Source organism: Erpetoichthys calabaricus, chromosome 18 (genome assembly GCF_900747795.2).
Source record: "Erpetoichthys calabaricus chromosome 18, fErpCal1.3, whole genome shotgun sequence".
Classification (NCBI taxonomy): domain Eukaryota; kingdom Metazoa; phylum Chordata; class Cladistia; order Polypteriformes; family Polypteridae; genus Erpetoichthys; species Erpetoichthys calabaricus.
Window position 1 is genome coordinate 84844144 of NC_041411.2, and position 107352 is coordinate 84951495.

General features: G+C 46.9%; 2 protein-coding genes across 2 annotated transcripts; both read right to left on the minus strand.

Moving 5' to 3' along the window:
• Nucleotides 1-412: 412 nt before the first annotated feature.
• Nucleotides 413-37594, minus strand: LOC114668980 (monocarboxylate transporter 2-like). Its single transcript, XM_028825039.2, has 5 exons — nucleotides 37531-37594; nucleotides 36497-36751; nucleotides 30019-30162; nucleotides 13772-14641; nucleotides 413-6090 (listed from the first exon to the last, which is right to left on the minus strand). Exons 2-5 carry the CDS (start codon nucleotides 36711-36713, stop codon nucleotides 5837-5839), a joined length of 1485 nt encoding a protein of 494 aa, XP_028680872.2. The 5' UTR covers nucleotides 36714-36751; nucleotides 37531-37594; the 3' UTR covers nucleotides 413-5836.
• A 9358-nt stretch (nucleotides 37595-46952) lies between these two features.
• Nucleotides 46953-78758, minus strand: kbtbd8 (kelch repeat and BTB (POZ) domain containing 8). The gene is made up of 4 exons (XM_028825038.2): nucleotides 78650-78758; nucleotides 74508-74715; nucleotides 70549-71669; nucleotides 46953-50301 (listed from the first exon to the last, which is right to left on the minus strand). Exons 1-4 carry the CDS (start codon nucleotides 78663-78665, stop codon nucleotides 49838-49840), a joined length of 1809 nt encoding a protein of 602 aa, XP_028680871.1. The 5' UTR covers nucleotides 78666-78758; the 3' UTR covers nucleotides 46953-49837.
• Between the last annotated feature and the right edge of the window lie 28594 nt (nucleotides 78759-107352).

The window sequence follows — 107352 nt, forward strand, 5'->3', positions numbered from 1 at the left end:
CCCCCCCCCTAATTATTTAAGCTGCCGTTTAATTCTACAATGAAGATAACGGAGCAGACATTAAGTGCGCTAATAACTCAGGCGAGCTCGACGTGTAATGGACTCCGCCTGACACTCCGCCGTATTTTTAACAGTTAAACGCAGAGTGTCCGTCGGGGACGATGATTTAAGATGGCAATCGAAGTTTCTCGGGGGGATTTGGGGGGGGGGGGGGCGCAGCATAAAGGCGTAAATAACGAGGAGTTCGGCCTGCGTGAAGAACAGGAGACGCATCGGCCCTTCCAGGCGGACATTTCGTGGTCAACTCCACAGGCTCGGGTTCAAATAACGGTCTTCGTCAACATTTAGAACATTAGAACACGCCCCCCTGCTGCAGCCACAGCCCACCTTCAGACACGCCGACACCCAATCAAATGGCGGGGCTTCTTTTTTATTTAAAGGACATCAAACACAACTTCAAAGTTAAACACGTCACAGGCCGACTGGTCAGCACAGACCCTTGGGGGGCGGGGGGGGGTTTACTAGTGTATGTGTGCCCTTTAGTAGACTGGCATCCCGACCTGGGCGGCCACAATAGACTCAGCTGTTCTTAAAACGTCTTCCCTACTTCTGCATCGTTTGGCGCTTCAGTTGAGGTGTGCCAGTTTAATTCGGGTGGTGGGCATTTCTGCCCATCTGGGGATTGAAATGAAAACTCTTGATGACTTGTGAATGAAGGGTGATGGGCGTGTCCATTGAAATTGGACAGTTTATGATGATTCTCATTGGTGCCTGTCCATGCAAATACGTAGCTGAGGACTGAGGGTGTGGCTTGGGGTGTCCCTCGGTGGGGTTTTTGTTGCAGTTTGGGCGTGGCTTCTGATCCGGCAGCACGTGATGGCATTCATTGGCGCTTTCAAACAAAATACTCCGCTGAAGAGCCCGGCAGTTTGGCGTAAACCTCTCAACTTCGGGGGTCTTCAAATACAGAAATGCACAATGCTGCTCGTTGGCACTCCAAAATAAAAAATGTATCAGGATTTATGGAATTTTCTTTAATATAGTGCCTTTCACTTACCTGTTAGATGCTGCCTTATATTTTTATATGTATGTTATATAGTGCCTTTCAAACCTGTCATTGAGGTATAAAAGGTGTTTATGTCAATATCATATAGTGCCTTTAATATCTACCCGTCAAGCTGGAATACCAAGAGACCGCCCGAGTCTGGATCGGCACTTTTTTTGTCGCATGGCATCTCCGGATGGTCGTCTCTGCCTGGTCAGTTTACCGAGGGACATCCGTGAAGGACGCGGTCAGCCGGCCATTAGGCTGTTTTAACTGAATGGGCGGCCGCCCTCCTCCTTAATGGGTTTTAAAAGGTGGGCATCACTGCTGGGACTTGCTAATTTCATTTCTCAAAAGGCAAGCAATCCCTTTATTTATTTATTTTTCCTCTCTCGGCAGGTCGGTGAGCTGGACGACACACCCCGATGTTGTGGGTACTCAGGAGGTCATTACGGCGGTCACTAAAGGTACTTGATGTGTTTTCTGGTTCCCTCTCCTCCCACACTACAATTCCATACTTACAGGGTCGTTGGTGTCAGCGCGGACAGGGACACTGTGACAGCGTGTCATCGGACAGGTGCACGAGGGAGGAGAAGGCAAAACGCCCAAAACTTTCTTCCTCCTCCTTTTATTTGCAACACGCTGCGCATTACTCCATATGAAAAGGCGCTATATAGTCTTTGACTGTAAAGGTACTCCGTTTGCAACGCACCTCGTGTCGTACTCGACATGAAAGGCGCCATATGCCCCTTTTTTCGTTCGCATTTCACTATAAAAGCAGTTTATTTACAGCACATGCAGTATTAAAGGCACTATATATATATAATCTCTCGGTACAAATGGGCAGCACACGATGCCCATCGCGCAGTATGCATGGCACTATATAGTCTGTCCGGGCCCGTCCTCTGAAGTGCGCTCCGCTCCAGCGCCGTGCCACCCGTCGGTTCTCACCGTCACTCCACTCCTCCGTTCGTCCGGTCATTTCCCGTCGGGGGTCTCAGGGCACAAATGCGCCCGCTCGATGTCCTGCCGTGTCGTGCCCAGCGCCTGTCATTTCCGTCACTGTTGTGTGTGGGTGGCTGTGAATGCGGTGGCTGCGAGTGACATGGCCGACTCTGCCTGATTGGATTCAGCTAAAGTGTGACTGAGTGCATTTTTGAGCCCCGTTATTTATTTATTTGTGCGCTCATTTATTTTATTAACAGCCTCTCTCTCTCTCCTTCTCTCTCTCCCTCTCTCCTTCTCTCTCTCTTTCTCTCCCTCCTTTTTGTGTATTTATTCATTCGGACTTTTTCTCTTTGTGTAAAAGGCGACTTGTGAAAGTGAATTTCTAGTTTGTCACTTGTTTATCTTCCCTCGGTGTCATTCCGGTTTTCTCCCACATTCCTGGTATGGGCACAAGTGTGTGTGTGCCCTGCGACGGGCTGGTGGTGTGCCATCCTGGGTTGGTACCCCCTAATGCTGCTAGCAGATGCACTTCTCCAGTTTTTGACCTTTTCTGTTGACGATGGCAGCCGGTTGCCCAGGTGTGAAGTTGGCACCAGCGTGGGTGAGCCTCAGTGCCCCGTGCTGTGTTGGCAAATCTTCTGCCTGAATGGTGAGGGGTCGCACGCTCGCTCGTTTATTTGGTGTAAATTCTCCTTGAGTTTTATTTCGCGTTTGGGTCACCGCAGGACATTCCCAGTTATTTAATTCCTTCCTGGCAGTTTATTTTATTTGCTTATCCTCTTGTTTTGAGAAGTCCCTTTGGCGACTTTAAAAATCAACTTCAGGGGCACCGGTGCCCCCCTACTCCGTCTGACCAGGCCTTTGCAGTATTTTTATTTTTGGTTTATTGTTCTTCTTCTACTCGATTCTGAATTTAGTGTTTTGTGCGGACATTTCTTTCCAATGTTCAATATTCCCCGTTGCTCATTTTTGAATTTCTGTGAAGTCGTTTGCTCACTGAAAGGCGCTATATATCAATAAAACGTTCATATCAGTCCCGTGTTCCTCACAGGTGTGCTCATGGACCCTCTTGATGTCACCAATGTCACAGGATCTAAAGTGTGGCCTTGTTGTACCCAAACACGTGGATAACCTGAAACAGAGAAGCTCTCTGGGGTCCCGTGGAGCCTCCCTCTGGCGTTTGGGGTCTCCCAGGACTTGGGCTTTGATGTTCTTGTTATTCCTGACCTTTGCGTTGGCTCCTTGCTGGTTATCGAGCAGGACTTCGGCTCGTCCGATTCCTGACCCTTCACTCCTCCGCCCACGGGTCCTGCGGAGGTGGCCAACTGGGACGACCGTGTCCATCCCGCCACTGCTGGCCCTCGGTGGGCTCTGATGTGGCCCAGAACATCTCACATTATGACCCCCTTACAAGTAAAATGAAGAATGACACCCTGCTGCCATGGGGGTCCCTCAGGACCGAATGTGCACACAGAGCTCCGTTACAACCGCCGACTGGGATTGGGAGGCTGGTGTTGGTGGTGCATGCTGGGAGATTCTCTCCCTGTCTGTGTCTGACCTTCACGTAGCCGCCATTACGCTGTGCCTCACACTAATTCCCCTCCTGCACGGCCCACTGACGGGGGTCCGACAGCCAAGCGGGAGAAGAACGAAAGTGACGTCAAAACCCAGAAGCCCACAGAGCACGTGACGGATGAGCAAAAGCAGCAGGAGACAAAATTTGCCGCGAATTTGTTGTCAAAAGCAACAACAAGACGAAGCAAAATAAGAATTCGGCAAAAGGGGCGCAACTCAGATGAGGGGACGAACTGCCAGGCAGGCTTTGAACCCGCGGTAGTGATTACCTCAGGACTGTGACCTCTGAGGACACACCCTAAGAAACCCTCTCGTGATGACGTCGGTCCAAAATGGCCGCCAAAAAACCGAAAGAACCAATGAAGTACACCGAATACTTTAAAATGAACTTAAACCTGGGGGGCCAAAAATGTTCATTTAAAATGATTGGAGGTCGCCGACGGTAACAGCGGCCTTTTCCGTTACTTTTCTTTTCCTGGGTCTCTTTCTCTCACTCCCTTCGTTTGCCACTTGTGGAGGCCTCTCTGTCTGCTGCCCAGGTCAATGAGATGGCCCCTGCCTGGCATTGTGGTGCCCCTGGCGTGGTACGGGCATGCGCTACCCACACTGTGCCCAATGACGTCATCAGCACAAAAAGACAACGCAGAGCCCGCACCTGAACACCAAGTCTTTTATTAAAAGTGTCACATACAGGAGTGACATCAGGAATGTCACACTCGACACCTGCAAGAACTGGCCGACGTCGATTAGGATTTCAATTAACAGGCTGCGGCCCCCCTGGAAGGCTGAGCTGGGTGGGCCGTGGCGTGTCTGTGTGTCCTCTGTCAGCGTCACTTGTCACGGTTGGCCACCCCTCAGTGATTACCCTTCTGTAGGGCGACACGGCCTGGCCTGGCAGCACTAAGGGCAAAGTAGGACGCGACCCCAACACACACACAGAGACAGAGCCAGGGCCCACGTATATTGAGACACACACACACACAGAGGCTGAGGACATGCAAACTCCACACTGACGACGACCAAGTAACGGATTTCAAAGTGCGATGCTGCACTCGAGAGGCCTGACCACCTCTGCCACTTCACTTCTTGATCAATGAACTAAAAAAAAGAAACACAACGATGGGGGGGAGGCGTCACACAAAGAGTTGCCCACCGAGATGCTGCCCGAGGCTCTACCAGCCAGTTGTAACGGCCGACCGGAATGTGTGTATGTACCTGTAAGTTTGTACGCCTTTATGTGCAGGGCCAACAGACTGTACGGGGAGGAGCTATCTGTATGTAAAGAGGTGGCGGGAAAAAGGAAGAAGAGAGAGGAGAGAGGAAGAGGAGGCCATAACAGGAAAAGGCACAACGGAAAGGATTAACACTCTTGGATGTCGTCAGGTGAACCCGGGTTCATTGCAAGCCAAATAATTTTTTCTTTCGAGTGGAAGGCATACGGGAGCGGACTTGACGGGCCAGCACTAGGAACTGTTAATCAGTACATTTCCCGGAATAAGATATTTGGTCGGCGCCTCATTTCCCCACGCTAGACGGAGCTCAACGCTACTGTACAGATAAGACTTTAAAAACTATAAATCCATTGTTGTTTTTTTGTGTTTTCCATCTGCTAAGATCCTTATTAGTACTGTCTGTTTTCTAGGGTTGGTGTTGTGATTTGTGCGGCGCTGCAGCGCGATATTACACAGATAAGGCTTCCTGTTGTTGTCCCGGTGATGATGTGTATTGTCCAACTTGATCTCCTGCGTCTCTATAACTTGAAGTGGTGTAGTAGAAAGTAGTGTCGGATTACTTAATTATTACAATCGTGCCGGAGCTGAGAGCGGTACACAGTGTTTCTCAACCTTTTTTTTTTTGTGTCACCAAGCAGTTGTTTCAGGTGTCATTGTGACCCCCCCTTAGTGATCATCAGAGCAGCGACCCACCGCCATTATAAACTACAGCCGCTCGTGACCCCCAGTGGTTGAGAGACAAATAAAAAACCAGAAAAACAAATCCCTCAAGATGGACCCCCCCACCTCTCAAGGGGGTAAAACAAGCCAGTGGGCCCAAGACCAGGACCTGCCCACACTTTGGGTGTCCTGACGAGACTTGTTTGGCTTTAACTGTCCGTAAAAATAAATAAAATCACTCAAAATCAAAAAAAATAATAAAGGGGGGGGCACAATGTGCGGCCCGTCACCAGATACCCAGGGGCACAAACTGCTAATTGACGGCTGATGGTCGTTTTGACAGGCCGTCTGCACAAGGCTGACCCCCCCCCATGGCTCAGGCCTCCTGCTCTGCTGTGGTGGGCTTCTCGTTTGTCTCCTCAGACTCACAGCAGACCTCTGATCCTGGGATTTCCAGCTCCACCTTTTCCTCCTCGTCCTCCTCCTTCTTCTCTCTCTCCTTCTCCTCCTTCTCCAGCAGGCGGTAGTTGTAGTAGTTCATTATGAAGAGGAAGATGCCCGCCAGCAGCATGACGGCACCGCAGACGTAGTACATGTACTTGTAGTCGCCAAATGCATCCACGAGGGCACCTGGAAAACAGGAGGAAAGGAGGTGAGATGGAAGGTGGGTGGGTGGGCCCGTCCACCTGAGGGCAGACTCAATTTAATGCCAGGGTCCTGGGCTCAGGCCAAAGGCAGGAAGCAACCCTGGACAGTCCACCCCACTCGCTCGGCATCAATGTAGAGTCGCCAGCGAGTGTCACGTGCCAAGTCCAGACAAACAGCATCATCCTGGCAGCAGGACAGACAAACAGCGTTAACCTTTTATAGCACCTTTCACCAGCGAACACCAAGCCAGGACTCTCTTTCAATACTCAGACTGTCCATTTGATCAGCTGGTTCAGAGGTTTATGTGGCAGAGCGAAAGTGCCACGTCGCCAAACGTATACACTTAACACTAACTGCCTTAGGGTGGAGTCCGCCTATTGTGTCGTATGACATGACTGGCAGTGCCCGTGGTCTATGAGGTCAGCATGAGCCCCCGACATCTGCTTCTCACGGTACGGTCGGATTAAATAACAGAACTGAGGGTCTGGACACGGCGGAGCATCACATGTCCGTCTGGAGTCGTGGACAGATGTTTGGAGAAGGACCCCAGTGTTGGTTTACATAAAGTCTGCTGCTTCAGTGTTTTTAGATCTTTGAGTCAGACGTTTGTTTCTCTGGTCCACTGAAGTAGAATGACGTGCAGTTCAGAAGGTTCAAAGGCTTTGATTGACAATGACATGAAGTTTATGTGGCGCAGAGTCCATGTTTGCAGTGTCGGCCCTTCTGTCTTTTTCAAGACCCCTCTCTGCAACTCGCCCTGGCAGGCTGTCTGTCTGTCCATCAACTTCTGGGCTCAATCATGATTCAATAAGGCGTTTTTAAGACAGACGTGGTTACTGGCGGGAGGTGATGGCAACTGCAGTGCCTAAAAGCCCGCTATGTGTCTCTCTGATTCGCACAAATAAATCGGTACAAGTGAACTGTGATACACAGCACGGCGAGAGAAGTCACAAAATCAACCGGAATGTTCAAACAAATTATAGGAAAAAAGACCCGCTCTCAATCCGTGAAGTCGTGACAAGCGGATAGACAGACGTTGGCTTATATATAGATATAGATATAGATAGATATATACAGTATACTAGGGGGCTCCCTATTTTCTCACTTCGCTCACCAACTCCCAGATGGGCACTACGCACTCACCTCTGCATTTCTGCGTTAAACTGATTGTTATTTTCATGGGAATTGTTACATATGGATACTTGAACTAACTATTTTACATTACAGTGAGTAACTTAACCATAGTGAAAAATAGTAAATTATAATAAATTGAAAGTAAATTATGTTTCATGTTGCGTTACAGGTATTTATTGTGTTATACGTTTTTATTCTGTTTGGCTTTGAAATTAACATACAAATACTTTTTAAACTTAACACTTTTACTGTAAAAATTCAGTTAAAACAAAATTTGGAATTAAGTTTTCGTCAATCTCACATTGAATTTTGATTCTGTGTTTGGACTTTCATCGTGACAATGCAACGTATAACTGCCCGTAAGTGTAAATAAATAAACCGACTTTTTCAATTGTTTGTCCCTATGATTTGTTAATTGTCACAACAAAAGTTATTCTAACAGGAAGATGTAAACGTTTTAATACGAATGGCATATCAAGATCTCCTTTGGTGTCTAATGTCATTAGTGAAGATGGACTACATTACCTTTCTTGTCGCCTGTTAAAATTTTACATGTCAGAATTGTTTGACCAATTTTGAATACAACTAATCTTGTCCCATTGCATAACCCATCACTCAGACATCAATTACACAATAACATTACGACACGTCCTTCTTTCAACAGTAATTCAGCCGGTGGAAGACCGGACAGTGTTAACGGTTGTAGATATTCTTTGTGATATTGTAAGTTGGTGTTTTCATCTTCCATACCATCACCACCAACTGTTACAGCAAAGTCTACTGATTTACATTTAACCAATTTGCTGTGTAAGCGATTAACAGTTTTCACGTTAATTCGTTTGACTTCATCGTTGCTCAGTGCTAGGATTGCCCGTGTACTTATTTCTTCTGTTGATAACCCTTCAGGATGAAATTCTTCAATAAGATTTGGACATAATACGTCTTCTTTTATTGGGAAATTAAAGTGAGGAAAATGTTCAAATTTATAAGAGCTGAGAGCACAGGAACTGTGAATGACAAAAGCATTCACACCAATGAGAGGTGAGAGGACTGTGAGAGGGCGTGGTTTGAGAGGAGGGCGGGACTTGAAATAGTCTCAGGATTTTCTTTATAATCGAGAGATATAGATGTGGCATGGCACGTGGCTAAGGGTTGGTCTTCTAAATCTAATTTTGTATGTGTGTGTCTGTGCCAGTTTTGCATTTCAAGCATAAGCAAAATTCTAGTATGAAATCTAAGCAAGGCGTTACATAGGAGGCCCCAGAAGCCGTGTGTGTCTGTGGAACTAAAAAACAAAACTGAATTCCCACGAGATGGCAGACACGCATTCCAGTTAGTCATTTACTATTTTTCAATCGCAGCCAAAACACTACGACACAGTTTTGAGTTGAGATAAGAGAGAAATCTATGAATTGTAAACCAAAATGGCAGACCCTAAATCAGTGAACCAAAACGGTCAAATCTGTAAACTCGGACAAAAAGCCATTGGTGCTCTGCTGACATTTATAAGCAATTCTCCGTGACGTGAAAGGTTGTCACCTCTTTGAAGGCCTGTCAAAAACAACACAAAAATAAAACTTCACCAACAAGGACATGTTGCAGTGGTCGGCTGAATTACGCATCACTGGCCATCACTACTGATCAGGTCAGCTTCTTCCAGTGCCAACACACCAACTGGCCGACGGCCCCAAATGCCAAAACAATGTCATTACACAACTTTACAGCAATAAAAGGTGAAGCGTTTGTTCTAAACAAATAGGAAGCCTGGGATTTTGCTCCTCTACTCGGCGATCTCGTTGTATTCTCGTTGCTTTCATTGGCGCTCATAAGGCTAACTCGGTAGGCGCCCACACCTGCGTGAATTTCATTCTCCAGCCTGGCTCATTAAACCCCCTGAAATGGCTAATTACAAAAGAGTCTTTCTTTCCTCCAATTAAGGATGACCTCAGGCTTTTTCCAGCTGGACCACAATGAAGCTCGTAATGAGATCAGCCGCCAGGGTAAATGTAATGATACCAGCCCTTAGAGGATTAGGTGCGATGACCAAGTGTGTAGGAAACTATTTACTTCATTAAATGTGAACCTTGAAGCAGGTCAAGGGAACAGGAGGCAGCTGATCAATTTAGACCTCATTAAACGACAAACAAATAATGGAAGAAAGTGGCCAACACGCAGTCGCCCTCCACGCTGTCAGGTTCAATTACTGCCACGTTTGGGCCTCGCACCGCCACATTTACGTGTCTTTTGTGACCCACGAGGCACGGGCACCAAATAACAAAGCCTTACTGACCACTGACCTCCCCCAAGGCTCAAAGGGGCACCTCATCAGATCACAGAATCTTGCAAATTAAACACGATGCCCTTTGGTTTATTGAACCTCTCCAGGTTTCAACCACAAACAAATTCAACATTAAACTCTGCAGCTGGAAGCGTTTTGGCAACAGTGCCCAAGACATGCTGGACAAAACCAGCGCCCAGGTCCGCAGATTCCCAACACTGCCCTGGCACCCGTCAACAGGCTGAGAGTCGTCTCATATCTCTGAACCCGGGCACCTCAACGGCAGGCCATTTGTGTAGTCAAGGTCTCCTCACCACAGATACGCCGTGTCCCTTCTCATCATTACATCCCGTGGCCTATCAAGTGTGCACCCACCAACTGACCACTTCAAGTGAAGCCGTCCTCGGACAAAGGGCAGGCCGCCCAGTTCCTCTACCCAGGAGAGCCCGTGTTAAACGTTGTGCTCTAAATCACAGCATCAGTAACATCCTAACGAGGCCAATGTTGTCTTTGTTGACCTGCTCGTCACACCACCATCTTTACACGCAGTGTAATGTCTACTGCCCGTCAGAATGTAGGAGGGTAGATGTCTACGTGTTGGTGGGACATCTGGGCTAAGATAACCAAAACTTAGTTAAGCAAAACTGGCAGCTGTGATTCCAGCTACTCGTATTCACGTCTCACCTCTAATGCCTTACTAGGATGGCATGAGAGAGACGGAGGGTATGGGGTTTGCCGTTTATCTGTTCACATCCTCTCAGATCTGAGTGCCACATTTGATACCATTGATCACAATATTCTTAGAAATCACCTTGGTCAGTGGGTGGGCCTCTCTGGCAGGGTCTTTAAGTGGTCCGAGTCTCACTTGACAGGGAGAAAGTTCTGTTATTTATGGTAATTATACTTCAAAGACCCCCGCTATTCTATATGGTGGTCCACAAGGGTCTCAATCAGGTCAGATTATCTCAAGGCATAATGTGAGCTACCACAGCTATGCTGACGACACACAACTAAGGACCCTGACTCTCTTAGTCCACTGACCCCAATGTCTGTCTTGTGTTTCTGAGTGGACGAGGAGTCGTTTTCTCAAACTAAATAAGGAGACATCAGAAATCTTAGTGATTGGCAAAAATGAATATAGTGAGGGTATTAGAAATAAACCTGACCTGTTGGGCTAGAAAGTTAAGACGGAGGTAAAGAATTTAGGGGTCTTTATTGACTTGGACCTGAATTGTAAATCGCAGATCACTAGGACAGCATTTTTTCTCATAAGAAATATAACAAAAGTTAGACCCCTTATAACTTTGCAAGATGCTAAGAAATGAGTTGGCGCTTTTGTTTTCAGTCGGCTAGATTACTGTAACGCACTCCTCTCAGGACCACCCAAAAAAAAAAAGACATCAGTCGGTTACGACAAGTGCAGAATGGAGCTGCCAGAATCTGAACTAGGAAAAGAAACTCTGAGCTCATCACGCCAGTCTTAGCGTCGTTACACTGGCTACCTGTGCCATTTAGAATTGACTTTAAAGTCCTGCTGATGGTTTACAAAGCCTTCAATCATCTGCTCCATCTTATATCTCAGAATGTCTGTCACCTTACACTCCAAATCGTAACCTTAGATCTTCAAACGAGGGTCTGCTTAGAAGAGCTGAACTTACAAGTAGTGGCCTTCTGCTGTTATGCACCTCAAATCTGGAATAGCTGACCGATAGAAATTCGCCAGGCTAAAACTTCTAACGACCTGTTACTGTAACATGGCCCTCTCAGAGCTTCATTTTAGTGTAACCCTGATATTCTGGATGTATGCACTGAATGATCTTTGTCATCATGGCTCCACACTCCACACTAACCCTGACTTTCTCTGCTGTTCTTTTTCCAGTTTTCTGTTCAGGGCACCATGATGGACTGAAGGCCAGAGGTCCACACGACCTCATCGTCTAATTCTTCCACATGAAGCCTGAAAACCAGGAGGCCTGACTGAGATCACTGATGTTAGGGGGGCTGGGTGGTCTTGTGGCCTTGGGACCCCCTGCAGATTTTGCCCTCTGGAGTTTTGTTTTTTCTGTCCTCCCTGGCCTTCGGACCTTACTTTATTCTTTGTTAATTAGTGTTGCCTAATTTTTATGTTTACACTCCATCATTTGAATGAAAATGTGTGCTAGAAATAAATGATGTTGTTGTAGTGACAACTGGGGACTCGTCCGAGACCACTCAGTGAGAGCAGCGATTATACCTGGTGCTGAAAAGCGAGGGTCCACTGCAGAGACGGGCTGTGTCACATGCTGTGTCACTCACGGACCCTCGGGCTGTGCGGACCTCCCAGTTGTGACGTTTCACGTGACTGCTCTGAAAAAGGTAAGATTGCTGTCTCTTTGTTACTTAAGTCTGCAATTAAAGCCAAATGTGGAAATAAAGAACAAAATAAAAGTACTGAATACACATCGCTTCACTCCAAATGCATTTAGACTAACAAATGGCCTTTGGGGCTGAGCAGCCAGCTTATTTGTTTGATTTTAAACCATTGACTGAGGTGAAAGGTCAGCGTTACTCACAGCTCAGACACTTCGGTAGCTTTGTTTCCGTCTGGACGAGAGCGCGTGAACGCAGCAATAGGCATGGCGTCCATGTCAGATGTGGGCTGGTGGACATTTCCATTAGCGCAGTAACAGAGATGGTGGCTTTGATTCCACCATCGGCTGCTTGAGGGATGACGACTGGATTTCGAAAGCGAGTTGGCGGCGTCACCCTGAGCCAGGTCCTTACTGATGACGTGGAGTGCTAATGTGCCGCTTGCTTTTTCTTTGCACCTAATAAAACGTTTCCTCCTTTTCGGCTGAGCTTCCATCACAGAAGTTGTCACTTTGGCTCGAGCTGCGTCCTCCATGGCTACCAATGGCAATCCCTACGCCCTTGGGAGTGAACTCTAAACCTCGAGACAGCGAGTACTTGTGGATTATTTCACGTAAACGTACCGACGGGGCAGAATGTTCGCTGTGTTCAGAGAGTTGATGTCTCCGTGATGTTCTCAGACTCTCCATGCCGGTAGTGACGGACCTTCCCCAGATACCGTTTCTCCTGGTCCCTCCCTATTATGACCACACGATTGTCCAACAATCGGCTCTCAATCGTCTGCTTGGCTATTTGTGTCGTTAGGCCTAAACGCTCAAAGCTCACCGATGCAGAATCACTCCGACTGCAGTGCACTGCTGTCAATTTTTCCAGTTTCTCAAACCTTCACAACTGGGGGGTTACAGCCTATTCTGTCATCTCTGGGCACAAAGCTTCACCTAACTAATTCCGATTCCACGCCAACACCACCAAGAACTGTACGGCAGGCAGCTAATTGAACCGACTTGTTTTGGGATGTGAAAGCAATCAGCAGTGAGCACACGGAGAATGCGAACCAGAAACGCCACCCTGACAGGGAACCCAAGGCGGCAGCGTTAGCCACTGGGCCATTTTTGGGTGATCGCCAGCCCGGGCGCTTTAAGTGAGTTACTATGAAGAGTTAGGACAGGAAACAAAATGTCATTATTTCCCCAGAACGACGAGGCCCGCTTTATCGATTGTTGTAATTCTTCTCTGCTACCCCTTGTTATGTGCGTCCATTTCCAAGGAGCTGTAATGTAATTTTGAGCACATTCAGAGCGACACTCGTGCGCAGAGGTCATCAGCCAGGAGCCTGCGGACACACCTCCTTATTTATTGTTGTATCCCTCCAGAAATATATTAAAGCTGAGGAACTAGAATTAAATGTTGTGTGTCAGGGTGATAAATTTTGCCTTGCAGCTCTGTAATTTTTTCGTCTTAATACGGTAGGCAGCAGCAATCGGTCAACGTGAGAGCCCACGCCTTGGCACACGAGTGGCCGGGTCTCCGCCGAGGAGCTCCAGCACAGGAGAGCCACGCGCTGCACTTAGGAGTTTTTAGCAGCTGAAAGCGCTCCATCATTTGAGAGGACGCGGGCGATTGTTCAGGGGCTCACAGCAAATGAGCGTGACCAATTACTGGCGCGCTCTCGCTAGGTGATAATCCAATTTCTGCAGGCCGCACTTTAATCTCCAACTCTGAGGCCTAAATGGTTCTACACAAACGCCCCAGTGGTTCTACACAAACGCCCCAGGACATGGACTTTATGACCAAGTTCTTCCCATAACACTGAGAGACCCTTCATAACATCGGCCTTACATTACAAAGTGGGCACGGAGATCTCACTAAAGTCAACCACAGCAGTGTGGCTGTGCTACTTGCCTCCAATGGGTGGTCCAAGCAGAACCGGGCAGCACTCGATGATTGTGACCAGTCCAACAGCACTTGAGAAGCGCTGCGCTCCAACCAGGTCCATCAGGGTCTCGAAGAGCAAGGCACAGACCATGCCGAATGCCAAGCCAAAGAAGACGGCATACATCACAAGCCCCAAATACCCAGAGGCCAAAGGGCACAGGAGGTGACAGACGCCATTGTAAGCAACTGAGAAACTGAAGAAATACTGGATCTTGGGCCTGATCCACCTCGTGTTGGCCACCATTCCCGTGCCGGGCCTGGCGATCATGTCAACAATGGCCAGGATAGAGAGTAGGAAAGCTGCCGAGTACTCATCGATGCCCAGGTGCTTGGCGTAAGGAGCCAAGAATACGATGGGAGCAAAAAAGCCAAAAAACATCAAGACGTTTCCAATGAGGTAGATGAGGAAGCCCCGGTGTTTGAAGAGGGAGATATCAATGAATTTATTGACTTTCTGGCAGCAGCCCGCAGGCTTAGCCGGCTCTCTCCCAGAAAATGGGTTTGCGGCCTGAGGACTGGACGGCTCACTCGAGGCTCCATTGTTCACTTTCTCTTCGCCGATTGGCTTCTTGTCCTGTTTCTGAGCACTCTTGGAGGTTACGCCAATGGGCCGAAACAAAGCGCCAGCAACACAGCAGTTCAGTAGCAAGCCTCCCAAAATAAAGAAGCTTCCCCGCCAGCCAAAAGTGTCAAAAAGCAGCTGGTTGACAGGAGCCAAGGTACACAGGAACACTGGGCTGCCAGCCATGGCCAGGCCATTGGCCATAGGCCTCTTCTTCAGGAAGTACTTGCCAATGATAGTCAGGGATGGCTGCAGGTTGAAGGCAAGGCCCATTCCTGCAAACAAACAAAAGACAGAGAGAGTGAAAGGCATCCGCGTTCATTAAAGGGAGTGGTGTCAATGAGCCAACATCGCGCCCCCTGCACTGTACGCCGGACATACGTGTGACGACCACCGTAGTGCAGCATCGGCTCACTGCTTCTGGAATATCCATCTGTTTTAGTAGGGGAGCGGAGTCTATCCCGGCTCTGGGTGGCTTACTAGGCGTCGCTCAAATCAATCTAAACAAACACCTGTGAGGTTGTAGTAGTGCTGGGTGGTATGACCAAAATTCGATATCACGGTGTTTTTCAAAATTATCCCAGTTTCACGGTATTCAACAGTATTTTTTTCCCATGCATGAGTGGATGTTAACCACATTTTCCACTGCAATTACTGGCTAAGAATAACCAACTCCACTGTCATGAGAATTGTACAAAAAACATTTTAATGTGCACACAAGTATTAATACAGGTTTGCATGATAGTTTTCAAGGGGGTGGCACTAATGTAGAGAAGGAATCACATTGCATGACAGTTAGTCAAAATATAGAGCCTTTTTATTGAACAAAGTTTGTAAACAACTTAAACTATAATTTTGACAACACATTTTCAACCATACAAAGAGGCATTTAGACTTATTAAAATATCCAGAGGTGCTTGTCAAAAGTTGTATTGCACCGAATACGTCTTAGAAAAGGAATAAATAGTAAATATGTTTTGTAAACCAACTACACTTTGTTAATGTTAACAATCTCTGTCCACTGACACGTTAAAGTGACTTTTTAAACAACTTTACCATCATTAAACTACATAATATTTAAACTAATAAATAATAACAATACAATAAATAATCGGATTATTATTGATAGTTACACTATAACTTCAACCCAGGTGCATTACACAGTATTCACCAAATTAAAATAAAATAAAACAAGTGCAACTTGGTGATGACATCTTTACCAACTGAACCATCATTTAGGCAAACTGCATTAATATGGACCTTGCTTCAAGCTAAGCTGTATACATAAATAACAAAACTACAACTTGCATTTATAGTACTACTTGTGGTGTAACCCTACAGAATCATATTAGGGCCACAGGGAAGAAAAAAACAAACTATATATCGAGAATAAAGTCGACATTTCCACTTTAGTCTCATAGTTTACTTTAAAATTAAAGTAGAATGTTGTAAACTAAACTTCTTCCTAAAATCAATGTTTAATTTACTTGATTTTCTCAAACCCCGTCATAAGTTAATGCAGCACATTAAATGCTTTGTGTTACGTTCCCCGACCCAGTGGTTAATCACTACGCTTCCTAAACTGACTTCCTCCACACTAAGAGGAGACAGCGATCACCGCACAGAATCCATTCACTTCATGATATTCCTGCTCTCTGAAAATTTAGAATGCTAAGATAAATACTTGATATCATTTTCATGATGAAATGCATTAAAGCAGGTATTACACAAGCACGGTAGTGAGGCGGTAGTGCTGCTCCCTCGCAGTAAGGGGTCCCCAGGTGTATGTTCAGTGTAGAGAACTTTATGGCAGGTGTGACGAGGCTCCAAAAAACTGGATGTATGAATGGGTATCGCACAGGTTTAACTTAAATATTGTGTAAATGTTGGGTTTGTGATCTGCTGGTCGGAGACACGAACACAGAATTCAATGCATGTTCTTCTAAGCGGGCTTTCTTTATTGCACGCCTGCTGTCTATCTGACGTACCAAAACCCCAGTTCCTATCCTTCCTTTTTCTTTCTCCACCTAACCAATCACCACATGACAAACATCTTTGTGAAATTAAAACTAGTTATAAACTTTAAAAATATCTTCGTTATACATGTTTAATTATGCCATCCATTCAGGGTTGCACCCATCTCTGAATGAGTCACCAGCACATCGCAGGGTGAATACGAGCAATACATACACTAGCAGGGTCAATATAGCAGAACAAAACCCCACATCCTACATGACTTTGAAAGGAAACTGAAGCGCCGAGTAAACCCACCAGAAAAACATGCAAATGCAAGGCAGGGTACACCCGGGACACCCTCGCTGCGAGACGGCAGTGCAACCTCCACGCCATCGTGCCCCCACATGATTAATACATACTTTAATGCATTTCACCATGAAAATGATATCAAGTATTTATCTTAGCATTCTAAATGTTCAGAGAGCAGGAATATCATGAAGTGAATGGATTCTGTATGGTGATCGCCGTCTCCTCTTAGTGCGGAGGAAGTCAGTTTAAGAAGCGTAGTGATTAACAACTGGGACGGGGAACGTAACACAAAGCATTTAATGTGCTACATAACTTATGACGGGGTTTGAGAACATCTAGTAAATTAAATACTCTTTATGATGAAGTTTAGTTTACGATGTTCTACTTTAATAACAAATTACGAGAATAAGGTCAACATGTCGACTTTAATCTTGACATAAAAGGCGAGAATAAAGTAGAAATGTCGAGAATAAAGTCAACATGTCGTCACACTATTACACAGTACCCAGGTACATTACACTGTATTGAAAACAAATAAAACAAGTACAACTTGGCTTGCAGTATTATCCAGTAGTATAGAAACAGTATTTACACATTTGAACACAATGGTCCACATCCAACCTTTTAAAACCAAAGTACCTCCAGGCAATGGACGTGACTCCTTTTTTTCGGCAAAAGTTCTTCTGTGTCATCATGTTCAACTTTATTGTCAGCTACAGCTTCAGTTTCAGAATGTTCTCTGTCCATTTTCACCACACAATAGCTACACTACCACTACCTATTTAGCGGTGTAGCAGTGAAAAAGAGCCCCCGCACAACAAATTTGTGTCTAGTGGTGTAGCAGTGAAAAAGGTCCCCACTTGAACAGTTTCTCCACTGCGCCACATTCCGAACATCATTTAGGCAATTTAAACTGGTGTTGCGGTAGAAGTGAAATCCATATCATAACAAAAATAAAAAACGGTTTTCGGTATGAACCGGTATACCGCCCAGCACTAGGTTGTAGCAGGCAAACTCCACACTGGTACAGGTTCTGAATCCCATGATGCACCAGCACTTACACCAAGCGAGCCACGGTCCTCGATATCACATGAACAGAGAGGGCATTAGACTCAGCAGCGCGGGTACTTTCAGAGTGGCCCCTGTGAGGGTGCTGTAGTATGTGCCAGTGCCAATTCAGCTAGTTCCCTCAGGATCATGAGCAGTGTGCCCCTCTGCCTGCTGGTGTGCACTGCCTGAAGCTGCACAGTGAGGTGACTTGGCCTTTCGAGTTTTTGCGGCCCTGGCAGTGAAAGAGTGCCTGCCGCTCAGAAAAACCTCGAGTTGCTCAACAGCTCAGGGGCTCTGTGCCCTAGTGCACTCACCCCTTTGTCCCATAAATCAATGAAAAGAGACGAGGGAGGGGGCGCACGAGGGGGCTTTGTGCCAGCTGGCGTTAATCCTCTGCCATTCTGCTGTGCAAACTAAGGCAGTCAACACAAAGTGCCAGCAAGTAAACCTACATGGCATATGTGGCATTTTCCGCCTCTGCGACATTGCCCTGAGTGTCACCTGTAATTATTTATCGATTTAGGACATTTTTATCCAATGTGACATACACACCCAAGGAAACAAACTTGATGGACCTGATGGTCTCCTCTCATCTGTCAGACTCCTCCTGTGGTTAATAACCATGTGTGCCACATAAGTAGGGCATCAGTTATTCATGCTACATGTACATAGTGCATGGGCACTGGTGTCAAATTACAAGAAAAGGACGACTTTAAAGTGACGCAAAGAGTGCAATTAAAACGAACAAAAATGAAAGGACACCAAATGTAGTTAAAAAAAAAAAACAGAACCAAACTTGGACTTCAGTCTCTAAATATAAAAATGTGTGTGTGTGTGCGTCTGTGTGTATATATGTGTGTGTGTGTGTGTCTGGTCCAGCATCACGTCCGAACGGCCAGAGTGATTTTCATGAACCTTGGCACACACGTTTCTCATTGGTCGACTAAAAATACACTGTGGTGAAATCAACCCAAACCCCTCCTGCTGGGTGATCTTGCGCTCTTGTATGCCTGTTATCATCCAGTTGACACTCGGAACGACCAACAGAGGGCAAGCTGGAGGAGACTGCCAGCATTCTTTATGTCTGAGCGGCACCACCGCACCCACCTGTTGCTTTTGAAATTAAACAGAGTTGGCGTCAACTGGATGATAACATCCATCCATACAAGGGCAACGCTGGGTATTTCAGCTAGTCACCTTTAAATGGAGGCTGTGCAGTTTCAGGCAGATGTCACCGTGTGTCAAATCAACGTCCTTCTAATCCACATGGAGTCCAACCAAATCAAACTTCACTTGTCACAGACACTGTCTCCCTGCGTCTGTGCGAGTTTTCCTCCAACATGTCCAAAGATGTGCGAGGGTGGGCTCTGTGATGGACTGGCACTGCATCCAGGCTGCACTTGAGGCTGCTGGGATAGGCTCTGGCAGCCTGTGATGCTCTGCTCTGTTGTATGGAGGATGACTTGGGTTCTCTTCTGTCTATTGTGTATTTATTGTATTGTATTGACCCCCCTTTTTTTTTTTTGACCCCCACTGTATACTCAGCCCACCTGTAAGGGGTCTCTCTTTGAACTGCCTTTGTTTCTTCCATTTTTTCCCTACTAGGACTTTCCTTGTCTTCTTAAGAGAGTTAAGGCTGGGGGGCCATCAAGAGGCAGGGTCTGTTAAAGCCCATTGCGACCTTCCTTGTGTGATTTTGGGCTACACAAAAATAAATGGTGTTGTGTGCCGAATTGGATTTAGCAGGTTTGAGAATTTCATGTTGTGTAATCCAATCATCATTTCTCTCTTTCTAGCACAGGAGTGCCAGGTCACCTTATGCCACACATGTGTTGTCCTTAGTGTCCCGTCCCCCCCCTACCTGTGTGACTGCGTTTGCCTACTCCTGAAGCCGAGGTAAGGATGACGACGACAGATGAGGAGGCGCAAAGGCAGCAGGGAGACGCTTAAAGGAGGAGGAAGTGTGGAGTGAAGAGGGAGACGCCAGGGCTCAGCCGCATTTAAAGAGAACTCTTGTATTTAGACAGTTATATTGGTTATTATTATAATATTATTATTATTAGATGTTTATAGAGAAACAAAGCATCCTGGCATAGGAGACCCCTGCTAAGTGCCCACCGAGTTGTCAGTGGAGCCCCAAAGAGACACCCTGGAGAAGCTGACGGGCCCGAGATCACGTAAGACTCCGACTCCCTCACTTCTGTCACGTGGCGACTCAGCCATTTGCTCACAGCGTTGGGGGACCCGGCGTGTGCAGCTTTCTGTTTCTTGTACGTCTCGTGTTTGTTTATCGTGCACGGAGTTTGTATTTTAGTTCAGGCATTGATTACCACACTTTTTACAATCAGTCTGGGAGTGACTACTAGTTATTATCGGGTCGGGGACCCAGCGTAGTGAATCGGATTTTATATAGATTTATACACACACATAAAGAGAAATTAGCTGACATCACTGCCACCGGAGCAGGTCTTGTCCTCTCTTAACATGTTCTTGGTCACTTTATGACAGAGTCTCTCAACCACTGGGGTCACAGGCCGCCACCAGTGGGTCGCAGGTTACTATCGTTTATGATGGTAGTGGGTCGCCACTCCAGTGATCACGCTTGTTTTATCTCCCAGCCTGATGATTGTGCTCAGACACTTATATGGGGAAAAAGTGGGTGGTGACCCCAGAAAGGCCGAGAAGCGCAAACCTGCGGCATTCAGAAACTCTCAGTAAGCAAACAAAACCAAAACCCTACGTATTCCATAAAGAGACAATGCAGCAGGCCGTTTATTCAAATAAATTATTCAATTCTAGTGACGCACAAAAAAAATAAAGACCTGAGAGGATTAAAGTCATTTCAGTGCACTCCACTCCAGGGCCAGTGGCTGCTTAGCACCTTCGGGTGGTCCCGGGGGCACAATGTTAGAAAACGGCGATCAAGGTTGAAGCAGCTTTATAAAATACACACTGACGACTAATCGGTATTGAGAGCGGCTAAATAAATACTGACTTACTGCCCCAAGAAATCCATTACTGGTGACATTACAGTGACGTGCGCCTGAAGCAGCAGTGCCGCCATTGTTGATTTGTCCAACTCTCAGGCTGTACTGTTACAATGGGATGTGCAGGGTGCAGACTCCGCATTCAGCACATCACTGGGCTCGGGGTGGTGGGCTTTGCACTCCTATACATAACCTGCTTAAGAGGCATTATTCCTTAATATATAACTAGCTTCGTCCACATACCGGTGAAACAGGACAAACTTTAGAAATCAATAAACAAACAGGTATCGCTAGCTAAGGGGAGGCAAAGTGCACTCCAACACATGGCGTGAGGTAGAGCGACTGAAACACAGGCTGGCGCATGAGTGAGTGAGTGAGGAGGGCACAGCCCGGCTCCCTACTCCTGACGTCACGCTTTGGCTTTGGATTTGCACGTATAAATCGCTCCTGCAAGCGTGAAAAGCAGACAGACATACAGAAGTTATATTTTATATATATATATATATTGCTATTGTGATCTTTACTATCATTTTTTTGAGACTTTCGAATTTTAGTACTTTCATAATCTCTAACCTGCTCTGCATGTGTTCCGCGCAAACGTTTTTGAACCTCTTTATGATGTTCTACTTTGTCATCTACTCTTTGTCTTTTAGTTCTGACCCTGCTTGCAGCTGAGAGCACAGGAACTGCGTCTGACCACAGCATTCACACGAATGAGAACTGAGTGGACCGTGGGCCTGGTTGTAAACGTTTGAGAGGAGGGCAAAAAGTCTCGTCGCGCAGAACCTGAAATTATCTCCAAGAGAAGTCTTCTCCCAGGATTTTCTTTTATAATCCAACATCTGTATGTCTGTCTGCTTTTCACACTTAAGGAGTCATTTATTTGCGCAAATCCATATATCTATATCTATATATAAAAGCCAAATCCCACTGACTCATTCATCTTGAAATCTCCCAAACCAGGAGGACTTGAGACTTGAAATTTGGAATGTAGGTTACCCTTGGCCCATAGGTGCTCGCTAAGAAACGGTTTTAATAATTTTGTGGTCCAAGCATGAAATTTCGTATAGTTTTTAGTAGTGCTGGGCGGTATACCGGTTCATACCAAAAATAGTTTTTTATCTTTGTTATGATATGGATTTGTCTTATACTGCAACACCGGTTTAAAGAGCCTAAATGACGTTCAGAACGTGGCGCAGTGGGAAACTGTTTAAGGGGGGACCTTTTTCACTGCTGCTGTGCTAAACACGAATGCATCGGAGTACATGTGTTAGTGGAGGTATTGAACGGTGAAAATGGACAGAGAACATTCTGAAACTGAAGCTGTAGCAGACGATAAAGTTGAACATGATGACACAGAAGAACTTTTGCCGAAAAAAGGAGTCACGTCTGTTGTCTGTAGATACTTTGGTCCACATCTAACCTTTTAAAACCAAACAACTATCTACTGCAAATGCTGTGGAGCTAAAGTTGTCTCTGGAGGCAGCATCACGACCAATTTGCTGCACCACCTTAGCCACAAACATGCTTTGGAGTACCATGAATGTATGGAACTAAGATTGGCACCCTCCACGTCCTCAGGTAAAACTGAAAAAGCCAGAGGACACTCGAGTCAGACGTCACTTGTAGACACGTTAGCTAGAGGTACTGCCTATGACAAAAAAAGCAAGTGGTGGATCGAGATAACCAACGCCATTACGATCCATATAGCAATCGTGTCAGTGGCCAGAGGTTGTTAACATTAACAGAAAGTGTAGTTGGTTTACAAGAAATATTTACTATTTATTCCTTTTCTAAGACATGTTCAGTGCAATACAACTTTTGACAAGCACCTCTGGATATTTTAATAAGTCTAAATGCCTCTTTGGATGGTTGAAAATATGTTGTCAAAATTATAGTTTAAGTTGTTTGCAAACTTTGTTCAATAAAAAGGCTCTATATATTGACTGTAACTGTCATGCAATGTGATTCCTTCTCTACATTAGTGCCACCCCACTTGAAATCTGTCACTTTATGGGGCCATGCAAACCTGTATTAATACTTGTGTGCACATTAAAATGTTTTTTGTACAATGTACAATTCTCATAACAGTGGAATAGGTTATTCTTAGCCAGTAATTGCAGTGGAAAATGTGGTTAACATCCACTCATGCATGGGAAAAAAATACCGTCCAATACCGTAAAACTGGTATAATTGTGAAAAATACCGTGATATAGAATTTTGGTCATACCGGCCAGCACTAGTTTTTAGACCCGTTTGTACATCTGTCCGCTTTTCACGAGAGAACTACTTCACGGATTTAGATCTTTTTATTTGTATAATTTACTTGAACATTCCGGTGATTTTGCAACTTTCTCATCGTGCTAAGACTCATAGTTCGTTTACAGGAGCGATATATTCGTGCTAATCCGAGAGAAACTCATCGGGCTGCAGGGACCTCCTCACTCACGCGTCTGCCTCAGGGAGTTACCTTAACTCCACTTAGCTAGCGAACAAGAGAACGACTTAACGGATTTAGATTGCTTTATTTCTATAATTTGCTTGAACATTCCGGTTGATTGTGTGACTTCTCTCATCGTGCTAAGAATCAGAGTTCGCTTGTAGGAGCTAGTGAGAGGCTGTGGGCCGAGGGGAGGGGAAGCGTGACGTCAGGAGTGGGGGGTCGGGCCGGACCCTCCTCGCTGTCCTATTTCACTAACATGCGGGCCAAGTTGTAGGGGATGGCTCGTATACGAGAGAGAGATTTAATCTCTGATTATATGGTCTTTTTATTACACATTATTGCCATTTGTTTACATGTTTATGTTTCTATGAAAATATTTCTTGGGCTCTGCCATGAGAAATTTGAAGAAAGTCTTTTGTTTCTAGAGATTTCTAGCAAAAAAGTTTTGAAATTCCTATATAAACACGGACTAGGTTACTGTACCGCAAAGTATCTTAAAGTTATAAATAAATGAATTATCTATATATATAATTCACTAAGCCAACAGAACAAGCAAGACAACCATGGGATACACACGGCATAGCCATGCCCGCCAACTCACAGAGACCTGCCCACCAACTCTAGTGAGACGAGACCGCCTGCACACCCGCCCGCCTGACTGTTACCAGCATTCACCGCAATGTACTGGAGTGTAAAACCATCACAACTGCCAACTCACAAACTGCAACAATTCACCAAACACCACCTCAGTCACTTTCTATACCTAAGAAGATATATAAATACTCCTTATTCCCTGGCATGTGTCCACCCACGCTCTCAAGGCATTCACAGTGCCTGCTCATGTGCCCGGACGCAACAACTCACCACACACAAATTTTGCTTAATTTGACTCAACACGGGAAACCTCACCCAGCCCGGACACGGAGAGGATTGACAGATTGATAGCTCTTTCTCGATTCTCTGGGTGGTGGTGCATGGCTGTTCTTAGTTGGTGGAGCGATTTGTCTGGTTAATTCCAATAACGGATGAGACTCCCTACTGCTAAATAGTTACGTGACCCCTGAGTGGTCGGCGTCCAACTTCTTAGAGGGACAAGTGGCTTTTAGCCACGTGAGTTTGAGCATTAACAGGTCTGTGATGCCCTTGGATGTCTGGTACTGCACGCACGCTACACTGAATGGATCAACGTGTGTCTACCCGGCGCCGACAGGCGTGGGTAAGCCATTGAACCCCATTCGTGATGGAGACCGGGGCTTGCAATTGTTCCCCATGAACATCTGGCACCTGACAACACACAGAATAGAACACAAGTCATCCTCCATACAATAGAAATATTACAAGTACAGAGTATCCCATAATAGGATTTGGGTTCGTTCAGAGAGTCCTGGAGACCTCGGCCATCAAGCCGCCTCCCCCTATTGGCCATTCCACAGCTGAGCCAGCCAATCAGATGAATTACACACACACACTCATACAGCTTTAGAGAATCTTAAAAACCAACAACAAATCGACAGGCCCGTCTGCCTCAGTCCTATTGCACTTTAATATTCTCTCCTTGCTAATAATCTGTAATGGACTGGCGCCCCACCCAAGGGTGTCTGCCTGAACAGAGGGGGTCGAGCCAGCCCCATTAAACCTGAATCGGATTAAGTGTTTGGTCACACGACGCGGTTGTGGTCCACAGCAGACAACTTGTGCTCCACATTTGCTCCATCACTCAAAGCAAAGGGAATTCTCCTTTACTGCTGTAGGCCTTCATCATTACAACTAGGGGGGCAAGCCCCCCAGCACCTTTGGTGCCCAACCCCCAGTTGGGGCCAGAACATTAGTAAAATATGTAAATGTACAAAAGAAAAATGATTTATTGGGAGTCAAAAATCACAAAATCCTAAAAATATATAAAAGGAAAGTTAACGGAGTAAAAATCATGAAATGAGAATAAAATATTTCCTCTCTTACTGATTGGAGTATTCCTGTTAAACTGAGGTCCACTGTGCTCGATGAGGATTTATAAGAGCCGAAATAAACGAGCCCTTCATTTAAACCGACATTCTTATAGATAAACTTTTTTTTTAAAAATGACTCACTAAAGTGGCGTTCAGTGGGCCATCGCAAGTCGACCTTCAGCGAACTAGCCATCCATCCAACCCGCTGTCACGGGGGTCTGCTGGAGCCAATCGCAGCCAACACAGGGCGCAAGGCAGGACACAAACCCTGGGCAGGGCGCCAGCCCACCGCAGTTCAGAGAACTAAATCACCCAAATACAAACATCGGTGTTAGGAAGAAATCTTTTTATTTTTAATTGTTTGTACCTGTGAAAGAAAGTTTACTCGATCAAAAATAAAAGCCACGACTTTCTTGATATTGTAGTTTATAATTTAAAGAACGGAATAAGAATCTGAAAATCTAACATCATCACATTAAAGTTTAATAAATTCTGAAAAGAATGATACCAAACATATATATGTAGGTTTAAAAACAAGCCTGATTTAAAGCATGACATAAAAACGTTGCACAAAATGGTGGCACTTTTAGGCTGAGGATTTTATAAATATATAAAGAGAGACAGAGAGAGTCGATTAAAGTGCAAATCGAGAGATTTCACAGCCAACACTTAACACAATGGGCAGCGGCCTTTGAATACTTTAAAAGATAATGAAGTGAGAAAACAGGACAGTTAAAAATAAAAGACATATTCTCAGTCCACATGCCATAAAGGGAATAAGAATAATAATAATAATAATAATAATAATACTACTACTACTCTGTGCGTGCCCTTTTTAAAATGTGTTCATTCCAACACAGACTTGTGGAGTGGTCCGAGCCCATGACACGGCCCACGTCTTCACACACCCGCCCTCGTGTACGACTCTTCATTAAACAGACCCTTTTTTATCCTCTATCCTTCTGGCCTTTCAGATTTGCGGCTGTGCATATATTTTTATTTTACAGAAGATGTTCAAATTCCCCAATAACCCCGATTATAAAAGTGTTTCTTTGAGGCCACAGTTGCTGTTAAAAATCCCACAAGTGCAAATCTCCTGAATTGGCAGTACAGAGATGGATGTCAGCAGGGAGGGCTGACCTAATCCACTTGGAGTTGACTACAGCAAGGATTAATAACGTCTCAGGTGACACCGCCGACCCTTGGATGAAACCAGCGGGGAAATGCGTATGAAAGAGAAAAATAAAATCCTGCAAAAGCACAGCTAACATCTGCTTCCACACTTTTCAGGCCGTTCTTCATATTCTGTCCAACTCACTCTCTCCGACCACCGCTCATTATAAGCAGACCGACTAAAGGGGGATTGGTGGGGGTGCTGGTGTTATGTGCCGACCATCTCTGTCAACCTGGTGGAAAAGGAAAAAGAGAAGATGTGGGGGGGCAGGAGGCCATCATGTGGCTCTTGTTATCATTGCAAAATTGTAATCCACCACCTTCCGCTTTTGGAACAAATGCAAATCGATTGGAGGGCGGACTGAAGAATTGTTCAGCGTGTAATGAATGGAATTGTTTCAGTACTGCCGGAGATGAAGCAGCTTTGTGGGGGCCAGACAGTGACGACTGAATATACAGCCTTGTGTGGTTTACGCTTTCATTCCTGGGAGATATTCATGTCAAGTTCATTCTCTCCAGGCCGTAATCTCTAACAAAACCAACTGAAAAAGAAATACGAAGGAAGCCTGTGCCATTGAGCCAAGTACAGCACATCAAGTGCACACAACGCTCCTTACAAAGGAGCACAGCAGACCCCGGCCTGAGAGCGGACGAGGAGCAGCTCCACACACACGGAAGCCCATCTGAGCGGTGTGTCTACCTGGTAAGGCTACATAGATACGTCTTTTAGGGGGAGCTGCTGGTTTGCCTGTCACCCTCCTTTCTGCTAACGGAGCAACTGTCGACATTGTGACTCATCGAATCGCCTTAAAGCTGGTGACTTTATGTGACATGTGACACACTGTACATATGTACAGTGCATCCGGAAAGTATTCACAGCGCTTCATCACTTTTTCCACATTTTGTTATGTTACAGCCTTATTCCAAAATGGATTAAATTCATTTTTTCCTCAGAATTCTACACACAACACCCCATAATGACAACGTGAAAAAAGTTGACTTGAGGTTTTGCAAATTTATTACAAATAAAAAAATTGAGAAAGCACATGTCCATAAGTATTCACAGCCTTTGCCATGAAGCTCCGGTTTCCCCTGATCATCCTTGAGATGTTTCTGCAGCTTCGTTGGAGTCCACCTGTGGTAAATTCAGTTGACTGGACCTGATTTGGAAAGGCACACACCTGTCTAATTGAAGGTCCCACACTTGACAGTTCATGTCAGCACAAACCAAGCATGAAGTCAAAGAAATTGTCTGTAGACCTCCGAGACAGGATTGTCTCGAGGCACAAATCTGGGGAAGGTTACAGAAAAAATTCTGCTGCTTTGAAGGTCCCAGTGAGCACAGTGGCCTCCATCATCCGTAAGTGGAAGAAGTTCGAAACCACCAGGACTCTTCCTAGAGCTGGCCGTCCATCTAAACTGAGCGATCGGGGGAGAAGGGCCTTAGTCAGGGAGGTGACCAAGAACCCGATGGTCACTCTGTCAGAGCTCCAGAGGTCCTCTGTGGAGAGAGGACAACCTTCCAGAAGGACAACCATCTCTGCAGCAATCCACCAATCAGGCCTGTATGGTAGAGTGGCCAGACGGAAGCCACTCCTTAGTAAAAGGCACATGGCAGCCCGCCTGGAGTTTGCCAAAAGGCACCTGAAGGACTCTCAGACCATGAGAAAGAAAATTCTCTGGTCTGATGAGACAAAGATTGAACTCTTTGGTGTGAATGCCAGCCGTCACGTTTGGAGGAAACCAGGCACCGCTCATCACCAGGCCAATACCATCCCCACAGTGAAGCATGGTGGTGGCAGCATCATGCTGGGGAACTGGGAGACTAGTCAGGATAAAGGGAAAGATGACTGCAGCAATGTACAGAGACATCCTGGATGAAAACCTGCTCCAGAGCGCTCTTGACCTCAGACTGGGGTGACGGTTCATCTTTCAGCAGGACAACGACCCTAAGCACACAGCCAAGATATCAAAGGAGTGGCTTCAGGACAACTCTGTGAATGTCCTTGAGTGGCCCAGCAAGAGCCCAGACCTGAATCCGATTGAACATCTCTGGAGAGATCTTAAAATGGCTGTGCACCGATGCTTCCCATCCAACCTGATGGAGCTTTAGAGGTGCTGCAAAGAGGAATGGGCGAAACTGGCCAAGGAGAGGTGTGCCAAGCTTGTGGCATCATATTCAACAAGACTTGAGGCTGGAATTGCTGCCAAAGGTGCATCGACAAAGTATTGAGCAAAGGCTGTGAATACTTATGGACATGGGATTTCTCAGTTTTTTTATTTTTAATAAATTTGCAAAAACCTCAAGTAAACTTTTTTCACGTTGTCATTATGGGGTGTTGTGTGTAGAATTCTGAGGAAAAAAATGAATTGAATCCATTTTGGAATAAGGCTGTAACATAACAAAATGTGGAAAAAGTGATGAAGCGCTGTGAATACTTTCCGGATGCACTGTACGTACGTACGTATCTATATGACATGGAGCTTTTAAAACTTATTCAGGAAGTGACATCACCGCCTGTTTTGTTTAATGTTCCTTTGTGTGTTTTTTTGGTTTTGACCAAACTTAACGTACAGACAATGTGTAACTCGTATCACCCCCTGAATCGCCCCACCAGGTGTTTATGTTGTTCTAGCTGTGTAAGCCTCTGCTGTAACAAGCCTGGGCTCCTAGAGATTATTAAAATTGTCAGGAAAAAAACTGAAATGCAGAGTCGGCGGGTTCATTTTGCAGAGGTCCTCACCCTCCTCATCTATCAGTGGCTAAGCGAGTTTCTCGTTCCTCAGAGGTTTGGTTTTGCCGATGTGCTCACCTCGTGTCACCGACTTGTTAACTTGGGGCCACCTTGCCAGCTCTTTGAGCTTCATGCTGTAACCTCGCACTTTTGGACGGACAGACAGACCGGCACTAGACGTTTATACACAAGTTGAGAGCGTTCCGCTCCGTTTACATGGTGTTCTTATATGGTGTGTTATAACAGGATTGCTTCACCACTAACATGTGTTTGTGGTTTTTTTTTTTTCATTCTCTCTTCATATCGACTGATTCTACCAACCTGCCAGCCCCCCCCCCATGCCAATGTGTGCGCACAGACAGCAGAACGTTTTCTCAGAAGGATCCCTCTTGCTCAATACTACGTTGTGGACTTTGATGTTCTGACCTGCTCTCAGGATCACAAAGCCACCGATAAGCAGTACAAACACTCTCTTTGCAATTTCAGTTTTACTGACGATGTTTAATGGCACGTGATCTCAATCGAAGGTTGAGTTTTAAGGTTGAGGTCTGCGGTTTTACGGGCAGCCACTTCCACATCAATATATTCATTCAGGCAGCCAAAAAAAAAATACCAAGCTCCAGTGTGACAGTAAGGAGGTTAGAAATAAAAATAAGATTATTAAAATAGCTCAGAGACGCTTGACGTGTGATGGTCTACCACCACAACAACATTTATATCTACAGCACGTTTTCATACAAATGATGGAACTCAGAGTGCTTTACAAGATGAAGACAGAAAAATATAAAAATAAGATTTGGCAACGCTAATTAACAAAAAATAAAGTAAAGTACGATGGCCAGGAGGACAGAAACCACAAAAAACTCCACAGGGCTGAGGAACAAAACTAAATCTGCAGGAATTCCGAGGCCAAGAGACCACCCAGCCCCCTACTGGTCTACTGGACTTTGAGGTCAATGGCCTAAGAAAGTGGGACAGTCCTTGAGAATATAATCGGTGAAGAAAGACCTTGTATGTTTACCAATCTAAAATAAAGGGAAGAATGCACTGTACCTCCAATGATTCCAACGCAGATGTAGAGCTGAATGATGCTGGTACCAAAGGAGGCAGCCACCATGGCAACGGCACACATCACACCGCCACTGATGACCACAGGCCTGCTGCCATATTTGTTCACAAGGATGCTGCTCACTGGACCTGAGAGGGAAATAAGCCACCAAATAATAATAAATACAATCAATAAATGACGTAGCAGTTTTTAATTCTGGAATGAAGGTCGGCTGCACCTGTCACATGGAGACAATTGAACCAAACAAACATCAAGCGTCCGGTCACAACAAATTAGACAAACAAAGATGGTCATGCGGTCTCCAAAAAAGGATTTGACTTCAGTATTCATTTACACAACCGTGTCTAAGTACGTGCGTGACAATAATGACATATCTCAACAAAGTGAAGGATACATAAAACAAATGTGCACAAATAAAAAAAACAAAACAAAATCTAAATCAATGTTTGAGTAAAAAAAAAACAAAAAAAAAAAACAAAAAGCCTTAAGTCTCGATTTAAAAAAAAAAATTCCATTGACTGCAGCCTTCTGTTGCTGAGTGGAAGCAAATTGCAAAGTTTAGTGGCGTTAGAACACTTCTGACCAAAACAGGCCATTCAGCCCAACGCAGCTCATTCATCCGAATTCCTCCAACGTAGTAACATCATCCCGAATTCTCAGGTTTCACAAAGTCCTGCTGTTTACCACACCTCATGGGAACTTTGTGTCTCCTGTAAGATGGAGCAAGCAAGAGGTTGCCATCATCACTGCAGAGAGCTCTGGGTGTTACATAAATGATCACCATGAAGGAAAGTGGGTCACGGAAAATCGAGGATGAACTTTTGACACGGGTATCTACAGTGGTGTGAAAAACTATTTGCCCCCTTCCTGATTTCTTATTCTTTTGCATGTTTGTCACACAAAATGTTTCTGATCATCAAACACATTTAACCATTAGTCAAATATAACACAAGTAAACACAAAATGCAGTTTGTAATGGTGGTTTTTATTATTTAGGGAGGAAAAAAAAATCCAAACCTACATGGCCCTGTGTGAAAAAGTAATTGCCCCCTTGTTAAAAAATAACCTAACTGTGGTGTATCACACCTGAGTTCAATTTCCGTAGCCACCCCCAGGCCTGATTACTGCCACACCTGTTTCAATCAAGAAATCACTTAAATAGGAGCTGCCTGACACAGAGAAGTAGACCAAAAGCACCTCAAAAGCTAGACATCATGCCAAGATCCAAAGAAATTCAGGAACAAATGAGAACAGAAGTAATTGAGATCTATCAGTCTGGTAAAGGTTATAAAGCCATTTCTAAAGCTTTGGGACTCCAGCGAACCATAGTGAGAGCCATTATCCACAAATGGCAAAAACATGGAACAGTGGTGAACCTTCCCAGGAGTGGCCGGCCGACCAAAATTACCCCAAGAGCGCAGAGACGACTCATCCGAGAGGTCACAAAAGACCCCAGGACAACGTCTAAAGAACTGCAGGCCTCACTTGCCTCAATTAACGTCAGTGTTCACGACTCCACCATAAGAAAGAGACTGGGCAAAAACGGCCTGCATGGCAGATTTCCAAGACGCAAACCACTGTTAAGCAAAAAGAACATTAGGGCTCGTCTCAATTTTGCTAAGAAACATCTCAATGATTGCCAAGACTTTTGGGAAAATACCTTGTGGACTGATGAGTCAAAAGTTGAACTTTTTGGAAGGCAAATGTCCCGTTACATCTGGCGTAAAAGGAACACAGCATTGCAGAAAAAGAACATCATACCAACAGTAAAATATGGTGGTGGTAGTGTGATGGTCTGGGGTTGTTTTGCTGCTTCAGGACCTGGAAGGCTTGCTGTGATAGATGGAACCATGAATTCTACTGTCTACCAAAAAATCCTGAAGGAGAATGTCCGGCCATCTGTTCGTCAACTCAAGCTGAAGCGATCTTGGGTGCTGCAACAGGACAATGACCCAAAACACACCAGCAAATCCACCTCTGAATGGCTGAAGAAAAACAAAATGAAGACTTTGGAGTGGCCTAGTCAAAGTCCTGACCTGAATCCAATTGAGATGCTATGGCATGACCTTAAAAAGGCGGTTCATGCTAGAAAACCCTCAAATAAAGCTGAATTACAACAATTTTGCAAAGATGAGTGGGCCAAAATTCCTCCAGAGCGCTGTAAAAGACTCATTGCAAGTTATCGCAAACGCTTGATTGCAGTTATTGCTGCTAAGGGTGGCCCAACCAGTTATTAGGTTCAGGGGGCAATTACTTTTTCACACAGGGCCATGTAGGTTTGGATTTTTTTTTCTCCCTAAATAATAAAAACCATCATTTACAAACTGCATTTTGTGTTTACTTGTGTTATATTTGACTAATGGTTAAATGTGTTTAATGATCAGAAACATTTTGTGTGACAAACATGCAAAAGAATAAGAAATCAGGAAGGGGGCAAATAGTTTTTCACACCACTGTAAGTTGGCATTCCACTTTGCACGTCTTCCAGTCATCTCTTGATTACCATATTTAATAGCAACGACTTACCTTCACCCAGTCCTCCAGAAATGACTCTCCCTCTCCTGCGGCTACCCCTGCCTGTTGCTGCTGCCACTCTCTGGTGACCACACCATCTATGCCCACTTGGTCTCATTATCATCATACTATCTGTGTACGCCCGTGCTGCAGAAAGCCCGGGCTCCTAGAAACTGTGGATTCTGGCACTTCAATCAATCAGTCGCATCAGTTGTGCATTAGAGGCTAAGCAAGGTTCTCTCTCCTCGGAGGTTTCATTTTGCTGATGTGCTCGCCTTGCCCGTATCTCAACAGCTAAGTGAGTTTTTGTTTTTTTCGCCAGTTTCACTTTGGTGACAGAATCGCTTTCTTTGAGCGTCATGCTGTAGCCTCGCACTTCTGGGCCGGACAGACAGACACAAACACTTCCACGCGTAGATGTTCATATATAAGATTAGCGTTGGCGGATGCCTTTCTCCAAGGTAACATAACACATTACACATATTTGTTACAGCTCAAGTAGAAGCTCGTGAGGTGACTTGCTCGGGGTCACACAGGGAGTCACCGACGGGACCTTGTCCGGCAGCCTTGGGGCTTAAGGTGGCAGTGCCCTGGCCGGGCACCACACTACTACCTGCTGACTTTCTGGATTTGGTTTCATGTTGTAGCAGTACCGTTGTGTGTATCAAGCACAGTGAAATTCCCACGTTCGGGTCTAACTAACAGATTGTCAATGTGCTGAAGTATAAAACTATAAAAAAGTATCCACTGTGTAAGGTGTATTTCTTTGTGAGCTGCGTCATAAGAAGTTTTATTCATTAAGTGTCTGCTCCCAAGGAAATGCAACATAAAGTGGTAATAATGGCCAGCTGATCTTTCACGTATAAAGCTCCTGTCTCTTTACCTACAAGCAGACATGAACTACGCACACGCCATCAGGTACGCAAATAAAATGAAAATATTAATTTTAATACATTATCATGGTGCCAGAGGGTAGCAGTCTTGCAGGCTGGTCAGACACACAAGGAAGAATTTCAGTGTACTTTGTATACGTGACAAAAACAACAACAACTGGATAAATAAAAGGAAACCAGAGAATTATTGAAACAGCACAGATTAAGAGCTGCAAAAATCTAAGTGAATGACACAAAAAAGAAAAAACAACACTATGGGGGGGTCTCAAAAAGACTTTAAAGAAAAGGCAAAGAGGACTGGGGAGTTAGAGAAGAGCCCGGGTGTCCAGACACAGACTGGGAGAAGAGCAACCGTCCTGTCAATTCTTCATAATCATCTCTGTACTCTGCACAGATCTTAAGCTCTTTTTTTGGGGATTGTGGTAACAGACAAACATTTCAGCTGTGACGGCTCGCTGAATATTCATAAATCAGGTTTAAAAACAGCGTGATTAGCAAGCAGCTCATTATAACTGTGACAAAAGAAAGGGAGACTGAACAACAGACGCACATCCACCGGTGAGAGCCCGTGCCGCTCGGCCTGCTCCACGTCTAAGCAACAGCCAGATCTCTTAAATATTCACACAAGTGACACCCCAGTCTACAGCGTTCTGGGTCACGCCAGCCACACACTTAACCTCCTGCAAAACTGTAATGGGATTAATAAATCAATTGCCAGCCAAGCCACTCCAGGTAGGTCCCAGCAGGGTCTGCGGTTCTATCCCACCACTCAAAAGTTGATCTGGTTGAGCAAGGGAGGAATCCTGCTTCCTGAAATGGCGTTTTGTAATCGGTGAGATAGTGCAGGGTTGGCACATTCTGGCGACTTTCATCTCAGCAAAACAAACAGCTCTCACCCCCCCCAACACACAATGTTTCCATAGATAATTGAAAACCAAGCATCTCTCCAACCCAAAGGTCAGTCAGTGTCAATCTGTTGCATTCTAGATGAAGCCCAAGTCAAATCAGTCCAACTATCATCACCCCACAATCTAACATACAGAACCTTCCACTCATGTGGCCCTCAGGCTGGCGACGTTTATAATCCAAGGAAGGGAGGACACAAAAAGGCAAACCCACTACACTTGTATCACTCAGGACCTTCAACTGGCATTAAAAGGCAGTTGTGCAGGGTCCACTTGGAACAAGCTCCATTTCAGAAGACCACCCTGTCACAGAGTCACTCACCCACAAACGTCCTTCAGTTACCCAGAGAGCAGTGCAGAGGCTGGATGCTGCTGAAGGAAGACTTCATTAATGGCACCCATAAGAAGAACAGAGCGAGCCAGCACTACGTCCTTGATGAAGGAGTCCCGTAGTCTGCGTCTTTGATGCCTCGGAGGCCCTGTGTGTGTTGTTTGAAGGTTTACAGAGTTTTTGAACAATCACACGTCTTTGGAAGGTTTTGTGACGGTCAGTGTGGAGGCGTACATCGAAACGGGATACGTTCTTTGCCCTGAAGTCAAACAAAATTCGGACGGGAGCGCCAGTAGGGTTTGCACCTGAGTTACCCGAATTATTCTAGAACATTTCAGTCGTTATTTACCGCTCTGATGCTGATCTCTCTGATCATAAAATAGCTCATTATGATAGCAATTGACGAGAAGAATTCATAATCAATTGCAGAATTACGGGATTTGAGGGATCCTCTTGAGGGCCTCTTTCTCTCGCATGATTTGGCTCAAAAACTAACCGGCACATCCTCATCTCATAACAGGCTTGAGTTTGGAGTTTGGTATTTTTCCGCCCAGCCGTTTTTAGCTCAAGGCCATCCTCTAGAAACTGACACACATTCATCATCGAGATATCGATATTTTTGCATTCAGGGGACCCTAAAACATCGAGATCCATTGATAACTGGAGATCAAAATTTTTGACGACTCTAAAGCTTTCACTCCTCCCGCATAGACGTTGGGTTATGGTGGGCGAGGGGGCCAAGCCCTTTTAAAACAATGTTGGGAACACGGCGGAAACCGGTTGGGAGCAGGCGCTGATTAGAGTGTGCTGCCGCACCCACCACACAGCAAACCACCCCGATTGAGATCCAAGTGCAATGGGTGGCACCTCAGCACCACACTGAACTGTGGGAGGTTTTTTTTACAGTGGCTGGAGTGCCAATCCTGCCACCAAGCCCCAGGTTTTTTCCCTGCAAGTTGGTGGACCTGTTTGCAGAGCTGGATTAACGTCACACCCAGGACAGAGCAATTGAAGGTTAGGGTCTTGCTCAGGGGCTCAACAGAGTAAAGTCACTTCTGGCGTCTTATGGGGTTGAGACTGGCAGCCTTCCGATTACTGGCACAGATCTCTAACCTTGGAGCCACCACTCCGCCTGTGGAGTGGAAACACATGGCCACAAAATGTCATTCTATGTTTGCTCGCACATGGATGCTTTTCGTGAAGGAGGGTTCAAAACAAAGGATATGCTGACAAAGCCTTCGGTTGTACAGGAACTGCCTCTGAGATAGCATTCACTGTTCTGTCAACAGATTCAGATCACAGTTGTCCCCTTCTGCTAAGAAACATGCAGAATGTGGCTTTAAATTTTGTGTGAGGTGTGTGTCCCACCTGCGATGGACTGGCACCCTGCCCAATGCTTACTGAGATTGACACTAGCATCGTATAAGCAGGTTCAGAAAATGGATGGGAAGTTGGACGGATCTTGTCTAATGATCGATAACTAACTCTCTTGGCTGTTTAAAAAAAGCAGGCTATTTCCATTAGCGTGTGCCACATGTAGCCTTATATAACGATGGTACACGACGAACTGTGGAAAAATTTAGTAATCCACCAGAAAAAGGTTCAGAAAACAGTTGGACTGACAGATGACGTCAGGTTTTTTGTTTCTTTTTTTATTCTTCTTGGCCCTCGCACTGGAAACTAACAGGCTTGATGATCACATGGCCTGAATCCAGAAGCAGTAAAAACTTAGGTGACAAAAATGCAAAGTCACTCTAGGAAACAGTTTGGCATTCGGCGGGCAGCACACAGGTGTTAAAGAATGGATATGTGTACTCACCTCCAGCATACATGGTTGCCAACATGATGGATGACACCCAGGCTATCTCACTGTAGGACACTGAGAAGAACTCTTGAATCTCCTTGAAGTAGATGGTCAAGGCTTTGGGGAAGGCATAGGAGAAGCCGATGGACATAAAGGCTCCAAACACAACAGGCCAGCCCCATCCTCCATCAGGGGGAATATAACCCAGATTAGTGGTTGGCGGAGGTGGCATTGTTGGTGGCGCAAAGACAGGAAGCTGCTTTTAAATGCCTGAAATCAAATCAAAGTAATTAGTGGGGTTAGGCGAGGTGACGCTAACACAAGAACACCTCTGCCATCTCTATCTCGGCCAACTAGGAGACACACGAGATTCACAGAAAACTCAAGGCATGTCATTCACCACAGTAGTCCTCCTCCTCCTCCTCATCGTCGTTATTATTCTATGGAGGCAGCGTGGTGTACTGTAGTGGTTAAGGCTTAGCACTTCAACCCCCCCACTCTGTGTGACCACAAACAAGTCACTTCACCCGACTGTCCAAAGAAACAAAACCAACGGCATCTGAAATGTTGCAAGTCACCTTGGATAACGGGGTCAGTCAGTAAGAAATCCGAATAAGCGGGTTTCAGATGACATTCCACTCGGTCATTAACCGCCTTTACCAGCCCCCTGCACGGTCCAACACGGGACCCTGTGAAACACACACACACACACACTCACACACTCCTCTCATTTCACGTTTCGGGGTCATGCAGTTTCACTGTACTCTGTACACAAGGCGATACCTCAATAAACACAAGCAGAGCCCCCCCCCCCTTCATCCCAAACACAAAGCCAGCCATATAAATGCCAACAAACGCCCCGGGACTCCCAAGTCACTTTCACTGTGAACTTCACAAAGGCTCGCAAGCTGATAACAGACGGCGGTTCCCAAGGCGGGGATGCTGTGGCCTCTAAGTCCTCCAGCACGTCTTCGCGACCCCCCCCATATGACACGCGGTTATCGCCACTCCTCGCAGCACCCCCCGGTCCACTCGCTTGACTTACTCACCCGTCCCGTCCTGTCAGCCCTTCTCTCGTTCCTCGGAGGCGCCCAAGAGCCGCGTGTGGCAGTCGGCGGGGTTTTTGTAGCGCGGTGAGTCGGTCACGTGGTGGAGGCGTGCGGCTGTTCGGGCGGGATTGCCCCAGCTTGGGGGGTGGTGGGGGAGGTGACAGGGCACGAGGGTGAGCGGGCGCCGTTGCGGGCTCGCGCTTGGGCTTTACAATGTGTGCCGGGTCACCAAGTGTTAACTAGCGATGCCCGCAACTCTCGTGTTTGGTGGGCATTCGATAGCGACAACCAGGGGTTCGAGTTTGGGATTTGAAAAGGTGCGCGAGGAAAATTAACCCTTTATGGTCAAAAGGCGCCATCCATATTCAAGCGTGCGCCGAGTGTGGGGCGGGCCTATTCAAATATTTAATAAAACAGCCAATGAAATATGGAGTAGACTGACCGGCTTTTTAGTGGGCGTGTCCCTGCGCTTTAAAAAGTGTTTGAAGTGTTGGTAGGAATAGTCGAATAAGAAATCAAGTAGCCAATCAGGTAAGGCGAACCATTGACTTGCACAGCTAGTGGAAGGTGGGCGTGTCGGCACGGAATAGAAACGCTTGCTGGATGAGAGGATTGAAAGTTCAGTGGACGGACAGAAGAACAGGCGGACGGTTTTACTTTTCTTTGGGGATCCAAATGTGAAAAACTGCAGTGGTAACGAAAGGAAAAAGAAACGGAGGCGAATGTTTCCGAGATTTAAAGAAACGGATATCAGCAAACTGCGGTTGGTTGGCACCCTGCCCGGGATTGGTTCCTGCCTTGTGCTCTGTGTTGGCTGGGATTGGCTCCAGCAGACCCCCGTGACCCTGTGTTCGGATTCAGCGGGTTGGAAAATGGATGGATGGATATCGGCAAAGTACACAGCTACGGTAAATGACGAAGGCGAAACAGCTCAAAAGAATAAATATTAAATTGGCACAGAATTTACAAGAGTAAAATTATACAGCACACAATAAAACAGAGCGGGGCAGCGTCAGAGACGGGCAATTACAGACCTCAACAGCTGGGAAACAGGCATCAAGGCGTGGAATGCCCTAGCAAACACAAGGCATTGCCAATTGACCTGGCACTTTAAAAAGGGGGGCCAACTAAGGGTCCGAAATGGCGTCGAGTAAACCGTAAAGAAACGGAGTCAGGACTGCATGCTCGATGGCAGCGCTTCTCGGCTTCAGCTCTGGAGGTCCACTGTGGACCCCCAGTTGTCATTTTACCTTTCCAGTGATTGTTTAAATAGCTCATCTCTTGTCCTGTAATTTAGAAAAGCACACAAGTGTGAGATTTACAATTAGCGGCAATATTCGTACTTTTGCCATACTTTTAGATTCTGAACTCTCCTTTCACTCTTTAAGTGTATCCCAATAATAACAATGAAAGGATAATTAGTTATTATAAAGATAAACAGTTAATCTCTTCACATTCATTGTATATTAGTTTGCCACATGAAATTGCATTCTAAGGTGACTCTTATTGTATGTAATGGTGCTGACGAGTTGTACCAGCCAGGGATGAGTCAGAAAAAGTATGACCTGGCATTCCCTGGTGCCAATGAGCAGCTTCAGCGCCAGCTGCAGGAGAGCCTGGACAAAAGAAAAAAAAAATGGCCAGCCTGCAAAGTCACAAACCTAAAAGAGCCGTGCAAAGCACAGAGAGTCCATTTGGCACTCGGCACTGCATTGATGTCAGAAGCAGGATAAAATGACCACCTACTGTCCGATTTAGCAAGTGCCGAGTGCCACAGAGGACTGAAATGGCTAAAAGGAGAAAGTGCTGCATCTGTGCAGAGAGGAAGACCTCTGCAGGCCCACCACCTCCATCTGCTAAAGTCCATTGGCCTGGGTGTGCAACCATCAGTGCAGCTTTGGGCTCGTATAGCTAGGAAAAAGTGTGGTGGACCGAGTTGTCACTGACCCCAGGTGGGCCGTGTGATGCAGGGACGGTGGTAAAACTGTACTGGTAAAGAGCAAGGCAGATCGTAGAGGCGTTACAGGGCAGCAGTGACGGGAAAGCTTCAAAGCGGAGATCTGGACAGGGAATGCAGTTTGATTCAGTGTAGGAGAACAGCCAGGACCTCAATACATTGGCAGCTCCATACCAGGCAGTTTGTGTACCCACATAGAACAGTCAGAACACCACATGAAACACCTCCGCTGGTTCACCTGACACCAAAGTGCTCAAGATCCCTGCTCAAGTGCCTTTGTCACCACCCGCACAGGCTTAAATAACTGAACATGTCACCATCTTGTCGAGTCAGAACACTGGTTTAACTTTTGTATGTAATACATCAGGTCAGAAACAAAGATGATGTGCATCTCATATGGGGAAGAATGTTAGAGTAACACAGCTTCCTAACTGTTTGGGGAGAGTGGGACCTAGAAGACACACCCCTGACTCCGCCTCTGACTCCACCCCCTGGCATCAGTTGATACTCAGCCAAAACGAGAGGCACAGCTGCCATCTTTATGTTTTACTCGTAGATATTACAAGGCTTAGCAGCTGGTGACTATTAGATGGGGTGACCCCCCCCCCCCCAGTACCCCAGAGCTTTACACTAGTTGCTTGCATTTGCTTCTTGTAATCATAAATATCCATCCATCCATCCATTATCCACCCCTTATCCGAGGTCAGGTCGCGGGGGCAGCAGCCTAAGCAGGGAAGCCCAGACCTCCCTCTCCCCGGCCACCTCCTCCAGCTCTTCTGGGGGACCCCGAGGTGTTCCAGGGCCAGCCGGGAGATATAATCCCTCCTGCATGTCCTGGGTCTGCCCTGTGGCCTTCTCCCAGTGGGGCATGCCCAGAACACCCCCCCCAAGGGAGGCATCCAGGGGGCATCCTACCCAGATGCCCGAACCACCTCAACCGACTCCTCTCAATGTGGAGGAGCAGCGACTCTACTCTGAGTCTCTCCCGGATAACTGAACTCCTCACTCTGTCTCTAAGGGAAAGTCCAGCCACCCTGCGGAGAAAACTCATTTCGGCCGCTTGTATCCGCGATCTTGCTCTTTTGGTCACTACCCAAAGTTCGTGGCCATAGGTGAGGGTAGGAACGTAGATCAACTGGTAAATCGACAGCCTCGCCTTTTGGCTCAGCTCTCCCTTCACCAAGACGGACCATTGCAGAGCCTGCATTACTGCGGATGCCGCACCGATCTGTCTGTCAACCTCCTGCTCCATTCTTCCCTCACTCGTGAACAAGACCCCGAGATACTTGAACTCCTCCACTTGAGGCAGTACTGTGCTCCCAACCCGGAGAGAGCATTCCACCCTTTTCCGGCTGAGAACCATGGCCGCGGATTTAGAGGTGCTGACTCTCATCCCCGCTGCTTCACACTCGGCTGCGAACCGCTCCAGTGAGACCGGGAGGTCACTGTCCGATGAAGCCAACAGAACCACGTCATCCACAAATAGCAGAGGTGAGATTCTGAGGTCACCGAACAAGACCCCCTCCCCTCCTTGGCTGCGCCTAGAAATTCTGTCCATATAACTTATGAACAGAATCGGTGACAAAGGGCAGCCCTGGCGGAGTCCAACCTTAACAGGAAACGAGTCCGACTTATTACCGGCAATGCGGACCAAACTCCTGCTCCTCCTGTACAGGAACTGGATGGCTTGTAACAATGAGCCTTGTACCCCGTACTCTTGGAGCACACCCCACAGGATGCTTAGAGGGACACGGTCGAATGCCTTCTCCAAATTCACAAAACACATGTGGACTGGTTGGGCAAACTCCCATGCCCCCTCCAGGATCCTGGCCAGGGTGTAGAGTTGGTCCAGTGTTCCACAGCCGGGACGGAATCTGCATTGTTCCTCTTGAATCCGAGATTCGACCATCGACCGAACTGTCTTCTCCAGCACCCCTGAATAGACCTTACCGGGGAGGCTGAGGAGTGTGATCCCCCTATAGCTGGAGCACATCCTCCGGTCACCCTTCTTAAAAAGGGGAACCACCACCCTAGTTTGCCAATCCAGAGGCACTGCCCCCGATGTCCATGCGATGTTGCAGAGACGTGTCAACCAGGACAGCCCCACAACATCCAGAGCCTTGAGGAACCCAGGGTGAACCTCGTCCACCATAGGGGCTCTGCCACCTCGGAGCTTTTTAACTACCTTGGTGACCTCGACCTCTGCCCCTGTTATGGATGGGATTCCCCCAGAAGAGCTGGTAGAAGTGGCCGGGGAGAGGGAAGTCTGGAGATCTCTGCTGAAGCTGCTGCCCCCGCGACCCGACCTCGGATAAGCGGAAGAGGATGGATGGATGTTTGGTGGATGAGGTCTTTTGTTTTTGCTGTATTTTCAATGTGATGTCTTTGTCTTTCCAGAAGACCTGCTGACAAACTCCGTTTCCCTCTTGAGATAATAAACCTGAATTTAATCCAATTGATTCAATATCAGGGTTACAGCACATCCCGATAACTGCAGTCAGCCCTTATTTAAAATGTCAGCTAATAAAACCGACTCGCCGAGGGCAATAAGCTGCTGAATACTGAGGAGCGGCGTGTGGCTGGCGTTCTGCACACCGCAGGATTGGCGTCACCACCAAAAGTGGAGCACAACAGTTTACAGAAGAGCAAAGGCACAACATGTCACAGACGAGGAGCCTCCTCAACGGTCACGACACACATCTACAGGCCCCGTTTGCTTGGAGGCATCTTTATCGGTTTATAATGTCGTAGTCATTCGGTGTAATTGACCCTCGCATGTGTTGACCAACACTTCACCACTCTGCACGGCGCCATCACCAGTGAGGAGGACTACCTGACCTCGAGACCCAAGCCTACGTTATCTTTACTAACTGGCCAGCTTACCTTTAAATGATGGCATCCCTGACTACACCACCCTCTAGGGTCTCAAGTCTGTCACTACATCACCCTCTGAACCAGGGGTCCCCAACTCCAGTCCTGGTGGGCTGCAGTGGCTGCAGGTTTCCATTCTAACCCTTCTCTTAATGAGTGACCCGTTTGTGCTGCTAATTAACTCTTTGCCTTCATTTTAATTGATGCACATTTTAACACTCAGGCCCCTGAATTAGCAACCAAACAATATTAAGACACAAAATGAACCAACAACCTGCGTCTATCACACCATAACTGAAAATAAAGAAAGGTGGAGGCCTCAGTAACGTTCATCTGCTCAGGTCCACAAAACATTTTGACAGTCAGCGCTCTTAAAAAAGAAAATGTCTGCAATGGCAAAAAGAGCGAGCGCCACAGAATGAAATAACGAGTTTAATTAGCAACTAAGAAACAGAATGAAGTGAAGTCCTCTGTTGGCTCACTTCACATCAAATTTATGTTTAGGTGCCGTTTAAGGAGAAAAGAATCAATTCAGCGGTCAGAGTCTCAAGAAAATAAAGGGAAATAGTGAATTACAGTAGCAGCAAAAACTGGTCACTAATTAAGAAAAGGGTTCGAATGAAAACCTGCAGCCACTGCGGCCCACCAGGACTCGAGTTGGGGACCCCTGCTCATCTTTAAAGGGTCCTCATTGTCACGTATACAGAGTCCAGTGGAATTGTGACATGCATGTGCTAATCAACGGTCTAAGGCCAGAATTACTGAGTAGAACTACCGACCTACTGGACTGACCTGGAAAGTTGCGTCTTCCTTACCTGAAATAACGACGTCATCTTGAAACGGGGTCTCCACAACTACATCGCCCTCTAGTGTCTGAACTCTCTCCGTCTCTCCCTGGTCATACCTTCCCTTAGAGTCAGAAGTTCCTTATTAATGGCCACATCACCTTCTTGGGGGTCTGTTCCCGATGCCCTCTAGTGTCTGAGCCCTCTTATAGGTGCCTCCTCGGGCTGAGCTCCTGTACATTGGAGACCCCGGGCCGCCATCTTGGGGTTGTGTTCCCACTGCACCCTTACATGTAACATGTGTGACGTGCGGTGCGGTCAGGAGTTTGTGGGGGGTGCCCCACCCTTAACTGCTTTGCAGCAGTCGTGACTTCATCCCAAGGGAGACTATTGCTTCGACGTGCTGCACAAAGCCCCAAGCGGGCAGCGATGAAGAGGGATGCGATGCAAAGTGCTGCACTCCATCTTCCCTGCCCTCTCTCCAAAGTCAAAGCTACTAACAGATTTCTAAGATGGCACCAGTGCTTGCGGTCAACCAATCAGAAGAATTTGTTGCCTAAGCCCCACCCACGATAGTTCCATGATGGAGGAGGAGCTTTCCGGAAGTTCAAATGGCTCGAGTTCCTGCTGTAGGAATGCTAGAGAAGTTGCAGAGTTTCTATGGAGTCCCTGTGGTGGGCAAGCGCCTTTTGTCACATTAAGAACTGCTTTACCTCCAAACTTGTTGTTTCTTCTTCTTCCTTATTTGATAAACACATTTGTTACAACTCAGCAGCAAGCCTTTGATTCCAAGTATGGTGACGCATTCGGTTACCTCAGTTGGGTCTCCGATGACAACCTTGACTATGTCACCCCCCGGTATCTGAGGTCTGTTACAGATTTATGGGATCCTTATTGTCACATCCATACTGGCACAGGCTAATGAACATGTCACCCCGAGACTCCCCCCGTTAGTGAGGAGGATAACGTGACCTCCACACTTTGATCTTCCTTACCTGAAATGACAACTCACCTTGAAATGATGGCCTCCTTCACTACGTCGCCCTCTGGTGCCTGAACTCCGCCACAGCTTTTAATCCAAGGATGTATTTGTTGTGCACCCAGCAGCATCACATTCTGTACCCAATGTGGCGATGCCATCTAGGACTTGGGCCCCTTTGATGATGGCACTAAGAGGATAAGGCCAGTTGTGCCAGTGCCAGCCTTTAGTCGAGTCTTCATCCCCAGACTGGCCACACTTCACCCCTGAGGGATCAAAAGCCAGCAGGTGAAATAAGAGTACAGTTAGTGGCATCACGTCAGGGGCACGCCACACACTTTACTGGAGAGCGCACTGCCCTGGTCAGGTGGTCTAATATGAACAGCATAGCTCACAGTGGCCGCCCCGCCGAGCGTTCATGGCCTCGGGTCCAATACTAGACGATGAGGCCTTTTAAAGGACTTCTAGCACAAATGTGCCGATATTTGTAGTCACAGAAGAGGACGACGGACTTGTTGGAGCAGATCTGTCTATAAAACCGACTGTGTGGACTCGTGGGCAGCGGACTTCAGGGGTTGCTTTAGAAGGGAAAGATGGGAGTTTAGATCTCTGGTTAATTTGTAAACCGATATGAAAATAAGCAGAAATTCAGGCTTTAATCGCCATAATCTGCCGCTGTGTAAAACTATAACTTAATTGCCACTCGAGTACACAGCAGAAACGCTTTATGATCGTCGTCAAGTTTTACTTTGCCTTTGGGACTCGGTGGCAATCCGACGGTTGTCCTTGTAGTTAAGTGCACATTTGAATTAAAATAAAAATATGAGAGAGTCCTTACTTAAAGTGTGACATCCTGGAGCTTACTTGATAACAGACTGAGAGGCGAGCAAGCGAGCTGGCCGTCCGGTGTCACAATGTCACCGTGTCACAGCTGGACAGGGCGCAAGGCCATCGTTTCTAGTGCATGGACAGATTTAGAGATTCGGGGAGAACATGCAACCTCCATCTGATGATGGCCAGCGTATCAAATCTTCAAGGAAGGACACAGCGTGAGTAACGGTCACATTTAAAGGGGGGGGGGGCAGTGATTGGGTCTTATACCGTTTAGGAGCCAATACAGCACATTGCCAGACCCACCACATGACAAACCAACTTGTGTGGCCACGTGGCGGGTGACACCTCAGCACCAGTTCAGATGGAACAGAACCAGTGGGAGGATTTTTATGATGGCCGGAGTGCCAATTCTGCCACCAACCCCTAGGTTTTCCCTGCAGGTTGGGGGCAGATTGACGTCATACCCAGGACGGAACAATTGCAGGTTAAGGGCCCAACGAAGCAGAGTCACTTTGGCGTTTACGGGATTCGAACCAGCAACCTTGGGATTACCAGTGCAGATCCCTACCTCAGAGCCAGGCTTTTGAAAAAAATTTGCAGACCTTTCTGAAGACGTCTTCACTTTGTCACGATGGGCTATTGAGTGAAGACTGATGGGTAAAAATGTCAGATTCCTCCATTTAAAATAAAATCTGGGGGGTCTGCAGACTCTGCATCCACCGTACATAAGGAGAACAAACCCACTGGATGTCACTGAAGGACAAACACATCGGCCATCTCGCCCGCACTGACGGTTTTAGGGTCCTGGTAAAAGGCCCTTCGACTCCCAGTCGTCACTCACTGGTTCAATTGCACCCTAAAACTGCACAAGGACCCCCCCTCTAGCTTTAGACACGTCAAGGAGACCACCTGAGGCCGTGAAGCGTGAAAGTAGTCAGTAAGCGGCCTTTAGCTTTCATGCACCTAAAATCTCTTAATGATTCACCAACTGGGATACGAGACCCTGCTGCTGTGGGACGCTTCAGAAGAGACTGGTTTACATTTGGCCTTTTCATAATTTATTCAAAGTGCGTCAGTTGTAAAAGATTCCAAGTAATCCCACATAATCGCATACTGTAAGCTATGCATCTGCTCAGGTATGGATGGCCCTTCCTTTGAATTCAATTAGCCCGCCGTGCAGAAAAACGGAGGATTCAGACGACTCGAGACCCTTCGCTTTCTGTCGATTTCGTTTTAAATGGAGGAATTTGTCATTTTTGCCCATCAATCCACACTCAGTAGACCATCAAGGAGTGAGCAGACAGTTGTGCACATTTACTGAAAACTGAACTCTCTCCTTCATAGAGCGTCTGTTTACGAGGTGTGTTTCATCTTCAGAAAGGTGCCTGCGAATACATGAAACGTGTTATTATTATAATTATAATTCTTAAGTGTTTTAGAGGAGCCCCCGTGTGGACGTCTCTACAAGCTCGCTCTGCCACACCACTGCCACCTGGCAAAAGCGCCTGATAGCCACCTTTGGTGCTGCACAGATGACGTCACGGCTTTGATGACACAGTCTGGCGGTCTTCCCCCTGCCCGCGGTGACCCATGGCACGGCATGGCACTCGGTACTACTGTAGTTCACGTTTCTACACGACATCACGATGCGCCTCACACTGCTTTACAGGCCTCTCGCTCAAATGTCACACGCTGGACGTACCACTTCTGAGTGGAGGAATACCCCAGCGGGTAGTGCAGCTGGCACACACACCTCCGCCAAGGACCGCAGTTTCACTTCATGCCCAGTTAAATATGTGCCACCGGATGCTGTGTAATGTCTCTTGCATGAGAGGAGAGGAGAGACAACTCCGGGTTACGCAGAACCTCCTCCCGGCCACTTGGTGCGGTTTAGGGGCCTACCTGGCAGAACTGGGTACAAGGCAGTGACAAAGCCTGGATGAGGGGCATCGGCCCGTCAACTCTAAACGTGAACAAATCACGGGAGATCATCCCAAACTCTTGAGAATGACTGCACTTTATTTAGTTTAAAAGAAAACAAATGCGGTCCAAACAAACATGCACAGTTTATCAATGAAAGAAAGATTACAAATACAACAATATTCACACATCCAAAATAAATACAAACATACATAAAATACTATGGGGGGGGGGGGGGGGGGAGAAAAGCAAGACTTTGAATTTTAAGATCCAGGGGGGAAAAAAAGAAAGAATAATTCAAATGTGCAATGTACTTTTCACAGTTGAGCTGAACCTCCGCTCGACTCCTCCACGTTTAGCAGGAAGCCCTGGAATCGAAAGGATCTGCAAGCCCTGAACGCCCCCGCGTACCATAAAACTCGTAAACTGTGAGCAGAGAGTTAGTGAGGAAAACAAACAAAACTAAATCACGTCAAATTTAAGTGGGGGGTCCTAAAGAGAATTCTCATCAAATGTCATTAAGGTTCAGAACTGACCTAACTAACGACCTAACTAACGAAGTCGCACTACTCTAGATAAAGGAGTCGCTCTTTACGTACTCGTTAGCCTCCCTCGCCAGTCTCCTCGTAACTAAACAAGTCCGCTTCTGGTAATAAAGAGTAGAAAATGCACGTCTAAGCTTCAAGTGGAACAAATTGGTAAAAATCCTAAAACATGTGCAAGTACAGCAAACTATTTATATACAAAAGAAAAACGTCACTCGGATCAGAACTTTGCTTCGTACAGTACTACGTAATGAAAGAATCCTGAGAATCGTATGTGGAGTGTCACAGATGAGGCAAAAATCAAATACGGAGCAAAACCCAAAACCTTCAGCTCTGTCTGCTGATGAAGACCCTGGTGGTCCTCGCCCACGAAAAAAAAAACAACAAAAATGTGTCGTAACGCTGCTACTGGCTTCTTCTTCTTCTTCACATTTCAAGATGCTTAATAAAAGCAAAAGCTAAAAGGCAAAAAGTGATATTGCTGTTGACGGCCCTTAGCGTTTTTAGGGAAGCAATGAACGTGTAGTGCAAATCGAGGGTCTCCACAGACAGTGATCCACGGCCGCCCCGACGAGTAGTGTCACCGTTACTTACACGACAGCGCGCCCGCCCGCCCGCCCTTCAGCATGTCCATCAACACGACTGTTAACATTTACTCCTATAGACACAAATATAAAAGATTGTCATAAAAGCAGCACCAACATTTTCTATAAGCACACCCAAGACTTCTTTCTTTTTATTAAAATAAACTCTTCAACTCTACAATTTCCAGAAGGGTGCAGTCAGACATCTTATTGGTTATTCTGCTCTGAAATGATTTGAGGTTTTTGAAGGTACACAATAAAAAAAACAAAATGAAACAAGAACAATAAACACAACACACCACTTTCTACTCGCCTGAAATCACGGAGCTCATGTCAGTAGGCACATCACGTCGACTAAAATCAAAACCCAACGAGGAAGCTCTGGCAGTCGCCAAGAAAATACAGCAGGCTGGCATGGAAATCGTTAACACTGACAACTATGGGAGAGTCAACCAGAAGAAGTCCTACCTTCAGTCAGAGTCGCCACCCTAGACAAGACAAAGGTGTCCGTCATTACCTGCACGCCGAGGCCAAGCCTCCTCCGACGCACCAACGGACGTCTCCACATCAGGATTAAGATAAGACTGATGACCAAACCTCTCGCGCCACGCGAGCTCCCACAAGTTTTAGCCTCAACGCGATTTGTGAAAACCAAAAATGCAGTTGGTTAAAACAAGGCAAAAATCTCGAAGAAGAAGATTTCCTTCATGCTTATTCAGGAAAAGGCATTCGTGTGAAGAATGAAACAGAGATATAAAGCTGATACTCTTGTCCAGAGCTGACATACCACAAACTCGACCTATCTTTGGAATCGTTGTCCTCCGAATTACAGCATTACTAATTTTTTTTTTATATATAATACACACAAGTAAAAAGCTTAAAAAGGAAATGAATACACAAATGGAGTGAACGGGATACACTAGACAAGGCGTCTTCATTGAGACGACGTCACACACACACCCCTCGCTCACGTACACACTCGGCATACCCTGGATGAGTAAGAACGTTAGAATAGCAATAAAACACACACACACACACAAACAAAGAAGCCACCCGGCTGCCCTACTAGACTGACAGTCCATGACAGGCTCAAATCAAGCTTGTGACCCTTTTGAGTATGCAGGGACACCCATGTCACCTCAACGCCCTGACAGATACAATGGAGAACATGTGGAAAATATTGCATTTGAAAACAGTACAGGAATTTGTCATGTGAGGTGGTGGTGGTGGTGGTGTTGGGGGGGCATTCGCCCAAATTAAAATAAAAAACAGACATAAAATGTACGAGAAATTGTGCAACATGAAATTCCGGCCTTTGTTAGTGTTCCAAGTGTCACGGCCTACAAGTGGTGGTTCATCAGCGTAACCGAAGTCACGATGGACGCCCCCAACGTATCACTTCAAAGGCAGGCTGGGACTGCTTCTCACGTATTCTTGTGACCCAATCACAGCAGAAGCAGGAGGTGAAGAGACAGACATACCAGGAATCCACAGTGAAGTGGGCCGAGCTGTCGAAGAAGTGAATGAGAATGCAGCCCCCTGGAGAGTCAATGGCGTACGGTAAAATGAGCAGCAAGTCCATGTGTAGACAAAACTGGGGGGAGACCCCATCGACAACTTCCAAAAATGGCTCAACATACATAGAAGACAAAATGGTAATTGCACTTATGAATTCGGTAGGAACCTAATCAGTTCAGCTACTGCAAGCTTTAAAAGCACCCATCTGCTTCCGTATAAACTGCAGCGGTCTTGTGCCGATTTCACACACGTAGAAGTGATAGCACCGAGCTTACTGATGCACAGTCTCCCACCACCCTGTTTGCATCCGCATCTCATATAACCTTCAGAAGACACTGGGGGTAAAGTTTGGCCACAACACATTCGAAATGGCGACCAAGATCCCAAAGCCTATCTGGAGTTTCGTACACTTTTTTCCACTGGTCCAAGTCTTCATCATACTGATAGAGAGAATTTTTCCGACTGGTGCGGAATACGAGCTCCTCCACGGTGACTTGAGTAGCTCGGACAAATAAATGCAGCTTTCCATGGAGTGTTATTAGTTTGATGTAAGGGCTGGTAGCCTGGTCAAAAGGTAGGTCCTTCTTTCGATTCCACGTGTTCTGCTCAAGATCGTAGGCCTCCACTGTGAACATGCGCTGATGATTCCTGCCGATTCCAGCAATGTAGTAGATGCAATTCTTGTACACCGCTGCAAGACCTTGAGTTCGAGGCACATTCATTGTGGTCAAATGACCCCAGTAGTCCTTGTGGGGGTTGTAGCAGAAGAAATATTCTCCTGAAGAATACAAAAGCACAGACATTATTAATGTGACAAAGGGGTCATTTTTGACAGCAAACCAAAGACTGAGTGGTCACAATTACTCGACTGATAAACAGATAAATCAGCACACAAATCACACACTCACACCAGTCATGACCTGAGGTAGTGGAGGAACTGGGGGGATTAAATGTCCAGAAAGAAGCTTAGCTCTGGGTGACTCCTTGTGATATGAACCTGGGCTGAGACTTCATAGTTAACCTACTGTTTGGAATAATACAAATGGGAATTTAAAAACCTGGGGGGTTATTTCAATGCAAATTACCTTCAGATGCTTGTCAAGTGACCATTAAAAAATTATTTTCACTAAAAAGTTCTATATTTTCATACTGTGCAGCTGTCCCATTGATGACACAAGGCTGAAAGGGGGGAACCCGAGGCTCCACACACCCCTCGGCTTTCTCTTCTTTCACTTATGGAGCTTCTTACCAGCTCACGGCAGACTGACACTTCACACACAGACAAACTTTGACCAATCAGGTCGCAGGCAAACAAAATGTCCACAGGACTGTTGTGAACACTGAAGCTGAAAGTGAAGATCAGTTTCCACTTAGAGGACTTCCCTTTCTGCTTTCTCTTTGAACGGTTTGTATGAGTAGTGAATTCTACACTCCATATCATTGAGGCTTCTGTCAGCTGGAGGAGTCGGACAGTCCTAGTGTGGTCTGATGTCTGCTCGATTTGCAGGGAAGTGCACATTGCTTTCGGCAGCGTAGTCTGCTGGTCCACAGCACAGGCAAGACCTACAGTACCAGCTTCTACAGGTCCAGCCAACCTCCCCAACAAATTGCCTGCTGGCAAGAGGTAATGTTGCCACCCGTGGAGCAGGACAGGGCACCTGGACCAGGAGAGGCATTGAAAGACCAAGAATTAAGGTCAAAACTGAAACGCTACACCAAAGCCGTAACCAAAAACAACGAACAGCCAGAAGTCGGTTACAAACAGCGTCGGGGAATGTTACATTGCTTACTACTCACAAACTAAATATGACATATGAGGTGAGACACAAAAATAACGGGACCAGGCTTGGGGCTTTCTTAGAAAACCGTCTGGAGGTCGGCCGGACATGAATCATAGAAGTATATCTCCTCCTACTCGCCCTCTCAAACTGCCGACCGGCCAGGTATATCCTGTGAATAGCCCAGTCGGTATCTGCACAACAATCGCTACACGAGTTGGGTGAAAAAAATAAAAAATAAAAAAATTGAAAAGCAAATCAACATCAAATTTGTAGCGAAACTAAACAAAATGGCCACAGAAACTTATGAAATGATAAAAACAGTGTACGGTGATAACAGATAGTCTCGCACACAAGTTTGAGTGACACAAATGTTTCAAGGAAGGGCAAGAAAATCTGGAAGACGTTCAACGCCCAGGTCACCCACACTCGTCTCGGACGGACGAAAACATCAAAACGGCCCCCTCCCTGTGATTTTTACGTGTTCCTGAAAATCAAAAGTGACCTGAAGGGAACACATTTTTCTTCAGTGGACAAAGTGAAGACAGAAACGGCAAACCTCTTGAAGATTTCCAGCGCTGTTTCAATCAATGGAGCGGTGTAGAGATCGGGAGGGGAGCATAGAGAAGGTGACGATGTTTATAATGCTGTAAGTCGTCAATAAATATATATATATATTTTTTTACCAATCCGGTTATTTTTGTGTCTCACCTCGTATAATTACTTATTATAAAATGTAACACGTTACCAGCAGTGCCTTTGTATGAAAAGCAGCACAATTCGCAGGCCAGCATTTGTTACTAAGCCCTAAGCCCAGGGCCTGTTGTGTATGCACAGGCAAAAAAAAGTGAGCTGTCATACACTGAAACAAAGAAAAATAGTTTTGATATTTAACATCGAGAAACAAAATTAAAATACCAAAAGTAGGGGCTGGCATTCCATCAGGCAAATAAGCAGCTTTAGAGCAAAGAAAGCCTGCAAAGTCGCGGCCGCGCTACCCAAAAGTGCACCGTAACAGCGCAGTAATCTACCGGCACAGCAGCGGCCCGCTACAACATGAAGTAAGACCATCATAATGACGGCCCTTAAGAGCCGCAACAGTCGATTACAAACTAAAAACGCATTTAAACATAGAAGTTGGTTTATATTTAAATGTACAGCAGTCGTTTACACAACAGAAAATAATGACAGAGACGTCAATGGGTACAAACAGCATGTAAAGAACTTACGATAAACTGCTGTCATTTCTGTTTTAGCTATAATACACAGAAGTGAATAATTTGATAATAACTTGTTTTGGTGCTCAAGCGCACAAGTAATTATGGGAACAAAGAAAAACAACCAGTAAGTCTGTCACAGTAGAAGTCCCTCTGCCTCTGTGACTTGGGACGCTCACAGCATCACCTGTTAAGAGCAGCGCTGAGAGTCGTGCTGCGGTTACACCTTACAGTGCCGCGTACAACTGCATCACGTCAAGCAAAGGCAGGAGAAGTTTAACACAAAATCACGTAAATCTGGTTTTTAAAGTAACACACAGATTTTTGTCTTAAGCTGCCTTTTACACTTAAAAAGAATGAATTGGATTATGTAATGTGTGTTGCTTTTTAGCTGTTTCCCCCAACACTAAAGTCAAAAGGTCAACTGTTATGAACCAAAAATCAACAGTTTGGTTGACAGCTAAACATGTTGACAAGTCTTTTAAAGGAGCCAGGAAGGGAATTCCTGAGTTTGACGACTGGCTCCTTAAAGCAGACGCACTGTGGCCAAAGCCCAAACGTCAAAAGGGTCAAAACGAGAACGGTCAGCAGTTCACCAGTAGGCACACAAAACCACAACATAAGCTGGAGGTGAGCTGATGCCCAAGGGTAGACTCAAAATCGTGCAGTAACCTCAAGGCGAGATACTGTTGACACAACACCGTTACAGGAATGGAAACAAACAAACAAACGGCATTCACCCCTAAGGGCTAAAGCCAAAGCAGTGCGACATCTCGGACCCTGAACTGGTGCACACCGACTTCTGAAAGACAATCCCAGTAACACAATGCTGAAAATACAAAAGGAATAACAATAAAAACAATTACCAACATGAAACAGTCACTTATTAATATCGTACTGCACAAGAAACCTCCAAGGAACAACAACAAGGTAGCAGAAACCAAAAACTTTGAAGAACAAAAAAACCACCACCCAAGTGGCCCAAATAATGCGGCCATGAGACAAGGCTGGTAAAACTGGCCGTTTCCATCTGATCCTCAAAATAAACCCACTCGGCATTCTTCATATCCATCCATCCATTCTCCAACCCGCTGAATCCAAACACAGGGTCACGGGGGTCTGCTGGAGCCAATCCCAGCCAACACAGGGCACAAGGCAGGGAACCAATCCCGGGCAGGGTGCCAACCCACCGCAGGACACACACAAACACACCCACACACCAAGCACACACTAGGGCCAATTTAGAATCGCCAATCCACCTAACCTGCATGTCTTTGGACTGTGGGAGGAAACCGGAGCGCCCGGAGGAAACCCACGCAGACACGGGGAGAACATACAAACTCCACGGAGGGAGGACCTGGGAAGCGAACCCAGGTCCCCAGATCTCCCAACTGCGAGGCAGCAGCGCTACCCACTGCGCCACCGTGCCGCCCCATTCTTCATATTCATATTTTCAATTACGCAGTTCCGTCGTAGAAGACGACGACGACTTTGCGTTTATAGACAGCTTTACATAAAGAGAGAGGAGCCACTTCAAACACCACCAATGTGCAGCACCCACCTGAATGTGGCGGAGTGGTGGCTCGGAGGCTAGGGATCTCTGCACTGGCAATCAGAAGGTTGCCGGTTCGAATCCAGTAAAATACCAAAAGGAACTCTGCTCTGTTGGGTCCTTGAGCAAAGCCCTTAACCTTCAATTGCTGAGCGCTTTGATTCGTGAGAAAAGCGCTATATAAACGCAAAGAATTATTACTACTAATGATGTGACGGCAGCCATTTTGTGCTCCTGAAAAGTCATTCGTACTTCAGAAAAGTAATCAAGGGGTCCTGTTATCACTGTGGTATTGTCTGGACACCGAGATCTTACTCTTGTACTGCAGAATAAATTATCTAGGAATATCCTAAGTGACAGCGTCCTCCCCATCTTCAGCTGACAGATCACATCCTACACGAATACACAAAAGCCACGCCACACTGTGGCCGAGACCTCGTCATACAGAACAGCCACTTTTTGGGATACTTGCTCCTTTAGATTGCTGTGCTCTACTTCAGTTCTTTGCCCCCCAATTCCAAATCCCTTTAAAGAGGTCAAGCCCCCCTCTCATCTACCCCTGCACACTCCTGCTTACTGCTTGGAATTGAAGCCCTCTTGGTGGCACAGGCTCAGGTTTACCCGAATAGCCGGCTTGTACACTGAACAATACACAGCAAAAACGTACCCTAACAGCCATTAAATGAACTCTTTGGGTAAGGGTGCCAACAAAAGTTGACAAAAGGGTAAGAAGACAGGTGTCAACATCAACGGGCAGATGGCTAAATGCTGAGAAAGGTCATCTAGGATGTGTTAGTTTTATCCACAGTTTTATGCTAGGAGGTTAAACCGAATCCTGGGTACTTCAGACATTCATTTTCCTTACAGCAAACACCAGCAAGTTGCTCTCATAAATTCTTCAGAAGAGGTTTTTGTATTTTGTTGATGTCTTCAGTCCTGCACGGTTTGCTGAAAGGGACAGTGGGAGTGCTGCCAGGAGAAGCACTGGAGGTGAAACACAGATTACAAACAGGGAGGCTTAACAATGAATGCAATTGGTTGCTCTGTATGTTAAAAACACTTCAAAATTATACAGAGTGTTCACACATTTGTTAGTTGTACGATTTGAATTCAGCCATAAAAGAGTTAAATGACAAATCTTGAATTCCGTCTCTACTGCAAGACAAAATTAAAACTTCTATTAAGACAAAAGTGGAAAGCAGATGAAGTAGTAAATGTAAATCTACATCCTACAAAGTTCAGACTATACTCACGTGTTAATTGGAGTTTGTCAAAGAAGGTATTAGTGTGGCTTAGGACTTCAGGTTTGCAGATTTTAATAAAATCCTTGACTGCGCTAACGAGATTTGCCTACAGACTAATTCTCAGGCCTATTTAAACTTGAAGTGAGGCACTAAACTGTGAACAGGATCTAATATTAGCTTCTGTCAAATATGCCGTTAAAACCTTTTGCACGTTTTTTTTTGCGGTACGCACGTCAGTTTGTGGTGCCTGCTATAACCTGGAAGGGGTGACGAGCTGCTAATTGATTTTGGAGAGGCTCTGCTATTTGTTTTAGTAATCGCACATGACGTTCAACGAGCCGAGGCAGTCGCATGTCACCCCCTCGGACTCCCTGTGTCAGCACACGTGAAGTTAAAATCCTTGATGTTTGCCTACAGAGAAGTCAGTGGGTCAGCACCCGTGTGCATGGAGACGCTCATGGGGGTCCTGTGCTCCTTCTTGCCACCGCAGCACAGCATCACATTTCAAGCGAGACTCTCTTCACAAAACCTTCGACTCCTCTCCTTGTAATTTGACTTTAATATTTACGGTCTTGATTGAAAACACATAACGTACAAGATACACGGCACTTCACCACTGGCACTGGGAATCATCACCTTAGCACCCTAACCTGTTACAGTTTGGGTTTAAAGACTGTAGCGATGCCGCTGTGTCTTTTCTAGACTATTTAATAGACAGCACTATAGCGTCGCCACATAGAAAATGTCATGTGCTTGCCACTTGTGCAGGCATGAAGATAGCCCGTCCATCCTGAGGACTGACAGTGCTGCCAGGCACCCCTGAAGGCTGGCCATCCGGTTGTAGGAGGAATTTCCATACACAGACAGGAAAACGATCTAACAACGGATCAGCATCCCACCCATGGCCACGTAAAAAAGGTGCTAGGGCGTCAAAGACCCGTCTAGATAGGCCAAGGTCAGCCATCGTCTCCAGGGATGTGAATCTTACATTTCGTAACAGCTAGCAGACTCGGGTGAGCTTGTCGAAGTCCTTGGTTTCATTAGCGGCACAGGACAGACTGAAAACATTTCACCTTTACACTTTCAGATTCTTTGGTTGGCTGGCTGGCTGGTTGGCTTCTACAGTTCACCCACCCATTATAATCAGATGAGAACTTGCACTCTGGACTCCTGTGGGGGCTTCAGAAGGGGCTGGAGTGTGTATTCATACCTATGGGGGTTAATGTGTGTTGGGGTGGAAAAACGGTCACTGCTGTTTTCATCTTTTTTAAAAGGTATAATATATCGTTTCCCCACTTGTAACGGTGCTACTGGGGATTGAAACTTCAACTCCCAGCAGTCCCTGCAGTGGCTCTGATTGGTCGTCTGCTGGGTACAAGGGGGACCGTGATACCAGAAGGGGAGAAGTCTTTTGTGTTTCGTGTCTGCCTTCTGTTTTGATACCTGTGGATTCCTGATTTTGTCCGGGATCGTCTCCGGTTTCGGGTCTATGGCCTGTCTGGTGTCTTCCTGCTGCATGAGGACTGTCTGAGGATTTGTTGTCGTCTTGTGAAGAAAGGAGCACTCCTGATCCCATCACACGCCATCATCTCATCAGGAAATACCAGTAGGACTGCGTGCTGATCCCTGGACTGTCTATCTACCATCATTTGCCATCATTCATCCAAACGGCGCCGCCGTGAGTGGCAGCCTTTTCAGCAGCTCCGTGTATGACTGTATATGTATGTGTACTTTTCTACTTTTATTTTTCTATTTTTATTTATTGATCACTCCTACCACTTTATTTTATGTGGATTCCTTCCCTGGACACACTTACTTTTACAACGTGGGCATGGATTTTAACACGCCGAGACTCGCCTATTCAAGTACTCAACTTCGGGCGCTGAGAACAAATGCCAGTGCCGGTGTGGTTCCATATTTACCTGACGAGGTAAGAAGGTGGTATCGTGGCAGCAGAGCCGGCACTAAGCTAAAAAAGAAGCGGCTTGCGAGAAAGTGGCGTTTCAAGCCTTCGGTGCCTTCTGTGATTCTGGGGAATGTGAACTCAATCTCAAATAAGATCGACGAACTGGCTGCGCTGGTGAAAAATGTAAGGACCTACAGAGAATGCAGTTTGTTGTGTTTCTGCGAAACCTGGCTAAATAACACCATCCCAGATGCCAACGTGGAGCTACCCGGGTTTAGCACAGTTAGAGCGGACAGAGATGCAAGTACCTGTGGGAAGCACAAAGGAGGAGGACTCGCTCTCTATGTTAATACACGGTGGTGTCACTCTGGACATGTTAACATCAAAATCTCCACTTGCTGCAGGGATATCGAACTGTTGGCCGTACGTTTACGTCCCTACTATTTGCCCAGAGAGTTTGGACATGTCATTGTTGTCATCGTGTATATTCCTCCTCGGGCAGACGTGGAGTCAGCGAGTGACATCATCCATTCCGCTGTTGCTAAGTTACAAACGCAGCACCCCGAGGCACTTGTGCTAATCGCTGGAGACTTTAACCATGTGACGCTGGACAAAACATTACCTGCATTCTCCCAGTATGTGGACTGTAACACCCGGGGAAATAAGACTATTGATTTACTGTATGCAAACGTTAAAGACGCATACAGTGCCACCCCGCTGCCTGCGCTTGGGAAAGCAGATCATAACCTGGATCAGCTTCAGCCTCACTATAAACCAAAAGTTAGAGTCCTACCTGTAACCACACGATCATTCAGGAAGTGGACCCCGGAGGCTGAGAATGCTCTGAGAGAACTTTTTGGAACTACAGACTGGGATATCCTGCAGGGATCTCATAGTGAGAACATTGAGGAAGTTGTTGACTGCACTACTGACTACATCAACTTCTGTATGGACATTGTAGTTCCAGTAAGAACAGTACGCTGCTATGCTAACAACAAGCCATGGATTACAAGTGACATCAAGGGCCTTTTGAATCAGAAGAAAATGGCTTTTAAAAACGGTGATCAGCATGAGCTCAAGCGCGTGCAGAAGGAACTCCGAGTCCAACTCAGGGCGGCGAAGGAGCAGTACAGGAGAAAGCTGGAGCAGAAGTTGCAGAATAACAGCATGAAGGAAGTGTGGGATGGGATGATGATCATCACTGGCTGCAGCTCGAAGCGGGGTACCACCATTGAGAGAGACGTGAAGAGAGCAAACCAAATGAACAACTTTTTTAACAGGTTTGACCACCCTAACCCACTCTCACCTTGGAGTACTGCACCCTCCACACATCCTTCTGCTGATACCAGCATAGGAAAGACATCCCCACCCATAATTACAACAGCGCAAGTGAGCAGAGAGCTGAGGAGACTTCGTGCCAGCAAAGCAGCTGGTCCAGATGGAGTATCGCCACGACTGCTGAAGGTCTGTGCATCGGAGCTGGGGGGTCCTCTACAGCGCATCTTCAACCTGAGCCTGGAACAGGGGAGATTCCCGAGGCTTTGGAAAACATCTTGTATCACCCCAGTCCCAAAGGTATCACGTCCTAGTGAGCTGAATGACTTTCGGCCTGTTGCTCTGACATCACGTGATGAAGACCATGGAGAGGCTGCTGCTTCACCACCTTAGGCCACAGGTTCAACACACCCTCGACCCTCTGCAGTTTGCATATCAGGAGAAGGTGGGAGCGGAAGATGCCATCATCTATATGCTACACCGATCCCTCTCTCACTTGGACAGAGGCAGTGGTGCTGTAAGAATTATGTTTCTAGACTTCTCTAGCGCCTTCAACACAATCCAACCTCTGCTCCTTAGGGACAAGCTGACAGAGATGGGATTAGATTCATACCTAGTGGCATGGATCGTGGACTATCTTAAAGACAGACCTCAGTATGTGCGTCTTGGGAACTGCACGTCTGACATTGTGGTCAGCAACACAGGAGCGCCACAAGGGACTGTACTTTCTCCGGTCCTGTTCAGGCCTATATACATCGGACTTCCAATACAACTCGGAGTCCTGCCATGTGCAAAAGTTCGCTGATGACACTGCTATCGTGGGCTGTATCAGGAATGGGCTGGAGGAGGAGTATAGGGACCTAATCAATGACTTTGTTAAATGGTCCGACTCAAACCACCTACACCTGAACACCAGCAAAACCAAGGAGCTGGTGGTGGATTTTAGGAGGCCCAGACCCCTCATAGACCCAGTGATCATCAGAGGTGACTGTGTGCAGATGGTGCAGACCTATAAATATCTGGGAGTGCAGCTGGATGATAAATTAGACTGGACTGCCAATACTGATGCGCTGTGCAAGAAAGGACAGAGCCGGCTATACTTCCTTAGAAGGCTGGCTTCCTTCAACATCTGCAATAAGATGCTGCAGATGTTCTATCAAACAGTTGTGGCGAGCGCCCTCTTCTACGCAGTGGTGTGCTGGGGAGGCAGCATTAAGATGAAAGACGCCTCACGCCTGGACAAACTGGTGAGGAAGGCAGGCTCTATTGTTGGCATGGAGCTGGACAGTTTAACATCTGTGGCAGAGCGAAGGGCGCTCAGCAGGCTCCTATCAATTATGGAGAATCCACTGCATCCACTAAATAATGTCATCTCCAGACAGAAGAGCAGCTTCAGCGACAGACTGCTGTCACTGTCCTGCTCCACAGACAGATTGAGGAGATCGTTCCTCCCCCAAACTATGCGACTCTTTAATTCCACCAGGGGGGGGTAAACGTTAATATTTAACATTATACATAGTTATTGTCTGTTTTTTTCACCTGTATTATCATCATTCTTTAATTTAATATTATTTATTGTATCAGTATGCTGCTGCTGAAGAATGTGAATTTCCCATTGGGATTAATAAAGTATCTATCTATCTATCTATCAATCATTTCATTTCATCAGTTGCCGTTTTCATGGACTTCATAGTGTGTGGTTTTCGTTAGTGGTTCGTTATTGTCAAATTCGTGTTTATTATAAGGGGAACTGGGGTGTTTCATTCATCATTGTTTAATACGTTCATTGATTGCTGTTTTATTACCGGTTGCTTTGTTTGTGAGTGTGTGCGGGTCGGGCCAAGGCTGGGTGCGTCCCTGGACTCTCCACCAAATAAACAAATCGGTGTCTTATAGATGGTGTGAATCTTAGAGGCAGCAGACCGCTACATACTTTACTTAAATTGCCTTATAATTGTCTTTTTTCACATACCGTATATATTCATCAGACTGTTTAGAGCGGAGTATTTCAAAAGGGGACGTATGGTGGGACACTTCAGGGGCTGATACTGGCATCTCCTTACAGTTTAGGAAGGCGAGTGGTGCTGACTGGCCCATTTCACCATAGCGTCTCCATTTCATTACTCAAAGTTTAAAAACAGGGCCACACTTTTATTGAAAACCTGGTTGAATTGAACTGGCACAAGTGAGACTGGAGATGAACTCGTCATATTACAACTTCCACTTAGTTGGACTCAGATTGGGTACAGGGCCGGACCCCTAACTGCTGCACTGTGTTTCAGATGAATCTTCTGTTCTGTGAATTTCTGCCTAATTGATAATGGCTCCGACAAGTTCACGTAATTGGTCACCGGTGACGGTCAGCTCTGTAACACTTCTCGTTGTAAAACAGTCCCCAGAATTGACGCGGACTCAGTTAGTTGCTTGGCTAAAAGCGTCTGCCAAGTGCATGAATGTAAACATAAACAGAAATCAGCTTTGGCATAAGGCTGACGAGAGGATTTGTGGGACACCAACATGGCAAAGTCCTGTAAACTGGGGGTACACCTGCAGACCAGACTGTATTGGGTTGACAACACCCACTGACTGCACAAAGAAGGGCCACAGCAGGACATCTGAGTCCATTAATATGCCAACAAACTGCCAGGGATGTTCTGCGAGTCCACAGTGGTCAGTGCACTGCCTTACGTCGGGGTCTGCTGATACATAAACTGAAAGGTCAGCAACCCTAGAATGACAGAAAAAGAGCAGGACGGCAAAATCAGAGGGCATTAGTGCCAATGCTACCCGTCGTTACCCCTGACGTGCTGACCTCGAGTCCTGACCTTCAGTCCTTTGCTCACCGTGGGTGTGCGCTACAAGGTTACAACACTGGGGCCTCCTCCACCCTCCATGTTCCACTTTAACAGGCACAGTGACATACTGGCCACACTTCTCTCACGACGCCGAGCACGTCTGCTTTGCACGATGTCTACATGCACTTTATGTTCTATGTTGCTGCTGAAGAGTGTGAATGTCCCCCCAGGGATCAATAATGTACCATCATTCGAGACCCCTTTTGTTTTAGGGCCAGGCTAATCAACTACTACTTAATTGCGTTTCCTCAATTTTTCCACTCGCTGATGAAACCGTCTGGTTGGACAGAAAATGAAAACCCAAAGACAAACAAGGTAATTAATCTGCATTGCCAAGAACGCCGGTGCCACCTACTGTTCAGCAGATGCCGTCACCTCTGGTTCAGGACAGGCAATCGGGCACCTTGCAGAAGTAAGGCCATTGTCCCCCTTTGGCATCCTGGTGCAACCCGCCGACTGTCGTGAAGGAGGCTTTGTGGTGATTAATGACAATTAAAAGCTACTTCGGGGTGTTACACTTAAAATGAAACTGAAGAACAGAAGAAGGTTTAATAGATCATTCTAGAAAACATTACTCAAGATAGGAGGAAGGCTAAAAATAAAAAATAAGCCGCTTAGCTGTGCATTTCGGTTTCTTAAATCCAGGATTTCTGACTCAAAACCGAGGAGCTGCAGCATCACTAATCTCGACACTGAGCTGCTGAAGAAATAAATAAAAGGAAAACGTCCACAGCTACAATCACCAAATATGGCTACCAAAAAAATATCATCATTAAAGAATACAACGTTTACACCTTCTTATCAAGTCCAAGAGTGAGAACCAAAGCCGACAAATTATAAAATCAATAGCCAGCCGTGTCTCTGTCCATTGTCTGAACCCCCTGTAAGCCACAGCCCGCTCCAGACCACCACAAGGCACACACGTGGGCACAAACAGCTTACTCCGGTCCTGGAGTGCCGCAATGGCTGCAGGGTTTCATTCTCACCATCGTCTTAATTAGTGACCGGTTTCTGTTGCTAACTTCTCTTGCCTTAGTTTTAGTTCGCTTGACTTCTTTTTCTTTAATTAGCAGCCAAACAGTAAGGAGATGAGCCTCCACCTGACCAGCTCACCCGCGCCCATCACACAGCACGTGAACACAAAGAAAGGCCACTGATCTGCTCGGGTCACCAAAGCATTTTGATGGTGGCAGCAAGCTGTGGGGTTTAACTAACAGCAAGAATTGGCTTCTCATTAAGAAACTGCTTGGAGTTTGAAGCCCTGACTTAACTGCTAATCGCCGCTTCACATCTCATTTCTGTTTGGCTGCCATTTAATGAAGAAAAGAATCAACTCAGAGGCCTGAATCCTTAAAAATCCTTAATGAGCAGTGAAAACGGATTAGGAAAAGAGTTTGAATGAAACCCTGCAGCCCTCCAGGAGCGTAGCTGGACAGCCCTGGATTAAGGCCACTGGTGGTGGCAGTTACCCGCCGAACCGGGGGGGGGGGGGGGGGGCGCTGTGTGCCAATGCCTGCTTTCTTCATTCCTCCGCAGAATGGAAGACTGATGGCCGTTCAACTGCTGATGTCACTTCCTGGGCCCGCCCTTTCCTGCCCAAGTCCCATATGACCAGAAGTTCAGCCATGTTTGCATCACTTCTGTGTTGGACTCTTGTCTGAAAAGAAGTCACTGTCATCTTTGTTAAAAAAAAAAATTTGTTGTCATTCTATGGGGTCACAAATGTGCCCCAAGCCTTTTTTGGGTTTGCTTCTCGTCTTACAACACCAAGCCAGTGCAGGGTCACCAATGACCTTAAGAGCTGGCAAACAAAGATAGCGCAACATGTCACCTTGTTTGGTCACATGACTCTACAGAGGTGAATCTTAGCGTACTTTTGTGCTGAATGCCATTATCTAACCAGGCCTACTCTACCCTGCTCGGATTTGTAAGTGACACGATTCAAATTTACAGCACACACACACACACGCTGGGAGCGTCTCACATTGAAAGGTACAAGTGTACGATTGGCCTCAGGAACATCCCTCTTAAGGGTCTGCTGGCATACTGGGACTCCACTTGCCATGGTTATCGAATGTCCTGATGACATTGGTCATCATACTTGGCACAGAACGCTCCGAGATTTCCAGGGAAAAAGTCCACATGAGAATCGACAAAGTGACCTTTTAAAGATGTCAATGCCTCTGAGTGCCACCTGGCATGGAGCGGGCTCAACACCTCCAAATGGGTTACAGGCCACAGCGCTGGCACGATACACATCTTGTGGGCCCTTCCAGAAGGTTACAAGATGTAATCCCAAGTTTGAGTGTTTTATACACTAAATACACAGCCTGAAGAGACGACAACTCAAAAGCTACGGGGGACAGAAAGACTCTCAGGAGAAAACTTCTGAAATAATTTAAAGGGCGGCTGAAGTGCTCGGGGACAAGTTGACGAGTGAAACGGAAATATTTTACAAGGAGAAAGACAAGGCAGCAATCGGAGGTATCACACACACACACGCGGCGGCAGTTTAACTCATTAGCACATGAGAAGGCGGCCATTTTTATTTAATTAATCCGTTTGAGCTTTTAGAAGGCTGCACTTTAACACCCGCTGTACACTTTTAGCTCGTATTGCTACAATTGTGCCTTTTCTGTAACACGTTTCAGTTAACGCACCACATGTCGCGTCACCAGAGAAACACGAAAACCTTTTTCTTTTTGGCATTAACAAATGGCACGGCTCCTTTCAACTGAAACGCGTCTCAATATTTACTCGCTACAACTGCTAACGCTGCCCGGTGCTGCGGTTCCCTCGCACACCCACAGTGCTACATGTGCGATTCTCGATGTGTGCAACGATTTCTCCTCGAGCCGAAACTGGTTAGAAAATGGACAGACGCCCGGCCAGATCTCTGCAGACGTCCAGTGACACAATGAATGTGAGGCGACCGTGTGGGACAATGAACACCTGTGTGGGTTTAGTCTTTTTGTTTCTTTTATTTTTTAAATAATATGCAGAATTCTGGCAATCGTGTGCTGAAGTCTTCCTGCCGTCAACACAAAGCATTTCCAGCCAGGATTTCTGTGTGTTCTTCATTTTCGATGCGTGTTAGAGCGGTGCTGTAGCACTAGGAGCCGTTTTCACTCCCGTCTTTTGTCACATATTAAATAAGTAACATGTCCACGCGCAGTCCCGTGCGAGTGCTCCACCGACACCCGTTACTCACGTACTCTTATGCCGGAGGCTCCTTTTGAAGAATCAGTGCAGTGTGACCTTTGATATGTCGTGATATGTTGGATGTGACCCCGTAGGTCCCAGAGGTCTCACTCGCGCCACACCCGGCTGTTCCTAACTGAAGTTATTTTAGTAGGCCGACGGTGCACAGGTGAAGACCCACTTTAGTGATGCTTTGTCCTTCATGAAGATCTTCTTTCAGAACAGTAAATGACTAAGAGACACATTTTTGCTCTGCCTAAACTAAAGTGTTTCCAAAAAGTTACGTTTTGAGCGTTTTTGTATCGACTTGATATTGAAATGTCGCTCCTTTCGACATCGTAATCCTTTGTGCGACTCCCAAATGCTTCCACATGGCCTCGTCTGTGCCCACTCCCACACACCTAGCCCAGTGTATTCTACTTAATGTCACAAAATCGTCAAGTACTTCAAACCCCTCACTTATCTCGTTTTCCCACACTCCCAGTTTGGATTCATCAGTTGACACATCCAACTGCACTGCAGAGTCGGTCATTCTGCCGAAGGCGAGCAGCACACTGCACTGCCATGTCCTCAGACACAGAAGAGATGCATCAATGCAGAGCAGCATTTGACAAAAGGCCATTTTCTGTAGATCCTGGGCCTCCCTCTCTCCCCATATAATCTTCTGGTGACCACTGAAGGTCTCGGCGACCATATCAACCTCATTCTGCTGTGCTACGACGTATGATTCTCTTATTTGCAGTTTGTGTCACCTTTATTGTTGTCCTTATGCTCAGAAAATGCTCCTGGGTTACCCGCATGCTCGCTCTGTGCTGCCTTTAAGTGTCTTTGTAACTCTAAAGGGCTTCAGATACTCGTGTGACAAAATGTGACAGAACTCTGCTGCCTGGACAGTTCAAGTCGCCTTCCTCATATTTCAGACGTGGCCTCTCATCAGCCGAGTACTTCGGCCTTTTTTCCCCCTTGCAGTTGCTGCACCGTCCGACTGACCAGCTGTGTGACCTCTCCACACCATCACAGCTGATGATCCAAGTGCTAGGGGCTTCACCACCTGTCCACTGGTCCGTTTATTACTTTACTGCATCGTGGACATGGAGCAAACGTATCCGCTTCAAACTGTCCTTTCCCACTCAGCGGCACAAGGTCGACTACATTGAATTTTCGGACTCGGTTTGTGTTGCATAACCGTACTTGTATGTTAGTAGTCAAAAGGTATCAGTGAGAGTCAATAGAGAAAGAAAAAAAAACCTCAACGGTTCCTTAAAAGCTCACGCAGTTCGGGGGGGCTATGACAAATAATAAAAATACGATTCAAATAAAAACGAATACACAAGTCAATAAAATGAGAACAAACCAAATCCAAAAAAAACAGAAAGAGCGAAACGTCTCCAATCCAAGGGGCTTTCACCATTCTGCTACCAAGAAGGGTCTAACTTATTAAAAGGAACAGGAGGCGTCAATCAGCCCTAAAGAAATCGAAAATCAGGAGCCATCGCCAGTCAACTGCTGAGAGACGTGATGAGCAAAACCTGCGAGGTTCTCTTCGCTGCGAGTTCAGTGAAATCTCGGAGCCGTTTGGGAACTTCACCAAACTCTGCAACATGCAGTGAAGCGGCCACACAGACACCGAAGACGCACTCGGTGCTTCAGTTCAAAAGCTCTGCGTTACGTCCTTGTGATGTCTGCTCATCATGCGCGCTGATTTTGTGCTACTCGTGTGTTACAAGCTACGCCACTGGCAGAGGCGACAGAAAAACGTAACACCTTACCGCTGTACTAGCAAAGCAGTCGTACCCTAACCCGATTTCTTTTTCTTCGGTTATATTCTTGAGTAAAAGCGCACTTGTTCTGTTATACTTGTACCTTTTGTGAAAGTGTTCATTTCATACATTATACGCTTCATGTCAAAATGTTGTCATTAGTACTACAACATGAACAAAGTTTCTGTTTTACAGTTAGGTCCATAAATATTTGGACAGAGAATGAATTTTAAATGAAACAACTCAGTTGCAGTTGAAGTGCAGACTTTCAGCTTTAATTCAGTGGGGTGAACAAAACGATTGCATAAAAATGTGAGGCAACTAAAGCATTTTTTGAACACAATCCCTTCATTTCAGGGGCTCAAAAGTAATTGGACAAATGAAATAACTGGAAATCAAATGTTCATTTCTAATACTTGGTTGAAAACCCTTTGCTGGCAATGACAGCCTGAAGTCTTGAACTCATGGACATCACCAGATGCTGGGTGTCCTCCTTTTTAATGCTCTGCCAGGCCTGGCAGAGCATTAACCAAAATTAGAAAAAAGTCTGTCCAAATATTTATGGACCTAACTGTATGTGTTCAACATTTCTCGCATTTCCTGTCATCCTACATTTACATAGATCGTTGTAGACATGAAACACACATGAAATGTACATGTTCCGAATAACGATATATTATTTATCCAATACAACTCCAGGCACCTCACACCCAGATACACAGACATGAGCTGGGAGAACGTTTTGCCTGAGTTGAGCTGCGGTGGTGGGCAGGATGGAACAGCAGGCTGCTTGTGCTGATCGACACATTTACAAAACAAAAGACGCCAATGGAGAGGTGGGAAGGGACTTAAGGTGGGCTGGGATTACAAGTTTATTCGTGGGCTTCAGGGATTCTAGTGTTAATCGTTTTTTACATTTATTTACAAAACAAAAAACAAGAATATGTAAAATTTGATTTTTAATTACTTTTGAAACATTACTTCCATCACAAAGTTTCTAATGTTGTTAAGTAGAATATCGAAAGGGTCATCGCCGTTGGAGAAGTGTGATCTGAGTTGAGTGGCGAGGTTATAACACACGAGTACTGATTTTTTTCATTAACATCTAACGAGATTTTTGCCCCAAAAAACACACACATGGGTTTCACATGTTGTGAACAAAACCCTATGCAAGTGCCACGTGGATCGGGGACGTGAGTAACACAAGGTTTGCTCTTTATCCCCTCACATTGTTTGTCATTCTATGCCGTTGGTCACCATTGGCTTGTGTTACAGAATATTGTAAAGTTTCGTTTTTTTTTTTTTTGACCAGAAAACAGGAGACAGAGCTGGAGGTGGCAGAGTTAAAGATGTGAAGATTGGCACTGGGTGTGACGAGGACGGACAGGATTAGAAATGAGGACATTAGAGGGTCAGCTCAGGTGGGACGACTGGGAGACAAAGTCAGAGAGGCAAGACGGCGTTGGTTTGGACATGTGCAGAGGAGATACGCCGAGTATATTGGGTGAAGGGTGCTACAGATAGAGCTGGTAGACAAGAGGAAGGCCTAAGCGAAGGTGGTGAGAGGAGGACATGCAGGTGACGGGGGTGACAGAGCAAGATGACGAGGACAGGAAGAGATGGAAGAAGATGATCCACTGTGGCGACCCCTAACAGGAGCAGCCGAAAGAAGAAGATAGTAGAAGACGACTTCTCGCCATGTCTGCATGTTAAAAAACAAACAAGATGCGCCAAATGTGACAGCAAGTGGACTCGATGAGCTGCCCAAAAAATAAAACATCAAGCCACAGCAAACCAAACACAAAGCTACAAACCCCCACTGCTCACTCATGCCCGTCCAGTGCCATCACATGCACTTTTACTCCACAATGTGCCTCGATGAGCTAACCAGTAAATCCCACAGTTCCACACTTCTCACTCTCAAAATGGCAGACTATTTCACCCACCGTCACCACCAATACCAGGTCTTCCGGTTTAAAGACGGACCCTTACAGGTGCCACCAAAGAAAACAACGTGCCCATGTTCAAGACAAATCAGATAATGCAAGGTAACCCCTCAATCCGAGGTCAGTGCGGAGAGGATTAAAAGAACCGAATGGCTATGGGGGTCTGCATGCAGTGGAGGATCCAACTGAACGGTCTGTTGGCAGGTGTTCAATACGGTTGGATTCTGCTCTGTACTTGTTAATATTTTTATCTTTATAATGTATGGAGGATGACTTGACTTGTGTTCTGTGTGTTGTGTTCATCCCCTGTTTCTGACACCCACTGCATGCCCAACCTACATGGACGGGGGTCTCTCTTACTGCCTTTCCTGAGGTGTCTTCCATTTTTTTCCCCTATTAGGGTTTTTTCTCGTCTTCTTAGAGAGTCAAAGCTGGGGGGCTGTCAAGAGGCCGGGCCTGTTAAAGCCCATTGTGGCACTTCTTGTGTGATTTTGGGCTCTACAAAAATAAATTGTATTGTAAGTGCCCACTTCAGAATAGTGCCAATAGGCACCAGTATCAAAACAAAGATTTTACATAAAAGCACAGACAGCAAGGAGAGCAACCAAAGCACAAAGTAAGAGAAGTGAAGGTAAACTCCAATGGCCACTCGGAGCTCTGCTAAAGCAGGCCTTTCTTTCCTTGCCCACATCCAAGTGATGCCCTCCATACACCGAGTCTGCCGTTTACGTCCCGTTTTAGGTTTCCCTTTCTCAAACCTCGCTTCTACTCACTTTCTGACACTCCACTCAAGTGGTCATTGACCCAGGAATGGCTTTAAACCCCACACTGGGCACTCCTTCCGACACAGCTGGGTGCCCCATGCACTCCCAATTTACCATTAAAGAGCTAACCTGCCACTGGCTGCTGCTAACCAACTTGGAAGGCCTGTCCTTTCTCTGGTCCCGTCCTCCTGGGCAGCTCTTTCACTTCTGTGCCCATTTGAATCATAGAACGTTAGAACAACCAAGAAGAGAACAGGCCATTCAGCAGCACAAAGCGTGCCAGGCCTGTCTACTGAATCCTTCTAAAATAACATCATGTCGAGTTCTGAAGGTCCCTAAAGTCCGACTGCCCACCACACTACCTGGTCACTCATTCCACGTGTCTGTGGTTCTCTGTGTAAAGATACACACCATAATGTTGGTGCGTAATTTCCCCTTAAGTTGTGTCCCCATGTTCTTGCTGAACTCATTTTAAAGTCACCATCTCAATCCACTGGACTAATGCTCTTCTTCATTTTGCACGCTTCAGTCAGGTCTTCTCTTCATCTCCTTAAGGCTCATCTTTTTTGATCATTCCTCATAACTCATCCCCTGTAGCCCTGGAATCAGCCTGGTTGCTCTTCTCTGGACCTTTTCTAACATTTCTCTGTCTTTATGGAGAGCACATCTGCCCCCAGGACTCCAGATGAGGCCTCACCAGTGTGTTTTAAAGCTTGAGCAGAAACTCCTGTGACTTGTACTCCACACGTCAAGGTGCTATATAACCTGACATTCTGTTAGCCTTCTTAATGGCTTCTGAACACCGTCTGGCAGTTGACAGTGACAAGTCCACTATGACTCAAATTCTTAAGGTGGACATTCAATTTCAGACCTCCCTTTATGAATTAAAACCTAAAGAGACTTAAACTTAAAGCAAACGTTAGGCTAAGCTCTTTAAATCTTTTCTCATAACTCATCCCCTGTAGCCCTGGAATCAGCCTAGTCGCTCTTCTCTGGACCTTCTCTAGTGCTGCTATGTCCTTTTTGAAGGCCGGAAGACTAAAACTGCACTCAGGACTCCAGAAGAGGCCTCACCAGTGTGTTATAAAGCTTGAGCAGACCCTCCTGTGACTTGTACTCCACATGTCAAGGCGCTATATAATCTGACATTCTGTTAGCCTTCTTCATGGCTTCTGACCACCGTCTGACAGTTCATACTACGACTCCTAAGTCCTTCTCATAAGGTGGACTTTTCAGACGTCCCGTTGTGTATTTGTAAAGTCTGCGGACTCTCCCAACAAGTGGAACCCCGCCATTTCTTTCCCATCACATCCTAGTGGTCACTGGTCCTTCTGGTTAGTTTGCACTCCGCTGAGAACTCGACCTTACTATTGTGATCACAAGGTTGGCACCAGTCATTTGCCGTCTGGTGGTTATACTGTCCAGAGTATTTCATCTTATAGCACCGACCCGCACGTGGCTGACATCCCAGTAACAAAGCATTCCAAGTCTAAATGTTACTTACCAGCGACCGCAAGGCGCTCTTACCTTGTAAGACGTAGATATGATCCTTGTATTCCACTGCACTGTGGAACTCCATCGCAGCTGGCATCGGTGAAACAGCCGTCCAGCAATTGTCTCTGGCATCGTAGCACTCCACAGATTTGAGCGCGTTGCGTCCGTCTCCTTCGTAGACACGTCCCCCCAGAGCGTACAGCTTCCCGCAGCAATGAACGAGTTTGCATCCAATTCGGGCTCTCAGCATGGGGAACTTGGGCAACCATTTGTTTCCAGCATGCTCATACAACCAGAAGTCGTTCTCGGCTCTGTGGTCAATGCAGACCTCGCTGTTGCTTGGCCTGTAGCCCCCGGCAATGTAAACATCGTTTTCGGACGACACCAGAATTCCAACCTCCCTCAGATCGTTGGGGGGTTTGCATAGCTTAAACACTTTCCCCGTCACCGTGTCAATACAAGGCACTGTTTGCTTCTTTCCTGAGTGTTTATGAGCTGCATCAAAACAGATGATCATCTCAGAAGCCGTCATCCCAAGCCTCTGCGCGCAGCCGTTGGTGCTCGACTCCGACTTGTCCGCGTCCACCGAGTCCCGAGCCAAAGCCTGTGCAAACGTTGGAGGAATTTTCTTCAGAAAAGCCTCATCGAGTAGAGGTAGGCGAATGCATTTGGCAACTACTTCTGCAAGGTACATTTCTCTCTTGTCGCGGTCGTACTCAAACCAGCGGATGATGCTTTCGAAGACGTGCTCCTCCTTCTCGACATTCAGGTCGTCGCTGCTGAGGATGCACACCAGCTGCTCTTTAGTTAAATGGAGGAACTCCTGCTCGTTGACCACGCAGAGGAATTTCTTTCGGATATAGTCTTGTGATTTGTCCTTCAACTCCTGATGTCCATAGGCATCTGCAAACATGAACACCCCGATACAGTTTTGGGGGTCCAAGCGGCTGATCATAAACTGAGCACACTGGTCCTGCAAGGAAGGTATTTGGAAGATGCTAGCTGCAGTGAATAAAGCCTGGACGTTGGCTTCCGACAGCGTGACTCTGGAGGTATATGCATAGTCAAGGATGAGATGCATGGATTCCGCGTCAACCCCAACAATCCTCACTTCTTTCTGCGTGGTTTCCGTAAGGCCACTAGTGAACATGGATCTGCAAAAGAAAGGGTTAGAAGATGGTAAGGTGACATGTGACAGCAGTCCGGGAGCTCAGGCGGCGAAGTGACAAAGACGCATCCATTCTTAAGGGCCACCGCGCAGTCACTGGAATGAGCAAAAATGGAACATCGGACAGGAGAAAGTGCCACAGCGACCCGTCACTCGTTTTTAATGTACAAAATACAAAAGACTTTCTGGAATTGTCATTTAACATTCGACCAAAGTAACCATCCTTATGGTTAAGAGCACAAGAAACAATTGATTTGGATCTCAAAGCTTCATTTAGGACACAAGTTACACAGTAAGGCCAACCCTGCAAACACAAAAGGTGCCCATCATGGCAGCACATACTCCGTGTACTGTAATATGGGCAAAAGCAAGGTGGTCCCACACACATGGCAGCTACCCCAATGCCAAAGTCCGTGGCTCACATTTACACCTTCGTCTACCTCCCTGCACACACACACGTCCAGTGCCAACTCATCTGAGGCCTACAGGTTTGATGTAAATGCAGATTTTTTTGGACGTATCGCAAGATGTTTTCTCTGTTTGTGTTTGCGGCGTCACAAACCCGCTAATCCAGACAAAGCCAATCCCAGCTAGCATCGGACACATGGCAGGAACAAACCCTGGACAGGATGCCAGTCCATCGCAGGGCACACACACCCACAAAACACAAGGGCTGCCAAGGCACCTAACCTGCGTGTCTTTGGATGGTGGGGTGAAACCCATGCAGACGGGGAGGACCCGAGACGTGAACCCTGCTCTCCTTACTGCCAGGCAGCAGTGCTATGTGCCACCGTAGTGCCCAGTCTATGCTTCTGTACTATTTTTTTAATGGTGTATTTGAAAGGACTGAATTGTGTTGCAGGCTCTGAAGTAGAAAAGCCTTCTTATATATAAACGTCTACGCGTGAGGGCGGGCGAACGGGCGGGCATCTGTCTGTCTGTCCGTCTGCCTGGAAGTGAGAGGTGGAGTTGGGGTGAGGGCTCCACCTCCGAGGACACACAAGTGATGCCCGCACGTCGGCAAAACAAAGCCCCCTAGGAGAGAGATGCCCCGCCATCTCTACATTTCAATAGTTTCTAGGACCCCGGGCTTACACAGCTAGCATTACAATAAACGGACGCACTGAATCCACCACTGACACTCGAACGGACAATTGGCAAATGAAATCGCTGCACTACCGAGCTTTTCATTTGGCCGACAAGCTAAAAAGTGGCGGTCACAAACTGAACCAACTGACCAGATGAGTTTTATCAAACTACTTGAAAAACGGACAACCAGCGATGACGCAGGCAGGTCAGCAGCGGAGTGGCCGCCATCTTCAGACTTCACCGAGGTCAAGCGCCCCGTCTTGTAAAACGCTGCCATCCTCATTTGGCTCCTCCACGTGCTTTGGGGGGTCCTTTGACGCAGGAACCCCTCTCGATTGCGAGAAGCTCACATTTTTCCGTCACTCCAGTTTCTCCAAGGCTTGACGTCTATTTTCATTTTTTTATTTTCCTGCGGCTCTGAAGCAATAAACTGCATGAACTGCTGAAGCAACTTGAAGAGCCAGTGCCACAAACAGCGAGGGTCTCTCAACTCAAAATGCAGCGCCGGTGGTGTGAGGGTCAATGCCTGCACTTGGAGAAGCGCTACAGCACATGGTTGCCTCAAATGAAGCCAGAGGTGGTCTTATTGCTGTCAGACCCTTCAGATTTGTAGCCACGCGAGGAAGGGTGTGCCGATTCAAAACACTTTCAGCGGGAAGACTTCGACTCCTCCGCAATCCAACCCACGGTCGGGCCAAAAAAGAATCACCGAGGGATACAACAGCCCACCCTGGACCCTCCGAGCAAGAGATTTTCAGCTCTCCTGTAGGAGGCCAGCTATCTGAAGGCTGCCTTGGACACCATGAAGAGCAGATCAGTAGGATGTTGTCGACACTGAGAAGCAGAGACACTTGGGATACGTCACCGAGTAGGGAGGCAGACAGCAGGGACCGCCAGAACTCGACTTGATGTTATTCAGGGAGATGTAAGTGGACAAGACTGGTAGGCTGTGGTGGGCTGGTGGCGTCCAGACTGTGCCAGAGTGCGTTTGATGAAACTGCTAAACAATTCCCTGCTGGTCTTTTGTCCTCATTCCACTATTTTCGGACCCACGTGAGCACATTTTGACACTCAGGGAAGTTTCACTGAGGAAATGGAGTGTGTGCAGAAAGACGTCTCTAATGTGAATGGCAGAGTTCTTCATGCTACAGTGACACCTGGGGTTCATCGGCATCGCAGGAGTTGGCAGACCCCACAGCAGGTGACCACAGGAATGGATTTCCCACGACGGAGAAGCCCACTCAGACTGATCGGGTCGCACCAGTTACAAGTGTCACGTGTGAATGTGGACTCAGGGCCCACGACAGGATTAAACCAAAATGTAGAAACTCGCTGAATGACACAAACCTTGACGAGCTGATCTGATGCTAGTCGTGCCGTGAAGAAGCGCAGGGAGAGGACAGGAAAAGAATAAAAGACAAAGACGACGCACGGCACTCTGTTCAACTGAGGACAAACACTCCGAGATCTGGCGAGATGAATGTCAAGTCGCATTTCTAGGGCAGCTATAATGCGCCTCTGAAGCTTAGCTGGCCCCCCATGAGCTACACGTAAGGTAGGATTTCTTCCTTCTAAGCCCTGAAAAGTGAGACACGCATACAACCAACAGCCCGTGTGAGCTGCGCCACCTGTGAGAAACTTGAATCAGAACGGCGACTGCCAACAGCTGAACACACACACACTAGAGAACTGGGTGACATTTAAACATCAGAAGTCACGTCTTTATATACCTTACCTAAAATAAGGACTGATTGCAGCAAGGACATTTCTGTGACAAGGAAACGTCTTCCCGTGATCCACTTCAACCACAATATCAACAAGCTGCCCCTCGTCGTACATCGACTTCAGCTGCTGGAGAACGCTGCACGCGTGGAGGGGGTCCACTCCATTGTAGTTTATGAGGGAAGGAATTCCATTTTGCACCTGTAAAAGTTTGCCTAAATCTAAAAAGAGAAAAGAAAGAGAAACAAGCAGAAGCAGAAGCCGTCACTTTCGGGCTCTGACAGCCATTAAGAGGCACAAACCACAGAAGCCGACGCATTTCTCACTTTTGTGTTACTCTTAGTTAATAGCCCCCCGTTTTACTCACATAAAGCTGTAATTATTGTATTTTTAAACGCCCATACCCGTTCCCCCCCCCCCCCCCCGGTCAATTCAGAAGCAGCTTTATCTCTGATTAACATCATCAATGACCCCAAGTGACTCCAAGACTGGAGCGACGGTGACGAGAAAAGGCCCAACAAGCTCGTCTGCCCAGTTCATCTGCTCGCCCGGCCACAGGTCCACAATCTGCTCGGCTTCCGTTTACGTGAATCAAACGACTGCGCGTTTCCTTTGAGTGTTCTGGGGCTGCGTGGTACGCCGGTGTACTAGAAAAGCCCAAATTCTGCACCAGCACTTCAGGATTATCAGGTCAGGAACTAAACGTCAGCCTTCCTGAAGTGCTGCACAGTAAACCAGTGGCCAGCTGAAGCCCCCCGTCACCGACAGGGTCTGCTCAGTTTATACACAGGGAGCAATTATAACACAACCCCCTACTTAAAAGGGACGATACTCGCTAAACAGCTGTGGGGCTGAAATGGACGTAACCAACGCAGACCACGTAATGCGCATGTCTCGGCTTTAGGCCATTTGGTATGGGATTTGTAAAAGCTGTGCTAATGTCTGTGATGCACCCTCGGCTGGAATGACACATGCAATGCAAATTTCCTGGTTATATGCCATTTGGTATGGGATTTGGAAAAGCAGAGTTAAAGGTTATGATGTGCCATCTGTTGGAATGATAGACACAAAGCCACCGGCCAGACACTTGTCCCCTTATTAAGGTGGATATGTACAAGTTACCTCCAGGCCCGATGAAGCCTACACAGCCGCCATGTCTTCAGATCTCCTCAGCATGGAAGGACTGGCCCCGTTTCTTCCCCCTATAGCAGCTGCATGCTGACACAGCCTTTCAAAGTCCACCAAACTGAAATAAAGTTTGCACCTGCTTGGCCTGAACACCGCCACACCCATCCATCTTCTAATCCAAGTTCATTGTTTCAAAGTGCAAACCAAACCCACACTGAGTGCCAGTCCATCGCACAGAAGGCTCATGTCGACCCGATGCCAACTACCCTCACATTTGCAAAGACGCTACAGATGTATAAACTTGTGACAAGTACGTCCAGAAAGTAACGTGTCCTAACGGAGGTGACACATTGTTTTTACGCATTAGCCTCCTCCTCCTCCGTCACTTTGATATTGTGATCCGATGGATTCTCGGCCCGTATTTCTTGCGTCTTGTCGACTGTGAGAAGACAGACATTTGACGGGTGCAGAAGCTAATGAACCAGGCCAAGGGCAGGCCTCATTACTGCTGAGCTGGCACCAACTTTTTTAAAAGGCAGAGGAGCTACATTGGGTTGGGGGAGACATTTAGGAAAGAGAGCCGTCATTTATCTTCATTTTGTTCAATGAGAATTCTGAACCTCTGCTACCATCCAACCATAAGCCAGCGTAAGCCATGTCAGGGTCACAATGGCCACCGCCAGCCAGTCCCAGCAGCGTCCTGCAGAGCCGTGGCAGGCCGTTACTCGCTCACACTCAATCCTCTGGCCTGTCCCAAATGTCCCAAACCTCTCGCCTCAACACACAGGTCTGAACTTGTCAGGTCACCACCTGCACACCATTCTGCCAGCGGCCCGCTCTGGGGCTGTGCTGCTGGAACAAAGCCTTTTAAATGGGGCTCGGCATGTGGCCGCCTCACAGTGACGAGACCGGGCTTCACCTCCCTGGTCCTCCTTGCATGGAGTTTGCATGTTCTCCCCGTGTCTGACTGGGTTTCCTCATGCGATGCTAAACTGGGCCTGGTGTGTGTGCCCTGCGATGGACTGGCACCCCGCCCAGAGATTGTGCCTGCCAGGCTAGGCTCCAGCTGCTCAGGATAAGCAGGTTTACAAAATGGATGGAAGGAGTTTATGAAGGAGAAGAAAGCGCTGCTTGCATTCAGAGCCCAATAAAGGTCATCATCAGCGGGCAGCTTTTCTATTCAGTCACTACCTGTACCCCCTACCCCAGGGCGATGAGGGTGAACAAGTCAAATATCCATTTCTTTAATCTTCCTGACCTTCAGAGTGAGATGTTCTCACTGCACAAACCTCACAAAGATCTCCACACCGATACGTTTGTGGGACCCTAAAGATGACCTCTGAACTCTTTGAAATCACTTCATTTGTGTCGTCTGCCGCCTTAGCGAGACATACTTGACATGCCATTCGACTCGTCTTGTTGTTTAGCTGTGCAAGACGTCGAGTTTTTTGCAGTCCAATTCTGGACCATATTTTGTGCAGGAAATTCAGCCGATAAAAAGATCAAACCATTAGGGGTCTTCAACGAGAAGGATCAGGGGGACATGAAGTGGCGATGCCACCTCAGCCAACCCCAGTGGGACATGAGGGGTCACAAAGCTTGAGACAATCAGCAGTATGCTGTTGGTTGGAGACGGCTGATCACAAAGATGTCCCTATTTCTGATATCGAATTCTTTACCAGTGGTCCTCACCTTCTAAGCGCCACTCCCAGAAGTTTAAAACGACAAATTTCAAGCCTAAGCACGCGGGTGTCATTTTAGATTATTTTAAGGCCTCTTGTTGATCCTTTAGTAACCCACTATGGACCGCCAACAGAGGGGGGGGGCCCATTTCTACTGTACTTGAGAATATTTAGGCTTCAAGCGTTTAAACTGAAGCACACATTTTAATATTTCGGGTATCGGGCCCAACTCTGGAGGTTTATTATGTTCTTGACACTTCACACGAACACCTGAGTTAGGGCGGCTTGCGCCAATGTGGACTTCTACTTAACACACAGTGAAGGATGGATGCTCTGCTCTGGCAGTGATGCTGTCTGCACACATTTAAATGAAACACAGACCCTCAGACTAACACACAGCTTTCAATAAACGCGCTGACACAAAAACCGTCTGCTGGGGGCAACTGCTGACATTCCGTAAAATGGGAAACGCTTGGCCTTCATTTGATCCAAACAAGTGTCTGCTCGTTTGTCGAGTATCTACTGAACATTTTGGGCAGTTTTTCCTTATTTAATCCCCCCACTTTGGATTACATCCCTTTTTAAACTGCAGGCACGTCTCCCAATATGCTGATAAACTGCTAAACACTGAATGACAGCGTCGACTCTCTGAACTTGTCACTCATGTCGCGAGGCGATTCTAACTGTCCAAAAGCCAATTCAATTGCAAATAAAGGGCGAAGGGGGGTACCTGACCAGAAAGTCGTATACATTTGGGGTCGTCCCCCAGATCGGCTCTCCATCGTGTCAAGCCAGAGGCTCACGACAAAGTCGCGCAAGTGTCGCCTGCCTGCGGAGCGGCCCACGGCAAGCCGTCCAAACAAAAGAGCGGCGGCGGTGGGCTGCACCTGGGGGCTCACACGTGGGGACCCTCGAGCTCCTCTGAACGAAAGGCCAACCCCTCCGGCTCTTCACCTTGCTTGGGAGGACGTTTATTATGCAGCTCCTATGGGTGGCACAAGCGTTTCTTTCATGAACTACTTTTTAGCACACACACTTTAAACGTGTCCGTTCAATCGGATTAAAGCACTCAGTAGTCTGAAACTTCGACAGTTGCGATCTGGAATCAAACTGTTGCGACAATCCGAACGCGTCTTTATGCAGAAGTGGAACCCAAACGCTTCTTTGTAGCCAAACAGAGTGACGTCCAGCAGGCAAGACACAAACTTTTAAGGTGACAACAAACTGGGAGTGAGAATCACGACTAACCAAACATTAAAGCAAGTTTCAATAACCACCGTCAACGTTTCTAAATATTCAATCCGGATACATTCCCCAAAAATAAAATAAAATAAAAAAAAACTACCTCCACCGGCAGCCATTCTCTCGAAATCCGCCTCGCTGCAAGTATCAGTGTCACTAACTCACTTTAAAGCCCGGAAACGCCTAACTGGCCAATCATCTCTGTCAGAGCTTACCCACATTCTAATAATCTCAGTTCGTATTGGTTACTTCTTCAAGCGGCAGGTTTGGAAGAAACAGATACTACATTACCCAGAAAGCACGGCAACGTAAATGCTAAAAACTAAATAGCAATGCTCGCAAAGCAATGTGGATATTGTAGTCACATTACTTTGATTTTGGGTTCCATATAAACAATATCTATCTGTCAGCCTGAGCGTATTTTTTAAAAAGTATTTTCTAGAAACCCACTTCTGTCAAGTCCAATTTTTCTAGTTTTTGTTTTGAAGAATGGGGATGGTGAAACTAAAAAAATATAATGGTCTTAAATCACTCAGCATGGAATATCTTTTGTTTTTCATAAAAAAACATAACAAGACCGACATATGAGAGGTCCGCCAGGCTCGTTTCATTTGATGTTTTCCCAATTTCTTATCAACATGCCTTTGAGAAGTGGTCAAGCTTTTCATTTGATTTCCCAGTTAATGTCCAACACAAGCCAGCCAAGAGATACGAAAATTCCAGGACTATTTTCTTTCTTAAAGGTAGCCAAAGTCATTTTAGACTGAAAGAAAGAAACAAAGAAATATTGTATAGAACTATTATATAGAGCCTTTCCTATCTATCTATCTATCTATCTATCTATCTATCTATCTATCTATCTATCTATCTATCTATCTATCTATCATTTAGCACCTTTCACATCTATCTATTATATAGTGCCTTTCCTATCTATCTATCTATTATATAGTGCCTTTCCTATCTATCTATCTATCTATCTATCTATCTATCTATCTATCACATAGTACCCTTCTTATTTGTCTATTATATAGCCCCTTTCACATATTTGTCTATCCTATATCAAGACCTTTCACTGAGTAAACCACAAATGCCACACTTTTGTTTCTCTCCTTGTGACTTCTGTGCACTCCTCCTCCTCCTCATCCTCTTCATCCACTGTAAAGCAAACAGAATGCAGAGCAGCCCAACAGAAGGAGGCTTTCACACAGCATCCTTGTGGCGAGGCTCATGAAGGCTGGCATGAAGTTAATGGTTTCACAGAGGGTCTTACGTTCATCCAGATGAGGAAGGCGCCATACAGCAGCAGCAGTCATTTTTTTGGGTGACCCCGGACTGAGGCAGCTGCCTGCCTTTCGGAGCTGAAGCTCTCAGTGTTCAGATTTCATCCAGTGGTAGTGCTGCTGCTTTGCAGTAAGGAGATTGTGGGTTCGCTTCCCGGCTCCTCCCTGTGTGGATAGCGCTTTGAGTACTGAGAAAAGCGCTATATAAATGTAATGAATTAATGAATTATTATCCTGTCCCAGTCACCGATTACAGCCGTGGTGCCCATGGGTCACAGCGCTGCTCTTGCAGTGAGATGCCATCCAGCCGACAGAGAATATCGTGAAAGTGAAGCCGTGTTCAGTTCACCGCTGCCTTGCCGCAGCCCCACACGCTCCCCCACAGTGTCTCTTAAACATTAAAGTAGGGTTTGAGGGTTTGTCCCATCAGCTCCGGCTCCAGCTGCTCCAATTCTTATCTTAACGATTCCTTTTCCTTGAGACCTGGTCCCACAGGATCACAGCTCCATAAATCCTACCATCAACACCCAGTGGTCCTTGAGAGGCCCCATAAATGAAGACCTGGCTGTTACTCTCACGTCTCCCTGGGATGCACTGAGGAATCTGCTCTGCTATCCAGCCTGAGTGACACCGCCTCAGCTCCAGCTGGGGAATCTCCACCAGATGTGCAGATCAGAAGGCCTCAATCCATCAGGCTGCATGGAGCCCTCATGAATCAAAATGGCTGCCGCACTCCTAGTGAGCAGGCTGAAAAGACAGTTAACACTGGATGGGATCAGGCAGCCTGCCCAGCACGTCTCCCTTAATCCTTTTGAGGAGCGCTCGAGGTGCAGTCCTTGTGCTTCATTTGGTTCCTGATGCAGTAAAGATTGTCAGTGAATGAAGACATCATCATGGCAAGTGAGAAGAAAGGACAAGATGGCCTCTTTTAAAGTTTCACTTCAGACTAACAGAGAGGTTGGGACCACACAACGAACCACCCGTCTTGGGGTCTGAGTGCAGCCATGACACGGGTGACACCTCAGCACCGCACAATCAAGGCAGTTGCTGGAGTGCCAATCCTGCCCTGCCACCAACCCCCAAGTTGGAGGACCTGCTTGCAGGGCTGGCTGCAGACTAACGTCATACCCAGGACGGAGCGATTGAGCTTAAGATGTTTCAAAATGTGAAAATCAGATTCAGGTTAAGTTTTGTAAATATAACAAACAATTCTAATTGTGCGTTCTCCTTGGTGAGGTGACTGCTCTGCGTTTTTATCGACTTACCATCACGTCCTTTAGCTACGTCTCGACTACCGTTGATCTTCCAGGCCTGCTCCCTTTGCCCTCGTAACGTCCTGTTTTCAGGCAGCATAATGTGAACAGAGGATACTGGGGCGGGGGGCACACAGCGCCCTCACAAGGTCTTCAGACCCTTGCTATGTACAGTTTAGAGAATGACCCAAGTGTTGGTTTTCACCAAGTTTGCTGCTTCACTGTTTTTAGGTCTTCTTCTCAGATGTTTCTCTGGTGTACTGAAGTAGAATGACAAGCAGTTCAGAAGTTTCAAAGGCTTTGATTGAGAATGACATGAAGTTTATGCTCAGAGTCCATATTTACAGTGTTGACCTCTGCAATTCCCCTCGGCAGGCTGTCTGGGCCCAATCCTGACTGATGGTAGCTGCCCATTCTTGCATCATCCGAATTGGAGGGTTTTTGTTTGTCCCCCCGCCTCTTGACCACAAGTTCTTGATGGTATTCAGGTCTGGGGAGTTTCCTGGCCATGGACCCCAAATGTCGATGTTTTGTTCCCAGAGCCCCGTAGTTCTCACTTCTGCCTTATGGCCCGGTGCTCCATCATGTTGGTCACCAAAGTGTTCTCGGATGGTTGACAGAAGTTGCTCTCGGAGGAGGTTTTGGTGCCATTGTGAAAATTAATATTTGTGTCATTCTAAAAACTTTTGGCCACGGCTGTACAGTAGAAGCCTCGTGCCAAGATCTTTCAAATTCATTTTTTCCACATCAAGTAACACTCGATACTCTAGAATGACAAAGTGAAAACAGGATTTGAGGAATTTTTGCAAATTTTGTTAAAAATGAGAAACCGAAATATCCCACTGACACACCCCGTTACTCGGTTCTTCTGTGAAGCCCCTTTGGCAGTCATGCCACCTTGGGGTCTTCTTGCCAACACAGAGTTCCATGGTATACCAGTACTGAAAAAGTACAGACAAGCCCAATTTTGAACATGGTGTGGCACTTTCTGGTACCGGAAGTAAAAAAGGGTACAGTGCTTTCTACTCCCACACCCCCCCCCCGCCCCCCAAGTTTGTGTACGGTACAGTAGAGAGAGAAGAGTGGGCTTCCTTCAATGAGATCGAGGCTTCACAGAACACAAACCCCCAGCTCTTTCCTTACTTCGACAAGACTGAGACTTCACAGAGGACTCTCCTCCATCCTCTCTTCACGGGCGCCCCTTCACCTTCCTTGATTTGACAACACAATCACGACTTCATGGAGACGCCCCCCCCAAATGAGTCTGAAGCCATTGAGACTTTACACGGTACAAGCCCCCTACCTCACTTCTCTCTTCGACACAATCGGGACTTCACAGGGGTCCCTCCCCCTTCCTTACTTCAATGCAATCAGGTCTTCACGGGGTACAAACCCCCTACCTCCGTCCTCGCTTTGACGTGATCAAGACTTGGTGGGGGATCGCCCCCCTCCTTTACTTCAACACGACTGACACTTTGTAGAGGACAAACCCCTTACCTCGCTCCCCGCTTTGACACAATCAAGACTTCACGGGGGTCCCTCCCCTTTCCTTACTTTGACACATTCAAGACCTTGGTAAGGATTCTTGAGAAGGATGGAGTTACCAGTAATCAGCTTCAGAACTGTTTTAGCACTGGCACTGAGGTCCAAAAGCTGGCATCGATGCCAAAGTCAAAATTGTCATACCGATCCAACACAGTCCTGGGTATGGCGTCAAACTGCATCCGCTCTGCAAACGGTCCTCCAACCTGGAGCTCCAGCCTCGGTAAAAACTTCATGCAGCTCCGAAATGACAGACAGGACTCCTTTCTGCTCTCCACAGGAGTAGCTCTGTGCTCACATCATGAAGGAGATTGGGGAAAGGCCTCGGGATCTTCGCTAACGATATTGTGATCTTTGTGGAGTCAATGGAGGCTCTGATCAGGGCTCTCGAGTGTCTGGGCTTGCGAAGGTCCTGATAAAAACCAACATCCAGGCCTTTAATGACCTCTCGGGCACGGCCATCAGCAGTGTGTCTGTCTGTGGAGAGAGTGTCGACCTCGTCAAGAGGTTTACTTACCTCAGTGGTGACATTCATGCGACTCTGGTGACTCTTCCTATGAAGTCAGTGGATGGATTGGGAGAGCTTGGGGGGGTCATGTGGTTGCTGGAAAGGTGTGTGCAGTGCCCCCGATATCAATGCAAAAGGATGAAGGTCCAAGCTTTAAGAGTCCTGGTGCTTCCTGTCTTGCTAGATAGTTGTGAGACATGGATGCTATCCAGTAACCTGAGACAAAAACTGGACTCCTTCATGTGTGTCTCTTCAGAGAATCCTTAGGTACCACTGGTGTGACTTTGTGTTGCTCATGGAGTCCCAAAGGAGGCACATTGTGAGGGGAGCATCAGTTACGGCACTACAGCCATCTGGTTTGCATGACCCTCATTGCTGAGGACCCGAGTGGCTGGACCAGGCCAAGGGGACTCCCACCTGGCTGCAGCAGCTAGATGATCATCTCTGGGATGTGGGACTGGACCGCGTGTCTGTTGGGTGGGGGGGGGGGGGGGGGTTCCCAACCAGGATCCAGAGCTGTTTCATCATGTGGTGGTTGCTGCAACGCACTGTACCGGTGCATGCCTAGAACCTGACCTGACTTGACCTGATCTAACACTAGTCTGACATGACACGCTTCACACACTTGGATTTGGGGATTTTCTGCCACTCTTCTCTGCAGATCCCCTGTCAGGTTAGATGGAGACCATCGGTGGACAGCAATGGCAGATCTACCATCAGGGCACCTTTACACCATTGCCCCACCCCACCAACAGATCAATGAATTGACAGATAATATGACCAAAGGCCTCACCCTCCACTCAATGAAGTGATGGAGTATCCTCAAGTCAGAATGAACACAAACTCAATCCCTGCTGCCCGATGAAAATATCTGTGTGCAAAAATGACCAAGGGGCAACTCCCCCATGATGAAATGACCAAGAGGACCTCAATGAAGCCTGCGCCAAAATCAAGAGTGAGAAAAACCACACTACATTAAATGACCAAGGGTCCACACGCTGGACTGTTTAAAGTAAGACCAACTCTCTGTTAATCAAGCTAAGTCACCAAGGGGCCTGTAGGGGTCCTACTCCATCCTTGGTGGACAGCTATTGCCCGCTTTCTCCAGAGATACTGGACTGTGTTCAAGTCCAGGCTCTGGATGGGCCTATCAAGGACATTCAGAGTTGTCCCTAAGACACTCCTGCGTGATCTTTGCTTTATCATGTTGGATGGTGAACCTTCAGCCCCGTCTGAGGTCCAGAGCACTCTGAGCAGGTTTTCATTAAGGACACCTCTGTGCTTTTCTCTGTTCGACTTTCCTTTCATCCATGTCTAGTCTCCCTGTCAGTCCCTGATGTGCCCACCAGTCAGTGTGCTTCACACTCAGAGTATTATTGTGTGGTTGATGAGCGCTGCCTGGTTTCTTCCAGACTTGACACTTACAATTGAGGCCAAACAGTTCAATCTTGGTCTCATTAGACCACAGAATCTCGTTTTTCATAATCTGCAAGTCCTTTCAGTGCCTTTTTTTAAAAATTCCAAGCGGGCTTTCATGTGTTGTCTGGCCACTCCACCATAAAGCCCAGATTAGTGGAGCATTGCAGTGATGGTTGTCCTCATCTCCACACTGGTTCTCTGGAGCTTGGCCAGACTGAACATTGGAGTTCTTGGTCACCCCTCTTACCAAGGCCCATCTCCCATGATTGCTAAGTTTGGCTGGCTGGTCAATTCTAGGAACAGTCGCGGTTGTTCCAAACTTTGCCCATTTAAGAATTATGGAGGCCACTGTTCTCTTGAGGACCCTTAATGCTGCAGCCTTCCTCAGATCTGCACCTCAACCCCACCCTATCTCTAAGCGCTGCAGGAGATTCCTTCAACCTCATGGCTTGCTGTTTCTCAACTATGGGACCCTCTAGAGTTGGATGTGGGCCTGTCCTCATCAGTCCCATAAATTGAATTAACTGCAGGTGGACTCCAAACATCTCAAGAATGATCAGCAGAACGGAGGGTCTGGACCGTTGTGTCAGTTTTTTAGATTCCCGTTTTTCGTTTTGTCCTTCTGGGGTGTTGAGTGTTGCTTGAAGATGATGAGAATGAATTGAAAGGATTTTAGCACAAGGCTGCAACACAACAAAATGTGACAAACCTGAAGGGTCTGAAGGCTTGGTGGAGGTGACATATGTCCCTGGCAGGCACACTCACTGGCCTCCTGACCAGGACAGGCACCACCAACAGCTTCCCACCCACGTCCTCCTCTACATGGGAAACACAACGAGGGGCTGAACAAACAAAAGCAAGGAGCAGCTAAGGGCTCATCAACTGGCTTGGGCCCTGCTGAGCTCTGAAATCCAAACAGACAGTGAAGAGGATGGATGGCTGGACAGACAAACTGACACACGGTGGGAGCTGATGGGTGGACGAATGAAGAAATGGACAAACTAGTACAGGAAAAGACTTTAGATGGTAGACAAGTAGATAAGCATATGGAGGGAAGGAGGAATGAACAGATGGAGACAGACAACAAGGCAGATGGGTGGAAGGACTGACTGACAGAAGAACAAACGTGCAGATGGAGGGCTAGTGGGACACACTGATGAGTGAGTAAAGAGTTGGATTAATGGACTAGCAGAGCCATCAGTGACTAGATGGATGGACAGACAGAAGACGAGGTGGCAGGGCAGATAGACAGATGAAAGAATGCCACCCTCAGTAGACCCCCGCTGGCGGCCATTTCAGAAGTGCAGCTCCTCACCGGCTGCCATAAGTGAAAATCACCGCCTGCCGGAGGTCATCAAAGAGACCACCTGAAAACAAATACGCCGGCCCCCCTGCCGTCCCATACAAAGCCGCACTTCTCCCACTTTGATTATTTGAAAGGTATTGTGTAGGAAAAAAAGTCGTATGCTGGCTACACAAAAAGGCAGTGCTGCGCAAAGTGTCGGCCTTTTGTACTTTTGCCAAATGTGTGCGCCTGTTTTGTGACCTTTTTTTTTTAATTATGACTGCAGTGTAATTTCCCTCAGCACCGACTAGAAGAGCAACAAAACCCAAGTGTCACTCACCGCTGAAAGGCTATGATTTGGTTTGAAGCCGAATAAATGTGCCAGCGGAGGGAGGTAGCATAAGAGTCACCTGTCACCCCGGCTTGAGGACACGGGGCTGTGACAACCCGCTGCGCTCCCCTAATGGCCGCTCCATATCTTACCAGAGTCCAGGAATCTCAGCATTCAACTTGGAAGGCGCTGTAGCTTAGCAGTTAAGGTTCTGGACCACAAACCACGCGGCGACCTTCTCTATCTGTGCATCACGGCTGATTGAAACGTCTGTCATCTCAGTTTCTGTGCGCATATCGACTGGACTTGGGAGACATTTCTCAGTAGTGTGAGACACATCTCTTAAACACATCTGCACGTATCTCCATCTGCTGTATCTAACTATCTATTATATAGTGCCATCCTGTCTAGCTGTGTCATTAGGACACATGTCTGCCCTCTGCCAGGCTCAGCTGAAACAGTCCAGCGTCACCAAGAGGCTCTCCTTCATGAAAGAAAGCTGGGAAGACGAGTGACTTTTGGCAGACGTTGCTCCTCTCTGTTTTTTCACTTGGCCCCAGGGTCGAGCACTCCATGCCCTGATGCGGTGGGGCACAGGCAGCCTTGCGACGTCCACCCTTGGGATTTACACCACTGAGGCAGCATTCAGATGGCAAACAGGGAGGCAATATTTACAGTACCTGGTCCGTAAGAGAGTCACCAAGCCTAACTTATATAGTGCCTTTAACAGCAAAAAACAACCCAGGGGTCTTAACATATACAGTACTATATGATCAGCAGCATGAGGACTGGCTCAGGGTCACACGTGGAGCAAACCCAACCAATGCAATGCTTTAGCCACTAGAGGGGGCCGCGCTGCTTACATGAACTGACTTACTGCTGCCATGGGGATCAAAGCAGTGACCTTGTGCCTTAAAATAAGGAAACAAACGTTAACCGCTAGAGGGAGCCACTGGCTACTAATCAGGAGCAGCAGACATCGTGCATTACGGCACAGGGGCTGAAGGGGGCAGGCTTGGCTCTAAAAAGACAAAGAAAAAAAGGACACGGCGGTGGAATTAAAACATGCAGAGGAAGGAAGTGCGCGTATGGGTTAGAGTAGGGGGGGGCTCAAAAGAAACACCAAGACTTGTGGAAAAGGGGCGACAGATTGTGAAAGAATGAGCCACTAACTATCATATAGTGCATTATCTATCTATCTATCTATCTATCTATCTATCTATCTATCTATCTATCTATCTATGTATGAATGATATGGTGCCTTTCACATCTATCTATGTGTCTGTTATATAGTGCATTTCTATTTATTTTTTTATTATAGTGCCTTTCAGATCTATCTATCTGTGTTATACAGTGTCTTTCTATCTAGTTACCTGACTGAAATGAGAAGTGAAGCTAAATGGCACCTTTTATTGGCTAACTAAGCAGATTACACCTTGCCTTAAGCAGTGGCCTGAGCTTCCTCGGAAGCCTCTATATTGTAATCTGCTCAGTTAACCAATAAAGGGTGTCATTTTGCTTCACTTCTCCTTTGCACCCATAAATGGCTAACACGGCACATCACTCTGCTGCTCTCTGTTTACCGGTTTAGTCGGTTGTGTAGTCCTTGATGCAATGCTGCCATCTAATGTCTGTCGTGGGTACTGACAGATTGAGACGCCAAGGGGGCAAAGTTCGAAACTGGACAGGAAAAAAGAAAGAGCGGACCAGTCGGTTAAATGGACTCGCAGGTCTTAGGCAATTCAGTTATGGAGTGCGGTGGTGGCCATCGTGTGCATCATCGGGCGCCCTGCCGACTAGACGGGACGACATCGCTCACTGCTACACGGACAGACGTCGGCTGAATGTTCTTTGGATGAGGGACATCACGTGTGGAGATTCAGACAGGGACGGACTGAAACGAATCGAATCAGTGCGCACCTTCATGATCTAATAATAATAATAATAATAATAATAATAATAATAATAATGTTCCTGTGTGTAAACGTTTATATTTGGTCTTCCCATTAGCAATAAGTGCAAGGCGGCTAAGAAGCAACCTTGGACTGGGCATTGACGGACCACAAGGAGACCCTGTGCTCACCCAGTCCCTGGTCAGCGTGAACGTGGGAATGGAGCACGGAACAGGAATGGAATTGCTAATCAGCGCGACACCGAGGTGCGCTAAATCAATGACAACAACCACGACGATTACAACAACAATAATAATAATAATAGTACATGTAGTAATAATAATAATAATAATAAAGAAGAAGATTTGTGGGGGCCACGATACTATAGATATAAAGACAGTCCTGAAAGTCAACATTAGCTGTACTGTTATACTGTATATGCGCCGAGGTCATAATTATTACTGTCCTATGAATTGCTGCCAAATGACTTCTGCTTCTCTAAATGTTACACTTCATTTCATAGTAAAATTTCACCCCATTCTTAGACAACGAGCGGAGTTCAAAGGCGGAGAGGTCTGGTCAACCACTGACCTAAGGGGAGAATGATGATGATGATGATGACGATAATAATACATCTATAGCACATTTCGCATATGGTTCTACTTAAATTTCTTCATAAGAAACACGTCTTGCCTAAATATATATATATTAGACAGAACAGATATTAGAAGGAAATTTACTGAAATAACAATGGTAATAATTATTAACTACTACAAGGTTAAAAGTGATTTCCACGCTGAAAAGAAAGAAAGTCGCAGAACCAACATTTGGGCCCTTTGGCCTCCATGCCACTACTTACTATTATGATGATGATTTTTATTATCACTCCTCCTACCGCTAATCATAATCATAAGCGCTACGACACGATATGCTCAAAGCTGCTAAGCTGTTTAATGAAGGTGCACACCTCGGGTTTTCTGAGCCCAGTGTGTGATGTTTATTGTGAAAAGTCACTATAAACTGACTGACGGTGACATTTCCACTAACCAGAAGGAGGAGACAGCCCCCTGCCTTCCTTACGTCACGGTCCCCCGGTCGAATTCGTCGCTGATTTTCGCCGAGGCTCTCAGGCTCAGAGTGGCTGCGATACCGAGAGGCTCCACCAGAGGTCACTCGTTCCCAGCTGGCCGCAGCTTGTCGGCCTTTGAATTTTTCTTTTTATTTCAGTGGTCTCCACGTACGTCATATGAAAGTTTAGTTTCTTTCGCTCTTCTTACACTTGTCCTTTACACACCCTCATTGTAACAAGTGACAAGCAGGCTGGCCCTGTGATGCTTACCATTTGAGAGTCTGATTTTGCGAAGATGTCACTGAGGACCTGGATTGTGTCAGCGGGGACGCAAGTTTTTGGGATGCATTCAGAAGGTGGTCCTAAAAGGGGAGGCTCATTCTGTTTTACCATCTACAGGGCAGCCTTCTGCCAGGATGTGAAGAGCAAGCGCCCTTTAGGCTTGGCACGTCAGCCTCTCTTACCCTCTTCTTCCTTTTATGGCGCTCCGCACAGCTCCTGGCATCTCCTGCTCTGCTCGGCCCACCTGCTCTGCTCTACACACGTGGGATGCGTCAGCTCCTGAACATTCCAAAGCGGCCAGCAGCTTCTTCTCCGGAGGGCCCTGAGTGGCAGATGGCCCATGCGATGTTCCCCATCCTGATGTTTGTTGCTCACTTTGACAGGGCCAGTCAGTAAATTATGGAGAGTAATGGTGGTGTGGGAGGGCTTCGTATTTAATCATCACCAGTACCCCCAGTGTCCTGTACTTCATTTTCAGGAGAATGAAATAATGTGGAAAAACGGAGAAGTGCAAGCAGCCAAACACAGTATGTCCCCGTCATGTCTGTCAGCACCTCATTGTTTCAGGCAGCCGCTGCTGCATTTGCTCACAAGGAGTAGAAGAATCCCGCAGATTATCTCTGAGCCATAAAGCACTTTCTGTTAACCAGAAATCAGGAGAAGTGGCTGCCCTCTGCCAGGACGGAGCAATGCCAGGCTTGGCCAAAGCAGTCCAGTGTTTCCAAAGAGGCTCTCCTCATCTCTCATTCATGAAACTTGGTAAGCCGTCCCTGCTGTCTGCTCTTTCACTTGGCCTCCATGTTCTGATGCCAGGTACGCTGCACAGTGGCACTCCTGTGGAGGGGCACAGACAGCCTTGTGATGCCCGCTCTTGAGAATTACAAACACTACGGCAGCCCAATGAAAAGGGTCTGATGGCATATAGGCACCTGCTCTGTAAAAAAGTCACCCAAATCATACTTATATAGTGCCTTTAACATCAAAGATAAACCCAGGGGTCTTTAGGTCTACAGTACTACATGATCAGCAGCATGAGAGCTGGCAGGTGAAGTGACTGGCTCAGGGTGGCACGGAGTGCCAAGTGGGGCAAACTAAACCAGTGCGATGCTTCAGCAACTAAAGGAACTCCATCCAGTTAAATGGGAAGCAAAGTACAGCGACTGTGAAGTAATGAAACAAAATTAACCACTAGAGGGCGCCACTGGGTCTAATCAGGAGAAGAGATGTAGTGCAGTGCAGCACAGGGCCTGAAGGGGGCAGGCACTCAACATCATGGCAGCAGAAGTAAATAAGCGGGGAACTGAAGTGTGTGTGTGTGTTTGGGGCTGGACCTCAAACAGAAAGAAAGAAAAACAGCAGCAATCACAAAGAAGCAGACTCTGTCATCCTATTATACAGTTCATTTTCTATCTTTTTTATTGTGCCTTTCACACCCATCTATTATATGGCGCCTTTCAAGATATTTCATTATTTACTGTCCAGTGCCTTTCTATGTATTTGGCCACTTATTACTGTATATGGAGTCTATTTCACATCTGTCACACTGTGCCCTTTATCTGTCTCTTGTATTGTACCTCACGTCTGTACTTTTCTATTTACCTTTCATGTGCCCTCCTATGCGTTTTCCTAATTACTGTACATCTGTCCTTTATTCTCTCATACAGCGCCTTTACTTTCCCGTGTCGCTCTTCTGTAGTGTCTCCATAGTGGCCATGTGTTTCGCTGGCCTGTGGACTTGTGAATTGCGTTTTTATTTTTCTTAAGCTCACCATTAGTCACAGAAGTCCCGGCTCAGCAGGTTTTCCTCCCTGCCATTTCCGGTGTCTCGGCTGTGGAGCAGCTGGGTCCAGTGGGTGCAGGCGGGCTTCAGGACAGCTGCAGCTCCCAGTTGTCGCGTCCCAGATGAATTTCACACTGCATTTCTAACTGAACATGCAAACAGGCCGGCGGGCTTTAGTCAGAATTAAAACACTAAACACATTTCCACAGCTGAGGGTCTGAGCGTGTGAACAGCCGCCCGGCCGGGCCTCCTCCTCCTCCTCCTCTCTTCAGTCTTTGGTTCCCTCGCTCATCATGGCGTGGGCATGGGAGGCCATGAGATGGAGCGGCTTGAGCTGGTGGGCTTTCTCATGACATCACACCCTGTGGTTTTATTGAGAGGCTTGGACTTGTTTGAAGAAATCCGAAGGGAAAACCAAACAAAGTGTAAGATGTCCAGGAGGAAAGAGGGAGGAGAGTACAGGCAGTGGACATCTTCAGTCTGCCAGTTTCTTTGTCCCTCAGCCTCCTATGACGGGTGGCCGGGACGCCCCTGAAACATACTGTATGTACAGGGGGAGCAAGCATGGGAAACACAACATCTCCCCCGGACACTAGATGGCAGCCTCCCTGGGTCGCAGCGGTGCCTTGGACTCTCTCAGGGCTTCATGGGAGTTGGAGTTTTGTGCAGCCCTGTTGGGTTCCTGCTGGACCCTTTTGGGCACTAGTTTTGCCACACCCGGAAGTGGAGCGGGATGTTGGCAATCAAGCACCTGGAGCACTTCTGGGTGCCCAATAAAAGGAGCCAGCGACCACCACTCCAGGGCCAGAGCCAGGTGGAGGAGGACGAGGTTGTCTGGGAGGAGTGGTGGTGCAGGAGAAGAAAGTGTGTGGTGTGTTGGTGCTTTGGAGACACAGGGAAGACGTGCCCTCCTGCTGAAGAAAAATACAAGTTAATTTATTTTATACGTGTGAATCTGTGCCGGGTCAGGCGCCTATATAGCGCCTTGTTCCAAGGCAGGGACCCATTACTTAAAATTGTGTAATGACCCACAGCAGCGCAGAGAGCGCACCTGAGACAGAGCACCGAAGCGAGCACACGTGGCAGGGAGCTGCAAGGAGGACCACCAAGAAGCTCCTAAGGACACCGCGCTAATGGGAAAGAAGAAATCCGGGCGGACTCAGAGGTCAGCCATCAGACCCCCCACCACGCTGGCCAGCACCACAGGACGAGCTGCTCTGCCCCACGGGGCTCAGCTGACGGAGGGGCACTGTGGCAGACACCCCTTCAACACTGGATCCAGGGGGAGCAGCCATGGGATGCACACTACGTCCCCCAGAACACTTGGTGGCAGCCCCCCTGGATTGCACTGGGGCCAGTAACATGCAACACCGGAGCTCATCCTGGTTGGGCTCTGTGGCCACCACCAGGGGGCGCTGCAAGGCTTCCTGAGCTGGTATGGGTGGCAAGTGCAGCCTAATTGAGGTTAATGACCACCTGAAGTGTAAAGGGAGCCTGCAGCCACTACTCAGGGCGCCAGAGTCGGGAGGAGGAGGAGGAGGACGAGAAGAGAAGAGTGGGACTTGGGGTGTGTTTTTGGGACTGAGTTGTGCCTGTGGGGATTACGGGGAAGACGTGCCCAACAGGTGAAGAAATAATAAAACTTTTTGTTTATTTTGCCCGTGCCCCTGGTGTCAGTCTGTGTCGGGTCGGTGCATATATAGCGCCTTATCACACTCCTCAAAGACTCCATCCAGTGACACATAAGACAGCAGGCCAAGGCGCATGTAGACACGCATTGTGGGCGGTGGGGTGTCACCGTTGTGTCCCCTTCAAGATCAGATGTCACCAAGAAGAATGTGCCGACAAAGTGGAGAAAACCTCAGCGGCCTCAGGAGGAGTCACACAATCTGCTCGAGTGAAGCCGAGGAGGTTTTATGAATATCTCCAGGTCACCTTCACCAGCAGTTTCTTCCAAAGTTTTCAGACACCATTTATAATGAATGACCTGACGCACACCCCGCCAGTTGGAAATCTGAGCTCAAAGGCTGGAGATGTTCAGGTCGTGTCGGGATCATCAGCCAAATGGCAGAGTGGGACTGTCCAGGCGTCCATAGTGAGAAATGTCCATTCATCCAGCCACTCCTCAGCAGTCTCCTCCACATTGTATTCTGTCATGTGCTGTCATGTAACATTACCTATTATTAAGTTACGTCATGTGACATTACATCATGTTATGTCATATCATGTGATATTGTACGGTATTGTTTTATGTTATATTCTGTACTGTAACGTGATGAGATTTTATAGATCATAGCACATCACTCTCATGGTTTGCTGCACCACCTTGGAACATAAAGGCCAGGAGACACAAGGAGGCCATCCTGATGTCACAGAGCTTCTTCTCCTTTATTCCCCAACCAAGGACCAGTAGCCAGAAGCACAAATTTGCCTCCCAGTAGGATGCTGGCAGTAAAGGGCACAAGAACTGCCCAGTAAGCTCCGTGTGGCCAACAGGCAGCCATGAAAAAAGGACAACCAGAGGTAAACAGACCAGTTCACCTCAAGAGCTGGAGAAGGAAGGAAGGCAGGAGCTCCACCTTGCAATAGGTGCAAACATGGCAGGTTGGACACCCACCTTTCAGAGTGGCTGTGTGTGGGTCAGGAAGACCGAATGAAAGGCTAAGGACGTGACGACGTACAGGGTGTGCATTGGGCTCGAGCACTTCGCTACCAACAGACATGACCATCGCAGAGTGGCGCCACCTCCTGGGTTGTTCCTCCCTTGCACTCGAGTCCTGCCTTGCACCCACTACCCCAGAAAATGGAAGGATGGCATTTCCCTGAGAGTGACAAACAGCAAGTGTGGCTCAGTCAGTTCACTCGTCACCTACGGCTTTCTTGGTGAGCAATGTCAAAAAGTGGTCATCCCGCAGAGTGTCCATGGGGAGCTTACTGTCCCCCTGCCAAGCCTCACTTGGGACGCCTTCAGCTCCTTTCACTTGTAGAGTTCACCCGTCCCCACCTCGCCTGTCATTCAGGTGACATTGCTGAGGTGAACGTTGAGTATTTTCAGTAAGCGCTCCCATTTTCCGGCCTGGAGATCAAAGCCAAGCACATAAAGGGCTGCCTTTCTTTTGTTTCTCTCTTTGCTGTTTATTAAAGGAGTTTTGCTCTGATATGGCGTTTCCTTTTGACCAGCCGGGTGGCTTTGGCTCAACGGTATTTACTGTACTAACTGATTAGATTGTTAAAATCGAAGGAAGGAAATGGCCAGGAGCAGAGGGGAGCGGCTGAGCAGGACCAGGCTCCTCACTGCCCCCTGTTGGCCAGGGTACAAGGGGGCACCTTATCATGGCTTTACCTTTCAGTTCTCTTCTAGTACGGGTGGCACAGTGGCTGTCATGGCTGCCTCACAGCTCCAGAGTTCTGGAGATTCTAGGAGAGTAAACTGAATGAAGTGGGTCAGAGATTTGGGGTGGGTGTAGATGAGTGGGCCCTTTAATGGACTGGCGTCCCACCGGGGTTCAGTTCTCACCTTCTGTCTGCTGCTGCTGCAGTTTCTCTTAACGCTGAGCTGGGTTGGTGGGTTAGGAAGTGAACAGAAGGGCGGGCATCTTCTGAATTCAATCGCATGGGGTTTGCCACAAAGGGCACTGTATAAAACAACTCATGGCATAAATCAGGTTTTACCTGTGGTGTGTGTGCCATTCTCCATTCACCTTCAGCATCAGTGCCACCTTCCCACTCGGCATATGTGTTGTCACCGATTTGCAATTTTAATGAAAATCCGACACCTACGCTGAAAATGTTGTGCATCTCGAGGGCCTGCACAAAAAGAAGGAAGAGAGATAAAGGGAGAAGAAAAAGTGTGAGTAACATGAACAAAACAGTCTTATCTCAGAAAGCAAAGCCTACAAGGTGTCTGGTTGCCTGCGACTTCAGATTACGATGGCAGAAGAAAGACACTCTTTATGTCACAGGCTTCTCGGGTGGTGAAAATCCCAGAAGTTCATGCCCGCTGCTGCCCACAGCTCGAAATCTCAATAAGACTCAAGGGGCTGCCGACCTCCCTGTGATCCTCCACCCCCCCCGCCCCCCCATTATTCCCCGGCCTTGTGCTTTCCCTATTGCCTGAATACAAAGAATCTTCTCTTGGCCACCCATTGTCACAGCGTGGACCCTCGCCGGGCCCCTAAAGGAGCACTCAAGGAGAGGAGACGAGATGAGATGAGAGGAGACAGTCTGAACAAAGGAGGCTCTGCGAAAACCCTGATGCCGCCCAGATATGGGAGCTGCAGGTGCAGGGAGGCTGGGTGACAGAGTTCAGCACGAGGTGCCCACCCAGCCTTGGCAGATCCGTTTGCTACCACATTCACTGACAGATCATTTATCCAGTATGCCCTGTAAATCATTTGTGTACGGCACAGATTTAATACGTAAAATCTATACAGCCTTAAAACTTGACGAATCAGGTTTGGGAAATGAAAGATGTGTTGTGCACATGGGGCTACAAGGACTGAGCCCTAAAAGAAAGGAAGAAGGAAGCAGGTGACAACCCAAGGGGGCTACTGGCGAAGAGACCCCCTCAGCTGCTAAGGATAACAAACCCTCCTTCTGAAGATGAGGCTATGAAAGAGTGGAGAAGGTGTAGTATGCCTCCTGGGCAGTAGGGGGGCGTATATATGGTCACTGTTTAGGAGGAGTGAAGCCGCCAGGTCCAGGAGCACTGACCAAAGGCTAGCTGGTTTCCTTCTGGCAGGTCCTTCTCTTCTCCTTTTTTGCCATATCTCCATATGATGTGGTCATTGCTCTTCATCCACATAGACGCTCACAATTCAAAGCAAACTCCATTAAGCTCTGCCACATGCAGTCCTCGAAGCAGCAGGGAGGCTCATATGTTCGTATCTTGCCAGTGCTGACTGGAACACATCTGTCACTGGTGTCTTCTGTAGTAACTCCTTCAGCACAGCTGTGAAGTACAATATTTGCAATCCTGTTGTCCTGGCTGAGTTGCTGGTGCTCGGTTTGTCTGGGTCTGGTTTAGACGTTGCCCGATCTCCTTGCTCTTGATCTTCTCCAACAGATGCAGATCGAAAATCTTTCCTTGGGCTGCCATGGCAAAAACGAGATGTTTCTTTAACGTCCATGTTTAATAAACAGTGTTATGAGTGACGTCTTCATCTCTGTTTTGACACTCTTGTTCTTCCAGAGGCCATCCTTGTCACGCTCAGTGTTTAGCTCTACGGCTATTCACGTCCATCACATCGTCTCCACCTGCCATGTGCACTGATCAGAGGTACCTGAAGCTCTTGACATGTCTGAGCTGTTTGTTCCTGAGTTGCAGACCTCACTGGCATCCACCAGGTCTTCATATCACTGATTTCTTGTCCACACTTTGACTAATGTTGTTGACCCTGGTTAACAACAACTGGACTTTTTGAAGCAACTCTAGGAGGAGGGCGAGATGTTGATAGTCCTGCCATTGACATGCATTCCTGGATCTTCTGGTTCCTCGGGTGCTTCTCACATGATGTGTTCCAGACAGGTAGTAAAAAGTTCTAGTGAGAAAATTCAGCCGTGTCTCACACTAATCATCTCACTGCTAACCCTAATAGCGCTCTTAGTGCGTCTGTGGAGGCCTTCCATGAGATGGATGTGCACCATGCTGTAGTGGTGCAGGACTCTCCACTAGCCCGGGTGCCAGACTCTGTTGAAGGCCTTCCTGAGGTCAATGAGCTCTTCGTCCCGCTTCGCCAGGTATTTCTCAGCTACCAACCTCAACGAGAAGATCTACCCAGTTGTTCCTCTGCCCAGCCTGAAACGGGTTTGTTCTTCAGCCATTTCCCCTTCTATGGTGTACTTCATTCTGCTCCTCATGATCTCCAAGGTAATCTTGTTGCATGGCAGATAAGTCTAATTGTCCGGTGGTTTTTGCATTTAGTTGTGTCATTATCCTTTGGAATGGAAACTATGAGTGATCCCCCCATCCAGAGTTTTGGAAATTGTTCCATACCTTACTGCAGATCTTGTACAGGGTGGGGCATAAAGATCTCCCACATTTCGAGGGAGAACTGTGTGGGCTGTAGTGGGGGTAGAGAGGTGGGGTAGGTGGTCTCATTCGGTAGGTTAGGCTCTACCGTTTTCAGTACCCATCATGAGTTGGACTGCTGAACATTTAGGCTTTGTTGTTCAAGTGTATTATGAGAACAACCGTTATGTGATAGCGACGCAGACAGCGCTCCATACATGCTTTGCACTCGGCCGAAATGCATCTCTACCAGATTGGAAAACGATTTTGCTAAGGATTTCTAACCTTCGGGCACCTGGGTCCACCCTGAAAAAAAAAATCACCTGGTAGACCAAGGACTGAATATGTGTGGCTTTAACAGGACGGGGCCACAGCTCACACAGCACGACGTTCGCTTGGAGTGTTGAGTTAAATATTCCTCAGGCATTCGATCTCTTTAAGGTGGGACGTGGGGTGGCCGGCACGGTCACCAGATTTAAGCCCATGCGACTTCTTCCTTTGGGGATACCTAAAGGTTTTCAAACATCGTCCTCAATCTCTTGAGGATTTGAAGGAAAGGATCAGTCAGGAAGTCGATGCCTGAGATGACCTGGAGAGGGATGGAGAACTTCCGGGAACGTCTCTAGCGATGTATTGCCAACGATGGCCGCCATTTGTCTGATCTGATTTTTGAAACCCATTAAAACAGAACTGTTTTTTATGTCATTTTCAGAAATGTATACTTTTCTTTTTAGATAGCTTTGTTCATTTTTTATACCCCATTAGAATGTGGGAGATCTTTTTGCCCCACCCTGTATGTCACCACCAATTTTGATCAGCTCTGCTTCAACACTGTCGATCACAGGGACTTTCTGAGCTTCAGCACTAAGAACTTCTGAATGCAATGTTTCATTACGAGTGGTATAAAAATAACAGAGAAACAATTCCACAACAACCAGCGCCTCCTTCTGAAGAGCATATGACTCTCTTTGAACTGAACTACCTTTAACCTTACGGCTTTTTTTGTTCATTTTGTTACAATTCTAGAAGAACAAAATAGCAAAACAGGCGAGACCTTCAGAAATTCCCACAGAATCCTAACTGGCCTGCCCAGATAATAATAAAAAATAACAATACATTTTATTTCAAGGCACCTTTCTAAACACCCAAGGACACCATACAGTTAATAAAATCATAAAACCAGCAACAACACATATGTATACTGTATATATATATATATATACAGTATACATATCTATGGAACTGAAAATACAGCAATAAGAGTACAGCCTGCGGTCCTGTAGTGTAAGATACTGAGCGTTGCTGCACCCACCACATGACGAAGCACCTCAGGATCCCAAATGAGGGCCTGAGCACAGCCGTGCCATGCGTGACACCTCAGTACCACACTACTTCAAACAGAACAGAACAGTGTGAGGTTTGTACAGGGGCTGGAGTGCCGATCCTGCCGTCGACCGCTGAACCTCACTTCCACTTAAATGGCTGGCTTCAGCCTACACTGGTCAAAAATGTGCTTCACTCTCATAGGCCCAAAAATATTCTGTAATGTCCCAAAACACAAGGGAGAGGATCACACTTAACCCCTGGCTTGCACAGAGCAAGGCCACAAAGAATCTTTTTAAAGGAAGAACACAACAAAAGGTTCAAAAGAGAAAACAAATCAAAGCAAACAAGTTCCATCTCAGAATCCACAAGAATAATCAATGAATCAGTAGTAAAAAGTCCGGAGCCAGAGCAAAAATATCAAAGAAAATGACAATCCACACAAGAACCAGCAGACTGAGCACTGAAATGGCCTGCGCAGAACGTCAATTCCCAGCCTGCCTTTATCAGACTGGGGGCGGTGCTTTAGCCGTGATGGATGGGTGGCTCCACCCACAAAGTACAACAAACATAAGAGAAATGCAAAATACACAGATACTACATAATAACTAAATAAAATAAAATGAACATATAATTAAGTAAGCAATAAATGAACACAACAATATTATGAAAAATAGAAAATAAGGAATAGTGAAAAAAGTAAAAGAAGCATTTTAAATAGGAGTCGGGGGCGAACACCGGCTTGACCCTAACACTGGGGCACTGGGAGGCTTTGGCCTACTCGGCCCAAAACAAAGAGAACTGGCCTCACAAGGCCTCCCATGCTATCAAGTCCAATGATCACCCCAAAGCCAACAGTGCCAGGGTCAGTAATCCCGTGTCCCTCCATCCCCAGTGGGCAGGGTGCAAGTGAAACTCTAAACTGAAGACCACATCTGCAAAGCACGGCCTTGTTCATGAAGATACCTGACAGGCGGCAGCCCACGCTTGTTAAGAGCCCAGCTGCGAGTGGAGTGGGGCCCAGGCGGACGGGTCAGGGCGCTAACCCCCCGGTGGCCAGAGGTCAACCAAACGAGAATGTTCAGATGAGCCATCGAGGGATTCGAATGAGAATCACAGGTGCCTCACTGACCCCTACAGACCCCTGCATGCGCAATTAGCATTGGGACCCTTGGCTACGTGCTCTGCCTGCTGGAGTGACGTCAGGGTGTTGAGCAGCGAGGCCCAGAACCAAAGGGTTGATCTGCCGAAAGTAAAGAGCAAGAAAGACTAAAATTGGGATGGGGGGTCTTTAAAACAAACACACAAAAGAGAAAAAAAAAGAAAAAAGAGGTCCATCGCCAGTGATGAGCATAGCAGCTGTCCGAGGAAAATGTTCCCTTTTTTTCTAATCAGCGGGAATAAGTACACTCTGTTATTTGTCTTAAATCCGTCTCCTCAGGGACAAATACAGCTGGAAATTCTGCAGCTCAGCATTGCTGAGGTGAAACTGGGGAAAAGTTCACCAGCAACAAGGCCGCAGCGACCTCTGGCCCTCACACGTGTGGCAGCCCGACATTTCCTGGCAGATGACTCCAATGGCTTTTCCAGCCGTTGCTTGGCCAATTCCAATCTCGGAGCATGGAGGCTTCTCAAAAATCAAACGTGAGGCCGAGTGGCTGGCTCGGAGATCGAGGGTTCAAACACGTCATGTCAGTAGGCATCGTGCACTCCATTGGACGGGGACAGCAAGCTCGATTTACAACGGCAAAGTGCCCCCATACCCAGGATGGTTATGTCTTTGCACACATGGAGCCTCCTCTGTTCAGGCCTGTTTAATTTTTCTCTTTTTTTATTATGAGCCTTTGGCTTCTTTGCCCACTTCTAAAGTGTCTTCTGCCATGTCACAGTGGGTATGAACTCTCCCAGGCAGATGAAATCAATGAGTAATGGGAAGCGGGCACCCTGCAAATGACATCTGTGTGGCAAGCAGTGGGGCCCTAGTACTTAAGTAACAGCACTTGACACCACTTGGCCACAGGTTCAGATGTCACAGCCACTTCATGTGCCATGAGTGGCAGTTTTCACTTCCTCTGCACAGTCCTGGTAAGATGTGAACCATTCCAGACACTCTATAGAATAAAGACTGCAAAACAAAGGGCAGTGTGATGGAGTAAGAGCTGGCGCTGCTGCCCCATGGCTGCGGGATTTGAGTCCCAGCTCATGCACTGACTGTGTGGACTTTGCATGTTCTCCTCATGTTGGTGTGGTGGCTCCCCACTGGTTCAGAGTGAGTGGCTGTGTGTTGTGGGCTGGCATCCTGCTCTGCACCCGCTGCTGCTGGAATAGGCATCAGCTCCTTAAGACTCCGTGAGGGGTGATAAACCGACAAGGATGGATGACAGACACAGTGTCCTCAATGCCCATCCCGGGCTGGTGCCTCCCTTACCCCTGTGGCTGCTAGAACAGCATCAGTTCTCCAACACCCTGCACTGCATAAGAGGGTTAGAAAAGGATGGATGGATGGATAAATCCTGGCTCAACTGCTGCTTCTCACTTTCCGTGTGCTCCACCTAAATAATTTAACCCAGCATTGCTCTAATTTTAGAATCGCACAAGTACATGTTAAGACGTTTGTGACGGAATCCAACATGGAAAGGTGCTATATAAGAGCACAAAAATGGCCACTTCTTACTTTCTGTGTACCCCTACCCAGTTCAGCGGACCTACCTGTGCTCCAAAGGTGATACAAGATATGAAATGTCCTCACATGGAGAGGTGCCACAGAAGAGCCCCCCTTACTTAAGAGCTCCCTTCTCTGACTTATTGTGCCAGACACTTCATTTATCTTCACTCTCTTTGTGAAAACAACACGCAAACAGGCGCATCATGTCTCATTAGTTGTAATGGGCTTGAGATGTGGTCCTGTGCAGAAAGGCACTATATAAAGTGACAGGGCGTCTGGGTCAGGCCTGTTGGCCATGTTCTCTGTGAAGCTGGACAATTCATGCCTGTGCCTGTGCCCTTGTGCTCCACTTGTAATGAACCTCGAGGTGGGGCTCACTATGGAAAGGCGCTATATAAAGTTACAGTAATCCTCACTCCGTTCTGGCTTGGCATCTCGCTTTCTGTGTGCCCCCACACAATTCACTTAACCCACCTTTTCACTAATTATAGAAATATATAAGCCAATGTAATACAAGATGCACTATCATTCTGTACTTGGAAAGAACGCCGTGATGATGTTTACTATGGAAAGGCTCTACTAAAAATAAAACCACAAGAAATCGCGCTCACCTGCCACTTTACTCCTGCGGTGTGCCCAGTCTCTGCTCCAAATGTAACGCGAGATGCACGTGTGTGTGTTTTGTACAGAAAGGTGCACAAGGTCCATCTATGTGCCAGTTCACTCCCATCCTGAAAATAAAATGGAAACACCTTGTAATGCGTCTCTTTAATTATAAAGGACTTGACATGAAGTTTGTTACATAAAGGCGCTATAGAAAATAACTGGGCATCTGGGTCAGACCTGTCTGTCACTTTCTGGGTGACCTTGCCCAAGCACAGAGCTCTAACTGAACTTGAACTCCAAGTGTGCTGCACTTATAAAGGCCTTGTGATGGTGTCCAGGATATAAAGGCACTACATCAAATAAGAAGACAGCTGGTTCAGCGCCATCTTCCACTTTCTGTGTGTGCCAGCCGAGTCACTTTATCTGCTTGTTCTCCAATTAGAAGAAAATGCAAGAGAAGGTAAATTATGTGGCGGCTCAGTAATGTACCTTCAAGAAAGGCGCTATATACACTTGCTAGGTTCCTGGCTTGATTGCCCCCCTCACAGTTTCGGTGTCAAGCTGCACAAATCACATGACTGACGTCACACACTCAAACAGGCTTTTCACAACATCCACTATAATGAGACATTTTAGAGAGCAGAAAGATTCCAAAAATGATGTAAATGTACAAAGTGATCAGGAGAATAAACCGAGAGAGTGAGAGGTCAGAGGCATGCACTGAGTTTAAGTGTGTTACCACGCCCACCACATGACAAACCACCCGGATTGTGACCCGAGTGCAGCAGGTGACACTTCAGCACCAAACTGGAACACTGTGAGGTCTTCTACGGTGGCTGGAGTGCCAACCTTGCCACCAACCCCCAAGTTTCCCTGTAAGTTGGAGGACCTGCTTACAGATTAACATCATATGGAGTGACAAAGCAATTGCTGGTTAAGGGCCTTACTCAAGGGCCCAATGGAGCAGAGTCACTTCTGGCATTTAGGGCATTCAAACTGGCAACAATCACTAGCATCAGAGCCACCACTCCACCCTAAACTAATACAAGCATATATAAATAAAAATTAAAATACCCGGTGCCTGGTCGTGCCAGAATGGGCTCTGCCACTCTGCTACCCTTGACAATGTGACCCATAACTGATGAATAAACAGCCAAGTGACACGGGTATTATTGCAATGGCTTTCTGACATTAAGAAGGTGGAGATGAATAAAGGAGATGAAGAAGGCCATACCAGAGTTGGCTTTGTGTCATTCCAGACAGGACAGCAGGGTGGCCAGGGTGTCACACATGGAACCCCAACTTTGAAGAATTTGGACGGCCATCCTATCTCTGGATTGGGGACCTTAATGTGACATGCATAAAACCCCATATTGGCTGAATTATAAAACAGAGATCTGGAGATCTCTTAAACACTGACTGGCATGGTGGCACAGTGCTTAGTGCTGGTTTGGCTGCCAGGACCACTGAATGCCAGTGTGGACACTGCATGTTCTCCCTGTATCTCTATGGGTTTTTGGAATTTTTTTCTTTCCAAATTCTACCTTAACTAGTGACCCTAAACTGATTCAGTGCAAGTGGGTGCCACCATTGGCGCAAGTGGCACCCCCTACTTCACAGACGCTTCCTGCCTCATGCCCAGTCCCTGCCGCCTTACACTGGACAAAGTGGCTACAAAAATGGACAGACAACAAGCAGCAGATGTTCAGGTTGTGCTGGCTGTTCAGATGTGAAGGTGATAAAGGGGTCAAGGAGACCCCCAGCTCTGCTCCATGGCACAAACCCGTTTTATTCCACCTGGAGTAAACAGGATGATTGAAGATTTGGTTTCAATTATTCATTTGGTTTTCAGTTTCTGAAGGTCACAAACAATCTGCTGCCACTATCGATTGTGCGAAGGAAAGGTGGCGATGTCATCAAATATTTATTTACTGCTTGGAGTCCAAAGAAGGGCTCAAATGATAACAGCGGAGTGGGCCTTCCATGGAGGAGTCAACAGTGACGTGGAGAGTGACAATGAGGGGCCATTCAGGCTCTCGTTTTTCTGCATGAAAGCCATTGGCATGGAGTTGACATGTCCTAAGTGTGCCTGCCTGGCTTGCTTCTGTCTGGGTGTCCCAGATTTCCTGTCATACCCCAGACGTGTGCTTTTCAGGTTAATGAGTGACTCTAAAGTGAAGTTTTACATGGTGATGACGCTGACACATCACATCAGCCTGAGGATGGCATCACTGATAAGTCACCAACAGAACTGAGCTGGCATTCCATTATTTAAATGAGCAGCTTCAGCACCAACTGTTGGGAAGCTTACAAAAATGGAAAGCCTGCCAAATGTCCCCATTCTTGTCCTTCTGAGGACAGTGAGCTGCCTTGAGCAGTAATGAATCCATCGGGTCAGCGCCAGCGAACACTGCACAGTGCCACACTGCTGGCGTCAGTAGCGGGACAAATAGACCTACAGTCTGACTTAGCAAAGCACCGAGTGTCAGTGAGACCCAAAATGGACCCACTGGGCTCTTCTGAGGAGTTGTCGTAGAGTCTCGAGGCTGAGATCTAGAAACCGGTGGGCCAGCTGCAGTATCAGTTGTCACACACGTGTGCATGGGAGGCAGCAGGGGAGTCCAGCTAATGCTGAAACGCAGGTACAGGGGTAATCAGGTGTGCTAATGCCTTGTCTCCCCTTCTTACAGGAGCAGTAAGACCCCGTCCTCTTCCTCTTCAGACCATGCCCCCTGAGGACCTCACTTCCGCTATTCCACCAGATGACCCGCCACTTCCTTTCCCTCAGCTATTAAACCCATAGACGCCGCATTCACTGTGTTGCCCAGTTGACACGATACGTCAGTGCGTCCGCCATATTGCGAGTGGCAAAAGTGTCATTTAAACTAATACAAGTAGACGTGGAAACCGGGTTTTCTGATGAAAAAACAATAACGTTTAAAACAGTATCGTTTACATACAACAGATTTGGGCGAATTGTTTAAATGCAATTATTTATATCCATTTATACACTAATAAATACAATTATTGAGACAAAAACTTGACCAATGTCTGAAAGTCAAAATATTAAGACTGCAACTAGCAGTCTGGTTTTTCCTTTAACAGTGAAACGATCCACTCAGTGACAAAAATAAACAATTGTATTGTCTATAAATTGGCTTCGTCATTTCTGAAAACATTTCACTCATTCCTCTCTCAATCTCTCACACACACACACACAATGTGGTTACTTAAATATATACAGGACAGGATCTAAAATCCTTGAAACAGAACTGTCTTATGTAGCTTTTTCCGTGTGTTGCCACTCTGCAATTTGAGAGTATGCAGTCTGGCAATATGGTGCAGCCTTAGTTTGTGGAAGAAGACATGAGCAGAAAATGATGGCTGTCAATTTCAAACTGTGTTTCCTCAATGTGCTCCATCATCTGAACCGATCTCAGCCCAAACAAACTGATCAAAGATAGATAGATAGATAGATAGATAGATAGATAGATAGATAGATAGATAGATAGATACTTTATTAATCCCAATGGGAAATTCACAAAGATACACTGACAGCTTGCCCTAATGTTGACTGTTGGATAACACGCTCCGCTACTTTGACCACCTTGACTGGACCCTCAGAAGGAATCATCACTGTGATGATGTGATGTGGTAGCTCTGATCATATGATGCCGGTACAGCATCTGTTATCAGACTGGCATGGCACACATCACAGGACAGCGTTCTCAAAATCTGTCCAACGACAAACCCTGACATGTAAACAAGGGCATTTTCCACGAGGCCACCAAAGCGGGTTGGTAAGTAGCTATGGTCACACACAATTGCAGGGATATTTATATATATAAGGGGATGGAAGCTCTTCTTCTGCTGTTGCTGGTGTAGAGGACATCTCAACAGCAGACAGGGAGACAGTCTCACCCTGTGCTGCCACGCTTCCAGATGTGCTTGGAGAGGCATCACACCAAAGCATGGCCTGGAACTGACCAGCTGAAGGGTTGTTATTCCAGCCCCCCAAAACACACATGGACCACTTTTATAGATCTTTACTTTTTTTCAGTTGAATTTCTTGAAAAAGAAACTGTACTGCTAGTAAGAGTTTGGCTTCATAAATTGTACAAAGTGATAGACTGACATGCTTGACTGTCTGTCTGTCCCCACGAAGTCCATCAATCACAGCTTTGAGGATATTAGAAAGACAACGCTACCTCCCACTGCTTCCTGAGGTGGATTTCTTTGGGAAACCTTCAAAGTTTGAGAAATGTTCACAGCTAACAACAATCTACATACATTTAGCCAAAATGTTGTTTGGAGGCTCACTTGAGCACATGAATGCATAGCTTTACTAGCTTAGCCTGGCGTAGCTAAAGATTATAAAACAGGATTTTGTAATGGCCAAATATAACCAAAACATTTGTTCAGCCTTACCTATGAAATGTAATCCCTGTGATCTGGTTTGGAGCGTCCAGCGGTTTGTACAAGCCCAAGCAGCACATGCGTCAGGCATCTTTATCCATTACTTCACTCCACAGCAGTGTCACTCGCAATATGGCGGCGATGTTGACGTACGATGCTGCTGGTTATGCGCATCTACCTATATATGTCTATGATTAAACCCCCCCACACACACACACTTGCTCTGCAGTCACTCCTTGTTGGTGACTCAGTCTTGATAGCTTACTCGGTGGAGTATCATGCAGCTCTTTTCCTCGACCTGAATACTACAACATATGGGGTGGAACCCCAAACCTTTTTCTTTGTGTTTGTACAGAAAGGAAGACAGCTGAGGAAGACCACCACCTCTGATGCTGCACTACCAATTCTTCACTTGTTAAGGTCCAGCAAAGCTTTGGAAAAGAATCCTGACTTGTATTGGCTCCTGAAGCTCTGGAATGTGTGGAAGATGGCGTTATCACTGGTGAAAGGCCGAGTGGGCAAAAGACAAGGCAGACCATAGCGGCATTACAAAGCAGTTGTAGAGAGAGAATCTCAAACCTGAGCTCTGAGACCTGGAACGCTGGTGGCACCGTCAGATCAGGAAGGAAGACAGCAGAGAGACCACCACCACCTCATGGAGATCCATGCATACACCAGACAGATGCAGCGTTTAACACCCTTACTGCACCACAAACTAGCGTCACACTCGACATCTCACCTGACAATGCTACGCTCAACATCCCTGCTGATGAGCCCATATCACCAGGCTGCAAAACTATAGAGGGACAGCATGAAGAGCGGACTTGGAATTGATCTCTGGGACTGCTGACCTCTATGAAATGGCGCCAGCTCTTCTATCAACTGTGGATGACTCCAGCAATGACTGAATGGGGTTTTGCATTACGATGGCACTGCCAAGTTGCATCAGCCTGGGGATGGCATAAGTGAGGAGCTGGCATTCATTCACACAAATGAGCAGCTTCAGTGCCGGCGGCTGTGGAGGAGCCCTGTGAACTGGTAAGCCTGACTGGGTTGCATGATCTCCATTTTAGTAAAATCTACCAAAAAGAATAATGATTCCATTGCGTCAGCGCCAGTGAGCACCACATGGCACTGCACTGGTG

What these genes read in the sequence shown, in the direction of transcription:
- LOC114668980 (XM_028825039.2), bottom strand. Translation starts at nt 36,713, where the DNA reads ATGCCACCTCCGCCAACCACTAATCTGGGTTATATTCCCCCTGATGGA. An exon ending in CTGCGTTGGAATCATTGGAG is followed by an intron (nt 14,642 to 30,018) that starts GTACAGTGCATT and finishes GTTTGTTTGCAG; the next exon opens with GAATGGGCCTTGCCTTCAAC. An exon ending in GCTTGGACCACCCATTGGAG is followed by an intron (nt 6,091 to 13,771) that starts GCAAGTAGCACA and finishes CCTGTTTTCCAG; the next exon opens with GTGCCCTCGTGGATGCATTT.
- kbtbd8 (XM_028825038.2), bottom strand. An exon ending in GCAATCAGTCCTTATTTTAG is followed by an intron (nt 71,670 to 74,507) that starts GTAAGGTATATA and finishes TTTCTTTTGCAG; the next exon opens with ATCCATGTTCACTAGTGGCC. An exon ending in TCATATCTACGTCTTACAAG is followed by an intron (nt 50,302 to 70,548) that starts GTAAGAGCGCCT and finishes TGTATTCTTCAG; the next exon opens with GAGAATATTTCTTCTGCTAC.